At 52.7% G+C, this 142,590-nt stretch overlaps 1 protein-coding gene across 1 annotated transcript; it reads left to right on the top strand.

Moving 5' to 3' along the window:
- The first annotated feature begins 55,138 nt into the window (after positions 1-55,138).
- Positions 55,139-110,356, top strand: TMEM132E (transmembrane protein 132E). Its single transcript, XM_081161364.1, has 9 exons — positions 55,139-56,792; positions 96,938-97,868; positions 99,726-99,872; positions 100,128-100,320; positions 101,208-101,351; positions 103,816-104,021; positions 105,743-106,031; positions 106,976-107,167; positions 108,116-110,356. The coding sequence occupies exons 1-9, from the start codon at positions 56,726-56,728 to the stop codon at positions 109,169-109,171; spliced, it is 3,225 nt and encodes a 1,074-aa protein (XP_081017490.1). The 5' UTR covers positions 55,139-56,725; the 3' UTR covers positions 109,172-110,356.
- Positions 110,357-142,590: the final 32,234 nt, after the last annotated feature.

The raw sequence follows: 142,590 nt of genomic DNA, 5'->3' as shown, positions 1-142,590 counted from the left end.
GGAGGGTATAAGAAACAGCAAGAGGATAAGGGCTTCTAGAAACAGGGAGAAGCAAGAGAGTAGAAAACAGGCTCCCTAGAAGGTGGGAGCAGAAGAGGTGGCACATGAGAGGATGGTGGCAGGTGGGTGACAATGGAGCTGCTCTGTGTCAGCACTCATTTAATATGTTCCCATCATGCCTTCTGCCTCAGGCACTGTGCTAGGCACAGTGAGGGGTGGAGGGAGGGGTAAAAAGTCATCCTTTGCCCGGCTGGAGTGGCTCGGTTGGTTGAGTGTTGTCCCGCGCACCGGAAGGTTGTCGATTCCATTCCAGGTCAGGGCACATACCTGGGTTGCAGGTTCGGTCCCCATCGGGGAGCCTATGGAAGGTAACTAATCAATCTCTCTCTCTCTTTCTCTCTCTCTCTCTCTCCCCTCTCCCTTCCGCTCTTTGAAATCAATAAAAACATATTAAAAAATAAATAATTTTTTAAAAAGATCAGAGTCTGAGTCCCAGCCCTGTGGCTTAATAACAGCACTACCTGGGCCAGCCATTTCCCCTCCTTGCCTCAGTGTCTGCATCTGTGATATGGGGATGGTGCAGATGAAAAGTGTGGTTTACAAGTGCCCTTCTCAGCTCTGAGGTACAGTTACCTGGAGATCTTGTTACCAGAGACTGACTCAGCAGGTCTGCGTGGGGCCCGAGTGTCTGCAGTTCCAACAAGCTCCCAGGTGTCACTGATGCCACTGGCACACTTGGGCATGGGTTTAAAATACCTCACCTAATGCCTAGCAAATAGCATTAGCTCCCTGGCGATGGGCGAATGGAGGGTACAGCTAGATGGGTGGAGAACAAGGATATCCCTGGGGGCTCCAAGGCTCCAGGAAAATCAGGTTGCTCCAGGCTTCTCTTCCCTTCCACCCATTCTAGCAAATTTTTAAATGTGTCAATATTCTATCAGGGGGTGCAATCCCACCATCCCAGCCATTTTATACAAATCAAATGGCCAAGAACCTCAAAGATGGCCTCAAAGGGACCTCCTTCCCTAATAAGTGTTAGCTCTGAGAAGAAAGAAGAAAGATAGTGGCTCCCAGAAGGACAACCTGGGGGCAGGGAGGAGGGCAGGCACCCACGCTTTGCCTTGGCTTTAGGGAAAGGGAGTTGGGGGTAAGTCTGGGGGCTGGCCTTTGGGCCTCTGCTTTACTCTAGAAGAGTGCCCCCCAAACTTGGGCTGAGCCCACTGCTACCTGCATATCCTGCAAGACCCGTGGGAGAGAGATCCTGGAACCTAGTCCTGCCTCCGGGTGCCAGCCACCAACGCCTGGTATGACCTGGCCCAGGCACCTCCCCTCCTTGGGCCCTGTTTCCTTGCAGTAACTCGGAAGGGGGGTTCAGTGGCTCCTCTGAGGTTCTAATTCAGTTGTGAGGATGGAGGCAGGAAAGGAGGGGCAGTGAAGGGTGAAGTAAGAGCGTGGGGGACCGGGAACTAAAACACCCAAAGAAAAATTCCACTTGTAAACTAAATAGAGTTACTTTGTCAGGAAACAGGGCACACGGCACCATAAATATTAAAGTAATTTACTATAAACGCCATTCTGTTTTATTTTGTGTTGTTCCCCAGGCAAAGCCACGGTGCTAACCTAAGTTAGGAACATCAACAATGCGGGCAGGAGCAGAGGAAAAGAGAGAGGGCGTCCTCTCTCAGCACCAACTTGGGTCAAGTCAACCCTTGTCTCCATGGAAGCGAAGCAGGACAAGGTGGGCCACTCTGAGGCCAGAGGACCAGGGAGCTGGCCCTCTCTGTTGGGTAAAACTGGACACAGCTTAGCTCAGGAGGAAGCCCCAGAGATGGGGGCCCCAGACAGGCCAAGGTGGGGTAGGGTCCAGCCTCTTAGACTGTTTTGAACCAAGTCAGCTGCCCATCTTGTGCCCTGCAAGCAAAGGCACCCTTAGAAAATGAGGCCAGTCCCAGGCAAAATGGAAAGAACCAAAGAAACCAGGGTTCGAATCCTGCCCTGCCTCTCACTAACTGTAACGGAAGCAAGTTGTTTAACCTGTCCGAACCTTAGTTTTCTCATTTCATCTGCAAAATGGGAACAATTCCTCCCCGAATCTTAGTTTTCTCATTTCGTCTGCAAAATAGGGTTGTTAGGAGGATTACATGAGATCGTCTATGTCAAATATCCGATCCTCCTAGGAGCCTGCACCACCAAGAAGTCCAGGTCCCTAACTAGGCCAGTTGCTCTGGGAGGAAGCTGTCTGCCCCTTCCACACTCTGCCTCTACATCTCCCCCACCCCCACCCGGCTCCATCCGTCCTTCCCTGTCAACTCTGCTTGTACCTGAAGTTCCCACAATGGTAACAGTAAGCATTTCTGAGCTTTTTGCAGGTGCCTGTCTCATTTAGGCCTCACAGCAGTCCTTGTCCACAGGCATCCTATGAGGAAGCAGAGATGTTGAGACAGGAGCCCAAGGTCACAGAGCAGTCAGCCTGGGGTTGGGTCCACAGGTGAACCAAGGCCTGCCTGGCTCCAAAGCAATGCTCTTAACTACTTCCCCACTCTCTCTGCTGCCATGGAGAGAGCGCTGCCCAGAGTTCCAGGCCCCAACCTCAGCTCTGCCACTGGTCAACCATGCGACCTGGGCAGGTTGCTCTCCTCCTGAGCTTCAGTTTCCCCGTCTGTCACAAGGGGAGTGATCCCTAAGGGGCCTCTAGCTCCGAGGTTCTCTAGTGAGCTGGAGTAAAAAGGAGGTTCTTCACCCAAAAAGTGATGACTGTGTCAGAGGGATGACAGCCAGGCCCTGGGACACCTGCCCAGGGATCTAATTACCTCTCCTGTCTTTATCTGCATGGTCACTACTGCCTGACAGGGCCAAGTCCTGCGAAACCACAGCGGGCGGGAATCTCTGATCTGGCTTCGGATGAAAATATCACACACATTCTCTCTCTCTCTCTCCCTCACTGGCTGCAGCTCCCCAGGGCTCCTGTGATCAAAGTGTCTTTACCCTGCGTCTCCCAGGGCAGGCAGCCAGGAGGAAGACGGAGACAGTCTGACAGGCTCCAGCGAGGGATAGAGACATCCTAGGGAGGCCTCCCACATGCTGCCAGTCCAGCCCTGGCTGGGGAAGACTGGTAGGCAGGGTGTCTGCAGGGAGGAGGTGTCAGCAGGAGAGGGGTGGCATACAGGGTACTGGGTCCCTGATCTTTAAAATAAAGATCGTCGTGCCCAACCCCCACCAGCTGATGCCTTATGTTGAACCAGAAAATGAGTCCAGTGTGGTCCCAAAGGAGCTTCTCAGTCTAGCTACGAGATGCAGAGAGAGGAAAAACTTCAGCCCTCCCCCACCCCCACTGTTACCAAACCCCTGAGCCCAGTTTTTCATTCATACCTACTCACTGGCTGTGATGGTGACCAGGCCCATGAAAAAACTAACTGAGTGTCTGTACACAGGAGGGCACAACCAGTAGGCCCCTGTCCTTTCTTCCCCACTGTCTCTCGTGGAGGCTTTAGCTCCTAATCGCTAACACTCTGTCACGATCATCGCCTCTTAGGGTGGCTGTAAATGTTAAATAGTGAGCGTAATGCACGTGGAGCTCAATAGTGGAGCTCCTGCCTCCTCCCCCGGGTCTGTCTGCATCTGCCAATGAGCTAATGTTGTTTACTCCTCCAGGCTACCGAGGGTATTAAGGAGATGGGCTTGGGGCTTATGCGGCATGTGGCATATGCCTGGCACTTGCAAGGGGCCCCAAGACACACGAGTCCCCCGTCTCACTCCGAGGCCCGGAGTTCTGCGTTTGGTCCATCGCAGGATTTGCTGTTGGGAGTGGGCAGCACCGAAGGGGCAGCTGGTAATCTGCAGCCACTCAGGGCCACCACTAATGGCAGCCAGCTGTTCTCCCAGGAGCTTGGGTACAGACAAATGTGTAGCACCGTCCTTCTTAGCCACCAAGCATTATTACTGCACAGGGACCAAGTGGGTTGAGGCCTTTCTCTCCTGGCTAAATGGTTGTTGGCCGTTGAGCCGGAGAGGGATTCTGGCCAGGAGAGAGAGCTGTAGATCTCCCACCGCCTCTCGTGGGTGGCTGCGACAGGAGCTGCTCAGATTCATCGGGAGGGCCCACTCCCAGCAGATAAGCAGGCCGATGTATCTCCGTCAGAGACTCCCGCTCAAGGGCAGCACCATAAATCCCGGGGTGGGAGCAAGCGAGCCAGCCAGCCAACCACTCCTTGGCGAGCATCTTTCCTCCCGGGGCCCCCCACTCTGCGCCGGGCGGCACGGAGCCTGCACGCCTGCACGGAGCCTAATCTGCAGCTCTGCATCTGATCCATCAATAACCCCGGGAGAGGCCTCCCTCCCGCTCCACGTGGCTGAGACAACTGCCTGTTCTCACCTCCCCCTGAAGCTGGGAGCTTAATTCTCCCCCTGGACCAGGATCTCTCCTGCTTCTTGGAACAGCTGGGTGGCTGCGCGCCTGCATTCTCCAGCTTGTCAACCCTTCCCAGCCTGGGCTTCTGAGGACAAGGAGTGCTCCTGACATCGCACAGGAGCAGGGGTGGGAAGGAAAGGAGGAGAGCCCCAGCAGGGAGAAGCAGCAGGACCTGAGGCCCAGAGCCACAGACTCCTCAGTCAGTAGGCTGCTTGTGCCTAGATTTTCCCATCTATACAATGGGTCTCCACTCATTTATTCATTCAACAAATATATATGTGTCAGGCTTTGTTCTGAATGCCCTGTGTAGCCATGAACAAGATAAGCCCCTGCCCTGAGCAAACGTGCATGCTGTTGCAGATCAGCAGTGTCAGGTAAACACCTAGAGAAACTAGATTATTTCAGATCATAATGTCTGTGAAAAAAATTGAAAGGGTGCTGGGAGAAAGAGTGACTGGGGTGAGGACACCACTTAGAGGAGGGTTCAGGAAAATCTGAAGAAGTGGGATTGGAGCTGAGCTCTCAGTGATAAGAGACATGAAGGCAAAGCATTCCAGGCAGAGGGAACAGCAAATGCAAAGTCCTGAGGCAGAATAGAGTGTTTCACTTTAAGGCTGAAAGGGAGCCAGTGTGTCACTAGAATACAGAATTGGGGTGCTGGGAAATAAGGTCAGCAAGAGAGGCAGAGGATAGATCACATGGGACCTGGTAGAATGCAGGCTGTGGGGAGGAGTGTGGATTTCACTCGTAATGGAAGCCACAATATTCATAGGAAGGTTCTGAGCTGGGGAGGGCTATGATCTGATACACCTAAGCTTGATACAGATCCCTCTAGCTGCTTTGCAGAGAGTAAGTTGAAGGGGACAGGAGAGGGAGCATGTGGTAAGGAAGGAGGCCCCGTAATAAGAATGAATATTTGATCCAAATGAGCTTAGAAACAAAGCAGGTAGAATGAAGCTTTGAAAGGGCCAATTCAGCCAAGATAGCCAAAGAGCAGGAGCCACTTCAACCTTGCCATCTATGTACCAGGCAGTAGGGAGTCAGACGTGAGGAAGATGTTATTCCTGTCCTCAAGGAAGTCCCAGGCCAGCAAGGAGATAAATGACTCCAGGCACAGAAAACAGGTAGTCAGTCCTATTCACAGAGATCAGGGAGGGCTTCCTGGGGAGGTGGCTATCAGCCAACATTTGTAGGAAGAGGGTGTTAGGACAGACAACGACACACAGTAGGGGAACCCCAGACATAGTTAGACCCGAGTCCACACAGAAGGGCCAACGTCTGGACTCAAGTCCACCCTTCCTACATAGCGAGGCCACCAGCATCAACTTCAAGACAGATTCCAGCCCCCGGCCTTTGAGATTTCCAGCTGAGGCCCCAGACATCGAGGAGCAGAGAAAAGTCATCCCTGCTGTGCCCTGACCCAACTCCTGGCCCACGGACTCTGTGACATAATAGATGGTTGTTTTATATCCCTATCCTTCGGTGTAATTTGTTACACAGGCAGAGGAACTAGAACAGCTCCCCATTGTCTGCCCTTATGATGAAGTTCAAGTTCTTTAAAACGACTTGGCAGGCCCCCTTGACCTGCCCCGCCTGTGATCTGGGCTCACGTCTTCCCTCTTCTCCTGCCACAGCCTGTGCTTCTTCCAGGTTGAAATACCTTCCGCGCTGGAACGTGGCACTCTCCACTCATCACACGTACTCTGAGTGCTCATTCCTCCCCACACCCTGACAACTCCATCCCCAAGTCGCACGCAGACCCCGCTTCCTTGGGGCCGCCCTTCCTGAGCCTGTGATGTGCTCTCGGAAACTACCCTCCACCCTTAACAGAGCAGTTCTCACTCACTCCAGCGTCGGTGTCTGTCCTCGTGTCTGTTCCTCTCGCTCGACTGGGAATTCTGTAAGGGCAACACTTTGTTCCTTTTACTGTCTTGTCCCCAGCACAATGTCTGGTACCTGCTTGTTGAAGAAATGGGTACGACTGAGGGTAAGAGTGAGCTGTTACTCGCTGAGACGGGCCAAACACGCACTGGGCATTTTCCTGAGCCCCCCCCCACCCTGTGTGCCAAGCACCGCTGGGGGCAGAGAACACCATCTACCTGTCAAGTCGGCTGAGTGCTACCAACGGGGAGGAAGCCAGTACTAGGGCAGCCAGAAGGACAGCTCCCTCCAGGGTCACTTCCCCGAGGAAGTGGTGTTGGGGCTGGGCCTTGAGGGATGGACAGGATCCCCACAGATGGACATGGAGGGGAAGGAGCAGTTGGGGAAACAGAAGGAACTGTCTAGATTGAGTCTAAGGCAGTGCTACTCAGCCTGCTGGGCTAGGGACCACACTTCGAGTAGCACTGGTTTCAGTAGGACCCAGAAACGATTCTGGGCATCTACAGAGGAAAAATTGATTTCAAAAGGGAGATGCCAACGTGAGTGCCAGCAGCTAGTCACCGAGAGAGTATAGATGGCAGCTGTTTAGAGCAGGAGATGGGGGGCAGCACCAAGGAGGAGCTAGAGTCTAAGAGACAGGATAGCCTGACAATTGCCCTCCCCAGAGGCCACAGGGCCCCCACACAAGACACAGCTCCCCTGTCCGCATGGGCAGTGGGCCCCGGTGGCCCCCATCACCGCAGGGCTGGTGCAGTGGCTCCTCACCTTGTTGCAGTAACAGACCCTTTGAGAGTGTTAGAGCTGTGGGCCCTCCTTGGAAACATTCCCATGGACACATACACTGACACATTGACCTAAGATTTCAGAAGCTTCCAGAATCACACCCCCGTTTGAGTGCTAAAGTACTAAGCAGCCCCTTGGACAATGTGTGGGATCCCCCAATCCCAGGGCCACTAGAATCAGGCAGGACAGATGGCAAAGAACCAAAAGAAAGGTTGCAGGCCTGTGGGGTCCGGGCAGACAGAGGGAGGGGAACTTTTTCAGCTTGCCAAAGGCAGGGCAGAAGCAGAGAGAAGCAGCCAGAGGTCCAGTAGGACGAGTTAAGGGTCCTGGGCTGGAGGACTGAGCTGTGGGGAGAAGAGGCCAGTAAGGCCGAGGCAGGCCCAGGGGAGGGCAGGGGGCTGGTGGGTCGCCCTGGGCTCCTGGCAGAGGAGCAGAGCCCAAGTGCCTCTTGCCTCAGTTTTCCCACTTGTGAAATGGGAAGAGGCTCCTCCGCCCCTTCCCCCCCCCCCCCCAGTGGATCCAGGAGGAGGCTGAGATAAAGCCCACCGTGCGCCGGGGCCCTCGGAGAGGAGCACTGGATTAGCACGAGGATTATGCTCATGAAAAGAGTCGTCCGTACTGCACGGGAAGCGGGATGCACAGAGCATCCAGCCTTCCAGGGAGAGAGATAACAGGCGGGAGTGATAACGCGGCAAAAGAGCATAGAGAGCAACCAGAGGGTTTGGACGAGAAGGGGGGCGAGGCAGCTGCTCATACAGAGCGTGCGGAGGTGGGGCTGCTCCCGACGCCTCCATAGGGCCTTTGAGCTGCAAATCGGGCCCCCCTCGGGGACAGGCCTGTAGGGCCTTCGAAAGCAGAGGGGGGAGCTAAGACAGGGAAACAACTGGCAAACCTGGCATCTCCCACTGGTTCCTGTCCCCCTGAGGACCTTGGAATGGGATTAGGGGGAGGCAGACCCAGCCCCGCCCCTGCTTGCTGACCCCATGGCAGCCCAGTTTCTGTGTCCCTGCAAGTGTCAGAGAAAGGAGGGCACCCTGTGGGTGCTCACAACGTGCAAGCACCCGCGTACTCCTGGGCCACTGGGCTCTCCACCTCTGCAGACTGGGAGCATTACTCCAAGGCCTCCACGCAACTCTGCCATGTAGCAGGGACGGGACACCATGGGAGTCAACAGATTGGAGCCATTTCAGAAAGGGGTGGTGGAGGTTAGGATATGGTCAGCCCAGTGCTGAGAAAAGGGGGGTGTCAGAAGGCATCCTGGAACAGGGAGGATGGTATAAGAGTGAGCCACCTGGACCTTCCCTTTGCCTATTTCCCATTTGTTGAAATTCTACTTAACCAACAAGGCCCAGCTTAAAAATCCCTCTTTGATTTCCCCTTAGCCCAAACCAGTCCCAATCTTCCCTGTGTATTCTCCAATTCCCCACAATACATGCTTGTACTCTTAGAGAGCTCAGTAAACGGCGCTTGCAAGGCCCATGCCTACGGTCACACTGACTGCCATTCCCAGGTTGGCTGGTGGCAATAGCGCCCTCTGGAGGTCTTCAGTGCCCAGTACATGGCCGCACTGGGGCCATGAGTGATTTTTCGACTCAGAGTCAGCCCACCAGCATTCCCACAGCAGAACATCAGATGGGTCCTCATTTCCGCCACCCTGCCGCCCACCCGCCACTCTGTCTGTCCCACACTACCCAATAGGCCCCGCTCCTTTCTTGCTCCACACCTTACCTCGGCTTTCGATGGTTTCTGCTGATGACTGCCATACTCCTGCCCAATCCATGTTCTCAGGATTCTCCTTTGAGCGTGATTTGAAGAAACATATTAATTCATGAAATCAAGGTTGTGTGCGTGGACTGCAAATGGAAAAGAGAAGCAACATTATGGATCATCTGCTACATGCCAACCACCATGCCAGCTGCTTCGCATAACCAGACGCAGGTTATTTTAAGGGGGAAAATGAACATTACTTCTGTCTCAGTGTTGGGGACTGAATGAGAAAGAACAAGACCGGAGGCATTTGTTGAATGCACATGCTGACTACATACATGTAGCTGCACGTGTAGCATCCCATGCCCCACCTGCTCCCTCTACAAAGCTGCCTCTTTAAGTCCAGTGTCCCGTGGTCTATAGTGAGGGATAGGAGTATGGACAGAACCAGGCAAACGTGGGTTTGAGTCCTAATGTAGAACTTGAGCCAGTCATTTAACCTTCCTAGAGCTCAGTGTCCTCATCAATGCCACAGGGATGACACTAGAAGCACCTGGAAGGCTCGCAAGGATTGCCTGGGCCCATGGCACCGGTGTCACATAGTGTCCGTTGTGCATGAAGCATTACACGTTAGCTACTCAGATTATTACCATCATTATTTAGACAAGCTTCTCTCCTTGTTGGAGTTTCCGCGTCAGCTCGGTGTGCATCTGCGTGGTGAGCGGGAGTGATGGCGGGAGTCGCAGCAGCCCCATTCTCACACCCATCCCCTTGGATCCCAGCAACCTGGCCCGCGGGGGTCGGTGCAGGCCCGCACCAGCTCTCCTGGAAGGCGTTCGCTGGGACACCGGTTCTGCCAAATCGACTTTTCATGGAGCCACTGTCACCGCACCGAGGGAGGTAACAGAAGCCAGGGGTACTCATACAGCGCCCACAAGGGCGCCAAGAAGCTGAGCAGATGATGTTTTGCAAGCTGTTTGAGACGATCCGGTGAAATTCCCTGTATAAATACGATTCCCTAATGGATTCAGGCGGCAAGGGAGATGCCATTCAACTGACTATTTAACAAAGCTGTTTAAAGAGGGGAAATTGTGGGCATCATGTTTTATGCATTAGCTGTGAAAAATTCTCTTTAAAATTTGTCTCAGTCATCTGAACGCCGGAGTTCCGATAAAGCGCCGAGTTTTCTGATGTATGTTTTACAAGCACACAAACACGCACACACTCACAGCCTCCTCCGGCTTTACCCCACCCCCACCCCTGCTCCTGGTCAGATTCTCAAGAGATGCGTTTAATCCTTCCCAGTCCCCAAAATGTTCTAAGGCAAACGTGCACTACCGTTTTTCATGTGTGCGTTAATAATTCAAGCTTCACACCAAGTTTTCAAACTGGATTGGCTTCTTAGGCTGATGTGGAAACGTCTGGGTCAAATATACTTTAAAGAAAAATTCCTTTAATTAGTTTCTTTTGAATGCTGCATAAAGGCTTAGCTTGATAGCGAGGCAATTTATTGCCATCTTGACATTGCTTCCATGTTTATCAGTTAAATGATTCTATTGCACTGGAAATAGGGCATCTCAACTCCAAAGGCCTTTGTCGTCTTGTGTGTCTGCTCTTTCTCTCCTTGCTTGCCTCGTTCTCTCTGGTTTGGAGCAGGGAGCAGCCTGGCTTGGAGATTAAGGTAGTTTGGCCAAGGTCACGGACAAAGGGAAGCCAGAGTCCATTTCAGAATTCTAGTCTCCCTGTGTGATCACAGCAAGTTGCTGCATCACTGCAGCCTGAGTTTTCCCATCTCTGAAATGGGACTAATGGTGACAGCTCCTGATGGGGCTCATGTGAAGATAAAATGAGACCGTGAATGTTAAGTGGCCGGTGCTTAGTAATTGCTTGATAAACTTTAGCTATGACAATGACAATCGTCACTCTTAGTCTCTTCCCCTGATGTTTTCTCTCTCCATTCCTGAAGTTCTTGCATTCGCACCCTGTCCAGTGCCATTCCCATGATGTGGAGGAAACCTGACTCACCTCTTAGAGGAACAGAGGAGGTTCCAACAGCCTCCTCCTGTAACCCAGTGCTTCTCAACATCCAATGTGCACAAATCTCATGAAGGCCTTGCTGAGTGCAAATTCTGACTTTCAGTAGGTGTAGGGTGGGGCCTGAGGTTCTGCATTTCTAACAGGCTCCCAGGGGATGCTGATGCTGCTGGTCCATGGATCACACTTTGAGTAGCAAAGAGTAGCCCCCAGGGTAACCATCTATTCCTAGAAAATGTACATGGCAGAGAGGAAGGTGGAAGAAAGAGGGGTTGCTGGTCTTTGTCTCCCTTTTCCTCTTCTTCTACCCTCCCTCCTTCCTTCTTTCCCTCCCTCCCTCCCCCCCCCCCTTTCCTTCCTGACCTTTAGGGTTGCTTTGAAATCAGATCAGCAAGGGCTGGGCCTCCACTGTAGGGAGAATGGAGAGCTGAGAACCAGTCTAAGCCAGAATGACTCAGTTATTCAAGCCAGGCCCCCTTTCTTCATCTTTCAACAAGCAAGAATTGAAGATACACTAAGGCCAGATGCTGACACAGAGAGAAAGACCAAAGAAACAAAATGCCCTCCTGTAACCAGAAGCACGTTTGCGGTGAAAGAGGTCCTGATGGCTGAGAGGCTCCGGGTCAGGTAGTTACGTTGCCGCCTTTCAGAAACTCAGGGCCAGTAGGGAGACAAAGCGACTGCAGAGGTCACAGCGGCTGTCGTTTCCATAGCCACTGTTTTCGCCTGGTCAAGAGGTCACGGGTTTGCAGCCTGTTCCCAGGGACCTTGAGGGGCCAGGGAAGGAGAGGAGTCATAGCAGCATTGACCCGGACGGCGCTGTCTGGTAGGAAAAGCACACACTGGGGACAGGCAGGCTGTGGGCCTCGTCGCAGCTCCCCCTTTCCTCGATGGTGGGCCCGGACCCCCCTGAGCCCATTCCTCATGTGTGATGGACGGGAAGAGCCCTTCCCTCACGGGAATGCAGGAAGGGTGAGGCAGACCTGTGTGCCTGATGTAGCGCCTGGCCCATCCTTCCCTCCCCGTGTCTGTTCCTTCCCTTCCCTGTCCATTGAGGGAGCTGCAATTTAGTCTGCAAGTGACAAGTTGAACAGCATTGAATCACAGGGGGTTGGTTCTTTTGTTTATTTCCCATCACAAGCCTATCTACTCAATAATTCAATTCATTGAGCCCTGGCTAAGCCTAACCTCATTCTAAGGACTATACTGCACAATCGAAAGGATAGAAAAATTAAGATAAATAAGCTTCCATTCCTGCTCTCAAGGAACTTCCTGTCTTGGCAGGGGGGAGCTAGAGCCCTGCTCCCGGAGAGGGCATTGGTAGCTGGTTAGGCACACAAAAACAACGTCACAGGGCATGACACCAGCTGCGGGGTTCATAAAGACTAAAACTCAACTCTTTTCGCTTTAAAGAGGGGTTAAAATTTCCCAGATTTTTATTAAGGAAGGAAGTGAAAACAGAGATTCTGAGTGGTTTCTGATTAAAAGTCATAGGCAGCCAGAATATCTGCCCCTGGAAATATACTCGCCACCTAATAACTGTGATGTCAGGTAAATTGAGATCAATGCAACAATTAAGGCACCCAAATAGCCCAGAATTCTGGTGACCAAATATTCCATATTCTGCTATCCCCTTAGGTACATTTGCTCTTGCCAGACCAGGTGTCCTGATTTGGGGCTGGAAAAACGCAGTTTTCATAACGATCCTGCATAATCAAACCCAAGCCCCCCCCCCCACTCCACCCCGCCACCCACCCACCCCCCCGTCTGCCTTGGTGTGGAGCACCCAGCACAGCGCAGTGTAACCAAGGGCTTACCAGCCTCTCCCTGGGCCTAGGCTGGATTCTCCTGGAAGGCCTGCATCTTTTATCAGTAGAGGCTCTGTGCCTAGGGTCTGGGACACAGTGGCTGCTTTTTAAATAAAGAAACAACTAAATAACTAAAGGCCCATTGTATTTTGCCTTGGTGAATGGCCGAATAAAGGGAGAAAGCTAAGAGGAAGACAGGGAAGGAGGAAGGGATTAGAGAGAATGGAAGAGGAATGGATCCTTCCACCTGGGAGAAAGCTGTCCTTTGAAGAGGTAGGAGTTGTGTCAGTTTGTGATGATAATAAAGCCTGACTTATCCTGGCAAATTCCCAAACCTCTGCCTTTCTCTTCTACCCCAGTACCTCCCCCGTTAATGATTAACGTGATCATGATAGCAATGCTGTTCCTGTGAGTCCCGGGACGCCAGCACTGCTGGAGAGAAAAAGGCATTTACAGACACCTGCAGCTCTCAAACCACACTCAAAGCCGGGGGGTGCCTGGCTGGCGTGGCTCAGCGGTTGGCATTGACTTACGACCCAGGAGATCGCGGTTCAACTCCTGGTCAGGGCACATGCCCAGGTTGTGGGCTCAATCCCCAGTGAGGGGCCTGCAGGAGGCAGCCAATCAATGACTCTCTCATCACTGATGTTTCTATCTCTCTCTCTCCCTTTCCCTTCCTCTCTCTGAAATCAATAAAGATATTTTTTTTTTTTAAATGAAACAACACCTGGGGTTGCGGAGAGATGTGTGTAGCAAGGAGAACAGGCAAGAGCTAGGATCCCAGCTGCAAACCCAACTCTGTGCCTTCTGTGACTCTCAGCAAGTCACAACCCACTCCTCCTGTCTGAGCCTCAGTTTTCCCATCTGTAAAATGGGCAGTTGAGATGTGATCAACGGGCTTCCAACTCTGTTACCTGCCACTGTAAGGGTTCCACAGAGATGACTGGAAAGAAGAGACCGAAGAAGGGAGAGGCCCAGCCCCACACCCACCGTGGTCAGAACAGCTCAGCTGTTATCTATATATAGACTGGAACTCTGCATAAACTGTCCCTTTGAAGAAAGGGTTTTGAGGTTAAAAATAAACAGAATTAATGGATTGGGTGTCCTCTGAGGTTTCTCTTAGCTTTAACATTCTTCTTCCTGTCCTTGAATCTATTTTTGAGTCCCTTCTGCAAGGTAGGCACAATGCTGGCCAGGAGGGATGGGCTGGGGAGCAAGCCTTCCCTGCACCTGAGGACCTCAGTCTCAGGTGGGGACAATGCAGCCATGCGTGGTAGCCACCTTAAAGCAACGACCGGTGAGTACTTAAGGATAGGAGCCAACTCTTGAGGGCTGTCCCTTGACCCAGGAAGATGGTCTCCAAACCATTTCTAGGAAATGATACACAGGAGTGAAGTTAGACACGTGAAGAAGAAGAGTTTGGGGACCAAAATGTGGAAATGTCCTGACCTCCATCTCGCATCCCCTAATACCCAGTCCTGTGGGCATAAGGACATAAGGACATCAGGTGCCCACAACCACACAGACCCTTTACCTGAGCTCTTTATTGAGTTTTTATGAGCCAGTAATCTGAGGACTTCTTGTACAGATGAGAAAACTGAGGCTTGAAACAGTGACATGACTTGCCCAAGTTCAAGCAGCTGGGCCCCCCTCTTCTTCAGCCCTGCTTTCCACCGTCCAGAGTCAAGGTCCTCTCCAGCCTTTATTAAAGATCATCTGCTCTCTCCTTGGCTCTGCTATGGGGTGTCAAGGGAAGGGCTGTTTGTCCAGGGTGGGGCCAGAGTGCCACTGAAGTCTCATTACCTCCCCGAGGCCAGCAAGGTGGCAGCAGCAGAAACCAGAAAGAAAAATCTTTGAAACGAGGTGAAACTGGAGTCCCAGTCAGGCCTGTCTCCCTGTGGTCCCCTCTTTCCCACACTAACCTTTGAAGTACGGAGGCTTTCATCCAGGCAGGGGGCATTTCTTACATTACGTGGGTTGGTGAGTGGGGAAGGGCGTCAACTTCATCCATCCGTGGCCCACGCAGAAGCCCCCAAAGAGGACTTTCAAGAGCAGCACACTGATCTTCCCACGCCGGCCCCCGACCGTGGTTCCAACGGCAGGAATCCCACTGACCCGAGCTCTAATTCTGGCTCCTCCACTGATTAGCGGTTGGACCCCGAGTGAAGTAGTTACCCCTCTCTGAATCTCGGCTTCTTTCTCTATAAAATAGGACCGCTGAAACATTACAAGCTGTGCTCGCATCAGCAGCACATACACCAAAAATACTTCACAGGGTTATTCCCTGTTTTAGGATTAGTATGCCATTTTTTATTTAATTTTTGTTTTATTCTGTTATACATGCTCACAGTTTAAGCATTAAATCATTATACAATACTTTAATGAAAAACAACCCCTGCCTCGTTTCTACTTTCCATGTCTAACTTCCTTAAGGAAAACACTTTCTAGTTTTTAACAGTTTTATTGAGATATAATCCACATACTGTACAATTTGACCATTTAAAGTATATAACTCAATAGCTTTTAGTATAGTCACAGAGTTGTGCGTCCACCACAACCATTAATTTTAGTGTTTTTACTACCCCCCCCAAAAAAAAACCAGTGTCGCTTAGACTGTCCCCAGCCTTAGGCAACCACTAACCTATTTTTTGTCCCTATAGATTTGCCTCTTTTGGACATTTCATAGAACTGTAAGTGCAATCATAGAAAATGTGGTCTTTTGTGACTGGCTTCTTTCATGTAACATAGTGTTTTCAAGGCTCGCCTATATTATAGCAGGTATCAGTACTTTATTTCCTCTTTTGCTTAATAATATTCCAATGTATACATATCCTACATTTTATGCAGCCCTTCATCGGGTGATGAACATTGGGTTGTTTCTACTTTTTGGCTATCGTGAGTAATGCAATATGGACATTTGTGTACAAGTCTTTATGTGAACATGTGTTTTCCTTTCTCTTGGGTCTATATCTAGGAGCAGAATTGCTGGGTCACATGGTAACTTTCTATTTGAGGAGCTACCAGACTATTTTCCAAAGCAGCTGCATTGTTTTTACAATCCCATCGGCATGGATGAGGCCCAGGGTTGTTCTTAGAAGGCTGAGCTGAGATAATGTTTATAAAGTATTTAGGATGATTTCTGGCGAATACTGGAAAAAAAGAGCAGTCCTCCTGTCCCCTTTCCTTATTACCATAACAGCGTCCTGTCCATCTCCAACTTTTCCTAACCCTTAACCTAAATCCGCTTTACTGATCTTGTCCTGAGTCCAAGGCAGGGTTTCCCTCTCCAATTTATACCACATTTATGTAGCGACAGTTTCTCCAACCCAATCCACCCCACGCACCCTGGGGACATTCTAGGAGCTCCCCACAGCACCTCACGTGCTTGTTCTCCTGACGTGATTGGGAGGGCCAGCTCTTGGCTTAGCTATGGCCATTGTTCATATTCCTGGCACTGTGTGTGACTGCACTGCCCAGGAGCACTTGGAAGCCTGCGTCCAAATCAAGCATCTACTGATTTCCTGGCACTGGGTTTACATCTCAGACCACATGTGTCCTGCCTACCCTTCAGTGTCTATAGGTAAGGCCCATTGAACAAGGCCTGTCTAGATTCAGAATTGCAGCCCTGACTGCCAAAGTCTCCCTCGGACACAATAGGAGGCTATAACATGCTCTAAGATAAAAGGACATGCAAGATGCAAGAAACCAGTACAAGTAAGAGGACAATGGAATGGGAAGTTCATCTCAACACAGCCTTTCCTGACTGTGGATCCCTCTGCCTTTAGCTGGCTGCCCACTACAGCTCACCCCAAGTCTCTCAGAACACCTCCTTTGTAGTAATCGGCTTTCTTATGGTTGAAAGTTATAAAGACCTAATTCGAGATAGCTGAAGCTAAAAGGGGACTTTATTGACTCATTTAATGGAGAAGTCTGCGTGGGGAGAGAGGTGCATCTTAAATGAGATCACCAGGTCAGCATTCCCTCGCTTTTATAAACATGCCTGCCTCTGTCCAGGGCCTTTTCCTGCTGGAGACGGGCTTCTCTGTGGGGTTGAGTAGGTGAGACAGAGAAGTGGGGATAGGTGCCATGCCTCAGATATTTCTAGGCGTAAATAAATCCAGCTTATTACTCTCAGAGGACAGGGAAAGGGTTTGCTGCCCTCCTGTCTGTACATAAAATTCCAGGGGGTACTCGAATAGGCCCAGCTTGGGCTATATGCCTCCCTCCTGGCCATTCTCTGTAGACAGGCACATGCCCACCTGAGGCTCAAATCGGGCCATCAACCTGGGATTAGCAGCCCAGCCAACATTACGTGGAGGGGGAGGGGGACCTTCTCCAAAGGAAAGAGGGAGGCTGCTTCCTCAAGAAAGGAATTTTGAATAAACAAACACAATAGGGCTCTATTACATGACTTTTTTTATGTTTTTATTGATTTCAGAGAGCGGAAGGGAGAGGGAGAGAGAGAGAAACATCAACGATGAGAGAGTCATTGATCGGCTGCCTCCTGCCCGCCCCCCACTGGGGATCGAGCCCTCAACCCGGGCATGTGCCCTGACCGGGAATTGAACCCCGATCTCCTGGATCCTAGGTCGATGCTCAGCCGCTGAGCCACGCGGGCTGGGCTATTACATGACTTTTCAACCTCCTCATTAAGTCCCACAAACCTCCCAGTGCCCGGCTCAGGTGACACTTACAGTCTCAGTCTTCTGATAATGACACCTTCCTCTTACTGAAGGCCCAGGCCCTGCCGAGCACCTCCTCTCGGATTTCTCCAGTCTCCTGTCTTAGCACCTCCCTCCACCCCTTTTACAAAGAGCCTGAGTCTCAACGAGGTCAAGTCATGTGCCCAAAGTGACAGAGCTAGATACTGGCTGACCCGAGATTCAAGATCTAAGTCAAAAGCGCGCGCTCCTTGCTTCGTTCCTCCGCCTCGGCGGGAACCCCGCAGCCAGCTGGCGTCCCTGCCCTCTCTGCCCGCGCAGGTGCCTTCCCTCCGCTCTCTGACAACGACGGGAGGCTTCTGAAGAAGGCACCGCTGCCTCTCTTCCCCATCCTCTTGGGCAGGCCGGCTCCCACCAGAGGGGCTGGGACATTCATTACAAGGCTAACAAGCCCACGCATCTGTCACTCAGTCACAGCACCTGAGTAAGCTCTGAAGACTGCGCAGAGGGGCTGTCGCCTGCCGAGCAGGGCTGTCGGGGGGCCTCCGACTGGCAGGCAGTGTCTGGGTGTAGCAGCAGCCGCACTCCGACAGAGGCGTCTCATCCTGGGTGTCTGTGGCAACTGGTAACCATGTCCTCAGACTCCAGGCTGACAAAATGACAGCCTGGGAGCCAGGGACTACAGTTTCTATTTCCAAGTGGCAACAGGCAATATAGCATGTGGGTTCTGAGCCACACTGCCTGGGTTTGAATCCCAGCTCTCCCACTTATGGTCTCTATGACCTTGGGGAAGTTACTTAACTCTCTTTGTGCCTCAGTTTCCTCGTCTATAACAAGGTGTTGTCACAAGGAATAATAGAATAATACAGTGCTCCATAAATTCCTGCCATTACTATCCCAGGGTCCCTTGACCGAGGGGACAAGAAGGAAAGAGGGGGGATGGCAACCTCTTAGGCTCTGGGGGTGAATGACTAGGTCTACCTCCTCCCAGGGGCAGCTGTGACATATCAGCTAGCACCCCAGCTCCCAGATGCCCTGTGACCCTGGACAGTTCACTTCACCCCGAAGAGCTTCAGTTCTCTTATCTGCAGAGCAAAGGTAACAGCACCTGCCCTTCCGTGTGGGTTGTAGCAGGGCCAGTGTCATGAGTACCCTAAAGGATGGTTGTCACTCACAAAGATGCCCGGTAGGAATGCCACTGGAGCGGAAGCAGGAAGACGGTAAGCAGGACTTTGGGGGCCCTAAGGAGGTGGGAAAGCCAAGACCAGACTCTGGCATAGGGTCTGTGGGAGCTACATATTTGTCATTCTCACCCCCATCATCACCATCATCATCACCACCATCATTACCATCATTATCATCAGCAGGAGCTCCATCATCACCACCATCATCACCATCATCATCATCACCACCATCATCACCACCATCATCACCATCATCATCACCACCACCATCATCACCACCACCATCATCACTACCACCATCATCACCACCATCATTACCATCATTATCATCAGCAGCAGCACCATCATCACCATCATCACCACCACCATCACCATCATCACCACCATCATCACCACCATCATCACCACCACCATCATCATCACCACTATCATAATCATCACTGAAACGCTGGCACTAGCTGCCTGACTACACCCAGCAATGAGTGGGACTATGGACGTGAACCCTGCACTCGCGTCTGGATTAATCATTCTCTACACCAGGGGTTCTCAGGGGTAAATGGCTCTTCCCCCAAGGGACATTTAGCAATGTCTAGAGACACTCTGGGTTGTCACAACCTGGGAGATTGTCACAACTAGTGAGTAAAGGCCAAGGATGCTGTTTAACATTCTACAGTGCACAGGACAGCCCCCTCACAAGGAGTTATCTGGCCCAAAATGTCAATAGTGCCAAGGCTGAGACCCTGCTCGATATCTGCATCCTTAGTATTGAACGCGTGCCTAAGATCCTGCACCACCTGGGAGCGTGTTTCTTTAGCCCACTGAATAAGAATCTGTACACATATTGAGGTTTGAAAAACATGATCTCAAAAAATGCACAGAGAGCACATAATCGACAAAGCAAACTATTAACCACGTAGGCCAAATGCAGGGCATCTGAGGCTGGGGAAAACAGAAGACAAACAGTGGATAGTGGAAGAATGACTGAATCGGTGGGCTAAAGATTTTTTTTGCTGATCATCTAACGCATGCCAGGTACCATGCTAGATCCTCTATACAGGTATCCGGATCCTTGATCTATGATGCACATGGGCAGTCTGGAGCGACCACCCCAAACCCTGGCCTCCCCATCATGTATCTTGAAGCTTTCCAGAATCTTTCTACTACCGTCTAAACTGGATTAATGGTGTAGTCTCATACGTACCCTTGCATGTAAAACCTTATTTACAGTTGGCATTTAATGTGACCTTCTAGTTCCTCACAAGTAGAGGCATATCATTTTTATATGTGCAAAGATGCAATTTTACCCTTTGTTCCTCTTAAAAGATCAATAAACATCTTGTTTTACCTTCAACAAATGTATGAATTCTCTATAATCCGCATTTGTTTCCTTTTATTAAGAAGATCTATCTGAGGTTAACAATATAATTTAGTTACATTGAGCCTTTATGGTCCAAAAGCTCAATAAATGCATCATAGGGATAAAATAACAATAATGTCTACCATCTATTAAACACCTACTGTTTGCAACGTGTTTTCAATCAGTACCTCTAATCGGCTACACAGGTTCATCCCTTATTTCCATTTTTCAGAAGAAGAAACTAAGGCAGACTTGGCCATGGCACTAAGTGACAGGACCAGGGTGGGACATGAGACCAGCCGAGCTCCAAAGCCCAAGATCTCTGCCTGCCCCACACTGCCTCTTGGTCAGAATGGTCCTTGGTTTGCCCTGAGTGTCAGCTGGCTCCAGACCAAGCACCCAAAGTTCCCATGCTGCCTGACTGCCCTCATTCCGTCCCTGACCTGTTTTCCCAGGTCTCCTCTGGCCCACCATCAGCAGGGTCCACTTGCCCTCTAACCTCAACTTAACCCGGGATTTGAACAATGCGGCACAGGGTCCTCTGTACTAAAGCTGGATGCCTGTTGACCTGAAGCCAGAGTCAGCAGACTTCCTCCGTAAAAGATAAGGTAATAAACATTCTAGGCTCTCCAAGATATACAGTTTTCATCGCCTTTACTCAGCTTTGCTATCGCAGCACCAAAGCAATCACAGACAATGTGAAAACAGATGGACATGGCTGTGTTTCAATAAAACTTTATTGAGAAAAAAACCAAGGGGGAAAGCCAGATTTGGCCTCCAGGCTGTAGTTTGCCAACCCCTGGGTTTGTGATCTCTAGGATATCTTCACACCCTGGTATCTATTCTGCGGCTTCTGTGTGAGCAAAAGGCCCAGACTAGAAGTTGAGAAATGGTGGCCCAAGCCACAGCCAGCCCACCAACAGGTTCAGTTCAGCCCAAACAGAGCGTTTGTCTTTTAACACAGTTTAAACAAATCCAAAAGCGGACACCAGCACAATGAACCTGAAGGAACCCATCAGCCAGGCTCACCACTTCGCCAAGCCCACATCACCTAATCCCCCCAACAAGTTTCTTTCCCGAAGGATTTTAAAGCAAACCCAGACACCTAATTATTTCACCCGTAAGTACTGCAACACATCACTCTAGCAAATAAACACTTTTTCAAAACATAACCACACAAACATTATCACCCTAACAAAATGAAGGATAATTCCTCATTAGCATCTGGTATCTGGTACGCATTTAAATTTCCCTAATTGCTTCAAAAAATGTCTTTTTACAGGTGGTTTGTTTGAATCAAAATTCAAGCAAGGTCTACACATTGTATTCACAAAGAGCTTTTAAATTTTTGAATTGGCTGTCAACATGTGAAAATTTGGATTTCACGTAAACATCAGATTTCCAACTTCTCCTGGAAAATAAAAAATGGAAATATTTGCCACTTGGCAGCCTCATCCCCATGGCGACAGTAGCTCTGAGGAGGAGGCACACACTCAGGTTGAGGACCAGTGTTCCCCTGAAATGTCCCCCACCCCCATGTAGTCAGCCCTGCTGCAGGATCCCTGCAGGCATGAGAACCTGTGGTGCCTGCTCTGGACATTTCAGCCTCTCTCTCCCACCTCACACGGGAAGTCACCTGAGCTGTTCCCTGGCCCACTTTTCCCTCCACACCCTCCCCCCAAACTATCTTTTTTTCATTCCTTTTCCTCCTTCAAAACAAACCTTCAGGGTCTGCCCAATCCTGGGAGCAGCGTGTAGAGGGGGTAGAGCAGAGAGGAAGGGTTTACCCACAATAATTGGCCAGCCTTCCAGTCCCTTGGATGGCGGTTCCCAGGGCACTAGGAAATCCCCCTGACCCCTGAAATACTCCCCCACCAGCTCACCTTGACCTTGATGCTCACAGAGCACAGAGCTCGCTCCCCAGGTAGAGAGCAGACCTGCCTTGAATTCGAAGTGATCTTGAAGAAATCACTCACCCTTTCTGGGCCTCAGTTGCCCCTTCTACACAATGTGGGGGCTGGGAGGGTGGGTAAAGGAGGTCAAGTTGAGTTCCTGGGTAAGACATGAATAACCTTGAGCCGACAACCTAGTGATCCTGTGATTGTATCGGTCATACGTGGCCTCTCCACCCCATCCCCGGGTGGCCAAGGGGAAAGGGAGGGAGAGGTACGGCCCAGGGGCTGAGCAGGAGGAAGAGACAGTCCGCGCCCCCACTTGCCCTCTCCACCCGCTCAGGACAGTGACGGTGACTCCTGACTGAGTGCTCACTGGTCCTTGACTCTCTTTCCCTCAGTGCTGGGCAGCTCTGACCATCTGTGCCTCAGAGTGGCATAGAGAGGGTACCGCTAGGGTGGGAGCGATGCTGAGAAATGCTAAGGCTGCCTCTGAGCCTGTGTGCGTAGGTGGGGGCGAGGGGGCCCATGTAGCTGGCAGTGGTGGGCTCAGGGTCTGAAAAACGGGATCTAGGCGACAGCCCACCTTGGGTACCCAGCCACGCAGAGGCATCCAGCACAGGGAAGCCAGGTGGCAGTCACAGAGAAGTGGGGGAGTCAACCAGCAATTATAATAAAATGTGATAAATGCTAGAACAGAAGCCCGTGCCAGGCACCTTAGGAAAACAGAGGAAATAGTCTCTTTGTTTATATATGCCTCCACCTTGTTCCAAAAATGACTTGAAAAGGTCAGCAAAGCTAAATACAGAAAAACAAAGTGAAAATTAAGTCAATGAATAAAATAACATAGGAAGGACCAGGTGAAAGCAAGGGTCAAATTAATACTCAAAATACCCACACTCTTCCCAGAACTGAGCCACAGACTTGCCTCTGAGCTTCCCAGCAGTCAGTGCAAAAGGAGAAACGCTCGAAGCTGTACAGTTCACAGTGTTCCTTAAAATAAAGCACAGGAACAGCTCTGCAGGTGCACAAGCCTTCCTGATGCTGGGACCTGAGAAAATTTCCTCTCTGGGTAGTTCTCAAGGAGAGATCCTAAAGCTAGGTGAGGAGCATATGGGAACTCTCTATACATTTGTAAAACTTCCCTGTAAATCTACAAGTATTCCAAAATTAACGGTTTACTTTAAAAAAAAAAAAAGAAAAGAAAAGAAAAGAAAGTCCACAGGTAGAAGCCAACTGACCTTAGCACGTCAGGCTGCTTAGACACTGGAGGGTGCTATTCCTGTTTGTAACTCCAGGGGGCGCCACGCATACCTACACAGTACCCGACACATAGGTCCTGTTACCAAGGAGTACCCCACAGACAAACCCAGGTGTTTTAGGGGCATTTTAAGGTATGTCCATCCACAGGCATCAATCATTTGACTTTTTTGGTCTGTTTATTGGTTCCTGTCAATGTCATATACCTGGGCAGTGACAAAGTCACACAATAGAATTTAGAGTGGAACTTGCAGAACATGACAAGGTTTGGGAGAAACACCATCTTGAATAAACAAGGGGATTTTCACTGGCTCTTTTCTCTTTTTTTCTTTTTCAAAACTATTAACTTTAAAGTGACACAATAATTCTTTTTTCAGTAAGAGTATGACTGTTCGTGGACGGAACATTATCCAAGACATCTGACCTTAAGACTAGAAGGGAAAGAAGACGATGGGAAGGTAATTATGGAAAGCACGGGAAAGGTATTATGCCAAATTTTGAATTTTGTAACATACTGACTGCCTAATTTTAGTCATTCAAAATCTTATTATTACATTCAAAATCTCTAGGTAATTTAGAGCAATCCAACAAACTACAGCCTAAATCTGCGACTGTGCCTCACAAGAAATGACAGGATTCTTAATCAGAAAATGATTCTTAGAATGAAAATGCAATCGTTTTATTAAAATGCTGGTGTACTATTTGGCTACATCTTTATAACATGAATAAATTTACCTGAGATTTCCAGCCTGCCTCCCTCCTCCCCAAAGAAAGTCTCTGGGTAATGGGTTGAATGAGCAAAGGTCTCAGTCACAACTGTGCAGTTGATACAATGATACAACAGTAGCCAGCTCTGCATGCAGAGATCAGGGAAGTCTTCCCAGAAGAGGTGACTTTGGACTGAGTCCTCAAGGGTCAGTAGGAGGTTGCCAGCCTGACAAGGAGAGTGAGTGAGCAGAACAATTTCCAGGCAGGTGGAAATGCACAAGCCAGTGCATCAGATATCGTCCATTTGCCCTTTAAATGCTCTCTCTCCACCCTGCTCTAGATCCTCTGGCTGTCCTGAGTTTGGCCAAGGGCATGCTAAAGATGTTAGTGCTTTCATTCCCTGTCTCAGCCAGGACTGACCTCCTGCCTGAGCTTCTCGAGGTATCCTCACCTGCAGGGAGAGATCATCTGTCTCCAAGTCTCTTCTTTTAAGGGCACTAATCCCATCACGAGGGCTTCACCCTCACAACCTAATTACCTCTCAAAGGCCCCACCTCCTAATAACACCATATTGGGGACGAGGGCTTCAGCTTATGAACGGAGAGGGGAACACAAACATGCAGTTCGTAAGATTGCATTATGGACGGACCCCCATTGGGCTTGCTCACCCATGCTCTTAATTATGCCAGCCTCAAGCCAAAAATCCCATCCTGACCCACTGAGATGACAGAGGTGAGAGGGTCACAGCTGCCTGCCCGAGTTCCAGTCACAGGTCCAAATAGGTCATTCCTTTTGTCAGGCATTTCCCCAGGAAGGGCTGGAATGCTTGTCTAACACAGGAAAGTCAGAACGGGGTCAGTCACCAAGCCAGAGCCTGTGATCTCAGGAAAGCTGCTCAGAAACACTAGTGCTTCTGCTCCTCTGTCCTCTCATGCTCCCAGAAACTCAGGAAAAAGAGTCACAGACCAGGTAATAGTGCTCGGACTTTCCCGCACATCAGAATTCAGGGAGATGGTTAACAAGCCCCCCTGGTGGCTCTGAGGCCCAGCAGAGTTCCAGCCCCCTGTACCAGGGACATTTTGACATGAGAAAAAGAAAGAACTTCTCTACTTTATGGGTATTTATTATTGTCATTACTACAGGGTGAGGCAAAGTAGGTTCACAGTTGTGAGTACGGGAAACACAGACTTTATTCTTGTATTATTATTTATCAATTATTGTATTCGTTTCCATATGAACAACTGTAAACCTACTTTTGCCCCACAATTCATTATTAAATTATTGAAGAATTGTATTTTACAGCAAGTGCTTATAACAGTCAAGCAACTGAGTAAGAATAATAAATACCAGCAATGATAACATCACAGGACTTATACTTCCCAGGTGCCAGGTTCATTACATGCACAAATACACATCTTCGTATTAACAAAATGTGGTAAACACACACAGTGGAAAAGTATTCAGCCTTAATCGTATTCTGCATGTGGGCACATGCCATAACATGGATGAACTCTGAGGACGTTATGCTAAGTGAAATAAGCCAGTCCCAAAAGGACAAATTCTGCATGATTCCACTACGTGAGGTACCTGGAGTAGTCATTTTCATCGGGAAGTAGAATGCTGGTTGCCAGGGGCTGGAGGGAGCGGGGAATGGAGCGTTAGTGTTTAATGGGTATGGAATTTCAGTTTGGGAAGATGAAGAAGTTCTGGAGATGGATGTCGGTGAAGGTTGCACAACCATGTGAATGTACTTAATGCCACTGAGCTGTACACTTAAAATAGTTAAGACGGTAAATATGATGTGATGCATATTTTAGCACAGTAAAAAGAAAATGCACACGTACAATAAAACTAGGCTAGGAGACAACCGTGAATGTCAGAGTCAGGCAGGTCTGGAGTGAATCCAGCTGTGGGAGTGGTCTGTGGCCTCTCCGAGCGTCCGCTCTCTCTTCCATAATATGGGGGGAGCAGCAAGAACTAACATCTCTGGGTGTTTATGAAGGCAGTCATTTTGCAGACAGCATCTCAAGTCACTGTCCCACAGCCCTCGGAGGTGGGTAGGTATTAGTAGCCTCACTTTGCTATAAAGGAAGTTGAGACTCAGAGAGGTTGTGCAATGGGTCCAAAGTCACACAGCTGTGGTAAGGTTCCAAATATAAATACGAGTCTAAAACTGGGCACTGTGGTCCTCCAGCTACCCCTGGAAGCACCTGCAGAATCTCACCTTGAATTTGAAGACTTGGAGGGTGCAAACCCAGCTGCCTGATTTAAGGCCTACTCTTTAGGTTCTGATATAAAATGTATTGTTTTTGAGGCCATTACCCAGCATCTCTCAGTTTATGGGCCTCCTTTATATTTACAAGTCCTATGAATGTGCAATTGAAATAGACCAAAAAATGTGTCTCTAGAAACTTACGTGCCTGGAAATCAAAACACAACGGTAAAGGGAGTTGTTCCAGAAGCTGAAGTCTAAATTATAGGAACCGAGTAGAAATCTCAGTTTGGGGAGTAAAGTTCAAAATACACAAAGAACCAGGCAAGATAACAGGTATCACTGCCAAGAGAAAGGAATGGAACTTCAGCAGGAGAAAAAACAAACCCAACAGAGTTCTCCATCGCAGAACTGCAGGCTTCAGATTTTCCATGCCTGCCTCACTGCCAAGGGCCCTAGCACGTACAGTCATAAAGACTGTGCACAATTCCAGGAGGTGCCGTTTGAATGTTCAATAACACGAATGGCATCCCCTTAAATTGTGCAGTTGGGGCAGCCCTCTCTGCCTCCAAGTTAGGTGGATTTCTAAGGACATCATGGCAGGAATTCAAGGAGAATGGTGAACAAAGAAGTAGGAAATGTCCTAACTTTCTCAGAACTTGGAGGCCAGGCTTTAGAAGGTGAAAGGGACACCACCAGCATGTATGGAACCCACCTTGTGCCTTCCCTTTTCACTCATTTTTGTCTCATTTAGTCATCAGTATCTCCCAATTTAATGATAAGGAAAGACCCTCAGAGAGGTTTGGTAACTTGCCCGTTGTCACTCAGCTAGGGAATGGTAAAGTCAGAATTGGAGCCCAGATCAGTGACTCCACATCAACCCCTCTCTATCCAGCCACCAGCTGGGAAGACTCTGAGCCAGTGTGGGCATGGATTTATCTAGGCAAAACTGAGCTGAAACAGCCTCTGGGGACAGATGCCAAGATGAAATGAAAGCCACAGAAAGGCAACCTGAAGGGTTTGGGGATAAACGGAGCAGGGGAAGACCCAGTTCCCCTAGCCTGGAGGGTTGGGGCACTGAAATGCAAAGCCCTGACTATAGATCAGGAAGCCTGTGTCAGGCATTGGATCCAGAGCTCAGCGCTGGAAGACAGGGTTCTAAGTTCAGTCCTGCCTTGGAAACTTTGGGCGTGACTTGGGGCATGTATTTCCGCTCTAAGGCTCAGTTTCCGTACCTCCATACAGTGCAGGGAGGTTGACTTAGATGGTTTTTCTATCTCTTAATATCGTTTGCTTCTAGAATTTGCCTCTGCTTTAATCAGAAAGGCTAGCAGGATGCGTCCTCCAGGGTGGTGGCCTCTCTTGCTCTGGGTGGCTCAGTTGTGCCCTGTTTTTCTCCCCTAGCCCCACACTCCAAGGCTCAGGCCTCATTAAGTGACCAACATGGGAAGTGGAATCATCTTGCCTCCCTTGGTCCCAACACCTCCCCACCTTTCTGAATTTTTAAAGTGCCTTTACTCAGAATTCATCAAAGATTCATCAGGCTTGGGATTGGCCTGAGCTGTTGCCTGAGAAGCCAAGTGGAGGTGGAATGAGAGAGGGAATCAGGAGGCCGGCAGGCTATGCAGCTTCATGAGCATCCAGGGCTGCAGTGGGGGTCCTGCAGCCCCTGTCCCCCTTGATCAGAGGTAAAGGGCTGGAGACAAAAGAGGCACCCTGCCCAAGGGAGCTCAATGCCAGCTCTGGGAGGCCTCCCTTCAGCAATCTGGGCCTCACGAGAGGCCCAAAGTAGGGGTACAGCCTGTCTGCCCTCCCCTTTCACAGGATGTAGGGAGGGTCAATGAGGCAATAAGCAGGTCCTCACTCTCTATGGGAAAGGCCCCAGTGACTTTAAATGAAAGCCCTGGAGAGCTGTTGAGATGGTGCAGAGTTGCAGACAGGCAGACCAGGTGCTAGGGAGAGGGGGTGGGCCAAGCTCTCTGCTTCTGACTTCCAAGCCGCTCCTCCTCTCTTTCATCTTTGGCTTCTACTGGAGATTCCGTATAGAAAAAAGGGGGGTACCATTCATTTGTTAAAGTTTGAGAATCATTGACCAGTCAACCCCTTGATTTTGCAGAAGAGGAAACTTAGGCCCTGAGTGGACAAGTGGCTTGCTCAGGACCATCCAGCCGGTCAATGGCAGAGCTGGCTCCCAGGCTAGGGCCTCCCCTCTTCTCCACTGGCCTCATCTTGCCATTGCCTTTGTCTGGGTGTATCCTGGTCTCCCGAACCAGAGGTGACCTTGCAGGGAGCAGGCAGCTTGCCTGCCCACAGGACATTCCTTGTGTCAACATAACTGGGTTGGGTGGCTCTTCATCCAATGCCCATGATGGAATGTTCTAGACTCTGTATGCCTTGTAAGTGCCCCTGGCTTGAATAGTTCTGTAGAACAAAGTGAAGTCCCTCCAGCCTCAATGGATACTTGGGTGCCAGTCCTGAGAGCACTAGGTCATGTGGTCCAACTCTCCCATTTTCAGAAAAGGAAACCGAAGCCCAGAGAAGTCATGGGCCAAATTAGCCATAGGCTTCCCAGGTGCCAGATTAGTGTTCTTTCTGCCTCATCACTGCACCTCCCTGGGGCCTCTGACCCCCTTCAGAAGTGACCCTGGGCCCCCACTGCCACTTCCTCTTCCAGGAGGCGTGGCAAGGCCAGAACTGAGGGTGGGCCCTCTCTGGGGATCTTCACCCCTCTGCCTCGGAGAAGCCTGGCCAGCTCTCAGCATCCGAACACCCACCGAGGACCTAGCGAGACAATAAACCACGATAATCATGTTTTTAATAATCGCCTGGAGTTTGTTTAACATACAATCACGACCAGCAATAAATCCAAATTAAAAGCCCAACCGGGAGGCCTGAGTTAAGCTGCCTGGTTGGAAACTGGAGAGCTGAGGGACAGGAGGGGGAGGAAGGGAAATGCGGGGCCGGGAGAAGGGGAGGATTGTCCTCAAGGCTAGGATGCACTCAGGAGGGGCACCATGGCCGCCAGGACACAGGCAGGTCTGGGCCTGGCCCCAGCATCAACTCCAGCCCTAACTCATGTCTTGCCTTCCTAACCCAAAAAGATTCCTCCAGGTGGAGAAAATAGCTAAGTTACCAAACCTCAGAACTAAGAAGAGACAGTACGACCTGCCTGCAAGCACTCAAGCTCCACGAGAAAAGGGCTTTGCTTGTTCAGTCCTGCTTGCCTGGCCTGGGGCATCTAATAGGTAATCAGCAAACATTCCGCATCCGTCCATTCATTCACCCTTCCAATACCTATTGAGGCGCCACGGTACCTGGGGTACAGACATGAACAAGATCTCTGCTACCTAGGAGCTCACTGCCAAGGGGACAGAAGAACAGATGGCCCATCCCAATCCATGTGATATACACTGAAAGAGCTCCCAAAGGGGCCTTGCCAGGCCCAGGTGAAGGACAGGATTAGCGAGGACTTCCCGGAGACAGTTTCTTGAAACTGAGCCCAGACTGGCAATTAAGCGTTGGGGAGGTGGTGGGAGGGAGAAGGTCAGGGATGGGGGTGTTGCTGGCCTGAGAATAGTATTCCAGACAAAGGGAACAGCATGTGCAAAGGCAGGGAAGCGAGAGAGGAAGCGGCCTGTTCCGAGAACTGAGGAAGGTTTGGTGAGATGGGAGAACAGGATCAGGACTGGGGGGGGGGGGGGGGGGGGGGATGTCGGCCAGATGGAGAAGCACCCTGGGAGCCGGCTAAAAAGTCTGGGCTTTATCCTGAGGGCAAAGGGAAGTTAGGGAAGGGTTTTAAACCAGAGGATGGCATGAGCAGAGTTACAGTTCGGAAAGCTTGCCCTGGCTGCAGTGTGGAAAACGGATTAGAGGTGAGGGAGCCTGGAGCCGGGCTGAGCAATTAGGAGGCTGCTGCAGCGATCCGGTGGGACGGGAAGAGCGGTGGCCGGACCAAGCAGGGGCAGGAAGGCGGAGGGACCCGGCCACAGCCACCGGGAAACGTCAGTGGGGGCAGTCAAAGGGCCCTGTGAGTGAATGTGGGTGTGAGGCAGAGGGGTGACTCCCAGGTGTCTCGGGTGGGTGGGCAGATGGCATTGCCTCTGGGGACAAATGTAGCAGCAGCCTGGCCGAGACAGTTTCTCTCGGGGAAGAAGTTGCCACTTGCCCCTGTGCCTGCAGCCTCCAAGGAGGAAAAGGCAGGCCACACCTGAGCCACCCAGACCACGAGAGCCTGCAGCACAACACGAAGCCACAGCCCCAGGAAGGGTGACACTGGCCTTTGTGACTGAAGCAGAGGCGAATTCCAAGCCTCAGGGGCCGCTTGCCATATCCTGACTCAGAGCAGAAATGTTTCACAGTGATCATTCCAGGTTCCAGGTTTCCTGGGTCATCGTTCATGTCCAGCCAGGCCCATGAGTACACTTCGGTCTGTCAGGCCTGTGTCCCACTACGGGGTCAGAAAACACTGTCCCTGTAGCTGCACTGAAGTGCACAGCCCAAGGGGCTCGTTACCCTTTCGATTCTGAAGTCTAGAGTAAACCACGGAGTAGAAAGAAAAGAGAATGGGGGAGGGGGCATCAGATCTGTGAGTCCTGGCTCTTCTCCTTGCACATGTTGTGCAACTTCCTGACCCTCTCTGAGCCTCAGTTTCCTCATCTGTAAAAAGAAAATCAAATGGGTTGGAGGTATAGATTAAATAAGAACATGATAAAGGTTTTGGGGACTGTAAAACAACGCAGGTGGAATAACAGCTTCGTATTTTCATTGTTACCCCTTTAACATATACTGGGCCTGTGCCTGCTCCACTCCGGATGTGCCTCTGGAGGGCATGGGGGAGGCAGAGATGAGAAGGACAAGGCTGTCAGTGGGAACTGTCCCCTCTTCACTGGCTCCAGGCTCTAGATGAGCCTGGACAGAAGGAATGGGGTGGTGGGGCCCATGCACTGCAGCAGGAGGGCCCTTCCTGCCAAGGCCCTGCTGGCTGCTTTCACACCCACACTCCCTCCAGGACCCTGGGATCCCACCCAGACCTATCAACCCAGGGAGGGGACTGCTCACAAGCCATCCAATAGTCACTCAACGATCCTTTCTCCTATGCCAGGCACCGTGCTAAGAGCTGGGCTCTCTACCCTCAGAGAACTTACAATCTGATAGCCTGAGAAGCATAGGGGTCCCATCTGCAAACAGATCATGTTTTGTTTCCCATCCCACTTAGGATAAAAAGCCTAAACCTTCCCTTGTCTCAGGGTCCTGTAAACCACACTGCTCTGTCATGTGCCAGCGACGCCCCTCACTCAAGCCACTCCAGCCACACAGGACCCCACCTTCTCTTCAGACACACCAAGGACAAAGCCACCACGAGGCCTGGGCACTTGCCATTCCCTCTGCCTTGAATGGTCCTCACCAAACATCCACGTGGTTCATTCCCTCCCTTCATTCAAATCTCTGCACAGATGTCCTCTCCTCGGAGAGTGCGGCCCTGATCACCCTATAAAAGAACGATTCCTGGTCACTCCCACCCTGCCTTGTGTTTCTTCAAAACTCTTACCATGACCTTCCTTCTAAAATTATTTAGATTAGATTTTGTGTTTTTGTTTACTACTTGCTTCTCTCAATGGAATATAAGCTATTTGAGGTTAGATACTTGGTTTTGTTCACTGCCCCATCTCCATGCCTAGAACAAAACTCCATAAATATGGATGGATGAACGGATGGACGGATGGACGGATGGACGGATGGACGGATGGACGGATGGACGGATGGATGGATGGATGGATGGATGGATGGATGGATGGATGGATGGATGGAGTCCATTCTTGTGGCCCTTGTGCCATGAAAGAAGCACCCACTGAATTTCCCTGTTTCTAAAAGACACTTTTCAGAAGCATTTGCACATTTCTGAAGTGTGGATATACACATTTAAAGCAGGGTTTCTTTCTCCCCAGAAGCTATTATTAAATCGATGGTGTAGCTCACAATCGATGGCATCTTAAAACTGAGGAAATGCACAAGAACCCAGAGAGGCAGGGACTCATCCTCCCCAAGGAGACGCGGTGGAAACTTCCCTGGGCAGAGCATATCTGGCCGGGCTCTAAGGAATGAGTGAGCATTTTCTGCAATGAGATGGGAGAAAGGACAGTCCAGGCGGGAGCAGCAGTAGGTGCAAAAGCACGGAGGTGGGAACAGCATCTGCCCAGTGCAAGGAGAGACCCACTGCCTAGTGTGCATGGGGTACAAGGTGTTAGGAGCAGTAAGGAAAGAAGAGACGGGGAAGCCATCCAGAAAGGGCCTCAAATGTCCCAGGGTTATGGACTTTGTTCTAGAGGCAGATGGTAGCCACAGAGGAGTTCGTGTCCCTCACTCTCCTGCCTCATGTCGACCCCATATCGAATCACATGGAAAAGCATTCTTATGGGTTAAGCAAGACAGGATGAGTCCTAAGCCTGAACATCTGAACCCCAAATGGATTTTTTTCCTCGCTTCTCTCAACTATCCAGGTTATTTGTACCTAGGACCTCTTTCTTCCACTTGGCCTCAAAGGCTGAGCCCGTGGGTCATGGCACTCCTTCTGGCATCCCCTCAGAAGCCTGCGTGACGGCAGCAAAATCTGGTCCTCTGCCCACCCGGGCCAGCCTTCCTGCCTCACGCAGATTGATTTCCCTCCTGCTCTGGAAAAGAAAGACCAGCCTTCCCCAGGTGGAAGAAAGTAGAGGCCCAGCCTCCCTCCCAATCATTCCATGTGCAAGTCACTGTGCCAAGCACATCACATTCATTATCTAGTCTCTTTGAGAGCTGAGTAATATTGTTATTCCCGCTTCACAGATGAGAAAACTGAGGCAACCATTCTGGCACCTGCAAATGCCTGGCCATAAAAGGCACTCCATGAACATTTCATTTTCCAATAAACATTAATTTAGCATTGATGTGTACAAGGCCCTCCACCAGGTCCTATTCCTCAATGAGCCCCATGCAAGTCATGCTTACGATGGTCCCTCTGCATAGAGTCCTTCAACACCTGAAAAATGCCAGAGGATGCTCAGATGCCACTTCTTCTGTGACCTCCCCAAGCAGGACCTGTCGCTTCTTCCTGCTTCCCAGCCCTTTGGCAGGGCCCTCTGCACAGAATGAGGGGTTCACCTCTCAGCTCCACCCTTCTTCTAGCGCACAGACTGGGCCTAGCATGCCACCTGCCACACAGTAGGCCTACAAAACACATCGGTTAAATGTGTGAACAACCATGTGATCGACAAAATGGTGCTGCCCTAAAGGAGAGCAGAATCAAAAGGGGGAAAACAGGCAGAGCTGAAATGTGAGTCAGGCAGACCAGCCTCCGCCTCCTTGCAGCCAGGCCCTGCAGTGCTCTGAGCAAGGAGGGAGGGGTTCTGGGCTTCCTCTAGTGGGGGCACAAGGACCAGGGAGGTTTCCATTGAGGAGGTAGCTGGGCACAGGGAGCACTTTCACGGGAGAATGGGGGGCGGTGGAGGGAGGGGACATCCTCAGGCTTGTCCTGACAGCAGCTACGCCTGGCGAAGCAGGGGTGGGAGCACTCGTTTAACAAATGACGCTGCCATTCCACGGCCCTTCACCAGCAGAACAGAAGTAATCTTTGGGTTTTCAGTTAATTTGTTCTTTTAATGGGCCCATCTTGTTATCGGCTATTAAAATGGGCTTTCCCCATTAGCTGCTGGAGACCAGGGAGGCAGCTGGTTTCCCAGCCCCTCTGCCTTAACAAGGAGTGATCGGGCTGGCACATGTGTTCAGGCATTTGGGGAGGGGAAGCAGGGCTGTTAACTCGCCCACACACACTAGCTCGGAGGCATTCGAACCCTGTGGCATGTGCAGTGAAACGTACACAGGACAGTTTGAACACAGAGAGTCTTGAATCCCACCAATATCCATACACGGCTGGAAAAGACTCAGTGATTTCTACATGCATAAAAAGGCAGAGCTGAAAAGGGCCTAGAGACCACTGAGTTTAGAGCTCCTCTTTTGATAAAGAGAAAAGCCCAGAGAAGGAAAGCAACTTTTCTGATGCTGCACAGCACCTTGATGCCAGAGCCAGGCCCGGAACCCAGGTCTCCCAGTGACCAGTTTCAGTGGTCTCCTAAAATATGAGCTACAAAGCCCAGTCCCACAGAACTGGGGTTCCCAACAGCTCCCCAGGGTCCCTCTTCTTGTTCATTTTCCACTTAACCAACCTGCCTCCGAGACATAAACCTAATAAAGGCATCACCGTTCAGCTCATACTACCATACTTACACTCCCTGGCACGTGTGCAGCACTTTACAGTGTACAAACTGCTATACTTCATTAATTCCCCATCTCAAAGGTAGACAAAGCTGGTGTTATTTTAATCCCCATTTTCCAGATAAGGAAGCCAAGGCCCAGAGACAGAGGGATTTGCCCAAGCACACAGCTTGGAAAGATAAGGCTGAGATTCAAAGCCAGGCCTCCCAAACCCAAATCCCAGTATCCCCCAGGGCGTCTCTGTGATTGTGGGGGTAGAAACCAAGATTCCTTGTCCCAAAACTGCTGAGCTCAGAAGCACGAGCATGCAGGAGCACACACGCACCCATCACCCCAACACATGGGCCCGAACAAATGAGCAAGGCCGGAGTGCATCCACAGACAGACGGCCTCCCTCCACTCACATATTCCTCCCCCAGCCAAGGCTGGCCCAAATCTGCCGACACTCCAGGCACTTAATAACCAAAACATCAAGTCACTCAATCAATAAGCTCAGCTGTTGACAACAGCGAGGGCTGAGCACTCCTAAGAGCTAATAATGCTTTGAGCTATAAACACGGCCATTAGCCGGGCTCCCGCCCTGCCAGGCAGTCTCTGCTGTGATGGGCCGGGGCACCCGCGCCTGCAGCCAGAGGCCATGGTATTTCGAGGTTGGCTGAACCCACTTGGCATGCCCACACTGGGCTGCCGCTGCCTCCTCCCTTCCCTGACCTCCCCGGGTATTCCTGCCCAGAACCCACGAAGGGGCTGCCAGGATGAGGAAGCCCCAGGGGGACCCCAACAGAACATGTGCAAACCCTCAGGGTCACCTCCAGGACTCCTACCTGTGAAACCCAAGCTGTCTCACAACGACACAATGCCACCCTTGGAGAGCCTCCAGCAGAAGATGTGACACACCAGCCCTCAAGGAGACCCTGTTCAAAGAGGCTGCCAGGCTCTTGGCTCAGTCATTGACTAGCTGGAGGACCTTGGGGAAGTCCCTTAACTTCTCTGTGCCTCAGTTGCTTCGTCTATAAAGAGGGAGTAACCACTCCCTCCCAAGGTGATTGTGAAGCTTAAATGGGATCACTGTGCCCAGCAGAGTGCCCCGCACAAGCAAAATGCTTGAGGATCGAGGCAGCAGGAAAGTGATCCATGGGAGCCTGTAAGGCTGGGAGAAGCCAGCTCGGTGGGATGCAGGGAGGAGCATGAGCCAAGTGACATATCTTGATGTCAAACATGGTCAGGCAGCAAGCAGAGGGTCTGCCTGTTTCTAGCTGTTTTTTCCAGATGGTGCCTGACCTTAACAATCCTGTTCAGGGCAGGAGGTGAGGGATAGCAGGCCTGGAAGGCACAGGAAGGCAGTGACCTGCCACGATGCCAGCCCTGGAGTAAGAAGGGCACTGGGGCCACGTCGCAGATCCTAAATCTGGGCACAAGATTACACCAGCCTCTCCTTTTAAGTGAATCTTGGCCCTGGCAGGGAATTGCAACATCTGAGGGTTGCCCTTAATTAGTTGTTGTTCCAGCAGATAGAATCAGGGGGCACGCACTTCCTCAACTTCCCGGAGGGGAATGAGATGCCTTCTTAGTAACTAGGATCACTTGAAAGAGGTGTCAAAACAAAAGCCTTTGTTTCTCTCTAAAAATCTCTCAGTATTTCTGACTTTCCAGTGGCTTCTCTCTCTCCCCTTTTCTGTCTCTCTCTGTGCCTCTTTGTCTCCCTTTATCTCTGTCTCTCATTTGTCTCTCACAGACAGTCGTATGTGCACATGCATGCACATCTGCAGTCTTACTTCTCCTACTACTTACTCTTTCCAGCCTGTTTAGAATTCCTGAAAGCTTTTGGATAAGAGTTCCCACCAATGTCCCTAGATTGAGGCGGGCAATGCCTTGGAGGTACCGTGCATGGTTCAGGACCATGGACAGGGTTGGGTCGGCCTTGCAAGGACCTCCTGGCCCTGAGGGAGGGGTGCTGTTCACAGAGGCCTGGAGCAGGGGGAGCAGGGCGAGAGGAGGCTGAGCAGGAGGAGAAGAAGCTTCCAGAACTGGAGAGGGTGGAAGAGAAGGAGCCTGAATTGATGGGAATGAGGAGTGGGGGCCTGAGAGCAAGTGAGGGTGAAGGGAAGAGGTAAGAGAGGAGGTGAGAGCGAGTGGAGAGAGGCAGCGCTATGTGTACCTGAGCATAAGAGTGAGGAGCAGAAACGTGAGTGCCCATGAGTGTGTAACACAGTATGTCTGTTCACTTGAGTGGGGGTGAAGGCAGCTCTGAGAGACGTGCAAATGGGTGCAACTCAGCTACATTGCTTTCAAGCTTCCTGTTTCCCTCCTCGGTGCCTCCTGGGAGACACCAGGGATGCCAGGCTGAGCCCGAGGGAGGGGCAGGTGGCAGGAGAGCTGAGCTTTCACTGGGGCTCTGCTTGCAGAGGGAAGCAGCCCATTGCACCAGGCTGGCGGGTAAATATTTAGAGGGCTGTTTCCACGTGTATAAAAACTCAGCCTGTCTGCTAGGCAGTGTTTGCAGAGGCTGGGAGGGGAGAGCTGGACCCAGGCCAGTCAAGAAGCCTGTTTAAACCCTCTAATTCGCAGCTCCCCCAACCCACGCTGCACCGGCCTTCTGGCTCTGAGAGACTCACACAGGGCACTGAGCCCACTGACACACACACTCACACACACCAGCACCCAGCACATGGGGACATTATTAACACTCAGGGCTTATGGGTTCTCACACAGAGGCAAATGAGAACACACACCCATGGGACCCAGTACCCACCATTTACTCCTATCTAAACAAATTCAGATAGCCCCCTGCATGCCAGCTCTCTCGCTCTCACACACTGGCCACACCATATCACATACACTACCAGACCACAAGCTCACATATCATTACAAATCCATCTACAGTGGTTCATCCAGCTTGGTTAACACACAATCAGTTAGCAAGGCATTACATCCCCGAATGTACATATGACTTAAACACACAGAGACCAATAATCATAGATTAAACAACATCACAGGTGCAACAACACATACATGGAACATAGACATGATCTCTCGCAGGGGCCAAGCTGTACTCTAAATACCCAGTCATTTACACACTCAAGTTCATGCATACACATAAGCATTTAACACCCATGGACGCATACCAGCACAAACACAGCTTACTCATCAAAGGCCCTAGATACTTCCTGAAGCATCACATGCCATCTTTCACAGGCAACTCACCAGCCCCTAGGAGACTTTGAACTGTAAGGATAAAATTTATAGGATGGTGGTTAAAAGACTCATTCTAGAGTCAGATGGCCTGGGTTAGAATCCCGGTTCTGCTATTTATGAGCTGATCTTCAAGGGGGACATGTCAGAGTTAAATGAGATCATGAACTTAGAATAAACTCTGCCTATAATTACCACGGAGTTTACATATATTTACTGTCCCCATTTTGTAAGTTAAGAAATTGAGGCCCAGAAAGTGGAAGTAACTTGTCCAACGTCATAAGAATGATGATAAAGGTGGTGGTGGTGGGGATGGTGATGATGAAGATGTTGGTGACAATGATGATGAAAGAGCAGATACTCACTTTGCACTTAACAGAGCCAGGTACTGTTCCAAGTGCTTTCATAATATATTATCTCATTTAAACCTCATCACAACCAAATGAAAGAGGCCCTGTTATTATCTCCACTGTATGGTTTGGGCACAAAATTTCTACACTGAGGCACAAAATTGCTACACTTAGGGCAAAGCAGGAGGGCGGCTCCAGAGTCATTGAAGAGTAAAGCAGGTCCTGCCCTGCCATCCCAGCCCACCTACTCCCCAGCCACCCTCCACATGAACTCCAGGATCCTTGAGTGACATTGGCGTTTTCTCCCTTTGACTCCACTCTTTCCATCTGCAGGGGCTTTTCTCACTGACTATCAAGACCTCTTCTCTGGTCTGCATTCTCTCCTAGGAATCTAGGCCTTACTCGTGGTCCAAGGTGTGGGAAACCCAAGAGGACTAGAGCCAAGAACCTGGATTCCACTCCCAGGTCTGTGACTCAACCCATAGCCTGGCCAGGTTTCTTCACCCCTCTTGCTCTCAGTCTGCCCATTCATGAAATGGAAATGACTGTGTCTCCCCCAGAGAGATTAGTCATATTCATGAGCATGAACTGTCTTTGTAAACAGTGGAACAATCTATAGGGAACTAAAAGCTCCCAGAAACCTTGGCTCTCAGGTCCTGCATCCAAAGCAGCATAAGATCTCAATTCAGCTTTTGTGGAGACCTTCTTGAGAAGTGCTCAGGGAGCGATGGTCCCAGGACCAGCAGGGCCAACAGGGCCAGAGCCTTGTGAGCAAACTGGCCTATGTGCCTTTTCACAGCAACAAGGAGAAGGTACGTCTCAGTCAGGATCAGCTTCATTACATTGCAGTAACAAGTAACTCCCAAATCTCAGTGGCTGAAAACCACATTATTTCTTGCTCATACTGATCCTCATCACTGGTCAGCAGGAAGCTCTGCTCCCACTCAGCACTGAGCCCCAGACAACAGAGCAACTAACATTTTTCCTGTTGCCAGTCACTCTACCCTGAGGGTCTCACTTTGGCAGTTAAGTGCTGGACCTGAAAGTGACAAGTGTCAATTCTGCTCACAAGTCAGGAGTCAAAACAAATACAGAGCCCCACTCGAGGGACCAGGCAGTGTAATCCTACCCTGTAGGAAAGGATAGGTAGGGGAAGCTGGACATAACTGGATAGCAGTGTCGAGGGTGACCACAGGAGGAAGGAAGCAGCAGCCGAGATACCACAGGGTGTGCTGCACCTGCAGCCACAGCCCCCGAGCCGGACCCAACCTCTGTGGCAAGTATGCCCAGGCCTGGGAAACACCCCCTCCCAGTGTGACAGGGACTCTGAAGTCCCAGAGGCCTGGATTTGAACACTGGCTCTGCAACTTAATGCTATGTGACTACGGGACAGTTATATCCTGTCTGTGCCTGTTTCCTTATCTGAAAAACAGGGTAAGCTCCCTGCTAGAAAGGATGTCACAGAGATAGCACCTATATCGCACCTGCCACCACACCTGACACATAAAGGGCACTCCAGAAATGGTGGCGGTTTCTCCCATCGTCCACCCTGGCCCCCGCCGCTGGGCCAAGCCTTGCCCCCTCCTCAGCCTATCTCGCCTGCCTGCCTCCTGCTGTCAATGAGTTTCTGAAGGCCCACCATGCCCTGTAGTGAGGCTGGCCCATCCCTCGCTGGTGGTACCTGAGGCTGGCTACCCAGTAGAGGGTGATCCAAAGAACATCTCAGTGGCTCGACTGCATGCTCACTGAGGAAAACAGTCACCCACCGAAACCTAAGGACTGGAAGACAAGAAAGAGATGTTCCAAGCAGCACAGATACCTTCATCCTGAGCATCCCTCTTGTCCATAAAATAAGGCTGCCGCTGGCCCCAGAAGGGCTGGTGGGCAGCCCCCAGCTCACACAGCTGGAGAAGGAGGCAGGCTGCCCTCCTCAAGTCCATCTTTGCTCAGTTTTCCTATTTATTAGTATTTCTCCCCAAGCACGTGCATGCCCCCCAGAGCTCCAGCTATCTCCCACAAGTATGCGGCTCCCCAGTCTCTCCCTGGTCCAGACCTGCTCCTGAGCTCCAGGCCCATATGCTCCTTTCATCTTGAACACCTCCATGTCCAAATCCACAGGCCACCCAGTTCAGCCCAGCCCAGCCCAGCCTAGTCTCCCTCCATACTCCAGATGCCAACGCAAGCACTTTTGAAGCCGTTCATTTCTTCATCACAACTTCAATGTTGCCTGCCTGCCAAGCCCCATGCCAGGAGCTGGGAGTGCTGAAATGAAAGACAAGGTCTCAGCCCTTGGCAAGTTCTCACTCTAAGGGGGAGAACAGACCGGAACCAAACACCTCAGGACAATTACAGGGGCCTGTGGGGCAGAGGAGGGTGTGACTGACTTTGCAGGTGAGGCCTGGGGTGGTCAGGAGAACTTCCTGAGGAAGCAACCAGAAAGATGAGAGCCCAGGGAACAGCTGGGAGGGGGCATTCCAGCACATGCAAGACAGCTGATAGCACGATGCGTTCAGAGAACACAGGCCTCTGAGCTACAGCATATGGTGCAAAACTGAAGAGAGGAGTGTGCTGGGGAAATGGGTGCAAAGCGAGCAGGGGACATGTGTTTTAGCGTTGCTTTCCTGGGTCCCTCCCCCGAATGATGGGAGGAAATGTGAGACAGAATGTCTCACCTGGGAGCTAGAGATCTCTGGGGATCCCCAGGCCCAGCAAGGTTCCCACATGTAGCTTCCCTTCCTCTTAGCTCATGCCTCCTCCTAGTTTGTGCTGGCCAGCAGGGGAAGGGACGTGCTCCTGGGCATACCCCTTAGGGCCCTGACCCTGCCTCATTTTCCTGGACTCCCTCATTTCCTCTAGCCCCCTGCAGCCTTGGGTTGTCTGCCCTCGAGTTAGGCCTACCCCAGATACAGCCAGCAGAAGCCTAGGTGGGTCTTGCAGCTGCCCCTCAGTGGGGGCTTTGCAGAGACAAGACTGGTGTGGGCGGGGGGCCGAGCAGGGGTGGCGAGGAGCTCAGCCACCTGCAGGTCCAGTGCTGCAGCTGTACCAGGGGCCTTGGTGGGAGCACTTGGCCTCTTTCCTGAAGCCGTAGAAGGGCTCTAAAGAGGAACGGGATAATGCTGGGTTTGTGAATTAAAAGAATGATGGGAAGATACAAGTGCTGGCCCCACTGAGTGCCTGGCCACGTAGAACCTGCTGGAACACTCAACAGGGAAGTGGCCTTGATCCTTCTGCCCAGAAAGCAGGGGCTTTGGGGCCCAGGGTACACTAGTAGGAGCTGGTCACTAAAGAAGCCCATTTCCTAGACTCGAAGGAAGTACAGCTCACCCATCCCCACCTTGTCATGAATGTAGGAGCCAGAGTCTGGCTCAAGGCCACTTTGTGAGTTGGTGCTTGAGCTGAGCTTGAGCCCAGCCTCCAGGCCAGTATCACAAAGCCTCTATGGCCAAGAGCTGACCAGGGAGCCTCACAGGATGGACTGAGCCACCCCAACTCTCTATAAGGAAGTAGGGAGCTCCCGCAGGCTCATTCCAGCTCCCTGTGAATGCAGCCTAAACTGTAACCCCACTTCCACCATGTCCCATTTTCCTGGACTTTCTGTGACAAGGCCAGAGGCTGCCAAGTCAGCAACCTCTCTGCTTTGAGGGACGGGCAATAAGGAGGCAGAAAGCCGTGAGAGGAGTCCCAACATCCTTCCTGCTACCCAAACAAAAGCATTCAAACCCACAACTCAACACACAAAGGCGCACACACATACACACACACACTCAGGCAGGAGCTGCCGACACAGCAGAGCCTTCCGAGGCACCCGGAGGCTGACCTGGCTGCCCCTGGCTTAGGCAGGTCTCACGGGGGAACAGGGCAGGGGCCCTGCATGGAGACAGCAGCTGCTTCCTCTGGCTTTTCCTCCCAGGCTTGGGCCTCTTCGGTCCCCTCTGACTTGCTCTCAGTCCCCCTCATGCTTCCTGTCTCTTGTCTCTATTTCTCTATCTTCCTGGATCTTAATGAGCCTTTCTGCTAGGTCTTCCTAGGTCTCTCTGGGTCTCCGTCCTGGTCCCCGGGGGCCTATGTCTCCATTTCATTTTTCTCTCTCTTCCTCAGTTTCTATGGCTTTTTCTGTGGCACCATCACAGACTAGCAGGTTAGAAAGAGCCCTTAGACTTCATCAGGCCCCAAAATGTACCTGTGGAAATGAGGAAATTGGAGCCCAGCAGAGGAAGGGACGTGCTCCTGGGCATACACCTGGGCTTGTGTCACTATGGCTAAAGCCTCTCTTGTTTTATCAGAGCTGGAATCTTCCTCCCCAGGTCATGCTGATGCCAAGTAGTAGGGGAAGGAGCTGGAGAGAGCAATGGCGATTCCAGCAGCAAGATGAGGTAGGAAGAGCTCTGGGACAGCGGACCAGAGCTCAGTTCTAGCGATAGCTTCCCCAGGAGCACGCTGTTTAACAAGGGCAGGTACTGACCATAGCCAAACCTCAGTTTCCTCTGCTGTAAGATGAAGATAATCGGAGCAACCCTGCCTACTTCGTAAGCCTCTGGTTGATTTCTTATTTAAGAAAGAATGTGGAACTGCTATAAAGTATCAGGCAGGAATGGAGGGAAAGACAAGAACAGTGACTGATGAGTGGTGGTAATAATGACCCTGATGATGATGGCGAGGGTGGTGATGATGGTGATAATGATGGGTGATGGTGGTGGTGATGGTGATGGTGGTGGTGGTGGTGGTGGTGATGGTGGTGGTGGTGGTGGTGGTGGTGGTGATGGTGGTGGTGGTGGTGGTGGTGATGGTGATGGTGGTGGTGGTGGTGGTGGTGGTGATGGTGGTGGTGGTGGTGGTGGTGGTGATGGTGATGGTGATGGTGGTGGTGGTGGTGGTGGTGGTGATGGTGATGGTGATGGTGGTGGTGGTGGTGGTGGTGATGGTGGTGGTGATGGTGGTGGTGGTGGTGGTGGTGGTGGTGGCGAGGGTGGTGATGATGGTGATAATGATGGGTGATGGTGATGGTGGTGGTGGTGGTGGTGGTGATGGTGATGGTGATGGTGGTGGTGGTGGTGGTGGTGATGGTGATGGTGATGGTGGTGGTGATGGTGGTGGTGATCATGATGGTGGTTGTATGATGATGATGGTGATGGCAGTGATGATAACGGCGGTGATGGTGATGGTGATAATGATGGTGATTATGGTAATGGTGGTGATGGTGGTGGTGGTGATAGTGGTGGTGATGGTGATGATGATGGTGATGGTGGTAATGGTGGTGATGGTGATGGTAGTGATGGTGGTGATGGTGATGGTAGTGATGGTGGTGATGGTGATGGTAGTGATGGTGGTGATGGTAGTGATAGAGATCATGGTGATTGTGTTCACAGAAACTAACTAGAATGTCCTGGATCCAGCCTTCTGCTGAGGAGTAACACAATGGGTGTGCTTTGGAGACAGCAGCCCCCCTCCACCTCACACCCAGGGACTTCTCTTCACCCCCTGCTAGCCCAGGCTTTCGATCCTACCTTCTCCTTCCAGTTATCCCAAACTGCAGATCCAGGCTCCAGACCTTCCACCTTCCCATCTCCTCCAGCCCCTCCCCTGTAGATACCACTTTACCCCAAGCTTGTGTGTCACTCCTTTCTCTGCAGCCTCAGCCCCCCTTCCCCGGCCACCTCCCCAGCCTGTTCTTTCCCTCGACTCACTCCTACGCCCAGGCAAGGAGAGCAAGCACACTCACCATAACTATTTATACCCGGGAACACCTCACATTTCCCCTGTCTTGGTTTCATTCCATTCAGCACCGGCCTGCAGCCAGATTTCTAAGACTGGAGGCAGGATGGACAGAGCCCTGCCTGCTGCTCACCTCCAGCTCTTACTCAACTCCTGGGACAGGACCACCATGAATATAAGAGGGTTGCTCAAAGCATGACACAGAGCCCAGCTCTCTGCCTCAGTTTTCCCCACATGGGAGTGACCTGTTAGTCTCTGGAGACAATAAGAGTTTCTGTCCAGCACAGATGAGGGGCCATGGCTTCTAAACTCCTTTGTCACCCAGCCAGTCCTCAACAGGCTGGAGCCAAAGGGGTGAGGGGAGGCGAGAGAATGGGCCATGTCCTGTCTGTGCCATGGGACAACCACGCCCTCTTTCACAGCCCTCTTCTCAGCACAGGGAGGGGTCAGGACCACTCAAGGGACCAGAAGGGATTGAGAGCAGAAGGGAAACCAAGCTGTCAGCCAGAATTGAGGCTGGGGTGTGGAGCCCCGGTGTCCTATCCCAATAACACCTCCCATTACATCATCCTCTCCCCTTGTGCCTCAGTTTCCCCTTTGCAGGAAGCATAGCCACTGGCAGATGCAGAAGCCCATTGGATACCCTTAATGCCGAATGGACAGGGGCTGGCAGCCTCTCACCACCCTGGCCTCCCCAGGGTCACTCCCAGACTCCCCCGTGCCTCCTCCCCCTGGCGTGGCTGAGCCTTTGACAGGCACCGCTCGGACATCAATCATCCAGCAGAGCCAGGCCCCAGCCCCTGACATTCCAATTAAACACTTCACTCTGACCTTGGTTGCATCATCTTGGCTTGGAATAACGTCATCTATCTTCCCCAGACGGACGGAGCCCACAGGCCAAGCAGGGGACCAGAAGCACCCCCATCCCGGAGCTGGCCTCATCACCACAGGGACACATTTCAATCAAGAGGAACTGCGGCACTCTTGGGGAAAAAAGCCGTCAGCCTTCCCAGGGACAGACATTCATCTCTGCTGGAGGAGAAAACAGCCTTGGTCCCGCCCAGGGGAGCCCCGTGTTTATGCCTCTGCCTTTCCCATTAGTGGGGCTGTCACTGGCCAGAACTCTGGAATCCCAGGAAAATGGCAAGCAGGAGGCAAGGGAGACCCAGAATAGGGTCTGGTGGGACTTAGTTTGAGGAAAGCCTGATAGGGCAGCTTCAGCCCCTCCATGGGGTGGCCTCCAGTCTGAGAGGGGAGAGAGGGCCCCTGCTCCGGGCCTCTTCCAGCCAAAAGGGGGACAGTTTTGTTTTGGGGAAGTCCCAGGCTGAGCAGGGAGTCCTGCCCTTGGGAACCTGATGGGGCAGAGAGAAACCTGCTTTGTGGAAAGCCCGGTTTGAGAGACACGGTCCCTGCCTAGGGGATGCTCCAGGTCTAAAGGGGACACACAGCCCTCCCTGGTGGCAGAGACAATACACCTGCCTTGGGAAACACCATCAGGGCAAACATGGTCTCTGTTACATGTTGAGTGTCCCCCTGCACCCCCTGGGTGGGCTCTGAGAGGAGAGCCCCTCAATTCAAGGTTTCCTAAAGGAACATTTGTGGTCTTTGGCATCAGGCAAACCTGACCTGAGCTCAAATCCCAACTCTACACTCTCCTTCCTGTGTGTCCTGGAACCAGTGACTGAATGTCTCTGAGCCTCCTTTCTTTACCTGGAAAATGGGGCCTGCCTTGAGGAGAAAGTGGCAAGGTTGTGTGTGTGGAGCACCTAGCGGAATATCAGGTGCGTAGAGACCCTCAGTGGAGGGCAGTGCCCTGGGTCAGCCCAGCTCCTGGGACAGGGCAGAAAGGCAACCCCGCCAGCTCTGGGATCCTGGCCCCCACAGGGGAAAGGGAGCCCAGGTCCCACAGGGGAGGAACCAAACCAGCAGCGGGACCAGGAGTGGGGCCCAGCCTGTTACAGCCCTCCTGGGGCCACCAGAGGATGGCACAAGGCCTGATGCCCAGGGGCATACTGACAGTGACCTAGGGGGGACTGTGGGGGTAGGCAAAAGGATCCACCTCCCAAAGCAACTCCAAATTTAAAAATTAGAATCTACTGCCTCAGAAGGAACAGAAGAGGTTCCGTGGACGCCCCCACCTCCAAAGAACTGCTTCTGAGCTGGCGATGCTTCCTTTGGGGTTATTTTTAGCTTGTTTTCCCACTAATGATTCTTTTGGGTGGATTTCAGGGTTGTAGCTGTGTGTTCTCTGGGAGACGGGAATGGTATCTATACAAAAAAAAAAAAAAAGAACGTTGTTATTCATAGTAATTTGACTGGATTTGTAAAGTTATTATTAAGCATTTGTCACCACAAAAGTCACTTTGATTTGGCTTTTCTTGGAGCTGTTCTCCATGCCCCATTTCGCTTCCTTATCTCACACAGGAGGCCTAGCGAGTTCAAGGGGCCTGTCGAGAAATCAGACACACAAATCAGAGGCCACTCTTCCCAGAAAGAGAAGGGAAAAGGCAAACCGTTTGGGGCTTGCATCTCAGGGGAAAAACAGTAACAGGCTGGAGAATAACGATGGCAAGCCACTCACTGCCTCAAAGAGCTTTAAACACCGCGAGGTAAGGACTATCAATGTCCTCATCTTTCAGATGAGGAACTGGGCACAGAGAGGTTAAGTGAGTTCCCCGAGGTCACACAGCTGGTAGATAGCAGGCCTGACCTGAGTTCAAATTCCAAAGCTATGTTTCCCTTCCTGTGTGTCTGTCATTCAACCAGTGGCTCAGCCTCTTTGAGCCTCCTTTCTTTACCTGGAAACGGGACCTGGATGGATTTGAACCCAGCAGGCTGGTTCCAGGTGAATTCTAACTAGGAGACAGACAGTGATTGACTCCATCTTGAGTAATGAGTAAAGCTTTGCAGAAAAGGCACCATGAGGAGGTGGGAAAGGAGGAACGAGTTCTCCACGGAGAGGGAACAGCAGGTAGAAGGCACCAAGGCAGAGAAGGTACAGCTCGTTAGTGGGAGAAGGGCTAGGAGGTATGTATTAAGTTTTATACCAAGAGTGAGACATGAGGAAGCTGAGAATCCACTTTAGGAGGTGGAGCGGGAAACTAAAGCAATGATTCCCATCTTGAGGGATCCAGAAGGAGAACCTGGGTTTTGATCCCAACTCTGAGATGAGTCCCCTGTGTGAAGTCAGGCAAATTGTCCACTGCTCTGAGCCTCACGTTCCCACCTGAAACGCTAGATTTCCCAGAAAGCCTCTGATGGCCATACAAGTCTACGGTATGAGGGATTCCTCCCCAGTCACCAGCATGCCTGGCTCCCCTCTCATCCTCCCCAACAGCCAGCCTGGCATTCCCCCATCCAAAGCAGGAATCCTGGGCCCTGCCACCCTCAGGAACCAGGCAGAGCCACTCAACAACTCTGTGAGGTCACAGACAGAGGTTTGGGAAACTCTGAGGAGAAGACGGGTCCCTGGCTCTTCCTCTCCCACCTGCACCTGGCAGCCAAGTTGGCTAACAAAAGAGAAGTCAAGAAAGTTGTAGGAACATCGAGAGTTTACTGCCATTTAGCTGCTGGGCTGTGGCAAAGAAAGTGTGCTGCTCACTCTATATTTCTCTCTCTCTGGCTCTGCCTCTCTATTCTCTGCTGCACATTTGATCAGAGCTTTGCCCTGGAATTAAGTGAAGCTGTGTGGGGGTGGGGAGGTAAAGACGGGTGAGCCGAGCCCAGTCCATATGGCCTGAGTCCAAATCTCCCTTTGGCCAGGTGCGGTTCTAGCTTTCTGCCGGCATGTGCCGGGGGAGGAAGGGAAAGGGGACAGCTAGAGACAGGGTTTGGCAGAGGGAGGGGGTTGGAGGGAGTGTGCTTTCTGATGAGGAACTGCAGGTAGAGTGCTCTAGGGAAATGAGAGTAGAAAGACTGTAAACAGACAGTTCAGGGGGGCAACTCGTTTTGCAGAATATATGCGTGTGTGTGTGTGTGTGGCTGTGCACATGCATGTGGTGATAAGATGCTTTATAAGCATCTCAGCGGCTTTGACCCTGTACGTGTAATGCTGTGTGTAACTGAATAGGCCTGGGAGTGCATGTCATACAAGCATATGCCTCTGTGTGCAGGGGGAATGTCTGCTTGCCTCTCCAGCCTCCCTTCCCAGCTCTCGCTTCTCCACCGATGCCATGTCCTGATCATATTGTATTCCCCCTGGCTCCAGGTCCTTAGAAAAACTGCTCCCTCTTCCTGTAACAGCTTCCTCTCCTCTCTCTTCTCCCTACTCCTCTCTAGCCTACACCAAATTGTCTTTCCTAAAAGCTCACCTCCTCCAAGAAGCCCTCCCTTTTCCTGCAACACTCATGACATAGACTGAGCTAGATGCCCCTCTATGGGGCAGCACTCGCAGCCACCCTATGTTGTAATACTGTGTGTCTGCCCACTTACCTCTAGCACACAGTGGTGATCTCCTTGAGGGCAGAAACCACTTTATTTAGCTAACATAGCTCCAGACATAGACTAGGTGATTAATAACTCATTTATTCAATAATCATTAACTGAACATCCAACAGATGTCCGGTGAGGGGCAAACAGTGGAGAAAACACAGACACAGCCTACCTCCCTAGGTCTTTCCTCTACAGGGGGAGGCAGACCTATCAACACAATCCTATGCACACTTAGATGCAGGAAACAGCCTAATAGGTCCACAGAGCAGGGACAGAGTGTGGGCAGAGTCAGGGAAGGGACAGAGTGTGGGCAGAGTCAGGGAAGCTGCAGAGAGAAAGAAGTGTCCAAAGCGAGAAGGAATGAGCACATAAACGTAATCACCAAAACCAGAGTCCAAGGTCGGAGTTGAACCAGCAGCCACACAGAATCAAGGCTGAACCCCCAAAAGAATGATCTGGGGAGCCTCATTCCCTCCATCAAAGAAAAAATTGGTGTCCAAGTCCATGGTGGGACTGAGCTAGGTGGTGACACTTTGGGGATGGGCACACTGTGATGCAGGGAGCCAGGCCCACCCTTTCATGGGGTTATATTCCTGTCTGTGTCAGGAACTGGCTGTGTGATCTTGGGCCAGTCACTTGCTCTCTCTGGAACTTGGGTTTCTTATCTATAAAATAGGAAGGTGATGGATTTCGATCTATAACCCTAATTGAGAACACAATCCCATGCGGGGGAAGATTTACTGTGTTGTGAGGCTGGGTGATCAAGATGCAGAGAGAAACTGAGCAGAGGGTGCTGCAATTAGGACTTGAACCCTGACTGACTCCAGAGCCTGTCCCTTTTCCCATGAGGTGACGTAACCATATCACATGGAGTCTGGGAAAGTTCCATAGAGAAGACCCCTGAGCTGAAACGTTAAGATAAGCAGGAGCTTGATTGGTTGAGAAGAGCACTAATGAAGCACGGGTACAGCAGGGGTGAAGGTGTGGAGAGAGGAACGAGCCTGGCGTGGAGACGGACATCCCTGGAGATGTTGGTGGCCATCACCTGGCCTGGCTGGGACAGAGGATTCACATTGGGAATAGTAGGAAATGTCTATGGCTCCATCCTACAGGCTTTCAGATCCCAGAAGTCAGGGTAAGGTTTGCATGGCAGCTGGAAGAAGTGGGAATAAGGCATAATTAGAGTTGAGACAACCAACAGGAGTATCAGGGATAAAGGTGACCTTGGCAGTGACTCCCAGGTTCCGGAAGGTCAGGGGAGTGAGGTGCCAGGCAGCTCCCTTATGTGAACTCAGGCCCAAAATCAATGTCCCAATTACCAAAAGAAATGATTATGCATAAATAATCCCATGAGTCCACTTTGTTGAGCACATATGCCAGGCACTGTCGTGGGCACTGGGGATACCCTGGTGAACAGTTTCTATAAAAGAATCTTGGCCTTGGGGAGCTTATATTTAATCAAAGGAGACAGATGTAACAGACAAGTTATAAAATTAAATGTCAACTGCTATGAATCAAATCAAAGTAGAGTAAGAGGGTAGAGCAAAGGGCAGAATGATGGTTGTGTTATTTGAAATTAGCTGGTCAGGGAAGGTGTTTCAGAGGAGGTGGTAGGTGAGTAGTGACCTTAATAAAGTAAAGGAACAAGACCGAGGTCCAAGGGGAAAGTATGACAGATGGAAGAAACAGCAAGTACAAAGGCCCTGAGGCAGGAATGTGCCTGACATATTCCTGCAGGGAGGCCTTTGTGGCTCTGGTGTAATAAAACAGGAGAGTGGTAAGAAATGAATTTGGAAAAGCAGCTGTGGGTCAAATCATCTAGGACCTAGGAGACCACAGTGAGCAGTGTGTTTTCAAGAATTGTAAGAGCCAACATTACAGAGCACGCAGGTGTGCCCAGTACTATTGAGCCATCAGTATACATTAACTGGAATTTTAAAAGTGGCTGGGGGTTGGTGTGATTATCTACATTTAACAGATGAAGAGCCTGAGGCTCCAGAGGTGAGGCCCTGAGCACCTTAGCCGCAGACCTTCTCCTGGCTTGAGAATCAGTATGGGTCCTAGAATCTGAGCTGGGAGATCGGCTGCAGGGGGAGGCAAAGTGGTCCAGCTGCAGGGTAGAGGCTGTGTGGTTACTGTAATAGCCACAGGTACACATAACTGTATTAAACTGGGTGTATATCTAACAGCAGGGAGGTGTAAGTTTGTGTGCTGAAGAAAGGGAGGCGAGAGGCTGAGCCACCCCATTTGGTGCTGTGGAGGGAACACTACTCTCTGGTTGGAGGCTCTTATGCCCCCAGAGCCCCTGTGCTGGCCACCACAGCATTGGCCTCCCTGCATTGAATGGCCTGTTTGTGCCTGATGTCCCCAGAGACCATGAGCTTTTCCAATCATGCTCACAGTAGCTCTGTCATCTACATAATCCCAGGAACTTACACCTCACAGTAAAAGTGGCCAAGTGGGTTACAGACCTGAGTTATGGCTCTGCTACTTTCTAGCTGTGTGACCATAGGCAAGAAACTAACCTCTGAACCTCAGTTTTCTCACCTGGAAAATAGGAATAATAATAGTATCTTTTTCATAGTTTGTCGTAAGGACCCGGCTAATGCATGCAAAATGTCCAGCACAGTGCCTGGCACCCAGAAAGCACCCAGTTAGCTATTAATATGACCAGGCACTTGATGTGGATGTGTGGAGCTAAGTTCTTGAACTTCCCCGTTGGGGTCTTGTCTGTCTTAATCAACCTACGTTCAGGCTTTCCCCCACCCCCACTATCCTAAAATAAAGGATTCCTATGAAACCTTTTGTAAGAGAAATAGTGTAACTCAAAGAAGTAATTACCATAGGACACATCTTGCTAACGGATGCACGAAATAAATCGAGATGAAGCACAGATGCTCGGAGACACAGAATGGTGGCTCGAGGCTGAGACGCTGAGTGCTACTCCCGGGGAAAGAGCTTGGGGGGGCCACTGTCGCTACTCAGGGCACACAGTGCCTCTATAACTGGCTCACTGCAAAACAAACCCTGAATGCTATTTTTTGCTTTCCACCCTTTTTGAAAAAGCAAAAATCCTCTTCGGATATCTTTCAGTTAGCAAAAACCGGTACCAATGCTTTTGTTTCCTAAAAGCAAAGTGGCATATAGTGAACTTTTGAAGAGTAGGGGAAAGACAGTCCACTGAATGGGAGAACATATTCACCAATGATACCTCTGATAAAAGGTTAATATCCAAAAGTTATAAAGAACTCATACAACTTCACACCAAAGAAACAAAAAATCCAATTAAAAAATGGGCAAAGGACCTGAATAGACACTTCTCCAAAGAGGACATACAGATGGCCAAGAGACATATGAAAAAAAGGTTCAGCATCACTAATTATCAGAGAAATGCAAATTGAAACCACAATGAGATATCATCACACACCTGTCAGAATAGCTTTTATCAATCAATCAACAAACAACAAGTGTGGAGAGAAGGGAACCCTCGTGCACTGCTGGTGGGAATGCAGATTGGCTCAGCCACTGTGGAAAACAGTATGGAGTTTCCTCGAAAAATTAAATGTGGAACTGCCTTATGACCCAGGGATTCCACTTCTGAGAATATATTCAAAGAAATCCGAAACATTAATTGAAAGAATATATGCTCCCCTACATTCATTGCAGCATTATTTACAATAGCTAAGATCTGGAAGCAGCCCAGGTGCCCATCGGTAGATAAATGGATAATAAAGCCGTGGGACATTTACACCATGGAATACCACTTGGCCGTAAACAAGGAAATCTTACCCTTTGTGACAGCCTGGGGGACCTGGAGAGTATGATACTAAGTGAAATAAGCCAGTCAGAGAAAGACAAGTACCATATGATTTCACTTATATGTGGAATCTAATGAACAAAATAAACTAACAAACAAAATAGAACCAGACTCATAGACACAGAGAACAGACAGCAGTCAGAGGAGAGGAGGTAGGGAGGCTGAGTGAAAAAGGTGAAGGGATCAAGCAAACAAACGAACACCCCATAAACACAGACAACAGCGTAATGATGACCGGAGGGGAAGGCAGGCAGGGGGAGGTAGAGGAGGGTAGAGGGGGGATAAATGGCAATGGAAGGTGACTTGACTTGGGGTGGTGAACACACAATACAATATATGGGTGATGTATTGTAGAATTGTACCCCTGAAACCTGTATAATTTTATTCATCAATATCACCCCAATAAATCCAATTTTGAAAAGTCAAAAGTACATAATGAAATGACCGAATTAAAAGGCCTCAGTTTTTGCAGCTGTAAAATGAGAGAGCTGGCTTACGAAATCTGAGCCACTCTCCATTTGAGCCAGACTAGAATTCCAGGGGGATCCCAGGAGCCCCCAAATAGTGGGCTCCCCTTAGTGAGGCCCCACAACAATCTGTCCTATCTTCCGTTGGCAGGCATCCTGAAAATCAGGGGTAGGCTGACAGAACAAATGTTCCCAGATCCACCATAGTGGTGAGTTAGGCAGAAGAAGAAGTGGGTGTCAGTTTCTAAATGGGTCCTTGATGGGCATAAATGCAGGGCACAGGAGGCTGACACAGAACTCAACTTACTGTCCGGAGGCCTGGCAGGGGCCTAGGGCTATTCCAGGCACCACCCAGGAGCTGAGGATCAAGGAAACTCCCAACCATCACCAGCTCTCTAGCTAGAAAGACTCAGCCTTTAACAAAATGGAAACAGCAGAAAGGAGGTGCCACCACCTTACTGTGTAAGGTGCTCAGCTGGGGGCAGAAGAGTACACACGTGCCAGGTCCTCTCTCTAACCTGGGTTCCCCCTGGGGTTGCTCCTCTGACCCCTTACCCGGGTTCCAACAGGCATTGGACTCACAAGTGCAGACAAGGCAGGCTGTGGGTGTGGTAGGCAAGGCCCGGGATAAGGTATGAGCCCCCTTCTAAGTCAATGACATGTAAGGTTGGAAGAGTTGGGGCAGCTGGCTGTGTCTTCCTCATGCCACCTTCTTTCTCCCTAAGTCTTAGAACTGGCACTGCCAAGAGTAACAGATCCATGGGGCACCGGAGTTGGAGTAATTTGAGCATTTAATTCCCAGGCACATATGGGGGTGGGGGGAGCAGGTCAGCAGAACCTTCACTGCCCTGGGGCGGGAGGGAGGTCCACCATTTGGAAGATCAGAGGATGACCAGACACACTGACCTGGCAGAAGCCTCTCGGTCCGTGAAGGGTAGATCCACATAGCAGGTACCAGAAGAACCCGGGGTTAAAATTACTTTCTCTAAAAATAGCAGGCTGTCCCCACCATAAAACCTTCGGGCCTCAGTCTCCTCCATAAGATAAGCAAAAATGCAGAATGCCACAGAACATATCACAACTGTAATCAATTATAAGCGCAGCGTGTGTCCTCCCCTCGGGAATGTAGGTTCCATGAGGACAGGCTAGTTCTGTCTTGCTCATTTGTCGTGAGCAGTGCCTATGATGTTGGAGATATTCACTATATTGTTGTGCAAGGGCTGGAGAGGGAAAGGAGGGAAGGAGGGAGAGAGTGGGGAAAGGGAGGCTCATTTTTTTTATCATCTAAGAACTAGGGGACGGGGTGGGGGTGGGGGCAGGTAGAGAGAAGCCGAACACTGTGCTCAGTTTCCAGAAAAGACCAGTGAGAGTGTGCTGAAACCACTGACCTGCCAGCTGCCAACATCAGTGGAGAAGAGGAGCTTGGTCTCCCTCACTGGGGCAGTGGGTCCTCAGCTCAGAAAAGCAAACTTGTGTCTCTCCTCTCTGGACTTCTGGACTTACCCTTAACAGGACCTGTGCCCTTTCCACTTGCACAGAGGGGGATAGAGGTGGGAGAGCCCCCTGCTTCCTCCGTCCTCTTGCAGGAGCCCTCCTGTCTCAGGAGGTGGCTTCTCCCACACGCAGCCTGACTGCTATCTTGTCTCTCACTGGGATGGTTAATAAGCCCAAGGGTGACATTAATTGCCGTTAGGCATTAGGAGCCTAATGAGAATCATCTTCCTTGACGACTCCAGCACCTTCCATCCCCAGGGCCTCCAAGAGCCGGCCAGCCCTGTTGACGCTGCTCCTCGGAGCTGCAGACAGATGTGACATGGGGGAGGGGAGAAAGCCGCCTTCGGCTCATGCTCTCCGCAGGCCCCTGGTACGTACAAGCAGAGAGGCATTGGCAGCAACATCCCGAAGCCAGGGAGGAGGGAGGTTTCCAGGAACCGCCCACGCCCATTTTCCAAAAAGAAAATGTCACTTCACTGGATGAAGAGGAAACTCATGGGGTCAAGAAGTCAAAGACCCAGTTAGGCGGATGGGGGACAGAGACTGAGCCCCCCGGCTGGCCTTGCTCTGACCTATCTAGCTCCACAGTCAGTGCGGTTGGGTGCGAATCCACAAGAGCCTCCCCCCTCCCCCACCAAGAGCTACCTCCGTAGGTTTGAAGACCCTGTCACTCCAGAGTGGGACTGAGACTGGCCCCTGGGGGTTGGAGCATGATACCCACGATGCTGTAAAATCATTGCCATTGATCCGATGCCTGGCTGACGTTTGACAGTTGACTTGTCGGGTCTGATCTGGGTTGCGCTCTAATGGAATGGGCCTGACTGTGGGAAACAACGCCACCCCGCCACCCCTCACCCTCGTCAGCAGGTGCCTGGGTGAGTGCGACAGAGGAGCAGTACCCCACCCCCACCCCCTGTCCCAGTAAGGGCTTGCAAAACAACCTGTCGGAAGGTAAGTTCCCTCCTCTACGCCCACCCCCTTCCCGAGCAGAGGACCGGCTTTTCCCTAGCTGCGCCCCAGGACCCATCTCCAAACGAAGCTGAGCCGGCGAGCTCCGGAGTGGCCCAAGAGGGACTGGGCGCGGCAGCTCGGCCGATCCCCACCCAGTGCCCCCGAAAGCCCTTCGCAGACTCTGGGGTGGGGGTAGGGTGCCCTCTACCCGCGCCTCTGGCAGGCGGCTGTAAAACACCTCCGGTGCCCGAGTGGGAGCGTGCATCCTTTTAAAAAGGACATCGGTGGCTACAGTGGCCTCCACTCGAGGGAAATGCAGCCGCCGCAGCGGGCCCCGCTCGGGCCCCATCGCTGGCCTGCCCTGGGGAGGAAAAATAAAACGTAAAGCAGGGGCGCGCGGAATGGCGAGGTCCGCCCTTGCCGGAGCCTCATTAAGGAGCCGCGCGCGCCCCCAGGCCTGGAATGCGGAATGGACACGTGGACAGGGAAGGGGGAACTGAAGGGGGGGGTCTCGGCGGTGCGCGAGTCGCGGGCCGCGCGCTCCGGGGCCACGTGACCACGGGGAACCTGGGAGGAGGGAGAGAGCGAGCGCGCCAGGCTCGGCGCCCGCTCCCGCCGGGGTGGGCTCCGAATCCCGGACGCGGGAGGAGGGCGGGCGAGCGCGAGTGTGTGTCTCTCTCGAGTCATTTACGGCGGAGCAGCCGGCGCGAGCGCCGAGGCGGCGGCGGCGGCTTCGTACAACTGTGGCTCCCCCCACCTCCTCTTCCTTTCTGCTCCGTGGTTCTCCCCACACACACGTCCATGGGGAGCCGGCCCCACCGCCGGCACCTCCTCTCCGCTCGGCCCCGTAGATACCAGCTGCCGCCTCCCTGGCCGAGGGCTGCGCGGGCGCCGGGTGCCCCAGCCCCTGGCGCGGCGCCCGGGTCGCGCCGCCCGCAACCCTGGCGGGCGCTGCGCTACGCTCGCCCCAACTGACTCCGAGACAGAGCGCCCGCTGATGCCCGGCTGCACCCAGACAGCGGGCGACCGGGCGTCTGGGGGCAGGGCGGGGGCGGCGGGGAGAAAGGAGACGTCGGAGATTCTGAACCCCGGAAAAGTTCAAGGTTTGTGTAGGTCTCCCCGAGGAAGGCAAGGAGCGAGGAGGAGCAGTGCGCCCCTTTGCTGAGACAGCGAGACCTGGGAGGAGAGGGGGGCGGCTGGGAGCTGCGGCGGGCTGCTGAGCCCCTCTCCATCCCACTACGTTTACGACCTGGAGTCTGGAGTCGGAGCCCCAGGCCGGCAGGGCTCGCATCAGGCTATCGGCCGGCTTTCCGTCTCCCTGGCTTCTCCAAGCCGGGTCTCCACGGGGCAGCCCCTTCCGGCCGCGCCACCCTCGCCCCAGCCGCGGAGCGGCGGCCCGGGCAGGCGGCGCTGAGCCGGCCTGTGTGCGGCCCGGGCCCCGGTAGAGACTGGACAGAGCGCGCTGGAGCCCAGCCTCGAGCCCTACGAGCGGACAAGCCGCCGGCCGCCCGCCTCGGGAATTCAGTCCGGGCGTCGCGGAGGGTGGTGGAGACCCGCATCGCCGGTCTCAGCACTACACGGAAACTTTTCCTTCTCCAGATGGATTAAAGTTGCCCGGATTTTCTCTTTCTTAGAGAAAGAAATCATTCATTTGCACCTACCCAGGGATTTTTATGCTGGAGCTGCTGCAGGGCGTTTGGAGGAAGGAAGCCGCGCTGTCCATGTGGGCTTCCTACCGAAACCGAAGAAACTGGGGCATGTGTTGGAAATCTGCACCCTCGAGCGAGTTCGGATTCGAGCTGGGCTGCGAGGCTGGGGGATCCAGCACTTGGCTGTAGGCAGCCCCGAAACGCCGGCGGCCACCGGGCCCCGGGACTGCACGTGCGGCTCCCCCTGGCCGCACAGATCCTGCAGGGGGCACCAGCCGGGGAGGCGAAGGCTCCTCCCGCCGTGAGCTGCGCCCCCATCGGCTCCGAGGGTGTAGCCGGCGGCTCCTGGGACGCCCCCTTCCTTCAAACTGTCCCCGAATTGCACTCCCTGGCCCCAGAGCCTCAGCAGAGACCGCGGGGCGCCACGGCAGCCCTAAGTTGGATGTGACCAAGCTCAGACAGGGGGCCAAGTCGTCGCCGACTGTTGCCCCCTCGGCCGCCACCCGCTCCCGCCTTGGCCATGGCCCCGAGGATGTTGGGCCGCGGCGGCGCCGCCCTGCTCTGCCTCTCGGCGCTGCTCACCTACGGTAAGTGTCGCGGACTCGGGAGCGAAGATGCGGCGGTCGCCGCTGGGGGGGCACAGAGGAGACTGGAGATAGGCGGACCCCCATTCCCGGACTCGCAGCTCGAGTTACCTCCAGCCCCCAAGCGCTTTGGCGGGAGCGGAGGAGTCGAGCCCCGCCCTGGGGACTGAGCCCGACCCAGGAAGAGGGGGGTTGGGGAATCACTCCAATCCTCTCCTGATTAGTAAGAAGGGTCCAAACCCGAGTGTCCGGGGGCGTGTCCGCCCACGGAAATCTATAGGGATCCGAGGGATCCCCTAGATCATGCCTGAGCCGCCCCTCCTGTCACTCCCCCCCGCAGCCAGCTTGGCTGGGGGCTGTTGGGGTCCGCGGGAACCGTGTCTTCCCTCGCCCCTGGCTCGCAGGCTGGTGCGGGGCCGCACCGCCCGCCGCCTCGCTTCCTGCGGCGGTCCCTGGAAAGGAAGAAGACTGACAGGGGCCCGGGGAGCCGCGGCGGCTCTCCCACCCGCCGTCCTGTGAGCTGCATCTAAATGGCCGGCTTCGCCGAGCCCGGAGGGAGGGGTGTCCAGGCCGCGGGCGCAGGCCGGGCGGCGGGCGGCGCGCGGGGCGGCGGGCTCCGCGCTCTCGCGTTCTGCAATCTGTTGCGTCTGCTCCCCAGGCTCGCCCCGGGCTCCGCGGTAAAGGGGGTGGGAGAAGGAGGGGCCGGGTTGGCGCGCTTTGGCAGTGGGACAGCAGGGATACGGGTGGGGGACAGAGGGTCTCGGAACAGCCCCTCGTAATGGGAACTCAGATCCGACGGGAGGAGCCTGCGGCGGGCCTTCCGCAAGCTGGAGGCGCTCCAGGAGGCGAGGGGCGCACGCAGAAGGGAGAGGGAGAGAGCTAAGGAGGGAGAATGGAGAAGAGAGACCCGCTTCTTCCTCCCAACAAGAAACCAACAAGCCTGGGACGTGTTTCTCTGACCAGCAGGGAGTGGGGGGTGGGGTTCGTTGCCCCCCGCTGAGGGGTGAACCTAGGCAGGCTAGAGAGAATAGCTTAGATGGAGGGGACCGTGAGCTCTCCGGTTGGATGTGTCGTACTCCGCTGGAGCCCATCTCTGCCTGTCCCTAGGACCCTGCCTAAGCTCGCGGTGAGGGCGCCCAAGGTCTCTCACCAGGGGCCTCTTACCCAGACCAAGACGCCGTTCTCAAGGTTGAGAGCTTAAGGAAAGGAATGGCTCTGGGAATCTAGGGTCCTGAAGCTTGGAGGGACTGGGGAACCGGCTGGCCTCCCTCTGCGGGTGGATTTCTTTTTCTATGCTGGGAGCTGTTTTGCTTCAGTTCAGCAGACCCAGCCAACCTCTCAGTTCTTTATCAGAAGAATGGGCAGGACAGCATGGGGGGGCGGGGGGGGGGGGGGCGTGTGTGTTTGTGTGCTTGCACCCGTGCCCACCGGCCAGCCCGGGCTGGGGACCGGAAATCTCAGCTCTATATGCAAGACTGAGGGTGGGGAGGGGCTGGGGAGGTGGGCTCCACGTATTTGTGCCCTGAAGATCCCTAAGCAGGGAGTTTAGGCACCTGGCAGAAGGAAACTGAGCTCAGGCCTGGGTCTAGGCGTGGTTCTGCCCCACTTCTGCATCTTGCTGCCAGAGTTCCCTTCTGAAAGCTGGCCATGGTCCCACCTCCATGTATCTCAAATGCTCTTCCTAGATTTCCCACTGCCCACCTTCTTGAGTCCTCAGCCTGTTATTAAAGATCCTTTCCCCTCCCTCACCTGCCAGAAATCAGCCTGCTTCCTAAGACCCAGCTCGAGCTGCCTTGCTGTCCTGGCACCGATTCTCTTGGAGTGTCAGCAGTCTGCCTCATTTTCTTCTTAGATGCCAATGTCCTCTCTGTGCCCTGTTAGTCCTGGAGTGGTGGTGGCAGAACCATGGGCTGATTCTCCTCTGTCCTTCCACACAGCCAGTGCCTGGTACCTGCATGGCCCAGGGTTGGCTGATGATGAATGAAAAGCTATTTGAGGAGGTGGGATCCACCTCCAACAAGCAGGCATTTCCCCCTCCTGATTATCTATCTGTCTTCCTTTCCAAGTTTCTTCCCTGAGTCCCTATCCTATGCCTCAGTCTCCCCTTGCTCAAGGAAGAGTGCCAGAAGATTCTTAAAGCTTGGTAACCCCCTCCCCCCAAATGGATATGGCCAGAATCACTGAAACTCCTCCCCCTTCCCCCCAAAAAAACATTTCCCCTGTGCCTAACACCCACCCACCCAAACCATCCCTCTATCCAAGAAAAGGGTATGTGGATTTACTCTCAATTCAAGCTAACTCTTGGTTGGGAGTTCTGGGCTCTTTGAAGATGTTGGAGTGTGGGAGCAGTTGCAGTTTTTTGTGTCTGGCAGGCTATTAAGGCTGAAGGGTTCTGACCACACAGCCAGACTGGGAGCCAAATAGCCTGGGTTTCTGTCTACCTCTGGCGCCACGGGGCAGGGTGACCTTGGGCTGCCTCCCTCATGTTCCCCATCTTCCACCAGCAGTGTGGCCTCTGGCCCATCCCTCCCCTTCTCACTTTCTGTCAGTACTGCTGGGCAGATACAGAGCCCCCCTACCTTTTAAGGGCCAGCTCAGCCTGTGGAGTGACAGCCCCTACCCTGCCCCCAGTCTCAAGGCTTCTACCAGATAGCATCTGAGAAAGCCACTTTACTGCATCTGGTCTTTGAGGAGGCTTTCCGCTCCATTTTTAGTTTGAATAGAGTTTAAGGGGCAGGTGGTGGTTAAATCTGTTGGACAGCTGACTATGTCAACTCCCTAGTCAGTAACCTTTACTGGCTGCCCACTGCCTGTAGGAGATAGATTCACTCCCCCAGCATCCAAGGCCCTTTATGATCCTGTAGCAAGCTCCCTCTTCAGTTCTGTGGTACCGCCCTTCCTCCTTCCTCCATGCATCTTATGAGAGAACACTTCTCACCTTCCTGTCTTTCTGCTTTTGCACCTACCAGCCCCTCCATCTGGAATACCCCGCCTCCAGAAATTCTTACCTAGCTTTCAAAGCCCAACTCAAACATCATCTCCTCCAGAGAGTCTGCCTAGATTACCCCTTAGCTTCTCACCAGCAGCCCCCATCCCTCCAACAGAAGTAATTGAGCTCCTTCCAGTGCTGCCTTGGCCGGTCATGCTGTGTTTGCAGCACTCCTCACAGGCTGCGGTGCCTGCGTGTGAAGGGTGTGTGGGCATATTTATACATGACCCTCACAAACTTGCATTTAGGGCAGGAACCATGTCCTCTTGGTTTTTGCCCCACTCTCCACTGTTTGACATATAGCAGATTCTGAGAAGAAATGAATGGGGTGGAAAGAAAACTCTGTATATTGGGGGGCCCTCCCAGTATCAGTTGAAAAGGGAGCTCTGAGGTGTGAGGCAGAAGAGGGGAGGGGGGAGACAGGCAGAGACACAGGAAGAGAGCAATGGGATGGGATGGGATGGGGCAGGGCCGTGCCACTGCCCTTGAGTGGCCCATACAGGATACATGTGTCTGGGGTCACGTGTTATAACACAGCTCCATAGCCTATGAATGGAGTGTCCCGTGGCGCTCTGAATACATGATTCCAAATGCATATGTCCTCACCTTTGTGCTCACCAGCCTGGCAACCTCAAATTTCTCCTCCAGGTTGTGTCCATGCTTTGCCCATCCCACTGATTACCTAAGCTCTGCGCTCCTTGGAGATGCAGGAGGAACATAGCAGGAGGAATGGATCAGTGCTGGGCCGTGAACAGCTCTCTCACTGCTGGAGTGAGGAACGATGCTTGCCCCACCTCCCCCAGTACACACACACACCCATCTTCTTTCAGGCCACACAGAGCCTTTTGCCACAACGCAGCTTTGTAATGTTTAAGACCAGTAGGTGGAGATGTGCTATAAACTTGATGGCAGAAATTGAGCTTTACTGGGGATAGCTCAGTGCTTGGCTGTAGGAGGTAAGGCCACTTTGGAATATCAGGGTGGGCATCTCAACCTTCCCTGGGGTCTGTCTGGAAGTGATAGACCCCAGGCCTAAGATTGGTAATGCGTGCTCGTGATACTGCAGAAACTGAGACGCCGAGAGGCACCAACTCCAGCCGCCAGGGTCTGCCCACTCACCAGGGCAGGGTGTGTGTGTTTGGGGGTAGCATCTCGCTTAATTGTCCTACACATGACGATGTCCATCCAGGGCGCTGAAACTGAATGAGGTCACAGAACCACCAAATCCAAGCCTCATGTAGATGAGGAAATGGCACTCAAGAGAGAGAAAGGGACTGGCCAAGGCCATCCTGCCAGTTGGACTAGCACCAGATCCCAAAGGGGGTTCCTGGATTGATTGAGGGTCTGCTCCGGGCCCTCAACAGAGATTCCACCACCTCTGTTATCCCCCCCTCTCTGAAACTTTGTGCCAAGATGTGCTTCTGGCCTCAATCTAGTCTCGGGTGCCAGGCGAGCAAGGGAATCAGTCACCAGTAGCTTTAATAAACCTCGCCAAGCACTTGCCAAGAGGGGATGTGAGGGGTTCAGGGCCAGATCTTCGGCTCCCTTTTATGAGCTTGAAGTCCAGTTGAGGAGATGAAGCAGAGTCCTCGATTCTGAAATTCAAGGCAGTTTGAAATCGGAGTCTCCAGTATACAAGAAACAGGGGTTCAAATCCTGACTTTGTCAACTTGCTGCGTAGCCACAGGAAAGTCACCTCTCCCTCTGAGTCTTTTCCTCCTCTGCCAAGTGAGAGGGGACGATGCCCACCAAGCCCCCTACCAACTCTCTTGTTTGGTGAGGGAGAAGCCTCTGGTCACCAGCTTTACATTTGTCCACCCCACACCCCTGCCTCCCTCCACTGATGCCCACAGCAGATACTAACCAGTGGAGACAATCCTTCCCCCCCATTCCCTCCCCAGGGTCTCCCTTACTTCTTTGCCAGTACTCGGTGCAGAATTTTGGTAAGAGATTCGTGAATCAGTTGTGTGTGCTTTTTTTAAAGAAAATAAATTTCCTTTTCTATTTTTCTTCTTTGTGTTTTTAAATGAAAAGTGGGCCTCCTTCTCATCAATTCGGCTGGCTGTGCCATACTCCAGCTGTCCCCAAGGATGAGGCAGTGTATCAGGGAGTACCAGCACTCTGCTAGCTACCGCACCAGTTTCTAAGGGACAGACAGACTGCCCGGGGCGGGGAGGGAAGCACTGAGACAGGTGAGGCCATTGTGGTAACAGAGGGGGGACAAGCACCTCTAGGGACACAGGCTGCGTGTCAGGAAGTCAGTATCTCCTTTCCTGTTTGCCCCTTTCAGCTTTTCCCCCTCTCGCCCCACTCCCCAACACACACACACACACCCCTTCACCCCAGGCCTGCTGGTTGACAGACAGCCCATCAGGATGGAAAATGGAAGCAATTACCTGGATTATTCAATGTTTGTTGCATGAATGAATGAGTGCAAGAATGACTAATTCAGCGCAAAAAAAAAGGTAAAATATGTAATTGAAGAAAATCCCCTTTTGCCTGAATTATTACCTAGATAATTGTGTCTTTGAAAAGTTCTGCTTTTTATCAAACTTGAATCCTTCCAGCTGCACTGTTACCCCTTTTTCACCTGTGAGGATGGGCAACTGATCACTCTCTTCTCTTGAATAACTTTTCCTGTTTAGTTCAAAACAGAGGGAGTGGGCAGGCTGTGTACTTTCTGGTGGAATTTCTCAGCTTACCTCTGTTTCGTAGGCCCATCTCTCAGGATCCTCAGAGCTGGGAGAGCAATATGCCCAGAGTCACCTGGATAAGTGGGATGACACTCAATATGGTCCCGGTTCTTAGAGGCGTCTCCATCCAAGAATCTGGGTCTGAACAGCATCAGACCCCATAGGGCAGGCCCCTGGCCCTGAGAGAAAACAGGCAGCCAAGACACCCTCCACCCTGAACTCCCCTCCAATACCACAGCCCCAGAGGTGGCTAGCCCTTAAAAAGATTCAGCCACAGTCACACTGAGTGACATCCTTTGCTTTTCTGAGGGAGAAGAGGGGGGAAGGGAAATGGATTCTGACCCCAGGGAGTGTCCAGTATGACAAGAGACACAGAGTGTCATCTTCAGAGAGGCCCCAATCTGGCTACGGAGGCACAGCCCCAGTCCTCAGAGGTGGCCTTTTTCCCTTCACATGGTCTGACTGTGAGAGACAAATTGACCACCTTTGCCAGAGGTTATAGGACCCCACCTTGCAGGCCTCCCCCTACCCCGCTTCCTCCAGCCCCCAGGGCTATTGGAGAGCCTGGCTCTGGGCTAGAAGCAAGTGTATTTTTGATGTCTTGGTACAGATAATGCGGCAGACTTGTCACGGCAGGAGACGGTGTCAGTGGGAGCTAATGGCGCAGGCGCACACTCAGGCACACCCACACAGTCATGGGCACACACTAATATCACACACTTCAGAGTTCTAAGGGCTCTTTGGAGTTCAGATCCACCATCTCATTTGATTCTCACAGCAGCCACTAGGTGAAGGCAGGGATTGTGATCCCCATTCTACAGAAGGCAAAGCTGAGGCTCAGCAGAGTTCTGGCCACACCAGGTTTTCTGACCCTGAATATGGAAGTCGTCTTGCCATCCCTCTCTGCCTCACACATACAGAGAATAAGCACAGGCATGGACAGACAGACACACGAACCCACACACCTGAATGAAGCCCCCCATCTGACCCCAGGATCTCTCCACTCTCGTCTTGAGCCCCTCTCCCTCTTGCTCTCTAGGCCTCTTCCAGTTCCTTAAATGAGTCATACTCTTCCATGTCAGAGCCTCTGTACATGCTGTTCCCTCTGACCAAAACACTCTTCCACCCCCATGTCCTAGGCAGCCTTCAGGCCGGAGTATATCCACATTTCCTCTTGGAAGCCCACCCTGATTCTCAGGTGAACAAAGACCCACTACCCCCCGCAACTCATTGCTGATTTGCCCTGTTTGTAACTGCAGTGCCTGACCTCTCTGTAGGCCGTAAGTTCAAGCGGACCTGGAAGGTGTGTGACCTCTTCCTGCCTCTGTACTCCAGGGTCTACTGGGGTGTCTGGGATACTATGGGCATTTAATGCTGTGTCAGATGAGTCAGTGAATGTGCACATATGCACATATGCCTGTATACCTTCCCTGTCCCTCAACAAGTTTCAGTTAGTGCTTACTATGGGCCAGGCACTGGTCTTAATTCGTAGGTACAACAAAATCTCTGCACTCATGAGACTATGTTCTTGTGGGGTGGGAGAGAGCAGACAATAAATAATAAATATATTTAATAACAATTATATAATATGTCAGAAGACAATAAGTGCTAAGGAAAATCAGAAGAAAAGTAGGGTAAGAGGAATTGGGAATTGCAGTGCATGTGTGTGTCCGTGTGTGTGTGTGTGTGTGTGTGTGTGTGTGTGTGTGTGTGTTGGGAGGGTTGTGCAATACTAAAATGAATGTTCCGTTGATAAAGTGTCATTCAGCAGACTTGAAGGAGGGGAGGGAGCAAACTAAGCAGATACCTGAATATTACAGAGGGACCAGCCCTGGGGCAGGAGTGGGAGTTACCTTTTAAAGAACAGCAAGGAGGCCAGTGGGGCTGGAGCACAGTGAGAGTGGGGAGGATCGGGGGAGATTGGGTGGGGAAGCGAAACCTTGTAAGACATTGACTTGTGGGTTAATGAAATGAGGAGCCATAGCAGGCTTTGGAGCAGGAGAGACCTGAGCTGACCCACAGCTGCAGGCTTGCAGAGCTCCAGAACCTACAGGGATGGGGACTGGCCCCCCAGTGCCTCAGGGAGGGAGGGACCTCTGTCTGCTTTCTTTAGCCCCTTGCTCCTCACAGTCCTGCTTTCCCATCGCAGGCAGGATCCGAGTGTACAGGAAGCAGGCTGCAGCAGAGGCCTCCCAGGGACTGGCAGGGTTGGTTTCCAGACCTGCCCTGCCAGACGCGTTGTGTGGCCGTCCAGGTGTCTTCTGCGGGTGGGGCCTCCTGTCTGTAAAAAGGGGCTGCAGCACCAGGTGCTTTCGCAGCGTCTTCTTGCTCAAATCCTACCTTCGCTTCCATGGCAAAGGCCAGACGCCAGTGTCTTCATCTCAGCTGGGGCCTACGGGACACCAAGCCATCCTCAGTTTCCTTCGAAGATTCTGATGTTCTAACTAGTGATCTACCTTTACACGAAATTCGCTATGGGGTAGCGGGTGGCGGTTCCATGCACTTGTTCGGGCAGTGATCTTACAGTGCTCTGATTAGGGGAGTATGACAGCCAGGAAGTCTTCAGACTGTTGTGCTCAGGGAATGCAAAATCCAATTTCCCTGGATCCCTGAGCTCCTGGCAGCGTCTCTCACTTACCTGTTGCTTGACCTCTCTGCCTGTCCCCATTTTATGTCTGCAAGTGCTCAAGTGGCGGCCCCCTCCTTCCACCACCAGCCCCCTGCCACCATATGACCACTGCAGCCCAGGCCTCTAAACCAAGGAGGTGACCTGCCCTGAGGCAACCCACACTCTCCCCTGCCCTGTGGGGAAAGCAGGTGTATAGGGCCTTTGTCCAATAGGAAGGAACTCTTGGATTGGAAATGGGAAAAATTGCCATTTTCTCAGCTGCCAACATAGCAGAGAAATGATCTCAATTTTCTGTGGCTGTTTTCAGCAGGAGAAAAAACTGCCAGCTGCCAGCCCTGTGCATGAGAGGTCTGAGATGCTGGGGAAAGGAGGCTGGGGGGGCGCAGAGAAGCAGAGAGGACTGGCATGGTGCAGAGGGCTGGGCTCCCCACTCGGGCACTGCAGCCTTCCTCCCTGGGAAACCACACACGCCCAGCACCCACTGACCAAACACTTATTGAACTATCTAGTTATCTTAATAGTCACTTCTATTAACTGAGCACCTACTATATGCCAGACCCTATGCTGCGCACCAGAAATCATTCCCTGGGAGCCAGCAGTAGACTACTCTGTTTCAGCTTGGTTTGGTGCTCATAACTTTCCTCCTCACCCTTTCCCTGCACTTGGTTTTAAAACCAAACTTCCAGACTTCGTCACTTCCAGTGTGATTTTGGGCAAGCTACTTAACCACTCCGTGCCTCAGTGTCCTCATTTGCAAGTGATTACAAATGTACCCAACTTTTAGGGTTGTTGTGATGATTAAATGAGTCATTATTTAATGTCAAATTTTTAGAATAATATCTGGCCCTACTAAGTGTCCAAAAATAATAGTTGTCAATATTATCATTATTAATATTATTAATACATGCCAGGCACTTAGTACAGACCATGTTTTCTTCATTTTTAGTGTAAAAATTGTATGTAAAAATTTTTACATTAAAAAAGGAGAAAACATGGCACCTGTCCTGTAAGAAACTTCTAAGGTGGTGTCCTGGGAGATGAGTCACGCAGACTGTGCAGACTGTGATAAAATGCTGTCATAGGCATGTTGGAAGGGATACACAGTGTGTGGAGCAAGAAAAATCTCATAATTATTCAAGGGATCTGAGGAGGCTTCATGGAGGAGGTGCCACTTAAGGAGATCTTAACCAGGTTAGAGAATTCTGCCTCTGAAGACTAATAACTCAGCATCTATTGTGTGTCTGATCCTCTGGGGAAGACAGAAACACAAAACAAAAATGGTCACTGGCCTACCAGCTCTGCATCCAGCGTGGAGAGAGCCAAGCTGCCAGTGAAGGAACAGCAGAGGCCTAAATGCAGGGTACATGGCTGGTAATTCTTTACCTGGATAATCTCTTAACACCTCTCAGAACTTTGACCCTACGTTTCCTGCAGCACTGGGGAACTGTTGAGTGTTACAGAGTGAGGGAGTGACATGATCAAAGCAGGGTTCTCAACAGTGACTTGGTTGGGGGCAATATGCAGTCTGGAGCAATGCTGAAGGAGGCTGGTGCAGCAGCTGATCTGGGAGTGAGAGCTCTTGGGATGGGGGAATGAGCACTAGAAGTTGTAAGAGGCGCCATCACTTGGAAAGAGCCCACTCTTAGAGCCAGGGAGAAGGATCTGAGTGCTGGCTCTGCCACTTATCAAGGGCCTGATTTCTCTCTTCTACTCCTTGGTTTCCGCCTCTGGAAGATTGGATAGGCTCAGTATGTGCAGCTGTCTTTATTATTTTAGCAGCTAAGGCCCAGGAAGCGGAGGGGACTTGTCTACAGCTCATAGCCAGTTCTGACCCCCTTGGGGTATTTTATTGTCCACTCAGAAGTCCTGGGGAAAGTGGCCGTGGACGAGCACAGAGACAGGATCTCCCTCATTATTGTTACTGGAGGCCCAGCCTCCTTCCTTATTCCTCCCCCGCTGGCAGCCAGAGGCTGAGGGGTCAGATCTGCCCAGGGTCACTCTCAGCATCGGGGCTCCAGGAGAGCCTCAGAAGAAGCTATCATGGTGGCAGGGTTTCAAGTTGCACAAATGTAGGTGGGACTCCCAGGCCTGCTGCAGTATCACTGGGTGACCCAGGAGCCCAGGCCTGCCCGGTCTCCCTGAGCCTCAGTTTCCCCATCTGCTGAATGGGAGCCTCTGCACCATCTCTCCCGGGCTGGGTTGCTGCCAGCATGAGATACCACCGTGTGTGTGGAAGTGCCTAGAACAGAAGCCAAGTGCCTGCTGGAGGGGCTCAGTAAACGTGGTGGTTTCTTGTTTCCTTCCTTTCTGCCCAGAGCCAGGCCTCACTGCCGGGAAGCACATTTAAGACAGTGCCAAAGACTTCCCGGAGAGCTGTGTTCTGATGGCTGGGTTGTTTTGTTTTGTTTTGTTTAGGGTCTGATTTTTCTTACCCTCGATGCCTCCTAGCAACATGCCTGTTCTTTTAAGAACAGCAGTGGCCAGCTGCCGGCCCCTCTCCCACCCTCCCTCCCTTCCTCCCTCCTTCCCTTCCCAGGAAAGCAGCCATAGGCATGGATCCTATTTCCAGTGCTTCTCCAATCCTGGGGTAGAGGAGGCATTCCTGGGTCCTGCAGCTGGCCCCACAGCAATATTTGCATCTCCAGCAGCCCTCAAGGTGGACGTAAAGGTTGCCTGTATACCAACAAGACAGGCGAGCCCGCCTCCCCATGCAGCCCACACCATTGCCAGAATTAGGTCCAAGCTTATAGGGAGTTCCTGACACAGCCCACGCATCCCTGAAACACGTGCTCTGATCCATCCTGCAGCCTGAAAGAACTCAGAGACCCTGGTCCCAGAGCTGACTTCTCTCCACAGTCTCAGATCCCCTATCTGCAAACAATGGGAGGAAAGCACACCCATCGTGTGGGGGTGTTAGGAGCCAGATAACTGAATTATGCACCTGAGGCTCCATCAGAACTCTGTGCATGGGCACTGTCACCATTATTCATTGTGAGCCCTCAGAAATCGCCTCTAACTACCCGATCCCCCCAGAGCGTCCCTCAACTACCCGGGCTCCCACCACATTCTCCCTCTGCCTCGGGTATTCTCTGCTCCTTGCCATTTGTTCTCTCAGCCAACTGCGTGCCCTCAGACAAATCCTTTCCTTCCACTGCAGTTTACTGTCCCTGTCTTTGAGAGATGGGTTTGCTGAGCTGGATCAGTCCTGTCCAACAGAAATATACAATGAACCACATATGTAATTTAAGTTTTTCTAGTTATCTCATGAGAAAAAGTGAAAAGAAACAGGCGAAGTGAAGTTTTAATAATATATTTTAACCAATATATCCAAAAGATTATTTCAACATGTAATCAGTATACAAATTATTGAGATATTTTACATTTTTAAATTTTGTATTAAATCTTCAAAATCCCTTGTGCACTTTACACTTGCATCACAGCACATCACAATTCTAACTAGCCCCATGTCGGTTGCTCGACACCACATGTGACAAGTGGCACCATCCTGGACAGTGCAGGGCTAGGTGTCTCTGGGACCTGGAGTCAGTGCTCCGAGGACTGTGAGCTGGGCCGCTCTCCTTTCCGCAGATCTTCTTGGAGATGCTCTGCCCGCCTGGAGCCTGCTCAGCTCTTCCCCAGGCCCAGCATGATTCACGCTGGCCATGATGACTGCCATTCATACAGCTTTCCCTCCCCCTCTGCCCAGAGATCCTGTAAACCATGGGGCAGATGAAGTCACCCTCCTGCTCAGAACCCTCGACCTCTCTGAGAGTGAAAATCAAAGTCCTCACATCACAGTGGCTGACAAGGCCAGAATGATCTGTCCCCTTTCCCGACAATACCTCTCTGACTGTATCTTCCCTCTCTCCTGCTCCATTCTGACCACAATGTCCTCTTGGCTGTCCTCACACATGCCAGGCACTGAGCCTTGGGAACTTGGTCCTTGCTGCATTCTGTTTGGTTTTTCCCCAAAATAAGCATGACTTACACCCCTGTTGCCTTCAGGTCACCACTTAAAAGCATCTCCCTGGCTACTCCCTACCCAAAATAGCCCTGCCCACCCTCGCTCTGACTCCTCGCCCATTTTTGTGTTCCTTTGCCTGACATGTCGTATGTTACGTGTCTTCTTGTTCATGGATTGACACCACCACCCCATTGGAAAGGGAACCCCTGAGAGCAGGGGCCACTCCTGTGCCATCCACTGCCCTGTTCCCCACACCTGGACTGGAATGACTGAATAGAAAGCCTACTCCTTCCTTCCTCTCACCCTTCCACCCTGGGAGCCACTGGGAAAATAGATCTGGGAGCTAAATGGGTGGCAGAGACCAGAGGAGGGTGGAATTTATTTTCATTCATTCATTCAGACTCTCATCTGCCATATCCTAGCTTGGTGGGCTTGGGAAAATGACTTTGCTGCTCTGTGGCTCAGTTTCCACATCTATAAAATGGGATAATAATGTCTCTTCCTCATAAGGTTTGTCATCATGAGTAAACAAATCAATGCGTGCACTGTGCTTGGAGCAGCGCCCGGCTAGTAGTAAGTGCTCAATAAAAGGTAGCTACAGTTTTATTCAGTTCATGCTTTTGAACAACTACTCCACGCCAAGCACTGTGACAAACACGGGTCATGCAGCAGCAAGGACATGGTTAATAGTGTCTTAGACACTGATGTGGGCTAGCATGCAATTTCAGTGTGGTGTAATCAATGCCAGGGTGGCAGAGGTGCAAGTGTCCTCACCTGGACTTTGGACAGGGGCAGGTGTGACTTCCTGTCATTTTGCAGCAACGACTGCCAAAATCTCTGTGAACCACTGATGCTCAATTGACAGGAGATGCTGTTATTACCCCCTAGTGAAGCACTGGCCAGAGGAAAGAAGCAGGGTGACTCTTCTTGCCGGTGCCCTGCATGCTGCTGGCGCTCCATCATATTTGCTGAATGCAATGAAAGCTAGTTTGCACCCTGAAACCCTCTCTGTTCTGTGACACAGAGGGGCTGCTCGGTGAGGTGAGATACTATAAGTCAAAGAAACCTGAGCCAGGGAAGCTGGATGGGAGTTTCAGCCCTTCTCATCCTTGAACCATCCTTACCTGAAAGATGGGAAGACGAAGGTCCAGAGAGGAGATCTTAGCCCCACTTACCCAGCAGTCGGGCAGGGCAAAGCCAGGTCCCTAATGCCCAGTCTAGTGGGCGTCTTACTGTCTTCAGAGGTTTTGCACACAGGTGGGGGGCCGGGGGAGGAAACAGCATGGCCAAAAATCACTGGAGGAAGCTGGTCGGCCACAGATGGGGTGACCCCCACGTCCTGCTTCCCCAGGGGCCATATCTGGAGGACTGACTGCCCCAGCAGGTATGATGTTTACACAGAGTAACCAGATTCCATCTCCAATAATCACATCACAACAGCATGAAAGGTACCTTTGGGGAAGGCTTTGCTAAATGCGTGAGCCGATATTATTTTACCACCATTCCACTCCCTAGGACCCCCACTCCTCTCCCTCCCACATCACATACAGGCGTAAACACACACACGCACATGCACAAGCACATGCACATGCACATGACCTGCATTCCCCAGGCATCCAGTTCAAGCCTCTGATCCCAGCCCAGTGAGGCCAGTTGTATTGTCCAGCCTTAGAGAGCGCTTTCTCCTGGGGGGGGGGGGGGCAGGAGGAGTGGGTATTTGAAGGTCAGGTTTTCACAGGCTCTCCGGGGACCACTCCCCACCATCACCAAGGAGTGTGGAGCCCTTGGCTGTTCAAAAATGGCTTCCAAATATCTTACTTACCACACCTCGTCACCTTATCACAGGTGAGACTCACTTGTGACATTGGTAATCATCATCTCCATTGTATGGATGAGAAACTGAGACAGAGGAGGAACTGACTGGCTCAGGTCACAGACAGGAAGAGGCAGAGTGGGACTCTGGCTGCGAAGGCTGTGTCTCCCACTCCCCCTGGGCCCTAACCTCCTGATTCTGTGGTACTAGGTCCCCAGGCCCATCCTCCAGCCCCCAATATCATAGAGGAAACATCACACCTATTTGGCTTGATCCCAGTGCCATCAACTCACCCATGCAGGTGCCCCAATAGCAAAAGGAGAAACTAAGGCACAGAATGGCCAGTTTCCCTCCTCCTGTGTCTCAGCCCTCTGCCCAGCATACACTCCCCACCCACCCCTTTGCCTGCGGCCCTGGCTGCTGTCTCTCAGTCTCCCGGCCACTGGCCACCAGGAGCTCTGCAGGCCCTGCTGCCCTCCCACACCCTCAGGAACCAGGTTCTCCTCCCTGTCCCTGCAAAGCCGATCTGCATAAAACCATCCCCAGGCCTTGCCTTTAAAAGTCTTCATCTTTTCTCTTCTCCCTAAACGCCCCCTAAATGATTTCTGTAAATTGCTCTAAGTAGCTCCAAAAAAAAAGAGAAGTAATAATAACCGAGTGACTGGCTGCCTGACCAGAATGTCAATGGCTCACCTCCTGCCTGGCCGAAGCTCCCAGCTCCCTCCCACCAGGCGCTCAGACACGTGGCCCCTCTGCTCCAAACCTGGGATAGGGGCACACTGACTCTGAGATGGAGCCTTGCCTCCTCCCTCAGGCTGGAAGCATCCCCCATCAGGCAGGGGGCTCCTCAGGGCAGCAGCATTTTTCCTTTCCCCGCCCCCGACCAGACTGGGGACTCTTCCAGGGGAGAGCTGTGCCTGCCTCATCAGTCTGGGGCTCCTCCAGAGAAGACTGTGCCTCTCTCATCAGGCTGGGGGCTTCCCCAGGAGAAACTGTGCCTGCCTCATCAGAAAGGGGTCCTCTCTGAGCGGGACTACAGGGGCCACTAAGAAGCCTCTCTGGTTTTCACTTTCCTTGTTCTGCAACCAGATCTCCACGGAGCCTCATTTCCTTCACCCCAGATTAGAAATCTGGGTCCTGACTCCTGGACTAGGCTGTTTCACAGATTCAATCATTCCTTCCTTCATTCATTCTACTAAAGCTTTCCAAATACCTACTGTGTGCCAGACACTGACTGGATGTGTGTCCTTCTGCAGATTTAGCCCCTGTGAGGCAATCCTGAGAGCAGGGCCCCCAGGCGTGGTCCTGGTTTTCCTTCGGGTAGGGCATCCAGCCAAAGGGCCTGCTAGGGCCCCATGGACATAAACCCAGCCTCAGCCCCTGACTGCCATCATGACGTCCTTGGCCTCTTTTCAGTGTGGGCCAGAAAGGGGCCCCTCTGGGGGAGCAGAGCCCAGAGGTGGGAGGGCTCCACCATCTCCAGGGAGGTGCCCCTATGAGACCCTGCCTGGCTTATGGTTCCATCCATAGTCTCCACCATAGCCCCTCCTCACTTTCTGCCCAGTGAGTTCCACGTGGCGTGGCCGGGAGATCTTGATCCTAGCAAGCTAACCCTAAAATTAGCAATTCTCTTCTCTCTTCTGGTTTCAATTCCCTTTTTTGAGATATGACAGGATTGCATTCAATCAGTGATTTTTCTAGTTTTTTTTGCCAGGGAAATACACTACATATTATAATATAGAAGATTTAATACATAAGTTATGTATAATACAAAAATTACATATAATACATATTATATATGACAGAGATCAAAGCAGAGTTGCTGGTGGAATGGAGAGTGCAGGTGTCTGTCTTTCTGAGGTCCCATCTTCTCATCTGCCCCTGTCATCCATGGCAGCTCTGCAGACACCCCCAATGAGTCCAGCTGGTAAGCCCTTGGTCCACTTAGTCCATCCTTGAGGCCTCTTCCACTATGCAACTGGGGAGTCTGAGTAATGCTGCCTGCTGGGGGCTGCCCCTTCACCTCTCACTCCCCCTTCCCTGGGTCCCCACTGAGTTTTCCAGTGAAGGTGAAGCCCATGAGAAAAGCTGGCTCTCGCCTGGGCATCCAGCTCCCCCAAGGACCCTTGAATGAGTCCAGCCTCTGATAGAAATGCAAGCATGAGAGATGCACAGAATGGGCCACCTCTGGACAGCCCTGCCCACCCCTGGCAGAGGGCAGGAGGCGGATTGTTCTAGATGAGATAAAGCCTGTTTGTCATCCTCCCCGCTGGAGGAGGAAGGAGGGGAGCAAACACAGACACAACCCTCCACTTCCTCTCCGATTTAATTGGAACCCAATTAAGTGAATAATTGTTACAAATGTGAAACCACCTTCCACCAGCTTGGAGATGTGAGCCTGTGGGAATCAGCCTGAGTCTGTGGGATCCAAGCTGGGCCCTGGCCCTGGCCCTGGCCCTGGCCCTGGCCCTGGCCCTGGCCCTGGCCCAGCAGGTTAGGGCAGCAAAGTGGTGACCAACAGAACTCCCGACCCTCTAGCTGGAAGGGATGCAGGTGACCCAGTCCAGCCCCTGCTGCTGGAGCACAGCCTCTGGCCCCCAGTCTCAGTAGTCAGTCCGTCAACTGCATTGGCCCAACACGTGGACTCACCATTCCAGATCCCACAGACCTTTGCTCTGTCCAAGTCCAGGCAAGGGAAGTAAGTGTCACCTTTGAGGCATGGACAAGGATACCAAGGAGAAACGGGGGGGGGGGGGGGGGGGGGGGAGGTAGCCCAATGGAAAATTGCAAGCCTGAAGCAAAAAGCTTTCAAGGAATGGGGAAGTGGGGCTCCTTGGGCTACCCAGAGTGGGTCTCTTTAGAAGAAACAGAGATGGAGGTTTCTCTACAACCAGAGGGTGTGAGAAGCAGGGCAGGGATGATGAATTGCTCACATTAAGGAGCATTCTGGAAAGCCCACTATGGGGCACCCACGCATGCTGCTCAACCACGCATTGTCCCAGGCTCAGTGGTCAGTGGCTTGAGCATGGAGTTGCTCCATGTCCTAACCTTCATGGTGGGTTTGTCTGATGGTGGCCTCTGCACTAGGTCTTTTGGGGCACAAAACCTCATTGGTGACATCTGCCAAGAATGTCTGAGGCTGCTGCCTTCACTATGCAGTGTGGAGGGGAGGGGAAGAGGGAGAGAGCAGGTATGAGCTTGGGGAACCTGCGAATTCCCTTTCTCACAAAAGGGAGAACTTCTGTGAGAGAATAGAGCTTCGGGCAGTGGTTCTTGCTCTTGGCTGCCCATCCAGCTCTTTTTTAAATGCTGATGCTTTAGGTCCCAGCCCTAGAGATTCTGAATTCACTGGTCTAGGGTATGGCCTAGGTTCCCAGGGGATTCTAAAGGGAAACAGTGATTGAGATGCTACTGGAGCAAGATTTAAACACAGTGGGAGTGGGGCAAGAATCACCTGCTCAGGCTCCACCCAGACCTGAACTAGGAAGGCTGGGGAGGGGCCTGGGAGCCTACATTATATAAAGCTGCCTAGAGTTAGGACAAGCCTAGAGGGGATCCCAGTTCTGGGGGCCCTGGTGGGGAGGGGAGACTTGGAGGCCCTGAGGGCCAGAGGGAAGGAGCCCTGGGAAGGAGGGGGAGTATAGACAAGGTGCTGATTATTTGAAGAGAAACTTTTTTTCATGTTCTGCCTCCCCATCTTTCCACTCTCACTTAGTCCTCTGTTTCAGGATCCAGAACTCAAGGTCACACTCCTAGAACCACTGTTTAGTCTCATACACATAACAGGCACTCAAGATATATTTATTGAATGAATGACAGGAAAATCTGTTTGGTGGGCTAGCCTGGGAATGTAACTACTACTGATAACATTGTCTCTATTGAGAAGGGTGTGGAAATGTGTTTCCAAGCTTTGCCAGCCAGTTTCCAATGAACTTGATAAACAGCCCATTTATAAGTCGAAGAGAAGGGGAGGGGGAGGGGGAGGAGGAGGAGGAGATGTTCTGCTCTCGGTGAACCCTGCACCAGCTCCAGCCTTGCAAGTCTGCACGGAGGTGTAGCATCAACACCTAGATTGAACCCAGTGGAGCATTTGAGGGATGCAGAGAGGAACGTGGTCATAGGAGGAGAGCCTGAGTGGTGGTTTTGAGGGGAGAAGCAGCAGGGGAAGCCTGATTCATCCAGAGTCTAGGGCAGGTCAAATGTGGCCTGGAAGAGCTGGGGGCCCAGACTGGAGCTGTGACCCATGCAGGGGTTCAAGGTACTTCTCCCAGGGCCTCCATGTAACGTGCAAGGACAGCTCTGGCAGAGCAAAGATTCCAAGCAGGCAAAAGCCAGATGCCGCTGGAGACCAGGAGCTGTGAGGGGGAGGCCATGAGATCGCAGGACCACCTGAGCCAGAGCTCCTGGGCCCAGCCCAGCTCACAGTGGGCACTCTATCAGTGTTTATTGTGGGGACAGTCCCCACCAGGGAGCAGGCAGAAACCAGAAGGGGTCTGGGGTGGGGAAGAGTGTCCCTCCTCACCCGTCCAGCCTTGCAGGTCTGCACGGAGGTGTAGCATCAACACCTAGATTGTGGGATTTGGGCAGTGGCAGTGTGGGATTTGGGTAGTAGCAGCCAAAAGGAATCCTGGGAAGTGTCACCAGAGACCAAGGAAGGCTCTGGCTTGTACCTTCTAAAGGCTTCAGGAGACCCCAATTTCACCATCACCATAGTGTCATTAAGGAATGCTGTGGAAAGCTGTGAGAAGCAGAAGTGGTCCCGAAGTCCAGGCAGTGCCTCCCCTTCTACGAGTCTCTGTAAGTGTAGGACTTGGGCTTCAGTGGTCAGTCTCCAAGGGGCGGCCATTGAACTCAGAATGAGGGGTTTGGGAGAGCCCCCCAGCTCCCCGGGCTGCTCCATCCCAGACCAGACTGTCTGCTGAAGTCAGACTCAGCCCTGCAGGGAGCTCTGACCTCTGGCCAGAGGCTGTCTTTGTCCCCAAAGTCCCAGCCCTACTTCCTGCTGATGGAAGGCTTCAGAGAGGCGGCCATTCACAGGGGAGATGACCCTGATGGCCTTGGGGGAGGTAGGCTGTCCCTGACCACACAGGGTGACAGTGATTAAATGGACCAGCAGCTGGGCCATCGGGGCCCTCCCTGCTGCTAATTTGGGTCAATTAAGCCAATTTGTCTTTGTCGACTTGAAGTCCTTTTCCTGTAATGGCTCTGGCCCCTCTGGGGCCTCTGAGAAAGGCAGTCCCTGGCCACATGGCTGCCTCTCCCCCAATCCTCTCCCAAAGCCCCAGGCTCAGGGACATTCTTGAACCTCGTGACCCCTCCCACGGCACTGCCCAAGGCCTCCACAGCTGTCATCCCTGCAGCTGACCTGTAAGGTAGGTCAGGCAGGGTTAATCTCGGTTCCACAGGTTAGCAATTACCGTCCTCCGGGAGGGGATGGCTCCCAGTTTGTGTGAGTCATGGGCCCGTCTGTCTCTAGAGCAGGCGCAGTAAGGCGGGGCCTGGCCTCATCCGCCAAAGGGCAGAAGCAGCAGCAGTTCAGGAGCATGGGGTCAGATCCCCAGACTGACCGAGTTGCGTGAGCTCAGACAAGCCCCTTAATTCTCCTGGGCCTCACTTTCCCCATCTCTAGTGTTGCAGAGCCTGCAGAGGAAATAGGGCAAGGACCCTACAGGTCTCACGTGATGGCTTGTCCTGCGGTGGTTGGGGTGCAGGGGAAGGGGATCTCTCTTCCATGTCTGGGACATGGCATGCTGCCTGTCTGTGTCTATTCTGAACAGTGAGAGCATGTGGGACACTTTGCCACATTGGGAGACTGACAGGGATTGGGAAAATCTAGAGCTTCACAGTGTCCCCTGAAGGAGGCTGTGGCTCAGGTTTCATCCCCTTGGAGCCAATCTGTGTCTAACACTCAGAGCAGAGGGAGGGCAGGGCCCAGGGCAGTGGTTTCTGGGGCAGGTGGGGGAGGCAGAGAATGGGGGAGCCGTGCACTGGCAGAGGCAGTGTCCACCATGGAATTGGTCGAGCTTCCCTTTCACACCCCACCAACAGCTTCCTTAACCCATCCTTGTGACCAGAGTCATTTACACCAAGGGCAGAAGATGGGGGAGCAGGTCTGAGCCAGATGGAGGTGGTGGCCTGTCTGTAGAGATGTGTCACCTCTCAGGAGATCTTCCCAGAAATGCTGCTGCAAAACACCAGCACCAGCTGCGCAGAGGTCTCCCCACGGGCCATGTCTGCCAGGATGAACCCGACGGCCTGTGCTAGTTTCCTGGGGTTAAGGTCTTGCACTGTCATGCTTGTGGCTGCATCTAGGCTGACAGAAAGTGGGATGGGCGAGCGTGACAGTGCCGGATGGTGACAAATGGAGGAGATCCTTACCCTCTTACCACCTGGAGCCCTGGGGCAGAGGCTAGCAGGGCTGGAAGGGACCCAGGGAGGGACTGGTGGGGAGACTGAGGCCCAGAGATGTCCCACAGGGAGGAGATGGCTGCCCTGCTAGCACACTGTGCAGATGTGCCCCACAGAGGCTCAGCTGGGCGTTGCTGTCCTGGTCATATTTGATACACCTCCACACCGTGCCAGGTAGTGTGGGAATTGGGGATGTGTGTCATGCCTGCCCCTGCATAGGCATCCAGTGGACAGGGGACACAGTGACGGCAGACAAGGATGCTCAGTGGACCTTGACCTGGAGCCTGGAGGGGGCCCTCAGGGGCCATTTCTTCCCTGGGTGTGGTGTGTGGATAGTCCTCCTCTGGCCAGCTCTGTTCCCTGGGTGTCTCCATGCCCCCTCTGCTGCCTTCTCAGCCTCACTGTAGCCCCTCTTCAGTGCCCACACCCTCAGCCCTGTGCCCCTGGGGGCAGCCTCCCCCTGGGCCGTCTCAGCCATGCTCAGAGCACTGAGCACCAGGCCTGGCCGCCCATCCAGTCTCCTTTGGATATCCTGCCTGTCACTCATCAGGCCTCGTCCCCACCTGTCCTCCTGCCTCCCTCCTTCCCCCTAGAGGACAAAGCTGGAAACCTGCCCACTATCCCTCTCTCTCCCTCCCCACTTCCTCCCCTCCCCACCCCACCCCACCTGACTGCGCTGCTTTAAAAGAGCAGCAACAGTATTTGTCACTTACTGGTGCTTACCCAGTACCAGGCGTTTTTCGCATATTAACTCATTTAACTTTCATAGCAACCCTCAGGGGTGGGTACCAGTACTGTCTCCACGTTGCAGATGAGGAGCAGGCCCAGAGAGGGTGGTAACGTGCCCAAGGCCACACAGCAGCTGATGAGTGTAGAGCCGGGAGCAGGAGAAGCAGACAGGCCCTGGAATCTGTTCTTCAGAATAGCTTTTCAAGAGGGGTCTCCTTCCTGGCTGCCCCCCCACACACCTCAGGCACCGTGTCTCTCCCCTGTACCACTGCAACCGCATCCCGAGTGCTCCGCCTGGCCCCAGTCTCTCCCCTGCAGGCCCCCTCCAGGAGAGCTCTTTCCAAAATGAAAATCTGACTATGTCACCAACACCCTTTCTCCTTAAATAGTTTCCATTCCCATTCCTGTGTATATAGGATGGACTCCTCCGTGCTCCTCACAGTGGCCTCCAATGGTCATCACCCACTCTCTTGTGTCATCCCCCCCCCCGCCCTCTCTCTCCCCAAACACAAGCACTCAGTGTGCTCACCCACCCAGATGACCATCGGTGCCTGGACTCACCGAGCTCAGAAGGTCCCCATGTTGTCACACTGACCCATCCACCCTTTGCTCTTCCTGGCAAACTCCTACCACTCTCCCAGCTGAGGCCTCTCCTGAGCTTCCCAAGTGGACTGCATTGCTCCCTGATCTTAGTTAGCTGCCTGTGTGTCTGTCCCCTTAGAGACCAGCTGTGACCTCTCTGTGCCCCATCTGGCACATGGAAAGCCTTTGAAGGCCCAAATAAAGGAATGAATGCATTTTGAGGAAGGCAGAGTCCTAAGTCTAATGAGAATGATTGATTATTAATACCAGTTGCTAACATTTAGTACCCAGCACTTCTGTGCCAGGCACCATGTGTAATGCTTGCATTTTTGCCTTATGGCAACCCCATCAGGTGCCTATTACTGTTGTCAGCACTTGAAAGGAGAAGTGGCCAAGACTCAGCCAGGTTGAGCAGCTTGCTCAAGGTCACACAGCTGAAAAGAAGCAGGAGTGAGATTCGAAGCCAGGTTTATCTGAGTCCAGAACGTAAGCTGCAGACCTCTACTGCTGCAACCCAGCTGCGCAGACGGGGAGCCTGCAGGGGCCAGTGGATGTGTAGGTAGCCCTGAGAGGAGCCTGCCTGTCTTCTGCTGCCTAGAGAGCTACATACCTGTATTTCCTAATACCTGTATTTCCTTAGCCCTGAAGTCCTAAGTAATCAGATTCAGGTCGCCCATCCCTGACTGTCACATGGGCAGTTGGGGTCCTCAGAGTATGAACCAAATGATGAGTGAGGCCCAGCCCAGCTCCAGAACCATGTGGCTCTTCAAAGCTGGGCCCAGCAAAAGTGTTTCCCTTTGGAATGAGGGGGTCAGGTGTACTCAGCACCCGCACCTCACGGGTGGGGTCGAGCAGGAGGAGGAGTGACCCCTTCTAGGCCAGTTCCTATAGGGGTCCTTCCCTGAACATCCAGAGCAGATCCCATTGAGCTGGCCTCCCCCCAAATATACACCCAGTATTGGAGTAGCCTGACCCCGTCCTGCTGTCCCACTGGGGCTGCAGACAGGGAGCTGCCCTATGCCTCCAACAAGCTGTGGCCTTGTCTATGGCAGGAGGGCTGAGACAACCCTTCAAAGCCCCTCATGAGCACCACTACTCCCTGCATCTAGGAAAGATTTATTAGCCTGCTATCGCCATGATAATGCCACATAACAGCCGCCCCAACATTGATGCACATTGATTTCATGTGAGCCTGCTGGGTGCTGGGGTTTGCCTGCTCTAGACTGGGCTTGGTTGGCTGGACTCCAAGCTGCTGATTGGGTCCTGGTCTGGCCGTGTTTCTTGTATCCTCTTTGGACCAGGTTCCTCTCAAAGCTTATTCTTCTTGTGGCAAAAAGGCCCAATTGTGCAAGCACATCTCAAGCCTCTATGTGTGTCCCATCTACTAAAATTTCATTAGCTCAAGCAAGTCCCATGGCCAAGCTCCAAATCAGGAGGTGAGGAAGTACACCCGTCCCACCACAGGCCATGGCAGGGGTGTGGCTGCCTCACAGACTCTCACAGTTGGAAGGTCATTCAGGCCAACCCTCTGCCTGTGTAGAAGGCCCTGTGCAGCATCCCCGATAGAAATCATCAGCTTCAGGTGGCTGGGATCCTTCCAAGGATGGGGAGCTCTCTACCTTCACGAGGCAGCCCTTCTACCGCTAGGCTGCTCTGACCCCAAGAAATTACATCTCATTTTTAGTTCCAAGTCTGCCTCCCCCAAAATGCCATTCACTGATCTTAGTTCAACCAATAGTTAAAGAAAACTTACTCTATGTCAGCTGGGAACACCGAGATGAGAGTCACTGTCGACATGCTCTGGGGCCACAGACGACAGCGGAGGCAGACAGGTGTGCGAGGTGACAGGTGCTTAGGCAGGGAGCTGTGGTTATCTGGGGAGGATGCCTCACCTTCCTGGGGCAACAGACAGATCTCTTCCCCGGGACACCTTGCAAATGCTTTGGTGCTAGTCAGACCTGGGTTTGAATCCCAGATCCTCCATCTGCTCACTGTGACCTTGGACATGGCTAGGCTGCAGCATCCTTCTGTGTGGAACTGGGATAATGGACACATGCTTTTGTGGGGGAAGGGAGGCTAGAGTACATGAAACACTGGGTACCTGAAAGGGCTCAAGGAGCGGTGTTGTCGCCGTTATTGTTATTAATTGCGTGTCCCAAGATGGAGTTAGCATTAAGCACATCTCTCATGAAGTTAGAACTTTGACCTTCAGGAATGGACTTTATACTGCTCCCCAAGTTGGAGTGAGCAAAGAACTGTCGGGAGTGTGACTCTGCTCTCTGCCTTCTTGTCGCTTCCTCTCAGAAGTGAGGACCAGAGGCCCTCGCAATGAGACCCAGCAGTGGGCGTTCAGACTGCAGAAGAGTTAGAGCAGATGCTTTTTTTTTTTTCAGTCCTCACCTGAGGATATTTTTCTGTTGTTTTCAGAGAGCGTGGGAGGGAGAGAGACAGGAAGAAACATCAGTGTGAGAGAGACACTTCGGTTGGTTGCCTCCTGCATGCACCCAGACCCGGAGCCTGCAACCACGGTACGTGCCTTTGGCCGGAATCGAACCCGGGACCTTTCAGTCCACTGGCCGACGCTGTAACCACTGAGCTAAACCGGCCAGGGAAAGAGCAGATCTGAGCAGACACAGGAGAGCAAGTGGCCTTAACATGGAAGAGGGTATCATGTGCCCTTGTGTGGCCTCTTCCAGAATCTGAGGGCTGGAGGGAACCTCAAAAATGTCTGATTGAATATCCCATCTGATGCTTGGAGTCAGAAGGGTCAGGGCAGCAACAGTGTGACGCAGAAGCCACTGGCTACCCCTCCGCACTCACAGCAGACACCACCCATCAGTTATGGCTCTCTCTTCCCGCTAATCTGGACTCAGATTCAGAATCAGTCTCGTCTCAGACTCCTTAGCACAACAGAAGAGAATCTCTAGACAGCTTTACTTTATAGCAGCCCAGGCAGACTTCCTGGAGGAGGTGGGACTCCAGGACCTTTTAATGGTGGGTGGATCACAGGGAATGGAGGTGGAGAAGGCATGTTTTAGGTGTCTGGGGAGGGTCCTGTGCTCAGTTCTGCACAGAGGCTGGAGAAGAACCCTCCCAGCTGCTTTGCTTTCAGCACCCTCCTAGTAGGTGCCTGGGGAGGACCAGAGGAAGGGAAGGGAAGGAGGTGGGAAAGAGCCAGATGGGCTAGAATGGAGTCAGTGGCAATGAGAGACGAGGAGGAGGAAGGCCACTAGGAGCAGAAAGCGCCATCAGGGGAGGTGGAGGTTGGGGGGGGGTACCTGTCAGGGGTCTCTGTCCCTTCACTGCAGGATGCTGGGAGCTGAGCCCGGTGGTGCTGGGAGCCCTCTCCTTCCCAGCTGGGCCGGCCACCCATCAGGCTGTTGAGATAAGATCAGCTCAGGAATTAATTATAGCACTTGCTTCTGTGCTCTGTATCAGCCCCTCAGAGCGGTGGCCTCATCCATCTCCCCTGCTTTTGGCCTCCTGTCTGAGTGTGTGTATGTGTGTGTGTGTGTGTGTGTGTGTGTGTCCGGGAGGGGAGCAGGGACACAATACCAGGCACCATCTCATGGTATCACTCCCCATGGAGTGGCTCCCCATAGCCCACGGGAGGATGGACAAACTTTTAAAGGCATAGGAGCTATCATTCATGTAAGAGCCTATGAAAGTCAGTGACTACAGAAGCTGCTGGGATCCCTTGTAGGGCCTGGGACCCTTCCATAGAGCCCCAGAGCTCCAAGGAATAGAGGTTGAAAACCCCTGTGACAAAATCCACACACTCCTTTGTCTGGCACTCGAAGGCTTGTGCCCCCTGGTGCCACCCTGCCCATCCAGTCTCAGCTCTCCCTGTTACATGACACTCAGTCCAAAGCTGCCTTTAATCCCTGACCCATTTGCTACCCTGTTTTCTCCACCTAAAAGGTCCCTAACCCTCACCTAGGTCCCATCACACCCAGTCCGTTGTTGAATTTCCACCCATTCTTCAAGACCCGACTACTCAAATCACTCCTCCTCCTTCAAGCGACTACTCAAATCACTCCTCCTCCTTCAAGCGGTTCCTGTGTGGGCATCTGGCTGTTCTCAGAACACCCAGGAGCTCTGCACTTCAAAGCCTCCTGGCACTTCCTACCTTTTAGTGTAGTTATTTATGTACTTCTCTGGTCTCCCTGTTAGCCGGCAAATTCCTTAAGGGCAGAAACTATCTTCTTTATCTCTGTCTCCCTGACAGTTCCCAGCAGGTTCTTGAGCAGAGACAGGGCTGAGTAAATATTTATTTGTTGAATATCTTTACTGAGTGTTCATGACAAGCCCTAGTATTGTACTAGGCAGTCGGGCTGCATGGTGAAAGGCCCAGACCCTGCCCTCAGCAAGGCTCCATCTACAAGAAAGCAAACCGACAAACCCACGTTTGCAGTACAGACCAAAAAAAGTGCAGAATGATGGATGAAAGCAGCTCAGAAGTCAGTGCCTAACCCAGCCAAGGGGTGGTCAAGAAGGCTTCACAGAGGAGGTGACACCTGAGAGAAGTTAAAGGATAAGCAACACTTATTAGGTGGAAGTGTGGGGAACAGCACAGCAGGCAGATGGAACAGCATATGCAAAGGCAGAGAGAGCATGGCTGGAGCTGCCCAGACTCAAGCATGTGGGTTGGGGAGTGGGAGATGACTCGGGAGCAGGTAAGGAGAGATCATTCAGAGCACTGTGGGGCAAGGGGAATGCTATGGGAATACTGGACTGGGAAGCAGGAAGCTTCCAACAGCCCTCCTGAGCTGCAATATGACAGAGTGGTACATGGGGCAAGAGGCAGCTGTGAGACCTTGGGCAGGGTTTTTCTCCTCTCTGAACCTATCTTTCCATCTGTAAAGTGGGTGGTTTGAACCAGAGTCTTGAAGCCCCCTGTCCAGCAGTGAATTAGAAATGCTGATGGAGCATCAGCTAGATGACAGCCAGTCAATCAATGTGGTGCCAAGAGAAACCAAGGCAGGGCAAAGCTGATCAGGGAGGGCCTCAGGGGGAGGGGGCACCTGTGAGCCAGGGTCCGTGAGAAACACTCTGCATGGATTCCTGAATTTACTATTCACAACACCTATGCGTAAGTAGGTTCTGTTAGGCCCATTTGGACATGAGGAAATTGAGGCTTAAAGATTAAGTGTCTTGGATCCAAGGCTGTGATTTTGATCCTCTGAGTCTCTCCCCCGCTGGCAGGCAGCTCTCATCTTCCAGGGCTCCCATCCCTCACCCTCTACATGGAAAACTGCCCCAGGCCTCATAGTCGCCCCTGCACACTTGGCAATTCTTTCAGGCCCTGTCACTACCATGTGGGCCAAAGACAGAGGGATGATTACGTCACCTTCTTAAGGTGACCAACAGTGACAGTTTGCCCAGGACCAAGGGATTTTCAGTATTATACCTGTAGCAGTCTCCAGCAAGCCAAGACAAGTTGATCACCCTACTCATTCTGTGGGTGATGAGCTGAGGCCTGAGTTACTCCTTGCAGACGGCAATGCCCTAGTCCCCAAGTTTGCTCCACTTAAATGCATACACTTTCCATCTGGAAGGAGTCCTTCCCAACCACCCGATCCTCAGGGCTTCCTGCGGCCTGGCCTGAGATAGGGCTGCACAAGACTCTCTGGTGAAGACACTAGAAAACTTGTAACTGAGTCAGGGAAACTCAGCCAAGGCTCAAAGCACAGCAAGTGGCCAGCCCTGGGCTCCTCCTCCAGTGCTGCCCCCTGGACCGCTTGGAATGTGCCCGGCTCCTTCTGTCATGGATGGTTTCACTCACTCCTCCCCAACGGGAAACTCCCTGAACTGGGCCTTGGCTCCTGTGACCCAGCAGACCCCTACCCCCACCCCAGGGATCAGGAGTCTGAGTTCCAAATCCCGCTCCAGGACTACAAATATCTTCCCATCCTTAGGCCTTCCGTGATTGGGAAGAAGGCTCACCTCCAGGACTGTTGTGAAAACAGCAGAGGTGGTTCAGAGAAATGCACTGTGGACTGCAGAAGAGGTCCTACCTTCATAACTGTGCCCACACCCAGCACAAATCTAGGAACATAGCTCAGTTGACCAATACACCTGGTCCCCAACTTCCAGCCTCCAGTGCACTCAGGAAATGAGCCTCAAGCCAGGGAAATAAGGAGAGCCAGTGGGGCTTAACCCAGCTCTGTGTCCTTGGGCAAGCCTCAGCTTCTGCTTTGGCTTCTTCATTGGCAAACACAGGGATGTTATTCCCGGGTTATTGTGAGGTTGTTACACATTTAGCCCAGTGCCTGCACGCCACAGGCAGCCCCTAAATGTGAGCTGGGCCCCTGTTGGCCTACCCCGCACCTCTGGGGCCCTGCTGTTCTCTGCAGCCCTGACCCTGGACTGGGGGGATGGGCTGGAGGGGTGATATGGTTCCCTTGCCCTCCCCAGGCCCTGCCTTCTCAAGGCCCAGCTCCAAACCCACCCCCACCCACCACAGGCACACACTCGAACACACACACTGCTCTCTCACACACACACACACTTTCTTTTTTCATTGTTTGCGCCTAATTGTTTATTAGGAGATGCTGGCGGCTGTGCCAGTGGGAAGGCTCAGCTTGTTCGGCTATAATTAGGATAATGCACATTAGTCATTTAGTGTAACTCCGAGAGCAGCCCCCTCCCCCGCTCCCCCTCCCCCTGCTGCTGCTCACTCAGCTCCCTGGCCGGGCCTCTCCCTCCAGCCCTCCTGGTCGCCTGAAGCAGAGGTCTGGTTGGGCAGGTCTGTGGAATAGGGAGAGCCTGGGTTTCCAGGCCCTGGGGGTGGAGGCAGTTCAGTGTATGATGTGACCTGGTGGGAGGGTCCAGGCCTCCTCCCTCAGGCCTGCTCCCTTGGAGGGTGTCCTCCTGCCTGCTGCCCTGCCCCTGGCCTGTCCTGAGGCTCAGCATTTGCTCTCAGAGGACTGGACTGGCAAAAGCAGGCCTTTGTCTGCAAATGGCCCTTCCCATGAGCACATTGCCCCATTCCCTGATTCACTTATAGTCTTTCTGAAATCCAAGAAACCAGGTCCCACAAGAAGCTAGTGTGTTTGGGGGGGGGGTGTCAAGGTGGGGGCTTCATCAGGCCGACTGGAGCAGGGAGCCCTCTGCCTTACCTGGCGTGAATTGGGCAAGGGCAGCAAGGTGGAGAGTGTTATCATTTCACAGGAACAAAGGGCTATTTCAACAGTGTCCTTTTGTCCCCAGTCCCACAGCCACTGGCAGACCCCAGACCTGTCCACAAATGAACCCCCTGACCTCTCTTCCTCCACCCCTGAGCCCCCAACCAATCCTTCCCCTCACAAAAGAGACTTCACATCAGGCCCATTACAGCTGGGCAGGCTGTGATCTGGGGCCAAGGGGTTGTTGAGGGGGCAGGGGTGAGGATGAGGCCCCTTTCCGATTTTCAGAAATAAATAAAAGAGCTGTTCCAAGTGGTGAGGGATGCTCGCCTGGCAATAAAAGACCTCCTTGTCTTCAGGAGCCTTTTTGAGCTTCTGGTCCTGATCCTGAGATCACAGATGCAGACAGACCAACAGACAGACACACGCTCACAGCTCACAAGGGCAGGCTCAGGGGCAGCACCGGAAGGAGGCCAGGCTCACTGTGCACTAGGAGGGGGCAGAGCTCCTCTCCTGGACTCCTTCCCCTCTGCTCCCCCAGAAACCCTGCTTCTGTGCCCCAGAACTTACAGCCCAGCAACACCTCTCAGCCAGAGACACTGTCCTGAGTTGTACGTCTTGAGGCCCTTGCCCTCAAGGAGATGCCATCACTTCCTCTTGGGCTTCCCCTGCTCACCCTCCCTCTCTGTCATGGTCCCCGAGATCTTCACCCCAGTGCCATGTGTAGCTTACAGGTTCCCATGAGAGCAGATGCTGTAGGGGAAGGAGTCACCCTGCCCAGCCAGTCTCTCAGGATCAGGAAAACTTTCCTCCATCTCCCCTTGGGATTGCTTCCCTCTGGTGGTGAGGCTACAAGGCTAGCAAGAAGGTGCCCCTGGGACTAGCAGGGAGCCAGGAAACAAGAAACTTGGTTTCCCTGGGTCTGTGGTCTGCCTTGCTGTGTACCCAGCAGGGCATCCCTCCCTGGGCCTTGGGGTGCCCAGAAGCAGAACTAGCTGGCCAGTTCCAGCTGGCAGGGGCTGTCCTAGCAGCAGCTTCTTGGGGTCCCGTGGCCACCTGACCTTCTGGTGTTCTGGTCCTCCTTTGGGCTCCGGGAAGCATTCCTAGCCCCTAAGTTAGCTGAGCCGGGTTCCTTTCATTCAATGTGATTCCTCCCCTCCTCTCTGCCCCCTCCTGTGTCTCTCTGATTCCCTCCCTTTCTCTCAAAGATGAGAGGTCACAGCTGAGTGGCAGGCAGCTGCTGGAGAGGACTTTAGGCTGAGGGAGCAAAAGGAGTGGCAGGTTAGATATCCCAGGATAAGGGAGAGGAGGGGTGCCTGCAAGAGGAAGACTGGCGACAGACTGCGTGTGTGTGTGTGTGTGTGTGTGTGTGTGTGTGTGAACACACACAGCTTCCCAGGGCCACCTCGATCATTCATTCATGGGGTTCTGTGCCAGATGCCAGGGATAAAGAAAGCCACAGGGCCCCTCCCATAATGGCAGGCATATCAACCGCAAGAGAATTAGGGTTGGGGTTCACTCATGTAGGGGCAGGGAGCCAGTCACTGGATCTTGGAGGAGTCCTGTGATGATAATAATTTAATTTAATTTAATTTATTTAATGATGAGGATAATAACACCCAGACAATAGCTCACATTTAAAGAAGGTTAATTGTGTGCCAGGCATCGTCGGAGCGCTTTGCAGGTGATCTTATAACAAGCGCATTTCATTCTCAGCCCAGTGAAAGAGGGACTGCTATCACCCCAGTTTACAGTTAAGGAAACTGAAGCACAGGGATGCTAAGTTATTTGCCCAAGATTATATAACTAACAAATGGCAGAGCCAGTCTGATGGGAGCCTTCCTGACCCTCAGTTTCTTCATCTATAAAATGTGGAGAGGGACCCTGATCTCCCTTCTGCTAAGAGATTGGGAGTTAGTTCCCAGGCAGATGGCAGGACGTGACCTGGCCAATCATCAGTGCTACTGGGAGTAAGCAGGCAGGAGGTCTCCTGGGGGGGATTTAGGGAAGTGGGGGAAGGGTGTCCCTTCTGCTGCCCCCCCCCCCACTAGCTTACTTATTCCAACATCGTGTTCCAGCCAGGGGTGGGGTGAGGTGGGTGACATATTGGGAAGCTGCCTCTTTAGGATTTACAGCCTCTGTGGGTTATGTGCTGCGGGAGGCTTCAGTTGTCCCTCTCCCTCCAAGCCCCAGGGCCTGCAGCAGAAGCCATAGTTATTACATATACACTGGCTGCAAGTCCCTCCCAGGAGCTCCTGCTGCTTCCAGCTCAGCCCAGGCTGCGGGCACACAGGGGTCCTCAGTGCTGGGGACACAGAGGCCAGAGGAAAAGGGAGCCACCAGGTTGGTGGGGGAGATACTGCCCTGCCCCGGGGGAGCAGTTTTGGAAAGGGGGTAGCAAGGCAGAGGAAGGACGTATGGAAGGGCTCAGGTGGGTGTGGGCGTCTCTCAGGGCTGACCTCAGGGAGATATAGCCATTCTTCTGCTGGCTCCTCCAAGAGGGGGCTTACCAAAGCCCCAGCCTCGGGTGGGGATGTGTCTGTATGGACCAACCTATATGGCAAATTTGTCAACTTAGAAAAAGACAGAAGCAGATCCATGCTAGGGGCCAGGCTTGGCGAGCAGAGCTGGGGCTGGGTTTTAGTCCTGCGGGCTCCCTGGCCCAGGGTCTTTGAGCAAGACCCAAACACTCAGTGGTTCTGTGACGATAATATAGTGCCTGGGACACTTGGGAGGCCCTGTCTTAATGTGGGAGGGGCAGTGTTCCGGGAATACCAGGCCCAGCTGTCTCTGCCCCTTTACCCGGCTGACCCCTGCATCGTCCAGAACCCACCAGAACTCCCTGCACACATGACCCCTGCTCACCCCTAGGTCACCCATGTAACTAACAGGCAGGGCAAGGACTATCTGTTTCTCCCAGAGGAGGAAACTGAGGCCCAGAGAGGGGAGGAAAATGTCCAAGGCCACACAACAGGTCAATGGCTCCCTGGGCTGGATTCCAGGGTCCCCAACAACTAATACTCCTTTCAGCTTTGGTGTCGCTTTCAAGATTCTTGGGACACTGCTTTGTGTGCCTGTCATCTCTGTATTTGTCCTATTTAACTTAACAGACGTTGACAGGGGACCTGCCATAAGCTAAACAAGGCAAGTGCTAGCGAAGAACAGCTCAGCACTTGCCTCCTCTCAGAACTAAAGAACCAGTAAGTGTGCAGTGAATTAATGAATGAACACTGGGGCTGACTCTGTTCCAGAAACTGCAGCAAGCAATTTACTTAGGTAGTCAGGACAACTCTATGAGATAGTTTCTATCAAGGCTCAGAGAGGTTAAGTAACTTGCCCAAGGTTACACAGCCAGGAATTATCCGAGCTGGCATTTGAACGTGAGTTTTTGTCTCTCCCAAACCACACAGGTTCTTCCTTCCTTCCTTTCTTTCTTTTTTTTTTTTTTTTTTTTAATTTATTCTTTTATGTATGTGTTTTTTAATTCTTGGAACAACTTCAAACATTTTCCTTCATTTTTAATGACATTTATTGTTTTCCTTCTAATTTTATAAGCAATCCATGTTCACTGCCAACAACTGGAAAATACATAAAAACATAAAGTAAAAAATAACAATCACCCATAATCCTCACCCCCCAGAGACAACCACCATTAGCATTTTGATGTATTTTGCCCCAGAGTCTGCATATCTTTATATAAAATTGGTGCATGCAGTATTGCCAGTTTTGCACCCTGCTTTGTTTAGCTCAAACTATTTGTATTTGCCATTCTGAGTAAATATTTAAAAAACAAACAAACCTTGGTCTATAATGGCTGAATGCACCCATTCTTAGGCATTTGCTTTTATTTGACCATATCCTGCTTTTGGACATTTAAGTTGTTTCTGATTTTTTTACTAATAAACATAACATTGCAGTGAGTATCTTTCTACATAAATCTTTGGGCTGATTTCTGCTTTTTAGATTCCCGGGGGTGGGGGGGAGGTTATTGGGGCAAGAAGCAGCAGTTTTAAGACTTTAAAACATTTTGAAATTGTGTTCTAGGAAGCCTGCCCAGTTTACCCTCCAACAGTAGGATGTGTGACCACCCCATTTCTTAAAATTGTTGCTAACGCAGGGCATTACTAATGAAAAAAAATAAAAACATGAACCTTTCTCAAGCCATGGGTTTTTCCCACTTCAACACCCCTCTCTGCAATAACTGGTACATGGGTTGATAATTCCCTGTTTTGCCAATGGGAAGATAGGGCCCCAGAGAGCAGAAGGGACGTACTTGCCCTAGGTCAGATCCATGGATTAGCCAAGGAAAGGCAGGACTGGAACCCAGGCATCCTGCCTTAGACAGGGCCTCTTCCCTGCACCCTCAGTGGAAAGCTTCGCCCCCTGCAGATCTCCTGGGCCAGGGGCTTCCCCACTAGGTCCCACCCCTCCTGAAGGCCTAAAGGTCTGGGTTGGGAGGGGTCACTGGGCATAGCCCATCCCTGGTCTCTTGATCATGGACCACATGGCCCCTAGGATCCTCCCCACCTGCATCAACCATGGCTCTTGCTCCCTCTCTTTCATTCGTTTCTAGATTTGGCACCTGCGTGTGCTGGGCATGTTCTAGGCTCTGATCGTTCACTGTCAGCATCACCAAGTTATGCCATGCAAGCCACAGCCCCTGCAGTATCTCCCAAACCTTCGTGCTTAGCCCTGTGTTTTCCAAACTTCTGTGATGATCACGGGCCTGGGATGCTTGGTAAACATACGGATTACCAGGTCTCTCCTCTGCAAATTCTGACTGTGTAAGCCTGAGTCTGGCCCTAGAATTCTTTTCCTGTTGTTGTTTTGTTTGTTCCTACTGATTCTTACATTCAGGCAAGTTCAGGAGCGAGTGCTGAAGGATCCCCAAGCACTGACATCTGATGAAATGCTTTCACACACACAGGCACACACACACACACACACATACGCACAGCTCAGCCCCTTGGGCTCTGCTGACATGCCCTGCTGTGCCCTCAGCCTCAAATTCATCAAAGCTAATGACAATCTTTTTTATTTTCTGATTTGCAGGCGATTAGTTTTAATTTGGGGACAATTAGAGGTAGGAGTAGGAGGCATCTGATCTTGATTAGAAGCAGGGAGATGGCCAGAGGCGCCCCCACCTATAGCCCCCGCCTGGCCCTAGCCTCCACACAGATTAATTTATATATTCAGTGTTGGGAGGGACACTTGCCTCTGTGCCTGGGGAGAAAGTGTGAAGGTTGTCTGGGGGTGGCCACAGGCCCATACTATGCTCCCAGATACCTAGGGCCCACTTGAGATGAAAAGGAAGGGCTTCTGTCCAGTCACTGGCCCCCATAAGAGGGTAGAATTGGCATTTGCTAAGCACCTACTGTGTGCCACACCTTGTATTATGCAAAGCTGGTATAGGCCCAGTGTCTGCCCATATCCCAATTCAGCTGGAAAAGCAAAAGCATAAACAGCCCCGCCCCATGCCTTCTGGTGTTGGAAGTGACTGGAGAGACCTCTGCACAGGCAAAGGAGCACATAGGCCAGCATCCGGCCCCCAGGGAAAATTCACAGAAATAATTACTGAGAAAGCTCATTGATAATTTGCATCTCACGCTCATACCCGGGCCAGATTCCTGGTCAGTCAGAGCCAGAGCTGGAGAGAGCAAAGCAGCAGCAATGCACCACCAGGGTGGTGGCAGTGAGAGGCATCAGGGAAGGCTTCAGGGAGGAGGTGATGCCTGGGCAGAGCATGGAAAGATGAAGGGACCCCCTACCTCCTGTGCAAGTCTTCTCTCAGGTGCTGGTGGGTCTGGTGCCCTTTGGTAGGGCCAGTGAAGCATCTATTCATGCCTTAGTGTCTTTGTGGAACAAGAAGGGAAAGGCGAACGCTGCTGCTTCTGAGCTGCTCAGGGCCCTGAAGTGGGCCCAGGAGCTGGTGAGGGAGAGGATGTGGGGGGATAGGAGTCCAGACCTATTGCATAGACACCTCATCCTTAGTCACCCAGCTGTAAAGAGCTGGACATACCCTCCCAGGGTTGTGGGAGGAAGGATCTGGTTTGGCTTCCCTGGGAAGAGCCCCATGCCAGGCAGTTGGGGAGGGGGCTGGGAATAGTGTCTCAGCTGCCATCATCCCCGTGGACAAAAGCTGCATGACCCGGGCCAGTCTTCCTCCCCCCATATGCTGTCTCCACACCTTCCTGGGGAAACTGAGGCTGTGGGGGCAGAAATAGCTAATCACCATGCACCTGTCTGCTTGAGCTACTGTAACAAAGTACCAGAGACTGGGCGGCTGAAACAAGAAAAGTTTATTTTCTCTTTCACAGTTCTGGAGTTGGTTTCCAGCTGTGTCTTCACATGGTCTTCCTTCTGTGTGTCCATGCCCTGATCTCCTCTTCTGCTAAGGACACCAGTCATATTGCATTAGGGTCCATCCTGATGGCCGCATTTCACTTCATGACCTCTTTAAAGACTATCTTCAAACACAGTCACATTCAGAGGTGCTGGGGGTTAAGACTCACACGTACGGATCAGGAGGGGGCACAATTCAGCCCTAATACCCATCATGAGCCTGAGAAAACATGGAGAAGCCACTTCTATAGAGAGATGGCAGCGAGGGAGGGTCCCAGGGCTGGATCCAAGTGATTCCTGAGGCGCCAGGCTGTGTAGACGGGGAAATCCGACTGCTCCTCTCAGGAGAGCCAAGGCTGCCAACAGGAAGGCAGTGTTAACCCTGGGCCGCAGGGCAAGCTGGGCCAGAGGACATGTGTGGTAGGTGGAGAGCATAGTGACATCTGGGGAGAGAGTGGAGCAGGCAAGAGGCAGGGGTCCCAGGTTCAGAACCAAGCCCAAGGAACTGATATGGGCTGCCTGGTGCGGGGCCTGAGGGGCAGGTATGTGCAAGGCTATGTATGAGCATGAGTGTATGTGCGTGCACATGTGTGTGTATGTGTGTGTGTGTGTGTGTGCACGTGCGTTCCCCAACGGAGTGAACACCCTTGTTGTGTGGAGTATGTCCAAGGCAGGGCAGATCCAGGCGGTCATGGCCACCCTGTCGCTCCCCTGAAGCACTTCCCCCTGACCTCTGGCCCTGACTTGAACTCAGTTCTGTGTTGATCTTCCCCTCTCCTGTCTATCTTCCTTCAGCAAACTTCCAGCAACTTTTCCTTCCCAAGCCCATGCCATGCTCCAAGTCCAAGGTTAGAGCACAGATCGCACATCCACACACATTCACAGTGTTTCTGAAAACGTGACCGACTGATCTGCCGACAACCCCACTAGACCCGCCTTCCTTCCCCAGTCCCTGCCACACCACAATGCTTACAGGGCCTCCCCCATCTCCCTGGGGAAACTGAGTCCCAGAGAGGCCAAGCAGCTTCCTTTAGGCTCCAGAGGAAGTAAGGGGAGAGCAGCAATTAGTTCGGAGGTCTCAGGGACACCTCCCAACTCCACTACAGACAAGGCCTCAGGGCCCCAGAGGATAGAATGACTCACTGTGATTATGGGAACGGATGCTCTGTGTGCCACAATGACATAAATTCTAAAAGTGTAGCCCTGGCTGGTGTGGCTCGGTTGGTTGAGTGTGGTCCTATGCACCAAGAGGTTGCTGTTTCGATTCTCCATCGGGGCACATGCCCAGGTTGAAGGCTTGATCCCCAGGAGGGGGAGTGCAGGAGGCAGCCAATCGATGGTTCTCTCTCATCAATGTTTCTCTCTCGCTCTCCCTTCCTCTCTCTCTAAAATCGATTAAAAAAAAATTTTAATAAATAAATAAATAAATAAATACTAAAATTATAGTGCTACCTCAATACTATCTTGTCCAGCTCCCCTTTCTGAAAACCAGTTGTTTCCTTAATACAAGTTGCTGCCCCTTCCAGAATCTCGGTCTCCTTATGTTCAAGGTCGCTGGGAGGCGTCAAGAGCCTCGTGCCAGGAGCCCTTCCCCTGGGTGGCCATCCAGGCTCCTCTCAGGTGCCTCAGCGAGGAGGCATTTGTTAGCCCAGGGCCTCTTAGTCAGGGCTGGGCTTCTCATTCAGAGAACTCCATTCATTCAACCGAAATCTGTCGAGGGCAAGGTGTGCGTGCGGACTCGGTTCTCTAATTCCTTCCTCCACGCCTCTCTGAGTTTCCTGCCCATCTGATGGCCTCTTCCCCCACTGTGTCACCAAGGGTCCAGATGGCCAGCCATGAGGTTGAGACGGTAAGAGGGTCAAAGGGGACTAAGTGCCACTTAGCAGCCTCTGGGGCCTCCTGCGGATGCTAAGTGAGGCAGGACCAGTGGTTCTGATTTCCCAGCCCCACCCTGTCCACCTGGCCTGGGGAGCGAGCAACTGCAGCTCCCTGACCACAGACGCCCTTCTCCACCTGCAGCAGGACAAGCACGGTGGCCCTCCCCATCCCAGCCCTGGACATCCCACCCCATCCCACAGTGTTCCTCCGCCCTCCTTGGTTTTTTAGCCACTCTCAGCATCCCTGTGAGGGGGCTGATGTCACAGCCTCAATTTTAGAGGTGAAAACTTAGGCTCAAAATGGAAGCAACTTGCTCACTGAGTGCAGCAAGGAGGAGCCCTGGACTTGAGTCCTCAAGCCTGTCTGTGTGCCTGCTTCCTGCTGCTTCCAAAGTAGCTGCTAGGCTGCTGTTCCCTAGCTCGGGCGATTATCCTGGACTGCCATACTCACTCTTTGGAGCCAGCCTCGTCCCAGGTGGCAAGGGTAGCTTCTCAGAGACTCTAGGGGTAACTCTGGGGCAGGATCCAAGGCATCAGCCAGGAAGGCTCTCCTGCCTCTCCAAACATCTTCCTATCCTCATTTGGGACTCAGCTGCCCACCTCCACCCCATCAGCAGCAGCGGTGTACCTTGTGGGGCTGCAGGGTGGGGAAGAGTGGCCTGGGAACAGAGTTCTGGGAATAGAGGGAGCAATCTGGTAGTAAAATTACAGGCTGCCCAGAGGACCAGAGACCAGTGGTTTCCCCAGCTGGTCCTAAGGGCTGCTCAGGAGGCATGCTGAGACCAGGTGCCATTCCTCTTAGGACAACTGACCTCAGGGCTTTTGTCATGCCCCAAGCCAATCAACTCAATTTTAACTGAGGAAGTTAAACCACAAATTAAAATATATATATATAGGATGGCCCTGGCTGGTGTGGCTCAGTGGTTAGAGCATCAGCCCGAACACCGAAGGGTCTCTGGTTTGATCCCCAGCCCAGTCAGAGCACTTGCAGGAGGCAATCAATCGATGTGTCTCTCCCACACTGATGTTTCTCTCTCTCTCTCTCTCCCCTCCACTCTCTCTAAAAAAAAAAAAAAAAATCAATGAAAAATATGCTCGGGTGAAGATTAACAACAACAACAAATAGGATGTAGACACCAGAGCCTGAAGAGCAGGGAGTTTTTAATTCATTGCATTTCTGAGGAATTGGGTGTGAATGTTGGTGGAACTGTCAAGGTTTAGTTGGTGGTAAAATGAAAAATGTGCATTAATTGCAAGTGTCCACCTTAGCACTGATTAGGAGAATCCTCCTTAGAACAGAGATCTCGTTCAGCATAGACCAGCCGTGACTTTTTTAAGGTTTGCTCCGTGCAAGGCCTTGTATATAACTAACTCCTGTGCAAGGCAGGATGAGAGGTCCCTCAGAGAGGGCAAAGCTCTGAGGGAAGTTCCAGAAATTGAGATTGCATCCTGGAGGACTTTCTGGAGGAAGTGACTTTGGAGGTTGCTTCAGCTGTGGATGTCTGCAGAAAGGGAAGGGGAATTCAACAGAGGCCATAGCATGAGCAAAGGAGGGGAGATAAGGCAGGATCCACAGGTGCTTAAGCCAGGAGTTGTCCAGTTACACTGGTGGGGGGGCTTGGGAAGAGGATTCCTGTGGAAAGGGGAGCCCGGAACCCCACTCAAGAGGGCCTTGAATGACACGCTTAGAGTCTGGATTATTTGATAAGCAGAAGGGAGAGACCCTTTAATAATACTTACACACATTTGCATTGTGTTGCACAATTTGTAGGGCACTTTCTTATTTGATTCTCAAAAACAAATGACAACACAACATCCTGTGAGACACAATAATTATTATTATTACCCTAGTTTCAAAGGGGGGGAATGCAATGCAGGGTCCATGGGAAAATCGAGAATAATTCTCAAGCCTCAAACTTCCTTCCTGTTCTGTGACAGTGTCCAACAGGTGAGCTGGGAGTGAGGGGCCAACAAAGTCTGATCTGTGTCCAGAAGAAACACATCTCTCTGGCTGCTATGTACGGGAGGGGATGCCAGGGAGGGGGTCAGCTGGGGAAAGGGGAGACTCAGATGGTGTGTCATTGTCATAGCAACAGGAGTGAGGCCAGTCTGGGGATGGAGGACAGCGGCAGCCTGGGATTTACCAGCGAGTCAAGAGGTAGAATTGCTAGAACTTGGCAGGCTCCTGAGAGGAGGGAGACACCAAACCTGAAGCCCACATTTGGGTTTAGAGACTGAGGATTGAATTCCCTGTATATTAGGTATGTGGGAGGTATGTGGAGTAGGGAGGAGATATAGGTTCCCCGGGAACCATCTGAGGCAGCTGAACCAGTAAAAGGCTTGAGCTGGAGACTCAGGTAGCCCCAGGTTCAAATCCTACTGCTGGCCCCTTTGGGGATAAGTTACTTAAGCGCCTTTCACCTTTATCTGTAAGATGTAGAAATAGGCTCTCAAAAAAGAGAAGTTATTGATAGAAAACTGGTTCAATCAATGGAGATTGTAATCATATTTGCTCAAAGGATTGATCCAAGGATCAAATAAGCTAATGCTTGTTGATCCCTGAGCGAGGTGATAATGCTAAGAGCTCACACTTGCTCAGCGCCACACTCTGCTGTCAGCACTTACTCACACGACGTTAGTAAGTCCTCATAGGTGGCACCTAGAGGCAAAAAAAATTTATACTCATTTCACAGATGAGGATGCTGGGAGATAAAACCTCTTTAAAGATTCACGATGCTCTGTGTTGGAATTAACTTCACCCCTACATTGCAGATAAAGAAATGAAGCAGCGGTGAAGGAGTTAACACACCTGCAAAGGTGGGGCCGGGCTTAGAGCCAGGCAGCCTGTCCCCGGGCCACCCCAGGACCTAGAGCCAGGCTGAGCGCTGCCAGCGTGGAGTGGGTGGCCCTGTGTGACGGTGGCCAGCTGGGGTGGCCAGCTGAGGTCCAAGCCTCTCCTGACCACTGTGGGGGTCTTTCTTCTGTCTGTCCCCAGCCTCCGGCCGCTCCCACCCAGCCAGCCCCAGCCCACCGGGGCCACAGGCCAGCCCAGTGCTGCCGATCAGCTACAGGCTGTCGCACACGCGGCTGGCCTTCTTCCTGCGGGAGGCGCGGCCCCCGCCACCCGCGGTGGCCAACAGCTCCCTGCAGCGCTCCGAGCCCTTCGTGGTGTTCCAGACCAAGGAGCTACCGGTCCTCAACGTCTCCCTGGGGCCCTTCAGCACCAGCCAGGTGGTGGCCCGGGAGCTCCTGCAGCCGTCCAGCACCCTGGACATCCCCGAGCGCCTGACAGTCAACTGGAAGGTGCGAGCCTTCATCGTCCGTGCCCGTGTGCCTGCCTCGCAGCCCGTGGCCCAGGTGCTGTTCTACGTAGCTGGCAGGGACTGGGACGACTTTGGTGTCACCGAACGGCTGCCTTGTGTCCGCTTGCATGCCTTCCGAGATGCCCGGGAGGTCAAGAGCTCCTGCCGCCTCAGCGGGGGCCTGGCCACCTGTCTTGTGAGGGCTGAGCTGCCCCTGGCCTGGTTTGGGCCCCCAGCCCCAGCTGCGCCACCCGCCACCCGACGCAAGTCTCCAGAGGGGCTGGAGCCCGAGCTGACGGGGGAGAGCCAGCAGGCTGAGCTGTACTACACTCTCCATGCCCCAGATGCGGCTGGGGGCTGTGGGGGCACCAGGCGTGGGGCTGGGGCCGGAGTGGGGGCCCGGGCGGAGAGCCCCACCCAGCACCCGCTGCTGCGCATTGGGAGCATCAGCCTGTTCCGCCCACCCCCCCGGAGGACCCTGCAGGAGCACAGGCTGGACAGCAACCTGATGATCCGCCTGCCAGATCGGCCCCTCAAGCCAGGGGAGGTGCTCAGCATCCTCCTATACCTGGCCCCCAACTCCTCCTCTCCCTCCAGCCCCGGCGTGGAGCATTTCACACTCAGGTAGGAGTTATGGGGGGGGGCTGCCTTCCCTTTTGCAGGGGCTCTCCCGGCCTGCCTGTCCAGCATCCTAATCCCAGCTCTTACATTTATCACTTGATCAACTTCAGAAAGACACCTCACTGTTCTCATCTGCCTAATGGCAACAGAAATCCCTGCCCCACCTCCGCATCTCACAGAAATGGCCTCCTGGTAAGGGAGAAATATCAGTTTTCACAAGCATGGATATTCAAAAGGGTAGAATTGGGGCTGGATGGGCCCTTAGACATTAGCTGGTGCAAACCTCCCATTTTACAGATGGAGATTGAGGCCAAAGAGGAGAAATAGAGACCCTTGCTGGGAGCCAAAAGATGAACAGGAGTGTGTGCGTGTGCTGGGACATCTGCCCAATCCTAGAGTTGGGAGAAAAGCTTTCAGGAGTCCCAGTTCTTTTTTTCTTTTTTTAAATATATCTTTACTGATTTCAGAAAGAGGAAGGGAGAGGGAGAGAGAGAGATAGAAACATCAATGATGCGAGAGTCATTGATCAGCTGCCTCTTGCACGCCCCCCACTGGGGATCGAGCCCGAAACCTGGGCATGTGCCCTGACCAGGAATCGAACCTCGATCTCCAGGATCGTAGGTCAATGCTCAGCCTCTGAGCCATCCCAGCCAGGCCCAGCTCTTTCTATACCATGAGAAGGATACAGTTCACAGATTCAGAAATGCCTTAAATTGTATCACATCCCCACAAAATATAATGATGTCTCACAGCAGGAATCTATGGTTCGAGCCATGCTGGGTGATTCATAGGAAAAGCCCTGCCACAACCCCCCTTCCGACCTCAAGCATTATGCAATAGGACCTGAAACATCACCATTAGCCTCCGACTTCTTTGAGTTAAGTATCGCCCTCTCTCCTGAGTGTACTACCTTAAAGTTTAAATATCCCTGGAAAGGATCATACCGGATTCAGTGATTGATACAAGAATGTGAATACAAGATAAATGAGTCATCAGAGATCTTGGGCTGCGTTAATAGGAACAGAGCAACCCGGCCGGTGTGGCTCAGCGGTTGAGCGTCAACCTATGATTCAAGAGATCAAGGTTCAATTCCCGGTCAGGGCACATGCCTGAGTTGCAGCCTCCATCCCCAGTAGGGGGCAGGAGGCAGTTGATCAATGACTCATCATTGATGTTTCTATGTCACTCCCTCTCCCTTTCTCTCTCTGAAATCAATAAAGACTTAAAAAAAAAAAAAAAAGCAATAGAGCATGTAGAATTAGGGAGGTGATAACCATTCTGCTTTAGTCAGCGTTAATTAGAGCACAACTGCACAGTGTCCAGAGGAGGGTGTCTAGGATACGAGTGACTTGAAACTGTGGCAAAAGCAGCGATTGGAGGAACTGGAGATTTTAGGCTTGGAGAAAAGAAGACTCAGAGAAACCTCCTCACCTTCCCAGCTTTCTGAAGAACTGCTACAACTAAGATGGAGGAGAGGTGTTCTCTCTGCCCCAGCAGAACCCAAGGTTGTGGTGGTTATCTTTCAGCTAAACATGGGGAAGAGGTTCTGATCCTCAGGGGCTTTCTGGAAATGGAATGGGATGTGTGCAGAAGCAGTAGGTCCCTTGTCCTAAGGTGTGCAAGAAGGGGTTAGGTAAAGGCTTAGCGGAGATATGATGGAAGTGATTGCAGCTTTGGCTGAGGGTCAGAGGTGGTAGCTACGTGATACCAGACTCCCCAGATTAGTCTCAAACTTTGAGTCTAAGACCCAGGGGAGGGATCCTACTACCAGCCAGCCCCAGCCAAGGGGCCATTACTGGGTAGGCAGCCATTGGGCCCTAGGCTGACCCTCTCCCTCTTCTTCCTCCTGCTTTGTTCCAGGGTGAAGGCCAAGAAGGGCGTGACCCTCTTAGGCACCAAGTCACGGAGTGGTCAGTGGCATGTGACCTCGGAGCTGCTGACTGGAGCAAAGCACTCAACAGCCACAGTGGATGTGGCCTGGGCCCAGGGCACACCGCTGCCCCCATGGTGAGCCGAGGTGGTACCCCTGCCTACCTTTTTGCAAGACAGGCACCTGGAGGAGTGGGGGAATTTTTGGTGGAGGAGACCAGGCTTATGGAAGGGCTGGGGCTTAGTTTATGGGGACTCTGAGTCTAGGCAGAGCACCTTGAGTGGCTGGAGAAGGCTCAGAGGGCCCCAGAGGGCAGACTTCCAAGGAGAGCTAGGAGTCCCTATGGGGGTCCCCCTTCCTCTCCAGCTCTGCTTCTTTTCTGTACCCGGCAGGGAGGGCCAGGGGCCCCTGGAGATCCTGCAACTGGACTTTGAGATGGAGAACTTCACCAGCCAGTCGGTCAAGCGGAGGATCATGTGGCACATTGACTACCGCGGCCATGGCGCTCTGCCTGACCTGGAACGGGCAGTCACAGAGCTGACGGTCATCCAGCGGGATGTGCAAGCCATCCTGCCCTTGGCCATGGTGAGCAGGGCAGTGACTGGGCCAGTGGATGCAAGTGTCTGTCATGGGTGCATGTGTGAGGGAAATGTGCACAGCTGAGTGTGCGTATAGGCCAATGCACATATGCATGTGAGCCAGCGCCCTAGTGTATGACTGCCTCCTGAACCCAGGTGTGCCCTTGTGAAGGGCGATCTCACGGGGGGCAGGCGGTCCTCTGTGCCTGGGGCTGGAGTAAGACAGCAGGTACTGAGGGGAACAGAGGTGGGAGAAGTCACCCATGGAGGGACCACTCAGGGGAGGTTTCCTGGAGGAAGCGGCCATGCAGTTGAACCTCAAAGGTCATGTAGGGGAAGGACTCATACAATCAGAGAAGATGAGGAGGGCGCTCTAGGCAGGGGATCATGCAGACAAAGGTACGGAGATGGGAATGTGAATAGCTTGTTCAAGGGAGCAGTGGATTTAGGACAAGTGCATTAAGGTGGAAAGGCTGGAATGATCAACTGGGGCCAGCCCAGGAGCACCTTGAATGGCCAGGGAACCGGGAGCCAGCCCAAGAACATCTCAAATAGCCAGGCAAATGTGTTGGACTTTCCTCTGTGAGTCCTGGGGAGCATGGAAGATGTTGCGAGAAGATGGGAGGGGACTGGAGAAGGGTTGTTTGCTGGCAGCAGAGGGAGGTAGATCATGGAAGCTACTGTAGAAGTCCAAAGAAACTGAGCATCTGAGAAGGTGCGTGAAGCTGGTTGGATGCACCTTTCTGCACATGTGTGCAGGTGTCCCCATGGAAGGGTGTACATCTGAGGAGAAGGGGAATCAGGAGCCAGGGCCTTGGCTGTCCTATCCTGGGAGAGCAGGGATCTGTAAGCACCCTGGTTCAGCAGAGTGCCACCCTCCTCTCCTCCCCACAGGACACAGAGATCATCAATACGGCCATCTTGACTGGCCGGACTGTGGCCATCCCTGTCAAGGTCATTGCCATTGAAGTGACTGGTCTCGTCCTAGATGTCTCTGCCCTGGTGGAATGTGAGTCTGACAATGAGGAGATCATCAAGGTGAGCTTCCTGGAGGTGGGGCCCCTGGGAAGAAGGCCTCAGACCTTTGAGTGGGGAGCTCCAAGCCAGAGGGGAATTCACATCCCATGCAGACTCCCTCGGTAGGCAAGAAGACTGGAAATTGGGGGCAGGAGTGGAGAACACCTGTGGGCATCCCTCGTTTAGCCTGAATGGGGTGCGGAAAAACCCTGGGTACTGCCCTGCCAGTCCTGGTGGGCTGCTTGTAGGAATGTGGAAGAGACTGCTTGGCAGACCATGGGGAGAAGGCAGCATTGACAACTTGAACTCAATCCAATCTGACAAGTCGTTATGGAGCCCCTGCTGTGTGACAGACAATGGGCAAGGCAATGGGGGACAGGGGGTGGACTCCTCAGAGACATGCACTGAACCTGGATGCTTGTTTTAAATGGAGGAGATCCAGCACATGGAGGAAGCTTCCAGAAGCATGTGAGTTAGGCCAAGAGCGAAGGTTGTATAGGGAAAGACCCACTCTGGGCACATATCCCCACCTCCTCCAACTCCCAAAGGCCCCTCCCTGAGCTTCTCCCCAGAGACCCACTCTGGGCCCTGGGTCCTCCATGGCCCAGCAAACAGGTCTTTGATCTGACACAAATGGTCCAGTTGCCACCTCCCCTCAAGGGCCTCCAGCTTTGCCCCTTTTCTTGGCTTCAGATAGTGAGTGGTCAGAGGCAATAGAGCAGGAAATAATGCAGGAGGGTGTCCAGCCCCGGTACCTAGGGCTAGGTGAGCAGTTTGCCATGCCAGCCTCCAACAGGTGCCCAAATCAAATGATTAGACACCGGGATCTGTTCCCTATTCCTGTCAATCCTTCAGCTTGAAGGAGAGCGGGAGGAGGGGTGTGGGTGTCCTCCCACCAGCTCACTGGGGCTAACCTGGGGTGCACACTCTCTTCCCACTCTGTCCCGTGTCCCTCTAGGTTGGGGAGCCTGGAGATCACCTGAGCTGCCCCCGCATCCAGAGAGAAGTCCTTCTAAGTGGCCAGAGCAGATGGCTCGGTCCCCTGCCCTCCCTTCACCTCCTGGGAGTAGAAGCCTTGCCTGGGCCCATGGGGCCCTCCACTGCTGGCAGGCTGGTACAGGAAGAAATGGGCATGCTCCCAAGAGCCCAGCACCTTTCTCTGATGCCCAGACCCCCTCCCCCCCCCACCTCAGCCCCAGAGGGACCAGAACAAAGCCGTGATGGCTTAGATACCAAGGGAATTAGCGAAGGTTCTAAATGGAATTTGTTTCCGTTCTCAATGAAATACACTCAGGTTCTTTATGGAGTTTGCCAATATTCTAAATGGAATTTGCCAGCCTTCAGAGAGAATGCTCTGCCTTCTGAAGTGGGAAAGGAGCATTTCTGGCAGGGCTGCTGTTCCACTTCCACCCACCCCTCTGAGATGATTAAGAGAGCTAGCAGGAGTTTGGGACAGTCCAGGGGCTCATTACAAATGAGCACCCTCCCCATTCCACCAGCACCCAACACCCTCCCCATTCCCCACCAGAGTTTTCAGGGTGTCATCAGCCCACAGGCTGCATCCAAACACGAGGATGTGCACCCACGGGCCTGCACCAGCTGGAGCACCTAAATGCAATGCACACAGTCCTCACTCCAGGTGTGTACGTGGGCACATCTGACACGTACACCCATCTGCGTCTGTCCTGAAGGACTGGCAGTGACACTTTCGTGAGTGGGCGCAGGCATCCACCCAGATGTGTTCAGTGGGCATATGCCCATCCGGGGAACCTCTAAGATGAAAGTTGGCATCCAGGTGGACAGGCATTTGCAAAAGCTGCCACCATTGGTGGCAATAATCCACCAGTCTGTGCTTGGGGTTCTCTGGTCTTGATTTTTTCCCTCCCCTTCGCTCATTTCCACCCCTGCCTAGAGCAGTCCCCTTACCTGAAATTAACCAGCGCCCATTTTCCTGGGACTGCTGGGCCAGAGGGGCCTGGGAGGAGCCATGGGCCTGCCCCTCACCCTCACCCCTCTATTTGACCTCCTGCCTGCTCAGCTGAGCACCAGTGTCCCACTCAGGACAGGCTGCTCTTTGGTGCAGTGGAGGACTCTACCCACCAGACACATGCTCCAAAGCCCAGGTAGTCATGTAGGGGAGGGGAGCCAGTCCCGAGGACCCTCATCCTGAAGGTACATCAAAACCTATCCCTTGTAAAAACATTTGCACTTTAGCTCCTTCCCAGGGAACAAACACCTCCCACAGTAGCCCCTAAGAGATGATCTCTGGAAAAACAGAATGGAGGTGGGGACACAGAAGCTGACAGCTCCCAGAGGAATTAAATTAGGTGCTTTCTCCCCCGGGTCCCTCCCCTTCAGCCTCATGTGACTGGCACTTTCTCGCCAACAGCCTCTGGCCCTGCTTGTCAGACTGCTGTTCCTTGCACTGTCCTGCAGGATGACCTGCAGGGCAAGACATGCCAACCAACCTCCTTCCCCTCCCCAGGTATCCAGCAGCTGCGACTACGTGTTTGTTAGCGGAAAGGAGTCTCGCGGGTCCATGAATGCCAGGGTCACCTTCCGCTACGACGTCCTCAATGCCCCCCTGGAAATGACAGTCTGGGTCCCCAAGCTGCCCCTGCACATCGAGCTCTCGGACGCCCGCCTCAGCCAAGTGAAGGGCTGGAGGGTACCTATCCTCCCCGACCGGAGGTACAGCCCCTCCACACACGGCAGATACTCGAGCACTCGCGGGTAACACAGCCCTGGCACACAGTCTGATCTACATGTGTGTATAAGGGCCTAAATGTACACAGTCTGCAGGTTGGTTATGCAGTCAACAAACTTTTCCTGAGTAGCTACTGTGTGCCAGGCACTGACAGGTGCTTGAGATGTGAGATGAGTGTGGCCAGTGCCTTACTCAGCCAAGTTCTGTGTCCACCATGGAAGCCATCATGTATGTGCCACAGAGCATGGTGGATGCAGGAAGCAGGGAATTGAGTGGCACAAAGGAGAGAACCAAGGCAGCCTTCCTGGAAGGCTTCCTGGAAGAGGTGACTCTTGAACTAAGTCTTAAAAGATGAGTGGAAAGGAATTGTCTGGGGAACAGGGGAGAGACCAGTCAAACAGCAGACAAAATGGAGCAGATACAGTCACACAGGAGCACACACACCTATACACACGTGCCCCAGCCTGGGCACACCGAGGCACCCTTGTAAGCACAGCATCCAGGCACACGCTGACTCACACTGGGCCACCTCTCTGGGCAGCAGGCTCACACACCTGAGTGCCCAACTGTAGGACAAGTACATCTGAACTCAGCGCACCCCACTCACCCACTCATCGCTGCTAGAGAGAAAAGCCGGCAGGGAGGAGGAGCGGCGGGGCTAGGGATTGAAGCTGGTGGCTAGTGAGAGTTGGGCTCAGTTCAATTCTGCAGAAATTTGGAAAAACAACTTCAACGTGCACACGACTCGCCTGCATATCCTGTCAAAATGCATAGTCTGTATTTTGGACCAGCTCCTGGGTGATGCTGATGCCGCTCTGAGTAGTGAAGATGTAGTGAACTCTGAAGCCAGACAGCCTGGGTTTGAAAACTGACCTCTGCTCTGTACTAGCTGGGCAACTGTGGGCTATGTACATAACCTCTCCATGCCTCAGTTTCCTCATCTGTAAAATAGGCACCTTAACGCTTGCCTCACGGGTTGTTGTGAGGGTTAATTAGTTAGCGCAGGTAACAGAGACCTCTGTGTGGATGATTATTTTGGTGCTTGAGCCTAAGCACTAGCAAAGCAGCAGCCACACCCTTCACACAGTAACTCTCCTGGTTCTAGCATTTTGGACAATCTGAATAGACTGAGAATTCCCCAAATCATCACATTCTGGGTCCCTTTTGCTCACCAGTTCCTCCCTCAATTTTTCTCTCTCCTTTTTGTATTTAACCATAAGCAGCAAGAGAAACACAGGCTGTCCCTTCGACACTTTGCTTGCAAATCTCAGCTAAATATCCAAGTTGATCACTTACAAGTTCTGTTTGCCACACAGCATAGGACGCAAGCCAGGCAGCTTCCTGGCACCTGGCACAGGGATCGCCTCTGCTCCAGCTTAGAGCTGAGAGCGGGGCCAGGCGCACACTTAGTGCTGAAAAGAGGCAGCACTTGTTAGGATTTGATGTCAGCTTTTCACAGGCGTGGGTGAAGCCAAGCAGAGGCGGAGAGGGACCAGGGAGGGTCCAGAAGGCGCCTCTCTAGGAGGGGAAGGCCTGGGACTCCCAGCACCATGCTTATCAGGAACAGGAGTGAGCCAGGGAAAAGGTTTCCACTTGCACAGCTTCCACCCACGGGAACAGGAGAACTGCCGGCAGGGCTGGGGGAGGAAGGACCCTGTGCAGGTAATCGCCACGGCGAGGCGCCCTGACCCCATGCCCCCCCCAGGTCAGCCCGGGAGAGTGAGGATGAGGAGGATGACGAGGAGGAGCGGCGGCACAGCACCAGCCGCGGCTGCACCCTGCAGTACCAGCACGCCACCCTGCAGGTCTTCACCCAGTTCCACACGACGTCATCTGAGGGCACCGACCAGGTGGTCACCATGCTGGGCCCGGACTGGCTGGTGGAGGTCACCGACCTGGTCAGCGACTTCATGAGGGTGGGTGACCCCCGAGTGGCACGCATGGTAGACAGCAGCACCCTGGCAGGCTTGGAGCCGGGCACCACCCCCTTCAAGGTAGGCACAAGGGCAGTGCTGGGAGCCTTGTTCACCTGTGGGCAGAGGACACAGACCACAGACATTCTTAGAATAGGAATTCCAGGGCCTCGTCCCCTGGGAGCCACCCCAGCTGCCCCCAAAACACAGTTTCTTCCCCGCCTGTCCCTCTGCCTGAAGTTCCATGGTCAGAGGTCACGGTCCTTTAGCTTTACCTTGGCGAAGGATCTCCCTCCAAGCCTTACCAGTGTCATCAACCTTGCACGACCGTGTGGTCCCTAAGGGCAGGTGTGGATGAAGAGGGAGAGCAGGGGAGAGGGCCCAGGCAGCCCAGAGACCAGGAAAGGGAGTTCAGAATCTAGGAAGTCAACTCTGACCTTCCTCCTTGACAACTGGGTGCCTGAGTAGAAATCTTTCACCTAGGAGATGGTAAATAGTGGCCCAGGGGCTAGAAATCTGCTTGTAGAATACTTGTTTAATAAAAACAATTGATCCTACATTTTAAAATTTGGAAGTTCCTCATTTTTTAGAAAACCAGATTTCTGGTGTTACAAAATATGAATCTGGCAACACTGGGCCTACCTTCCTACCTGGCAATGAGCTGCTAGAGTGAGTAGTGGTGCCCCCTTTATATGAGATGAGTTCTCCCATTTGCCACAGTCCCCACCACTCCCTTTTGTCTCCCTGACATTGAGGTTGGAATGTCAATTGCTATTTATCACTGTGCAGGCCTATTGTTTTCCTTTAAATCTACCCATCTGTCTCATCTAGGCTCCTGTGAGCTCCTCACCCTTACCACTTGGCCCCCGGGCCCTAGTTCCCAGGTGCAGAACTCAGGCAGAGCCTCCCAGCCTGCCCCAGTCCCTGGGCCTCTCTTCTAGCAGCACTGGGATTCCTCCCTGATTGGTGATCCTGGGGGTGCTTCTTTCCTGGCCTTCACCCACCCTTTCCCCTCTCTGCCTCAGGTGGTGTCCCCACTGACAGAGTCTGTGCTCGGGGAGACGCTTCTGACGGTGACAGAGGAGAAGGTCAGCATCACACAGCTGCAGGCCCAGGTGGTGGCCAGCCTTGCCCTCTCCCTACGGCCAAGCCCCGGGAGCAGCCACACCATCCTGGCCACCACGGCTGCCCAGCAGACCCTCAGCTTCCTCAAGCAGGTAACTGGATGCCCAGCCTACCGACCTTGGAGCTTGGAGTGTGGCAGGAGGACTTGCGGGCTCTGACTTGCCCTTGTGCCATGAGTCTCCCAAATTAGGGCTTTAGGTAATGGAAGATCTATCTACCCTCCGAGCCCTGCATGCCTGCTCCACCCCATCCCCCTGCCATCTGCACAAGGAGTCTGGCCAAGGTTTCGCTTCCTGCACCTGCTACCCTCAGATGTTCCTGCTAAGGGTTCCCCCTCCCATATTCTCAGAGGGCCCATCACCTCTGCCTGCACCTCCAGGAATTACCCTTACCTATTTCTGGAGCCCCAACTACAACCCTTCCCCCCTCCCCTGAGGCATGCCAGGGCACTGGCTACAGGCAAAGGTGGAAAGGTGACAGGCAGAAGCACAGGGAATGAGAAGGTGGGTGTTGGGCACCAAATCCGGAGTCAGGAACTAGAAGTCCTCTGCCCCTAACTTGTTCCATGGCCCCAAGCCAATCCCTTCTCTCTAGGTCCTGCTTTCTCATCCGCAGGGAGACCAATTTAACAAACAGAGGAGACTGGGGTTGGGCAGTATCCTCGGTCTCCAAGTGTCTGATGGGGATGATCCCGAGGTCAGGCATGGAGATGTGGGATTACTCCTGCAGCAAAAGAGACTTGAGTGAGACCCAAGGCAGAACATACCTTTAGCTCATCAAGGGGAAAAGGGTGACATGGGCAAAGAAATTCTCAAGGCAATAGGAGGCCATAACATGCCCAGTACCCTTTTCACAACCTCCAGGCGAGGACTCCCGCTCAATCATTCCTGAGCACCTGCCACATGCCAGGCACAGTTCCAGCACCGGGGGTACAGCAGGGAGCCAGAATACCTTGGTCCCTGCCCTCATGAAGCTCAGTATGCAACAGGGAAGCCAGCCAGGACTAGCTCTCTGACTCCTCTCCCCTCCTCCTCCTCCAGGAAGCCCTCCTGAGCCTCTGGCTCTCCTACAGTGACGGCACCACAGCTCCACTCTCCCTCTACAGCCCCCGGGACTATGGGCTGCTGGTGAGCAGTCTGGATGAGCGGGTGGCTACAGTGACCCAGGACCGGGCCTTCCCGCTGGTGGTGGCGGAGGCCGAGGGGGCAGGGGAGCTGCTCCGCGCGGAGCTCACCATTGCTGAGAGCTGCCAGAAAACCAAGCGCAAGAGTGTTCTGGCCACCACCCCCGTGGGCCTGCGGGTGCACTTTGGACGGGAGGAGGAGGACCCCACCTACGACTACCCTGGCCCCAGCCACCCGGGGCCCGGTGGGGGTGAGGACGAGGCCCGGGGAGCTGGCCCTCCAGGCACAGGGATGTCCCCACCTGAGGCTCCGGGGCGGGTCACCGCCAGCCCGGCCGTGCCACCCACAGAAGACTTCCTGCCGCTGCCCACGGGCTTCCAGCAGATGCCGCGCGGGCTGACGGACCTGGAGATCGGCATGTACGCGCTGCTGGGCGTCTTCTGCCTCGCCATCCTGGTCTTCCTCATCAACTGCGTCGTCTTCGTGCTCCGCTACCGGCACAAGCGCATCCCGCCCGAGGGCCAGACCAGCATGGACCACTCTCACCACTGGGTGTTCCTGGGCAACGGGCAGCCCCTGCGGGTGCAGGGGGAGCTCTCCCCGCCCGCCGGCAACCCGCTGGAGACGGTGCCCGCCTGCTGCCACGGCGACCACCACAGCAGCGGCAGCTCGCAGACCAGTGTCCAGAGCCAGGTCCACGGGCGGGGCGACGGCTCCTCCGGCGGCTCGGCCCGGGACCAGGCCGAGGACCCTGCCAGCTCGCCCACTTCCAAGCGCAAGCGGGTCAAGTTCACCACCTTCACCACGCTGCCCGCGGAGGAGCTGGCCTATGACTCTGTGCCCGCTGGCGACGACGAGGAGGAGGGCGAGGAGGACCTGGGTTGGGGCTGCCCCGATGTGGCGGGCACCACGCGGCCTGCCGCACCCCCAAATCTGCACAGTTACATGCGCAGAAACAAAGAGATTGCGTAAAGGCGCCGTCCCCCCCATGGGGTGGGCTCCGTGTGGGACACAGCCAGGACCCCTGCTCCCATGGTCGTGGGCGGCTGGTTTTAAATGCCCGGCCCCTGCAGCTTTGCTCTTCGCGGGGCGCCGCCTCCCTCTTCTGCCTCACACCGTTACCCTCTTCTGCTACGGCAGGTGGAGGGATCCTTCCTCCGGAGCTCGCTGGGAGACAGCAACCCCAGCCCTCCTACCCTTTCCAAACCTCCTCCCATCTTAGACAAACCTGCCCCAAGAGTGAGGCACGGACGCCAAGCTTGGGGCCAGGTGAGCCCGCACTGTGAGCCACCCCTGCCTCCCATGTCCCCTGTGTTCCCTCTGTGTCGGGGGTTCTGTAGGGTCTTGTGTCACAAGCTGCACAAAGACTTTTCTCAAACCACTATTCAGGGAGTTCTGTCCTGCAGGGTGGGAGGCCACAGCTGCCTGCCCTGCCGAGGATCTTGCTGTGGACAAAACATTTGGGAGTTGGGGGACACTTGTAGCATCATCTGGCTTTCGGTACCCCCCAGTCCTTTCCTAGGGCCTGGGAAGCTGACCCCAGAGGGGTCTGTGGCCAAGCCAGGCACCTTCCTGAGAGCCCAGGACTCTCTCCTCGGCCCCCCAAGGCCTAAAGAAGTGGCCGGAAGGGGGAGGAGTCCTCAGTCCACCCCTAGCCAAGCCACAGGCCAGAGCACTATGGCCTGGGTAGGCCCAGGGAGGCCTGCATGCCTTCCACCCACCCCACAGCAAGGTCAACACTTCGCCTTAGCCCCTCCAGCTCTGCTGACCACTCCTTCCTTCTCTGCAGGGCCAACCACCCGTCCCCCCATGAAAGGAACCTGGTGGGAAGGGGACAGAGGGCACCAGGGAATGCCGTGAAGGACCTTGGGATGGGCAAGGCAGAGGGAGCCGGGCGTCTCCTACCCCATCCCACAGCCACTTTTCTCTCGGGTTCTACCCACCACTGTGTCAGGTTTTTCTTAAATAAATGGAAGCGACCGGATTGGAGGTGGGGGCAGCGGCTCCCGGAGAACAGACAGTATATGGTGGCTGGCTCTATGTCTCTTCTGCACGTGCACATGTGCACCTCCCCCACACATACACACGTGTATACAGATGCACACTGTGGGCCCAGTAAATGACATGAGCTGCCGCCCTGCTCTTCCCCTCCAGCATCCAGGTCCCCTAGATCTCTAGTGCTGTGGACATGCCTGAGTCAGAGGATGAAGGATTTTCTGGCCCAGAAATGTGCCCTCACAAAAGGATGCCTCCTCCAGGAGTCTGCCATGATTGGCTCAGGAAGGAGGGGCCAGCCTCGGGGCCTCCAGAGAAGTGCCTTGGGGGTGAGAGGGCACAGAAAAATAAGGAGAGAAGTGAGAGAGGTAGGTGTGCATGTCTGAGCTTGCTTGCTTCCTTCACTGCCTTCAGCCCTCCCAGAGGAGGCTCCTCCCCGTCACCATCACCACCTCTCCGGGAGGCCTCCTTTCTCCATGGATTGATGGGGAAAGCCTGATGGTCTCCATGGCAGGAGCCAGGCAGGACAGAGCCAAGGCTGTTGGGTGTGCCCCTTCCCTGCAGTGGGCTGATGGGCTGGCCCTGAGAAACCACTCCCAGGCACAAGCAGCAGCCCCTGGGAGCACAGGAGCGCCTGACCTGAGAGGGAGCCTGACCAAGGCTGCCTGGCTAGCCTCCCCTGCCCTGGACAGAAACCATCTAGGAGAGGGGAGAGAAGGCACTGCAGCCAGCATCTGTTGCAGAACGGACTAAGGGCAGGACAGGCTGCACTGGCACCTGCCCCAACACGCTGTTGCCACCTTGGAAGGAGGCCTGCCTTCCACAGTCCTCTGCTCATTCATAGTGGCAGCCCTGGGGGCATTGTGAGAATTAAGTGATAGTGGGTTTATAAAGTTCTCTGCAAGGTGCCCAGCCGCAGCAGACAAAGCTCCTGGCACAAACAACAATGGAGTTTGCCGCACCCAGGTTTAATTTTCAGGTAAGGTGTGGCCCTAAAGGAAGACTAGAGATTGGCCAGCTCTGCCCAAGATGTGTTGGCAACAAAGAACGGGCATAGCTCAGCAGCAAGGAGGGAGCTACAGGGAAGCCATGCCCAGGGCAGAACCATGGGGGCAAAACTACCGTCCTCGAGTGCCCAGAACACCAGATACCTGCTATTCAAACAAGCCTGACAGTGACCTCCTACAGGGGTTCTCGGTCATTTTTCTGAACCCACAATGTCTAGAATAGGCAAGTGTTCAACAAATGTGTGCTGACTAAAGCTCAAACGAAAACTAAATGGCTTTCTCTTTATTCCACAATTGGGGGTTTCCTATACCCTGCCATCTTACCACCCAATGAGCGCGGAAAATCTCAAGTTGCAGAGAGAGATGAGGAGGGCATAGGTGTGAGTCAAGGAAGACTGAATATTCTAGCCTGGGTGTGGCATGGGAGGAGGTGCTGGTGCCAAAGTTGGAACATGGTCCCATTTGTTTATTCAGCACAGAAAGCCCCTAGTATGTGCTAGGTGCTGCCGGGGAGTGCGGAGGCAAAATGTGGGCCTGTCCTCAAGGAGCCCCAGCTCTGCAGAGATGGACAGGTCAGCTGACCGCAGCCATCTGCGGGATGGATGCTATCCGCGATAGCTTTGCCCTGGGTTGGTGGGGCACAAAGGAGCGGAGGAAACATTTTCAAACTGAATTTGCTGAGCACGGGGCCAGAGACATTCCAGGGGGGGGGGGGGTAGTGTGAAGGCCCAGAGGCTGCAGACCCTACACCTTGTGCTTCCTCCTGCTGCCCTGTCTCTGGGCCTGCTGGCCCCATGCTTGGAACAGGAGTCCCTGGTGACAGGGAAACGCAAACACATCTATGAAGAGGTATGGAGGTCAGAGGAGTGGGGGGATTCAGCATGGATTTGGGAGTCAGCTCAGACCTGAGGTTCAGATCAGTTCCCTCTCGCTGGGTGAAGGAAGGAAGGATCGAAGGGGCAAAGAGCCCCATTAGGAAAATGCTGCAGCAGAAGGGGAATGGAGAGCTGGGTGCATACAGTGGTCTTCAGCTGCAGACTCTACCAACTGCTTTATCCCCCAAGGGGATGCTGGGGAGGAGGCATGAGCTGCTGCTTGGCAGAGACCCTTCCCAATGAACGTCGGAGACCAGGGAAGACAGCGGATGCTATCATGATGGTGTCTGTCAGCATCCAGACTTTCACAAACAGGGACATGAGGCCCCAGAGGGGCGAACAGTTGGCCAGAAGTTACACAGCCAACCTAGTGACGGAGCCGGAGTCCTGCCTGCTGCCCAGTCCTGTAATTTGTGTCTCCTTCTCTTCATTCCTCACTCCCTGTCCAAATGTGAGAACTCAGGCAATTGCTGGAAACGGCAAGTCCTGACCCTCATGTAGTCCAAGAGGGAGCAGCTTGGAGGAACAAGGTGGGACATTAAGTTAACAGCCCCTCTGGAATGGCCCTGGCACTGAACTCTTTAAAAATTTGTCTTCAACCCAGAAAATGAATCGAGGGACCTTATAAAGAATAGTTATTGACAGAGAGCTGCTCTGGGAGCACCGGGGAACCAGGCCCATGAATCAGCTTGCTAGCAAAATGAGATTCCTCAGACAGCCAGGGCCGGTGAAGGCAGAGCCAGAGATGCAGAGAAGCGGCCTGGAGCCTGTCCCTACCCAGGCGCTCAGCTCCCTGCCCCAGCCCCATCCTGCCAGCCTCTCCGCACCAGCCCCGGACACACCCCCATGCCTGTCTCCAACAGGCATGGGCAAGCACCTCCTATGTGCCAGGCACTGTGCCCCCTCTAAGAGAAGGAAGCTTCTTGTGTAGGGAGCCAAATGGAGAACATTGAAAATACACTAAATGGGCCAGAGAAGGAAACACTTGAAGTGATGAAATTTCCCAGGCTAGGTTGGCAGGGACTCCTGGAATCTGACTGTGCATTTGTTGTGTGACCTTCAGCCCTTTCATCACCAGCTCTGGATGCTTGTTTCCCCATCTGTACAAACCTGGAAGCCACCGCTACCAGGCAGTGTCCACTGACTTCCCCGAAGAGGCCCTGCTGTTTCAACACCTGTGCTGCTAACTGGCATCTGGAGAGATAGGAACCAATACTCCCACTTTATAGATGAGAAGACATGAACACAAAAAGGGCAAGTAACTTGCCCAAGGTCTCCAGCTCAGAAGTGACCTGGCAGACAGCTACAAACCTGCCCTCTTCCTGTTACATCCTGAAGCACCATTGGCGATTAAAAGGGAATGAGGTTGGAGAGATTTGTAGGTGGGAGGGGGATATGGAGGGGTCCCTAAAGACTTGATGTGCTCAGTGATGGGGGCAGGCTAGCGGACCCCACTTAAGGCTCAGATCATAGTCAGCATTTGGGGGCAGATGGAATACTATGAGCACTTGAGGATTAGGAGGTGGAATGAACTTATTCTGACTGGAGGGAAAGAGAGAGGAGTGGGGAGCAAGTGACCCTCCCTCAGGTGACCCCAGAGAAGCCCTGGCTGCTGGGGTGAACACTGCTGTTGCTCAGATATGAAAGAGGCCCAAGAGAGGGTCCCAACCCTCTTCACTTCTCAGGAACAAAGAGGAGCCTGTCGCACAGGGAGGTGGCCTGGACTGGGGACAAGGGGCTTGGCTTCCATTCCCAAGGCACCATCACTCACAGTGTGACCTGGCACAAGTCTCTAGGCCTCCTCTATGAGACGAGGGGTCCTGGGGAATGTTCTCTGGAGTCACATCCCAGACTGACCTCTGTGCCCAGTTCAGAAGCCCAGCAGTGACCCCCTGCAGGGTGGATCCAAGCATAGGAGTTATGGTGTCTGACAGCCCCTTTCCTGAGCAGGGCTGGAGTGCAGAGTGGGCCTCAGGCCCTCACAGAGTCCCAGCCCTGTGTGCACATAGCTGCAGGACCCTGAGGAGCAAGCCCAGCAGACCTTGAGCCCCAGTTCTCCCGCTACCTTCCTGTGTGAGCTCAGACAGCCTCCAGCCTTCCCCTTTGACTTTTCTTTTTCTTCCATGATGAAAGTTCTCAACAGGCCTCCCTGGACTCACAAGCAGGGGTCCTGGGGCTGGTCCCTATAGCTTGTCCCAGAAGAAGGGGTCCTGCAGCTAGGAAAGTTGGCAGGTGGGGCACACAGGGAGAGTGAGCAGGGCCCCAGCAGGACCTCCTTGCCCATCTGTAGCCCACTTCTGCAGCCAGGCCTTCCCTGAAAGTGGACTCCACCTGCAGACCCCACCCGGCCTGTCAAGGAAGGAGGGTGGGTAGAGGGTGGCACACAGTGGGAAGCAGTAAACGAAGGGTCCCTCTTCCCTCCTTTCTCTCTATCCAGCCATATCACTTACTCTCTACTTCCACATAGATGCATCCACTCCACCCCCCAGGAGGTAGAGAGCAGAGCCTACCCCTTCCCTGGTGGGATGCGATTCATCAGCACTGACGTGGGCTGGGACTCTGTTCAGGGCTTCCTCCCTCCCACACTTGTCCACAGGGTTCTCCTTCCACAGCGTGTTCCCTCCCTTTCCAGACTCTGTTCCAGACTCCAGATCCCCCGTGGGATGGCTATATATCCAGGGAAGGGGGGGCCCAGGGGAGATAGGTCTGTGGCCAGTCCGCTAGGCAGGTACCACAGCCCCCACGGAGGAGAGAGAGGAAGAGGGGAAGCAAAGAACTCTCTAGCAGCTGCAGCTTCTCCAGGAAATCTCCAGAGAATCCAGAGCCACAGGGTGACCCTCCTCCCCAGCAAACCCTGCTCGGGGGAACCGCACAGCAAAGCACCAGACACGCCCAGTGATTAAAGTGCTGCCTTTGTCAGACGGTGAGGGGCCCGGCTCTGGTGGGAGGCAGGGCGAGCTCAGCGCACCTGCACACATTCCCCACACACAGAACACACCTCCTAAGAGCACCCCTACGCATTCACACTTGCAGGCATCTAAAAGCGGGCACATGCCCTCCTATACACGTACACACGCATGAACATAAAATGCATACACACACTCCCTACATGCACACAGGTACACACACAGGCATGCACACATGCACACCAGCAGTCGGACCCCTGCAGTTCTAATGCAGTAATAACCAGAAGTAGCTAATGCTTGACCACAATGTGGGGCAGAGCCCTCACAGCCCCTCTGCCCCACCCGGAGGGAAGGCGGAGGTCACCGGGGATGGACAGGCAGGTCCAGAGCTATGGGTGAAAGACAGTGGGTGGACCTAGCAGAGAGGGGCTGGAGTAAAGAGAGGTGGCACTCTGGCATTGGTGTACCCATGGGTCTCTGCAAAGGAGCCCTATCACCCATCTGCGTGAATCACCTTCAGAGTGGTTGACTGGATAGGAGCTTGTTGGAGAGAGGGGTGGTCAGGGGCATATTTATTTGCTACTTTAAACAATAAATAAATAGTCTCCTAGCACTCGGAAGAATACCTACCCATTTATATGCAAGCCATCGCCAAGTTAATTACAAAGATTCTTATCTGTTCATTAAAGCTGACTGGAGGATCCTCTATTTGGAAACACTTTGCAGTTAAAAGGACTATGTTATTAACTCTAATGAAATGATTTATTTTGGGCCCCGTGCCTGGTGAAGTAGAACCTGGGGCCAGAAGCCCTCATTCCAGGGGTGGGCCCTGGTTCTTGGGCTGACATTCTTTGCATGGAAACCAAGAAGACTTCTGGGAGGAAAGGGACAGCGATCCTGGAAAGATTATTAAAACCTCTCCCGTGGATGGAGAGCCCGGCTGAGGCCAGTTGGAAGGAAAGGCACCCCAGGTTACTCGGGCTCCATCTGACCCAGCCATGGAAGGCAGCAGAATTGATTTCTCCCTAAACTCAGTTCCCTGTCTATGAAATGGGGATAAATAGCACCTACTTCATAGGGTTCTTCTGAGGATTAAATGAGTTCTTGCCTGTGAATAACTGAAAATGTCTGGCCCACGACTCGCCCTGGTAAATGCTCGCTATTATTTTATTGCTCTCCAAGGAAAGATGAATTTTCTCAAGTGATGTGACATGGAGAGCTAGCCTGATTCTCCATTTGATTCTCCAATTTTTTTTATTTTTTTCAGTTTGGTGTTTAGATGCAAACTTCCCTCTTAGATGGAGTCATCTCTCTGGGGCACTTCAACAATTCTAAGGAGAGGTTGGTAGTCCCCAAAAGAAAGATATTGGTATTTTCCTAATTTGGGGCAGGAGAGGTTCAAGCAGTTTACTGGACAACCCCATAAAGATCTGACCCCAAGCTGGTATCATGATGGCTATGAGGCTGAGGGACGAGGCAGGACCGGGACCCGGCGAGAGATGGGGTTATGCCAGGTGCTAACTGAGTCCCGAAATGGGCCTGCTTTCCCAAATGGTTCTCTCAAGGTTCCCAAACCCTCCTTTCAGTTATTTACCCCTCTGTAAGAGTCTCTAAGATCAAGCCCCTGAGAGTCCCTGTGCCCTGGGAAAGTCAGGTCATCTAGTGAAAAGAGAGGACTTTGGAGAGACAGGGCTGGATTTGAACCCTGGTTCTGCCAGTTACTTTGTGTGAGTCATTTCAAATCAGTGTCTCAGTTACCCAATATGTACAATGGGGCTGCAGCTGGCTTCTTCCCAAGGTTCTTGTGAAGGTCAACGATCTTTTGCATCTGGTCTAAGTCACCCAGTAAGTACTCAATAAATGGTGGAACGTTAGTATCACTTCTTGAAATTCCCAGCACATCACCAATCACCAGCACTGGGAGGAATCCATTCCAATTTTAGAAGAAAACAAGACTGAAGGCAGTGGAATGAGTTGCCGAAAGTCCTAGTGTTTCATTGATAAAGAAGCTGGGATTCAAATACCCACCTCCCACCTTCCCAGCTGCCTCTCTCCCAGCCAACCTGGCCTTGGGGCATTTCAGCAAAATGACTGCCCTTCAGCATGTTCTAAGACTGGGTAAGGTCATCAGATGAGAATCTACATGTTCTTTTGGCCTCTCCCCTGATCACAGGCTAATCTTCCCTCTGTCTTGGAGCACCTGCCTCCAAGTGTCATCAAGGCCCATGCTGGGAGGCACAGCACGGGCCACCTGGTGGAGTGGATGCATCTCGGGAGAGAGAAGGAGCCTCACCGAGGACGCGAAAGATGCAAAATGTTCATCTTGTTTCCACTCTCTCCCCTGGGCCCCAGAGCAGGGCTGAGGGATGGGCCTGTGCTCTGTCAGCGCCCTGTCCGCGATGGATGTGGAACCTGGCAGGGTGGTGTCGGCAACACTTGGCGAGATTCATTTTCCCGCTACTAGGGGAGAGAAATGTGGCCTCTGTGTCATCCATCTGCTCTGCGGCGATGTGGTAAACAGGCGAGCTGCACGGAGAACAGCCTGGAGCAGAGCCCAGTTCATCGGGCTTCCTGCAGGGGCTGGGAGGCTGGGAGGCAGCACTGGGATTCGTTTCTCAGGTTCCCATGGCTGGGAGGACTCCTGGGTGGGGATCCGTTGGGTGAGACCCTCAGCGGAAGGACACACACCTTAAAGAACCAAAAGTTAGGAAGTCAGGTGGGCATGATTCGACCTCATCACCATTCTTACCTCGGGATGGATCCAAGGGAAAAATGCTGGGCTCCCCAGAGCCCTGAAGGTATGCCTTTCGTCCCATCTCTGCATTGAGCTGTTTCTCTCTCCATGTCACTCTCCGGATCCTATCCATGGCCAGCACACAAGTCACCTCCTCCAAGGAGCCTTCCCAGATCCTCCCAGGTTCATCTCCCAATGCTCTTAGTAGATATCTTATAATAGAATTTGGCTTTAAGTAATTGAATACCGTTTATCCTACCTCCTTCCCCCAAAGCCATAACATTTCTGAACCCCATTCCTTCCAGCTGCTCCCAGGCTGAGTTATATGCATACCAGGGCAATCAAACCAAGGACTGGGCTCAAACATGCTCAGAAAGCCAAGTTCCCCACTTCCCCCCCCAGGCCAGAGGCCGCCTCCTGGCAGGCTTTGTCAAAGGCTCTTGTCAAGTACATTGTGCTTCCAGGAAAACAGCTGGACACCACGGGTGAGGTTTGACTCTTTTCCTGACTCATCCCTTCCTCCCCGCCCCTCTTCTTATACAATCTTTCTCTCGAGTCCTGTCAACAATCCCTACATCTGTTCTCTCCAAGCATCAAAGTGCTCTCACGCCCACCCTGCTGTCTTCGGGCCTCATGTGCTAAGAAGGGTTGCTACTATGGTTATTTCCCACCTAACAGAACAGGGAAACTGAGGCCAACACAGAGACGAGTCTTTCTCAGAGTGGCACAAAGCCAAAGCAGAGACCAGGGCTAGATTTATTCTGAACCTTCAGAAGCAATCTATTTCTACACTTTTTAATTTCCCAGCACCAGTGTGAGGCCCCTTCTTGCTCCTTTGTCACCAGCAGGGACAGCACTCTCTCTAATATTCTTTCTCTCTGTCCTCGCACCCCTCCTCCTCACCAGGACACCACAGTACCCTCCTACCTGGACTCCCTGCCCAGCTGTCCCCAGGGCAGCCTTTGGCCTCAGAAACACCTTTCTAATCTGTATCTGATGGCGTCACCCTTCAGCGAGGCTGCCCTGCTCCCCCTCCCTGGACCAAAGGCAGGTGTCCTTTGGGGAATGGCAGAGATAAGGTTTCTGCTGCCCCAGGTGAATGGTCCTTTCGGGTGCCTTCATTCTGCCTCCTTGCTCACCAGAGCCCCCTCCCCACCCCTGAGACCCTCTGGGGAAGCAGGTGTTCAGCTCACCCGCACAGCTACACACACCAAACTTTTAACCCCCTTCTCTTACCCCACCTCTTACCCCCAGACCTTCCACCCGATGGCCCACGGGGAGAAAGAGAATGGGGGAAGGATCAGGAGACCTGGGCTCTCTCATTCTGTGCCCCTCTTTAGCCAGACACTGGACTGCAGACACTAGGGGGAGATGAGGACAATCACCACCCAGCCCAGGCCCCAGGATTCACACACCTGCCCCAGGACATTAGATAAGCCCCTCCCCGCCCCATCTGCCAAGCAAGAGGGCAGGATCCAGGAGATGTTAACTTGGGGTGCGGGAGTATGGACCCTTTAGAGAAGCTGTTGAAAACCATGAACCCTCCCCACCACTACCGTCTTTTTAAAAAAATTCTACTTATACAAAATTTCACACTCATGGGGGGGGGGGGACCCTGAGGACCCTCCCATGGACTGCCCTTTAAATCTCCATGGAGGAAATCCCTGTAAGATGGTCCCTAAGGACCTTTCCAGATTCAGCCCTCTAGACGCACTTCTGCATGCCCTGGAAGAAGCCGGGCTGACAGCAGCCCCTCCAGTGTCTGGCAGCCAGCCCTAGTAGGGGAGAGGAGGGGACGTCGCTCCCTCATCCCTCACCTGGGGTGTTAGTGGAACCGGCATGGCCATTACTCACTGAGCCAATCTCTCACTCCAGCCCTGGCCCAACCCCACCCCCTCCTCCAAAGAACAAAATTAAAAGAGATTTGTCCTCTAGCTACGACAGCCCATGCCTCTCGCACCAGCGGCGGCAACTTTCCTGGGCCTGCGGCTGCGCTGAGCAGGGATTGCCTTGTGAACGTGGCCAGGAGGCTGGAGAGCCCATGCCACCGGCCTCTGGCCTCGGTCCTCCTGCTCTCAGCAGCCCCCTCCCTGCTCAGGTCCTCTCTCCAGCCCTCTCCTGTCCCACTTTCGGCAGAGGAACATTTTAAACGGATTCCATTTAAAACTTCCGAAGCAATCCCTTCCCACATTTTAAAAATTCACAGTCCCACCATTGTACCAGATCCCCCATTTGTTCATGCTTTCGCTCAACAGGTGGTTCAATCCGTCATCTTTTTGCTTAAGCCTTCCTATGCCTTCAAGCTGAATGATGGTGGCCTGCGCTCCGAGCAAGCGCCTCCTTGAGGCTTTGTCTTCAGGGTAAGCGCTCGAGCTGCCAGGCCCTCCGCCTCTCCCACTGGGGCAGTAGCTACTTGAGGGCCTATCGTTGTAACCCCTTCCTGTGCTGGCACAGAGGATGTGCCACTATGGCTGACTACATGTACCGGCTGTGGGTCCCCCGTGTGCCAAGCACTATGTAGATGTCACGGGGCCTACAAAGAACGATGCATCTACTAGAGGAGGCAGGTGGGGAATCAAACAGAATGCGCACGGCGCAGTCAGAGTGAGCAGGCCCCACCCGACCCTACACTTACCCACACCTCTGGCCACATTGGCTCACCCCTGGAGCTAAATCAGTATCTCCCAGGCTGACAAGATGTCCAGTTTGCCAAGATCCCTTGACCATTCCCAGGACACTGGGGCCAGGAGAGTTTAGTGCCAGCTCTGCATCTTGAGAGGAGAGTGGAGGATGATGGGAAATTCCCTGATGGGAATTATAAAGGATGGGGAGGGGCTGGCAGAATGGGAGAAAGGAAGCGGGCCATTCTCTTGGTCTGCCCCAACCGCTTGCTTACTTTGGCCTCACTGGTGAGAGAATATTATCCCAAATGCCTTGGGGACAGCCAACTCTGCAGAAAGCAACGGAAGCCCTCAGAACTGAACTTGGAGAACCTGCTTTGGGAGACTTGATCCCTACATCTCCATATGTAAGGGGCTTGCAACTAGAGCAGAAGTCTAAAGCAAATTGCCATTGTTTGAGGTCTCAGCCCAAGGCACTCAGACTCAGGCAAGAGGAGGCCCTGCCCTTGTTCGGTGAATTTTCTTAAAAGCACCAGATAGCAAACAGTTCAGGCTTGCAGAGCATGTGGTCCCGTCTCTGTTAAAACCACTCTGTTCCAATAGCTCCAAAGCTGCCATAGACTATACCTGAGCAAAGGCTGCACTACAACTCTAGTTACAAAACCAGGCAGCAGCTTGCTGGAACTCAAATATCATACACACACGCGCGCACATATACACACACCCTAAAGAACATGGGGGCACCCCTTGTCACCCAGGATTATTACGCTCAGCACTGGCATGGTATAACCTGTAATCCCAAACACCTGCTCTCGTGATTAACACTGTTTCGGCCCCAGGGAAATGCGTCGCCACATCTTTCACTCTAGGTTTGCAAAATAAAAGACAACAGAGTCAGAATATCATGAAGGTTTCTGGGATCTGCTGCTGACGTCAAGCTCCGCTGATGGAAAGGAGAACATGGAGAGCATTCAGGCAGCAGGAGCCCTTAGGTGAGAAAGATGAATTAATTAGCTTTGCAAATCTTTGCTCTTAGATAGCAGGAATAGATCCTTGAAGAACAAAGCATCATTTCCAACTAATGTCAAGTGTCCATTTTCTGGCCGTCTTACTGTTCCAATGAATGGTTTTAAGCGCTCACAATCATCAAGTTATCAATTGTAGCATTTGCTGCAGCTGATGCTGGCAGCCAAGGAACATTTTACTTCATTAAGCAGCTCTTTGTAGTCGTATGATATATACATAGGTCTAGGTGTAAAAAGCAGGAGACTGAGCCCTGACATTAACTAAAAAATTAAAGTTTCAGCTTTATTTCAATAATATTGATTGAAGTTTTTGACAGTCATTTATTATCATGTGAATTATACCGTATGTTTTTAATAGATTATTTTGAATGCTTTTTTGAAAACATATATGCAACAAGTAATTTTGAAGTTTTTCACTAGCACTTGAACTTAAATGTTATTGAAAACATATTCAAATTTTGTACTCTGAGTAAAACTGCATTTTATTCTTTTGACCTTGTGGCCGAACTGTTCATCGAGTAGTCACTCTCTACACATGACAACTGAGCGCTGGAAATGTGGCCAGTTACACTGAGATGTACTGTAAGTGTGAAATACACTGAATTCCAGAGACCTAGTATGAAAAAAGGAACATGAACTAGGTCACTGATAATTTTTTTTATTGATTAGCTGTTGAAATGACATTTTGGACATCTTGGATTAAATAAAACACATTATTAAAATGAATTTCACCTGTTTATTTTTACTTTTTAAAATGTGATTACTAGGAAATCATATATGTAACTCACATCTGTGGCTCACATACTTTGGACAGGGCTGGTTTGTTCATTACTGTGAACATACATTATATGAAATAGACCACACGTGATATGAAAATCCTGATTATAATAAGGAAATTGGTGATTTTATGGAATAAACTTAAGACAATTTAAGTATCATATGCATCTATATTTGTGTGATTTTTAACACTGATTTGTTCTGAATTTCTCATGATTCTGATGTTATTACTTTTTTGTTAATGCTGTATTTGAGGTATAATGTACACACAGTAAAATGTCCTCATTTTAAGTATACAGTTGGATGAGTTTGGGTCAGTATATAAACCCATTCTGCCAACACCCAATCTGGATGTGACAACTTTGTCACCCAGACAGGTCCCTCATATTCCTTTTCAGTTAAACCCACCTCTCAGGGGGACTGATTTTCTGATTTCTATCCCCATAGATTCACTTTGTCTGTCGTTGAATTTCACATACACAGAATCATGCATTGTCTACTCTTTTGCATCTCGCTTCTTTTACATCTTTTTATTTTATTACCTGGCTCCAAATGAATCCCATTTGAGACACTTCCCTGGTGTCTCCCATCTGAATTTCCAGCCCCTTCCCCTGAGTTCCCAGAGCACATTTCCTCTCACTTCTATAACTGCACCCTGTTGGGTGGGGGTCATTTGTCACTGAATCTGTACCTCCCACCGCTGAGAGTTCTCTGGTGGGGGTTGGGGGTGGAAGAAGTGATGTGCTTGAGGCCTGCATTTGATACTGGTTCCACCACCTAGAAGCTCTATAACTTTGCCCTGATGAATTATTGCCTCTGAGTCTCAGTTTTCTTGTCTGTACAATGGGAACAATGATAGTTACTTCCTATATTTTTTGTGAGGATTAATTATGTCTACAGTAGAAAGACAAGGAGTAAATGTTAGTTTTCCCACACACCCATCTCTCCCACCTTTGTTTGGGAGGCATAGGACCCCCAAAAGGGAAGTCGACTACTGTCACTTGACCCCTGCACCCAGGCCTGGCAGAGCAGATAGGCAGCTAGAATGGTGAGTGAGTTCCCTGGCCCGCAGAGCCCCTGGGTGGATTCGCTCCCAGTAATGGGGCTGAGGGTATGGAAGAAATAGCTTCTCTAGGCAGCATCCAGGCTTGGAGTCAACTACCAGGGCAGACCCTGCGTGGTGGCAGGACAGTCCCAGAGCAGCTGCGATCCAGGTGGGCACTGCCAGGAGCAGACGGAGGATGCTGGAACACTGCCCAACGCCACTTCTCAAATCCCATCTTCTCCCCTTTCCCAGAGTGTGGCCACCACACTGCCAACAAGCCTGGCAGGTCCTGGCACCTCCCTTTCCAGAGCAGCCTGGGAACCTGGGACATTGCCAAGCCAGCCACTGTTGAGCTTAGGTGCCCTGCCTGAACCCTGAGAGCAAAATCCCTGTGCATCTCACTGCTGAGCTCTGGGCTCCAAAATGTAAATATCCACTGTCCGGGAACAAAGTCCCCACCCCAGGCCCAGGCCCAGCCCCCCACGCCAGACAGAGAAGGCCGGAGACTGGACCTTGAACTCATTCTTTGACCAACGCTTCTCTTTTATCTCCAAGTGTGCATTTTCTCACCTATAAACTGAAAAGAATAAGCTCTGTCCTCACTACCACCCACAACCCTGTGATCATAAATTGAGACCATGCACGGGAACGTACTTTACACGTGGGTCCACTTGCTGTGTGACCTCAACCAAGTTGCTGCCCTTCTCTGTTCCTGTTTGTATGAGGCAGCACTAGGGCAGAGGCTAGTATATAGTGCTGCCTCCCTCCAGGAAGGAGACAGCATCTCGTAGCTGGAGCTGCCTGGGGGGGTGTCAAGTTTTCCCATTTTCCCTTCAAGAAAGCCAAGGCTTGATTCTCACTACCACCCAATTTCTATCCATCCTCAGAGGTGTCCAGGGAGAGTTTCTGTGTCCTGGACCAAGTCCAGAGGGCTAATGCCCTGAGAGATAAGTCCCCAAAGAGATGCCAGCTTTCCTACCAGCAGCCAGCCTTAGCTCGGCCCTTTTGTCCCTCCCAAGCTAATTGTGACTGTCCCCAGCAGCTCTACACCTAACGCAGCGGGTCTCCCTTTTTTCTAACAATCCTTCCACGTCCCTCCACTTCTGTCCTCCCCCCCAAAATCATCACATCCAATAGGGATTCGTCCTGAGACCGCTAAGTTCCTGGCCCTGGACTAGGCATGGGACACCCAAGTGCATGAGATACAGCCCTGCTCAGTGGGGCCAATGGACAGAACTGAGCCCAGCGATCCAAGGGCCGTGTGCTGTCTCCACAGGTGTCTAATAACAGCTCCCGTTTATTGAGTGGGTGCCAGGTTCCAGGACAAGGCTGAGGGGCTGACAAGCATTGTCTCCTACAAACACCAGCCCTGTGAGGTGGGTGCCGTTCTGAGAAGGAAGTGGTCCCATTGCCATTTTAAAGAGATGAACACGGAGGCTCAGAGAGCCCATCAGCACTCAAGGCAGCATGTCTAAGTAGTGCCAAGCCAGAGGTGAGACCCAGTCTTTCCGACTCTAAGTCCCTTCTTGCTCTTTACCGGCTACATGCAGCACAACTGCCACTGAGTGAGAGGAGCCATCAGTGTATGTCTGGATGGTCTGAGATGCTAAAGGGACGGGCCCTGGCCGATAAATAAGACTACACCAGGCAGACAGGAAGGAAAGGCGTTTCAACAAAGGGAACAGCATGGACTAAGGAGCAGAGGCATGGAAGTGCATGGCAGGTCTAGGAACACCAAGCTCTTAAGCATGGCCAGATCCACAGAATTCATGGGGCATGTAGATCACCCCCCTTCTAACCACTGAGAGGCGGAGACTCAGAAGGGATCCACCTTCACAGCCAGGCAGCCAGACCTGGGCATGGGACCCCAGCTCCCCACTTCCACACTGGACATCTGCTCCCATGTCCAACTACCCGTCTGGCTTTTCCACCTTTCCTCCCTTTATCTCCTCCCTCACTCCCTGCAAACCTCTCCCAGGCTGCTGCCACCACGGGGCTCCTCTTCCTCTCTCTCCCCCTTCTCCCAGATAATCACCGCCAGTGTGCTTTGTACCCAATGCAGAGGGCACCTTCATCTGCCAGGGGGGAGGTCGTGGGAATCATTTTACTATTCTGTGTAGAGAGCTTGCTCAGGATGCAAACTGCTCCCCAACAGCTATGATGCAGGTCTCAGATCAGCTGCCCAGTTCAACCTGCTTCCAGACTGGGTGCAGGTGGGCCATGCTCAGGTGGATCGTGAGCAGGTGGCACAAGTGGGCCATGTACAGCACGGGCAGGAGAGGCCCTGCACTGGGAGCGGGCTTGCCAAGCCCAGGCAGAGACTGCACAGTGCAAAGATGAAAATTCGGGGCCTTCTGATCCCTTCCCTCAATCCTGGCTCTGCTGTCATTCACATCCCAACTGCAATGATGCAAAAAATTATACCCAGAAAAATACAACTGATTGCTGTTCTGTGGATATGGACTAGATTTGCCCATTTAGGCATCTATTTATAAATTCATTTCAGCATACCTTATTTGACTATATACTTTGAATTTCAGGCACTTTGAATTCTCCTTGGAACAGGTTGTAACGTCTCACAGCATCCCTCACTAATTACTGAGTTAAATACAATCTTTCACGCATGTTCATTTTACTTCAGGATGAGAGTCATGATGGGCCTTTTTCAAAATAAATTACCCTTCAATATTCCCAAGAGGGCTGCCAGTTTCCCATCTGAAAACTAGGTTGCAGGTGCAGTTAGGGGTAAGACACCCCTGGTGGCAGGAGTGTGCACCCCAAATGTCTGACTAGCCTGGCTACTTGTTCCCTTACCATGGGGCGTGGCCAAGGGGCTGAGGCTTCTAGTGACCTGTCCCAACAGCTGTTCCACTTCATTTTGCTAACAGAAGCACTGGAGGACTTCAGCATTCCCTTCTGAAGTGAGTAGAAAGGGGGTTTCCTCTTCCCAGCCACTCCCAGTCCACGAGTCTCACAGCCGAGGGCTCTGGAAAGCAGAGAGCTTTGGATCTTCTGTTGATTTCTCAGTTAGTGAGTCAGTCAGTCAGTCAAGTAGCATTAACCGAGCATCTACTATGTGCCAAGTGCTCTGAGAGGAGAGCCACCCGGGGCTCCCCCTTCTGGTCTCTCTCACCTTCCCTAGGCCTCAGCCCTGCTGTTACCCATGTCCCAACTGGCCCTGCTTCAGGTGGGGCCTAAGGAACCAGAGAAGCCCTGTGTTCCCACCCCTGCCCCACCCAGCAAGCCTGGCCGAAAATCCCCCTATGGGAAGCAAGGCTCTCCAGACCCCAGGTGATGGCCACTGCCTCTCCTGGGGCAGACTTCCTACTGTGAGGCCACCTTCCTCAGAGAGGAATCAGCACCTGTCCCCACCCAAGTACCCTCCACCCCCTCCCGTGTGATTCAGCACAAAGAACACGGGGCTGAGCGTCAGGCAGAGTGAAGCTAGCGTCCCTGTGCTTCCACTAATTACTCGCTGTGCATCCTGTGCCAGGGGCCTCACCTGTCTGTTCTCCCACATGGACGACGGTGACCATAACAGCCCCTGCCTCATGAGGTTGTGAGCATTGAACAGGACCATGGTAAAAAGTCTTACCACTGTACCCCACACACAGTAAGCTCTGAATAAATGCTGGCTGATATTATTGTGGTTATTAATTATTAATCTCTCCCATGAAAGGTTAAGTGGGGTCAGGGTGGTTAATGCCATCCTATAAACTGGCAAATTGAGGTCCAGATGATAAGGAGATTCAAAATGTCTCTAAATGTAAGTTCAAGTACAAAGCCCAAAAAGAAGAACCGGGGACCCCAAACCCTGATTTGAATTCCCCTCATCAATTCCCTGGGAAGGAAAAAGACAGGATCATTTAATGAGCAGATAGGACAGAAAGGTGGGAATGGCCACCAGGCCTGGCCACCACAACCCCAGGAGTCCTGGGCCCAGTTTGCTGGGTCCACCTTGGTGTAGTTCAGGGAGCCATGTATGTAGCACACTGCTCCTGGCACTGCAGCTTGGAGCTCCAGATTCCCCTCCACCTGGGGCTCCCACTCAGGATGCTCTACCCATCCCAACCCCAACCCCTCTGGGCCACACCAGCCTGCAGGGAGCAGCAAGTGGTGTCCTGGGAAGCAGGTGATCTGACAGGCCGCATGGAGGCTCCCACTGCAAGCCTACAGATGGATGGATGATGGATGGATGGATGGATGGATGGATGGATGGATGGATGGATGGATGAACAGGATAGTGGGGAGAGCTTTTCCCAGGAAACCATAGCCCCACCTCCCCCCTATACACTCTCTCTCCTTTCAGTCACAGTGGACATGGCAGGGGTCAAGGTGAAGGACTTCCGTAGGAGGGGTGGAGGAGGCGGGCGCAGTGTCATGGGTGGTGGGGTTAGATGGGATCACATCCCATTATGGGCCAGGCCTTGTGCTGGTCACAGCAGGTGACCCTCGCGTGGTGCAGTAGTCCAAATGCTTTACATGTGCTATTTCATTTCTTCCTCACAACCACCACCAACAGTGAGTACTATTGTTATCCCATTTAATAGCTGAGGAAACTGAGGCGGAGTGGTTGAGTAACTTGTCCAAGCTAAGCAAGACCGCATCGACTTGCCCTCACAACCACTCTACGGTAAAAGGGGTCATTTTTACCACCATTTCATAGAGAAACTTGATAAGACCCTCCGGTGAAGGCGTAGGGGCATATGAATTAGAGCACCCCCCACTCCAAGCTTGGGCTCTTGACCAACATGTCCCATTGCCATCAACCCTGAGGTGTGTCATCACCAATCCCAGTTTCCAGAGGAAGAAACCAGGCTCCAGGGGCAAAAGAACTGGCCTAGGCATGTGGCTAGTATCACGTTAGTCGGGACCCGAGCCCAGCCTACCCTGTTCCACACTCCAGAGACCACTGTTCTCCAGGGTGCCCCACACTCCCGCACGCGTGGGGCCACGCCCTCCCCCTCGGACCGAGTACTCCCAGAATTAGGGCCTTGACACCTCTCTTCCTCCAGACCTTCCTCACAGGGTCCCCAGCTGGGAGCAGAAGCTTCCTCTGGCACAGGGTCTACAGACAGACTGGGGGGGGCTCAAAGTGGGGAGTTTCCAATCCCTAAAGGTCTGTATCAGAGAATCGAGGCAAGAGGCGGGCAGCACTTGGTGGGCTCACTGGGTGGGTGGGGGCCTGCTTGGGGAGGGCCTAGGTGGGCCAGATCCTAGGGGATCTTCAATGTTCTACCCAGTTCCCAAAAGCTTCCCCTGGGTTCCTTGACCTCTGGGAGCCCCTCCTGCCCCCCTTAGGACCTGCCCTCTGTCCCTGTGAGTCTGGGGCGGGGGGGGGGGGGGGGGGGGGGACACGACTGGCTCCCAGTCTCCTATCTCTGTTCCCTTCCTCCTCACTGGGTGGTGTTGGGTGGCAGGCTCTTCCAATCTGGCCCTCTTTCTGCTGGAAGAAGCAGAGGGTCACACCCTCAAGTCCCCACAAACATCGAGCCTTGAGAGCACCCACCACATTGGAGGCAGCCAGTTACAGGACACTTGAGAACCCACCCCTATGGCCTCGCCCTGGAATAGGCGACTGTGTGACAGGCCCCATGGGGAGGGACTGATTAGACAAAGCGCACAAAGCACACAGGATACAGCAGGAGAGAGAGGGAGGGAGAGCAGGAAAGGTAGAGAGCGTCAGAGACCCAGAGATGGGGAGAGATAAATGACAGAGACAGAGCAACATGGAGGAGAGAGACAGATGGAGGCTACGGAGACAGAAGCAGAGAAAAATCAGAGAGAGAACCAGAGAGATTCGCAGAGACAAAGCACAGAGAGAGCCAGAGATGCACCTACAAATCCAAATATAGACCCTGAGGAAGATGGGCAGTAAGAAAATAGGGAAACTCCCAGATATGGAAAGAGGGGAGGCAGGGGAGGGGGAGGGGAGAGACAGGGGAAGCTAAAGGGAAATTCCAAAAGGCAAACGAAGGAGAGACAGAAGAGATGGGAAAAGACAGAAACCAGAGGATTGTCTGGGAGACAGGAAAGGAGGAGAGAAGGTGCAGCCAGCCGGGAGCCAGCAGCGGTGGGCACCCCGGCCCCGCTGCCCCCACCCTTCACATATGGCTCTTATTTCCTAAAGGCACAAGAACAATAACCATTAATCTCTATAAATAATTTTATCCACCCAGCCTCCTAAACGGGTTCTCTGTGTCTGTGAAAGCTTTTTAAAACCATTTGCTTGGTAAACATGCAGGCAGCAAACAAAGGCCTCTTCCTAACGTCGGGAGGGGAGGCTGGAAGACCAATTAGGCCGAGGCGGTAATTAAAAGACGGAGTGTGCTGACCAGCCCCTGCCTGCCTCCCTCCCAGGGCCTGGAACCAGCTGAGGCTGCCAGTCCAGCCCAGACGCTGCTGGTCCCCTGGCTCTTCACCCCACTCCCCACAGTGACCTCTCTTCCTGGCCCAGTGGGCTCCCAGCCACACCCTGGGCTGGGAGGGACACCCTGCGGGCACTTCAGCCATTGCCCAGCCCTGAGTCAGGCACCCACACATGGAGGCCGTCTTTTTCTTAACAAAGCCCCAAGGGAAGTCACACCTTGGCACTGGTATTCCTAAGGATTCAGAAAGTCCTTCTCTGTCTCTAGCCTGAGTCCCGCACGCTTTCCCATGCCTTTCAGCCTTTAGAACTGAGGTTTTCTTCATCCCAGCTATCTAGAAACAGACAGGGGGACTCTCAGGGAAATTTCCATCCCTGACTCTAAACCCATGTCTTGTGTCTGCCACAGGCTCACCTTCCAGAGAGCTTTCAGGGCTCCTCTGGACCCAGCCCTGGGTATTGAATTCCCACTTTGTCAATATCCTTCCTAAATCTTACACTGTGAGCTGGACTTGCCCAGGAAAGTACCATTTCGCCCTTTATTTTGGCTGCTGTTCTGGTATTAACTGAGCCTGGGAGAGCATTAGCTGCTGGGGTACCCAGGCCGCCCCACTGAGCCTCACTGCTGCCTGGCATCAGCTGTCTGACCACAAGCTAAAAGCCCCCACGTTACCGTCACTCCTGCTGGGCCCAGCCTTGGCTCCTGGGATGCCCAGAGCAGGATGTCCCCTATGTCCTTGTTAAGTTGAATCTTGTCCAATTCTGGTCTTCACTCCAGTCACCCAAGATCCTCTTAGATCCTGATTCTATCGCCCAGCTTACTCTCAGTCCCTCTGGCCCCTATTCATTCTCTGGGAGCTAAGCACTGCTGGGGACACTCTGGGTGGTATTGGGCACAGGTACCCATGTCTCCTCTCACTCTTCAGAGTTGATCGGTGTGTGGGATGCTCTGGATCCCTCAACTGCCCACTGCCATCCAGCCCTCCATTCATGCTGTATGTAGTCACCTAGCCCTGGCAAAGAGCCCCACTGGGGAACCTGACTCATGGGACATGTCCCCACATGGCCCAAAGTGGTTCAGTGATGCAGAAGCCACCAGCCAGCCCTCCCTGACCCCCAAGCACCCACAGTCCTTACTCTATAAACTTAGAACCCACACAGGCTCCAGATAGCAAAGAGGGGCCCCCAACTCCAGCTGTCATTGAGCAAGAGGCTGCCCCACCCCTGATGCCCGGAAGCCCTGATAAGAACAGCTGAGGGAGAGTAGGGTAACGAATGACAGAGCGTTTTCACGGTGCTGGTATTTACCAGCTCGCTGCGCAAGGCTGCAGGTGATCCAGGGCTGTGGTGGCTGTGATTTCCTAAACTCTACCTGCATCGAACCAGAGAGGAAGAGCCCAGCACTCTAGCCAGCCTTTCCCTGAGTCCTGTGTCCAGCAGGGTGAGGGCCAAGGCGGGATGGGCAGGTCCGAGGTCACTGGATAGAATTCATCCTGGATTGACTCTGGCAAGAACAAATCACCTGACAATGGACATTCTATTTTGGGAACTTGTCCAGTGACTCAGATTGTGAATTTTGTGTTTGAATGCAGCTCTGCCACTTAACTGCTGGGTGACCCTGGGAGAGTTACTTGACCTTTCTGAGCCTCTGTTTTCCGATGCCTCCTTACAAGGGTCCTCTGGGCATTTATCGAGTGCCCACAGTGCCTAAGGAGCCATGGGAGGATTGCTCTATTTCAGCCCCACAGTGTAGATGCTATTGGTCCAAATCCATTTTCAAAAACCCTTGGAACCAGATTTTTTAAAAGTAATTCAGTGCATGAAATGTTTATTTCCTGAGGCCTCTCAGGCTTTATTGATAATCAAATACATCAATGTATCCACAGTGAAACATGTGACTGTTCACATAAAGCAAAGTGAGTAATTGTATGTTTCCAGCCTCATGTCAGTTCGAGTTATGTCACCAAATGCATTTTGAAAAATAGTTTGATTTCAGAGACTATTGGCTTTCTTCATTGCAGGTAAGAAATGTGCACTGTTCCCATTCTATGGATGCAGCAAAGTAAGCCAGAAAGCTCAGTCCACATGCCCCAAATGCTCAGTGAGTGCAGTCAGGAGGTGGAGCTGAGGCCTGTCTGTCTGTGTCCAGGGTCCAGGCCTGAGCCTGTACTCAAACCATTTGCCTTCAGAGGCATCAGTACATGACTTTGCCTCTCGCCTCGTACCCAGTGCCCTCATGTCAGGTCTCTCCTTCATCCTGGTCACCTGTGAGGGCAAACTGGTAAGGTTTACTGTCTATGAATGAGGCATTAGGTCCCAGACAGGCAGTGACTTTTGCAGGAACATAGGAGAATTCCCTTGCTGCCCCCCCCTCCTTCTTAGTTGGCCTCTCTTTCCAGCATGGGACCTTTCCTTGAGCAATGCCCATGCCACAGGCCTCATTCAGGCCAGGGTCGAAGGTCTACTGTGGCTTGGTACCCATGGGGATGTGTGTGTGCTTAATTGTGAGCCAAAGAAAGGCATGGAGGTGGTGGTCTTAGGGCAGAGTGCCCTACAGTGACAGAGGACGTGGTCAGGGGCACGGCTTCATGGTGTTCTGGAAAATTCTCTCCACAACAGCCACCATGCCTGGGTATAGGCTTGAGACCTCCCCCTGCCATGCCTCCCCGCATCCTTCCCCTTGATCCCAGTCCACAGGGCAGCCCCTTCCTGCAGCTGTCTCCCCCAGGTCTAAGAGTCCCTAGGTTCAGCCATCCTTTCTGTCTTTGTCCTATACCAGGGCTTGTGACCTGAGATCAGGCAGCTTCCAAAGATTAAGTCTGTGGGTAAAGGCCTATGGATATCTGAGGGAAGGATGTTTCAAGCAGACAGGAGCAGTCTGTGCAAAGGTCCTGGGGCAGGAGTATGCCTGAAGTGTCTGAGGAGTGGCAAGGAGCCCAGAATAGTGGAAGGAAGCAAGTTGTAGGTGAGGACTTTGGAGAGGCAATGGGGCCACAGTAAGTAAGGACTGGTGACCCAGGGGACACACTTTGGGTTTTATCCAGAATAAGATGGTCAAGTTGAGAATAATAACTTCTCAGGAATTAATGTTGAGTAAAAACACCTAGTTCAGGTCTGACATATAACAGCAGCTCAATAAACTGAAATCCCTAACCTCCTGGTAGAGACCATGTCTCCTCAGTGAGTCTGGGAGCTCCCTCAGGCTGGGCTGTGTCTCCTCATTAGACTAGGGGTCTCCCATGGCAAAGTATCTCAGACTGGGGGCCCCTGGGCCTGCAGGGGCCTCCTCCAAGCTCAGACGCTAGAGCCCAGAGCCCAGCGCCTTCCCCACAGCCTCCAGCGTCGTTGCTGCCCTGTTGGTGTTTGCTTAACATTTCCTCGAAGCCCCCGCCGATCTGTTAGTTTTCGTTGCTCCTTTATTAATTGGTTTTTCTGTCCTTGGGATTATTTGATTTCCACTTAATTGCTTGATGACAGCAAGTTTTATTTTTGTTCTTTTCTTTCCCAGAAGAGGGGCAGATGCTGGAGACAGGCCAGGCTGGCTGCGCAAGGCTGTCTGGTCTCCTCCGGGGCCGTCTTTCCTCTTCTGTCTGGACCTTCAGGTTCCCTTCCCACCTGTCACCCTCCAGGCAACAGAGGTAGGAGGTTGCCACAGATCTAAGCCCCAGGCCAGGTCTGAGGGGAGGGGCAGGGCCATCCTCTGTGTTTACAGCCAGGGTCTGGAGCTGTGGATTCAGTGAAACCCTCGTCTGTGCAGCTCGTTTGAGTGGCTGGGCCGGGCCTTAAACACACACTTTCCCTCACTCTCGGCAGCTGTAAGTGGGAGCTGTTAATATCCCAGCTGAGGCAACAGCAGCTCCCAGGGAACTTGCCTGGGGCCACAGAGCCAGTTTATGGCAGGACAGGAAGCTAGATCTGTCAGATGCAAAAGGCAGACCCTTCCCCCTTTTCCGTGGGTGAGGCCTGCCTCTAGGAACTCTCAGACTAGACCTCTGGCAGACAGGTGAGCCAATAATGAATACCTAATGTAGAAAATGGCCCTGCCACCCAGCCGAGTGTAAAGAACAAGTTAGAAAAAATAAACAACAACCCTACAGTACCGTCCAGTCCCGCTTTGGCTAAATGAACACTATATATACATGCGTACATGTATGGAAAGATTCATTCCTTCAACAGATACTAGGAGAGCTTTGTGTGCCTGTTTCCCATCTAGTTACTGGGGCATGCAGAGTGGTGGGAAAGATAAGGCCCTGCCCTCATGGAACTTACGTTCCAGAGGGGGAGATGGAGCATAAAGGAGTCAATCAGCAATTGGTCATTTCAAGTAATAATATATGCTGTGAAAAAATAGGGAGCAATATTAAATGGCATGGCTGGGGAAGAGTGCTCCAAGAAGGTGCCATCTTGTTGAAACCTAAGTGATGAGGAGCTAGACATGTGACAATCAGGGTGAAATTGTTCAGATCAAAACAAAAACAAACAAAAAACAGCCTGCGCAAAGGCCCTGAGGTGGGAATGAGCTTGCTGTGCTTGAGCACTGGACAAAAGCCTGGGGTGTGAGTGACGGTGGGGAGGTCATGGGGAGAAGGAGGAGGAGGTCGGAGAGGAAAGTGGGGCCCAGATCAGCCAAGGCTTTGAGGGCCATGGTGTAGAGTTGGAGTTTTATGTCACTGGATGCTATGGAAGGATTTTAAGCTGTGAATAGAAAAAGCTTTGGAAAGACACCTGTGTTGCTCTGATCAATGGTTATTGCTGAGGAGAGAGGGTTGAAGATATGAAAGAGGAAAGGATGGGTATCCAAAACCAATGTCAAGTTACAGGGTAGGAGGAAAACTTGGGGCCACTCACAGGCTTGGAGGGACCCAGCACCAGGGAGGCAGAAGGCTTCAGCCAGAAGTCTGGGGTGGGGACAGGGGGACAAGGGTATCTAGACACCTGTTGAAGAGGCCACTGGATAGGGGAATGAGAAGTAGCTGGAAGCTGTGTCCAGTCCCAGGGGACCCTGCCAGGTTACAGCAGATGAGGAACTGGGCTCCAGGGTTGTGAGCAGCAGGCCAGCTCTTCACACTGGATGCTCGTGGCAGGGAGAGGGAAGAGTTAGGTTAAGAGGCAGGGTTAATTTCAGAATTGGGTCCCTGGGAATCACTTCTACATGTATTCATTTCTTCAACGAGCATGAATTAAACGCTTAAGGAAGTGCCAGGCACACTGTTGTCGTTGGAGATGGGAGAGTAAATATGATCGACTTGGATCTTAACCCCTTGGACTTCACAACACAGTGATTAGAGCAGTATAGACATGACCAGCCCTTGGGGGCAGGGAAGAGGAGGGAGGGAAGTAAATTACCTGAGCATGTACAATGTACCAGGCTTGTGCTGGGCCTCTTACACTCACCATATCATTGAATCCTCATGACAAGTCAAGGAGGAACTATTATCGAACATGATTTATATAGATGAGGACCCTGAGGCTCAGAGAGGTTAAGGGATTTGCTCAAAGCCACACAGCTGTAAGTGTGAGTCAGAATTTGAACCCAGATTTGTCATAATCCAAATCCTGAGCTCTTTTGATGCCACCATGCTGGGAACTGGAGAGGAGTCTTGTCTTCATGGGCTGGGTTGGGCAGGGATGAGCTTGTAGATGGCTGGTGATCACTGAGTGTGTGGCTTTAAGGCCAGGTTACCCAAGAATGACGATCCTGGAGGGAGAGTGTATGCTAGGAAATCAGACAGAAGGTGCCTCCTTCGTGCAGTAGGATCTGGGCCCATGTCTTGCAAGGAGCACCCAGCAAGACTCTGAGTTGCCCCAGGCCCTTGAGGCTCTCTCTCTAGTGCCCTCGGGTCCTAAACTTCAGGGTTAGCCCCCTTCCCTTTCACTACATTTAGGCTTCCAGGGCACTCAGAAACTTCAGTAACATCTCCTCCCCTCCTACACACACACACACACACACACACACACACACACACACCACCTACAAACTTACCTGTGATCTCACAGCCTGGCTTGCAAAGCCCTGCCCACCTGGCCTCACACTCCTCAGGCTCATTTCCAACACCTGGCACCTCGCCAGCACACATCCTGCATCCAGTAGCCAGCCAGGGGTCTTAGCCCAGGAGTCACCCATGGCCAGACACATAAACCCACTTGTACTAACTCAAGGGTGTGTAATAGAAGCACAACGGGACACCTCATGTGGGTCCCCAGGGTCTGTCCAGCCTCTCCCTGCTCCCTGCTCCTGCTCCTGCTCCTCTCTGCACACCAGCTTTCTCAGCTTACTCACAGCCCCATGACCCCAGCTGGCAGGTGCCTTTGCTTGTGTGATGCCAATTCCTGCTCCCATGATGAGCTTCTTGTCAGCTCACCTGCTCAGCACCACCCATCTGACAAGTTCTCAGGGTTCTAATTCCAAATTCCTAGGAGCAGGACTCCAGTTGGCTCAGCTGGCCCAAGGAGCTGTGTCGACATGAGACCGAGTTCCTTGGACAGAGGGCTGTCCTGTCTGAGGGTCCTGGGTCTCTAAGATTGGGCCGAGGGCCTAGAAGCAGCGGTTGACATCAGGCCACCTCCTATTGCTCAAACAGACCTACCCCGGCTGGCCTTGGAGCCTTTACTCAAGCTGCCCCCTCTACCTGGGTCACCCTGCCCACCAAGCTCTGTCCTTTGTGGTCCAGATCAAGTCATCTGATTCCTCCAGTCCTCTAACTGGGTAACAGCCCCCTACCCAACACCCTGGGATGGCCCCCTACCCCACTCCTGCCCATGGCCTCAGCCAGTGGTTCACCCCTGGGCTGCCCAGGCCCTTCTGGCCGCAGTGTGCACCGGGAGTGACATCCTTCACCCCAGGCGATCTCCCACCCTCACCCCAGTCCCCAGGACTGATGTTCAAACAAACTGAATAGGAAAAAGCAGTTACAAAGTCTGAAGACCCGATCAGGCCCGTAGGCTACCTGAGCGGGGAAAACCATTCACCAGCCTTTTCCTCGGCAAAGCTGACTCCCACTCTGGGTTGAGAAACTTTCTCACTAGCCCAGCCTCCAAGGTAACCCCCACCCTCAAAACAGACCTATTTGGCCATATTCCCCGAGTGGTCCCCCATCTTCCTCCGTTTCCCATTCTGGGGCTCACCTCCTCCCCTCGCTAACACCTAACCTGAAACTCTCAGGGGGGGGTACTCCTCCACCCGCTCCCCACACCTGCAAAGCCTTTTAAATCTGAGCCTCAAAAGGCTCAGATGTGGAAGATAATACCCCCCCCCTCTTCCTGCAGAACAGGGGGTCTCGCTTGGATTTTCCATTCTCAGGCCCATTATTTTTGCCCCTCTCCTTTCTTTTTAAACACAGGCTAATTTAAACCCTCTTTGCACAGGTGAGAGGCTTTCAACTTTGGCACTGGAACTTGGGTTTGATTTATTTTTTGATCCTCAAAATAGATTTTCCCAGTAAAGGGACCCCCCTGATCCTCTAGGCTGAGCTCAAGCTTTTACAGAAATGATTGCTTAGAGGAGAGATGATCTTCCCAAGGTCACATGGCACAGGTGGGACGAAAACCCAGGACCCCCAAGTCTCCTCATTTGGACTTCTCGCTCCTCAGTCTGCTGAAAGTGGTCATTTTTACAGTGTACAGACACCGTGCAGTTAAAGAGGAAAATAGGAGGTAACTGGACAAACAAGCATCACCTGAGAGAAGCAGAAGGCAAACCAGCTCCAACACAGACTGGTACAATCATGAGGACAATCCCTGTGTGCCCCACAGAGCTGGCAGGGGGGCCTAGGGAGTGGTGCTAGGACCACAGCCACCTGCAGAGCTCCCTGGCCCTGAGTAGGCCTTGGGCACTGAGAAGGGTGGCTCTAGTGCCTCTCCTCCTGAAGTGCCAGGCAAGGCTGGGATCCCAGGATCCATCCATTGTTCTGGCTACTGCCATAATAGAAGCTGAGGTTCACTGAGGACTTGTTATGTGCCAGGCCCTTTGCGCCCATCGTGACATCCAGCCTTCCCAACAGCCCCGTGAAGTTGGCACTCTACAGACCAGAAAACTGAGGCCCAGAGGAACTCAGCAACTTGTTCAAGATCACACAGCAGGTATATGGTAGATCTGAGACTGGAAGCTCCCTGGCTCTGGAGACCATGCTCTTCCCAATACTACCCTGAGATTAGATTTTTTAAATTCCATAGGCTGGGAAGGAGCCAGGTGGAGAGGGTCAGAGTAGGACTGAGGGATCATTTCATCCACTGGGAAACAGTGCTGTCTGTGAGGTGAGGAGTGCCTGGAGCTGTGCAGGTCAGCAGAGAGCCGGCCTTATTGCCGGCCACAGTGGATCCCAGCCAGGAGCCAGCACATCAGATGCTTACCCGGAACCAGGCTTTCTTCTCTTGGTCCTGCCCATGTGCACCCGCCAGCCACTCCAAGGCGGTGACCCCTGTGTGCCCCCATACAGGGGTGTGGCCCTGGGCCATGGGGTGGGTGGTATCCCTGCAGAACCAGATGGAAGTGGACTGTGCCAGGACTGTGGAAGGACCTGCCCCAACCCATTGAGTCTTAAACTGATGGAGGAGGGAGAAGGGGTGGAGGCTCCTACAGGTAAAACAAGGAAGCTACTCCCCCCTTGGAGCTGGGATCTCAGGAGGGTTCTCTGTGGGGGTGGCACTTGCCCAGGGTAAAGGCCCACAGTCCCAGGATGACTGTCAGGGCTGTATGACAGGGCACCATGACCTCGCTGACCTCGTGTCCTACTTCTGTCTTTGGTGCTCCTGCCTCCTCAGTCACAACAGCCACCTCACTACACCTCAAACCCCGAAGGCCCAGCCCTGCCCCCGGGCCTCTGCAATTGCAGTTCCCTCTGCCTGCACCTCCTCATATCGTTGGCCCACTTTCTTCTGGTCTTGACTCAAATATCAACTTCTCAGACAGTCGGCCCCAGCAACACTAGAATCACAAATCAGCCCGCTGTTGCCTAGCCCCCATTTCCTTGCCTCAATACCTCTGGCCATCTGATAGGATGTACTTTGTCCTGATGTGCCCATGTGTGTGTTTGTCCCACATAAGCCCCGTGAGGGCAGCGATTCTGTCCATTCTGCTCTATCCCGTACCTCCTAACAGTGCCTGGCACGTATGTGCATCGTCGTTGAATGAGGTCTTTAGCTTCCTAGAGGCAGGAGCCAACAGCACCTGGGTCACAGTCTGGTTGCTGTTTGGAACGGCAAGAAGATGTCACGTCCAGGCACCTGTAAAACCAACCAACTGTGAACGAGTGTGTGAGTGAGGGCAGCGGAGCCAGGCCAGGCCAAGGAGGAAATTTCCGCTGGGTGGTCCCAATCATTACGATAATTACAGCCACACATTTCTCTCTCCCACAGCATATGCTTCTTTTTAATCAAGAGGTTCTAGGCTAACATTGAGGGGGGGTGCGCACGCACGCCAGCAAGAGACAGAGAAACAGAGAGGAAATTTTAGGAAAAGATATTCAGAGTCAACAGACAGCCAGACTGACAGAAAATGAGAGGCGGGAGAGGCAGATCCAGGGCTGCTGGGAATATCTTGCAGTTGCTTGAACACGTACCTCATGCTGTTGGAATTTCTGATGCATGCATCACATCGCTTGTAGCTTGGGTGCATTTGTCTCTCTTTTTCTCCTGCTCTTTGAGGATGGCTCCCCCTTGCCTACAGGATTAGGCACAGTCTCTCACGCAGCATTCAAGGCCCTTCACAATATGCACCAACCTCCCTTTTCAGCTTCAGCTCCCTTTCCGTCCTCTATTCTCCCAGACCTTGTGCTGTCCCACCTCCATGCTTTGCTCGTGCCGGTGCCCCATCCTGGAATGCCCTCCCAGTCCCAGTAATAGCTACTCACCCTCCAGTGACCCTGCAGCCATCCCAAGGTCCCTCCATGAGACCTTCCCTGCCTCGCCAAACAGTTGGAACACTTGACCCAGCCCTGCACACTGCCCCTTTTCTGTATCTGGTGTGGGCATCATGGAAGGGCATGCCAGGGACCATCTCCTACTGATCTTTGCAGTCTTCAAACGCCAGCCAGTGACCTGCACACACAAGGTACTCTATACACTTGGTAGAACAGGACACCAAAACCCCAGCCTTGAAGTGCATGCTCCCTCCCAGACACCATTCTAGCTCTTGTGTGCATTAACTGATTTCATCCCATGAGGCAGGTAGTATTACTGCCCTTATTTTACAGATGACGATACTGAGGCTCAGGGACCTGCCCAAGACCACTCAGCTGGTGGCAAAGCTAGGATGAGAGCCCAGATGACCAGCCACAGAGCACACATTCTTAGCTGCTACATCTACTGCAGCCCTTCCCAGGCCCTGGCCTGACCAAGCTCAGCTCCTGTGCCCTCCCAGCCTCATCTCTCCTTGGTCAGGAGGCACAGGGGATCCCACTCCCCATCCAGAGTTGGGCAGGGCAGAAGGGGGCCAGTTTCTATTGTAGGTCCTGAGCCTTGGATGAGAGCCAGGCAGAAGGCTTGCACGAGGCAGATCCTCCACAAGTATTTGTCAGGAAAATGAAAGAATAGCGGAGTGAGAGCCAAGGCGAATGGGGGATTGAGGCCAAGTGCAGAGGGATTGAGAAGGTGAGATGCGGTGCAGTGAGGGGGCAGGTCCCCTCTGTCTACCTCCTCAATCAAACACCAGTTGCACCAGCCATGCAGCTGGCCACATATAAGAAAACACCACTCCAAAGCCCCCAAAGGGAATGTGCCAGCAAGAACGACTGCCTTCTCCCTCTTCAATTTCTCACAGGGGCTATGGGACCCCGAGTCAATAAGAGGGGTTCTAAGAAAGAACAATTAAAGACCCCCAAGCCTGTATTTACCTGCCATCCAACATCTGGACGAAAAGTGAAAACTCACCATCGTCAGTGTTTTACTTTCTCCATACAAAGCTCTAGGTGGTATTTAGAAACATCTGGGCAATGGGCTGGCTGATTCAGCTTTTCATCTGGATATTCAGCATTACGTAGGTTCAGCCTGATTGTGGTTGCTGTAGAGACAGGTTCAAGCTGCGGAGGCCAGGAGATGGTGAGGAAAAAGGGGTGACACTCCTCCCCTGCGGAACCTTCTGTCCCTTGGCTCACCCTAGTCTTCACTGCCATTCACAGACCTGCCCCCTTGGCTGAGAGGATTTGTTCGCCCCAGTCCCCTCACGTAGCCCCAAGTTGCATGAAGCTAAGAGACATTTATGTTTACGCATCTGCCGCTGGGAATCAGCCGGCCCAGCACAGAATTAGCCAGTGTCTTCCCGCTCCTGGATTATGCAGGCAGCAACTTTGATCGAATCTGGCAACCAGATTTATGAATCAGTCGATATTTATTGCAGGGAACAATTCATCTTTATGTCTCGTCTGTGCACAAAGAACCCTGCTCCAGGCACGCCCAGGGGCCTTGGTGCTAAATGTTGCTGAGGTCTCGGGGAACACATCTGAGGGAGGCGGCAACGAAGAGGGGTCTGACACCAATCCAAAAAGAGACAAGATATAATGTGGGAAAGTGTAACTGGGAGGGGGTGGGGTGGAAGGGTGGCAGCTACCACATCTGCCCCAGGTTTATCCTGGTCTGCCCTTCTCAGGCCTATTCCAATCCCCATGCCCACTCCATCTGACTAGCAAAATCAACTAATTGTTATATTATTTGAAGTCAAGCATGATGAAAAATTTTGATGGACCAATCAGAGAGTGGAGATTATAACTCTGCTGATGACTGGCTAGGAAATAGGCTACTCAGAATTCTCTAATTTGCATACCTGCACTGATTGGCTAAACCGCTGCCCTGCGGTAGAAAGCAAGCTCCCAGTTAAGGCTGGGAATCCAGGGGACCATCCATCCAGTGGCAGTCCACTCATTTGGGGGGCTAGGAAGGGTGGTCTCTTAGTGCTCTGGGCTTCTCAGCCTAACTGGAAGAACAGGACTGAGGGGCAGAATTTAAGATGGCTGGGAAGGAAGGAAGGAAGGAAGGAAGGAAGGAAGGAAGGAAGGAAGGAAGGAAGGAAGGAAGGAAGGAAGGAAGGAAGGAAGGAAGGAAGGAAGGAAGGAAGGAAGGAAGGAAGGAAGGAAGAATGGCCTGCCAAACATCACCTCCTACTGCCCCCTTTTCAGCCCTGATTCTACCTCCTGCCCCAACCACTCCGTATTCCTCTGGTTCTGTCCCCCGAGGTGACCAACCTTTGGCGCTGTACCCACAGCCCACCCTCACAAACCCTCCCCCACTTGAGGCTTCCCAGGGGATACAAGGCAGTAAGGGACATTGAGGAGGAAGAAAGGAAATGTTTGAAGCTTAGCAGCGCCTCACAAATTATAGAGCAGAGTCTCTACCAGCAGAGAAATGAGAGCTAGCCTGGCCCTTCCTCGTTTCTCTAGCCTTCACACCGTTTAGGATCATGGAGGCTGCTCTAGCAATGATGGAGGAGGCGAGGAGCAATAGCTGGGTTGGGGAGACAGCATCTGGTACCATATCCATCCACCCACCCTGACGTTGGGCAGGGGAGTTGCTTTCTTGCTTTACAGAGACACTAGGCTGAGGGCCGAAAAGGTGGAAGGGGGCGGGCAGACAAGGCAGCTCAGAAACTAACTCCACACATGGTCAGTTACTTCACCCCTCCAGGCCCTATGAGATGGGACACCACATCTCAGACTTCCCCCAGAGCTACTCAGACAAGACCACACAAGTGAAGGACTGGAATCAGTGTGGCTCCGAAGGACAGAGGAAGGACAAATGGGTAAGTTTTCAAGCAGACAGGCTTCATTCAGCACGTAGAAGAGCTTTATATATTCAAGGTGTCCAGCAGTGAAAGTGGTTAAGACAGTGACCAAGGACAGTTCAAGCTCTCAAGCACGGTTTCGACGCCCATCTGTTGTAGAGTTTAAACGTTTCTGGACACTGTCATGCACTGGATGGGAATTTTGGCATAATCCATTGACTGCCGCTCTTTGTAATTCTATGATTTGTTCATTTAACAAATGTTTATCGGTGGCCCACTAGACCCAGCTCTGTTGCTAACGAGCTGTGTGACTACCACCCTTCCTCTCTG

The sequence above is a fragment of the Miniopterus schreibersii genome (assembly GCF_964146895.1).
Source record: "Miniopterus schreibersii genome assembly, chromosome: 16".
Lineage (NCBI taxonomy): Eukaryota > Metazoa > Chordata > Mammalia > Chiroptera > Miniopteridae > Miniopterus > Miniopterus schreibersii.
Note: the sequence above shows the minus strand (reverse complement) of the source record. Positions and strands in the feature narration are given on the sequence as shown.

Excerpts from the sequence above, each read along its gene's own strand:
- TMEM132E (XM_081161364.1), top strand. The coding sequence starts at position 56,726 with ATGGCCCCGAGGATGTTGGGCCGCGGCGGCGCCGCCCTGCTCTGCCTC. Across the intron at positions 97,869-99,725 it reads GTGGAGCATTTCACACTCAG|GGTGAAGGCCAAGAAGGGCG; the intron begins GTAGGAGTTATG and ends GCTTTGTTCCAG. Across the intron at positions 104,022-105,742 it reads CCTATCCTCCCCGACCGGAG|GTCAGCCCGGGAGAGTGAGG; the intron begins GTACAGCCCCTC and ends TGCCCCCCCCAG.